General features: G+C 39.0%; 10 protein-coding genes across 16 annotated transcripts; 5 read left to right on the top strand and 5 right to left on the bottom strand.

Annotated features, from left to right (window-relative positions):
- Positions 1 to 6,753: 6,753 nt before the first annotated feature.
- On the bottom strand, positions 6,754 to 11,903 carry LOC141798362 (zona pellucida-like domain-containing protein 1). Its single transcript, XM_074680262.1, has 10 exons — positions 11,807 to 11,903; positions 11,169 to 11,389; positions 10,622 to 10,806; positions 10,456 to 10,528; positions 10,227 to 10,324; positions 8,870 to 8,950; positions 8,436 to 8,604; positions 8,240 to 8,342; positions 7,065 to 7,085; positions 6,754 to 6,890 (listed from the first exon to the last, which is right to left on the bottom strand). The coding sequence occupies exons 1-10, from the start codon at positions 11,901 to 11,903 to the stop codon at positions 6,754 to 6,756; spliced, it is 1,185 nt and encodes a 394-aa protein (XP_074536363.1).
- A 3,014-nt stretch (positions 11,904 to 14,917) lies between these two features.
- Positions 14,918 to 21,767, bottom strand: LOC141798245 (zona pellucida-like domain-containing protein 1). The gene is made up of 10 exons (XM_074680089.1): positions 21,471 to 21,767; positions 19,535 to 19,755; positions 19,236 to 19,417; positions 18,770 to 18,842; positions 18,422 to 18,519; positions 18,099 to 18,179; positions 17,717 to 17,888; positions 17,519 to 17,624; positions 15,423 to 15,452; positions 14,918 to 15,179 (listed from the first exon to the last, which is right to left on the bottom strand). Exons 1-10 carry the CDS (start codon positions 21,610 to 21,612, stop codon positions 15,007 to 15,009), a joined length of 1,278 nt encoding a protein of 425 aa, XP_074536190.1. The 5' UTR covers positions 21,613 to 21,767; the 3' UTR covers positions 14,918 to 15,006.
- Positions 21,768 to 32,928: 11,161 nt separating this feature from the next.
- LOC141797694 (vasodilator-stimulated phosphoprotein-like) lies at positions 32,929 to 64,192 on the top strand. Of its 3 annotated transcripts, none has more exons than XM_074679321.1 (14): positions 32,929 to 33,408; positions 50,820 to 50,991; positions 53,992 to 54,172; positions 55,034 to 55,100; positions 56,304 to 56,401; positions 57,818 to 58,062; positions 58,562 to 58,692; positions 59,563 to 59,614; positions 59,718 to 59,745; positions 59,844 to 59,883; positions 60,093 to 60,149; positions 61,959 to 62,028; positions 62,425 to 62,482; positions 62,580 to 64,192. In XM_074679321.1, the coding sequence occupies exons 1-14, from the start codon at positions 33,404 to 33,406 to the stop codon at positions 62,612 to 62,614; spliced, it is 1,239 nt and encodes a 412-aa protein (XP_074535422.1). In that variant the 5' UTR covers positions 32,929 to 33,403; the 3' UTR covers positions 62,615 to 64,192. The 3 variants fall into 3 exon arrangements, with proteins under 3 accessions (XP_074535422.1, XP_074535420.1, XP_074535423.1); XM_074679319.1 differs by having other exon boundaries at positions 57,803 to 58,062; XM_074679322.1 differs by lacking the exon at positions 60,093 to 60,149 and having other exon boundaries at positions 57,803 to 58,062.
- A 409-nt stretch (positions 64,193 to 64,601) lies between these two features.
- LOC141797691 (clathrin heavy chain 1-like) lies at positions 64,602 to 89,093 on the top strand. Of its 3 annotated transcripts, XM_074679317.1 has the most exons (34): positions 64,602 to 64,954; positions 66,845 to 67,052; positions 70,189 to 70,457; positions 71,415 to 71,576; positions 71,722 to 71,835; positions 72,267 to 72,440; positions 72,764 to 72,961; positions 73,820 to 74,020; positions 74,201 to 74,353; positions 74,493 to 74,615; positions 75,260 to 75,397; positions 75,548 to 75,712; positions 75,820 to 76,000; positions 76,113 to 76,276; positions 76,379 to 76,504; positions 76,684 to 76,826; positions 76,925 to 77,159; positions 77,380 to 77,502; positions 77,627 to 77,772; positions 77,899 to 78,082; positions 78,190 to 78,382; positions 78,732 to 78,889; positions 79,001 to 79,165; positions 79,269 to 79,376; positions 79,481 to 79,648; positions 79,796 to 79,945; positions 80,085 to 80,216; positions 80,377 to 80,487; positions 80,691 to 80,861; positions 80,954 to 81,175; positions 82,741 to 82,761; positions 87,212 to 87,249; positions 87,356 to 87,431; positions 87,573 to 87,713. In XM_074679317.1, the coding sequence occupies exons 1-33, from the start codon at positions 64,913 to 64,915 to the stop codon at positions 87,384 to 87,386; spliced, it is 4,917 nt and encodes a 1,638-aa protein (XP_074535418.1). In that variant the 5' UTR covers positions 64,602 to 64,912; the 3' UTR covers positions 87,387 to 87,431; positions 87,573 to 87,713. The 3 variants fall into 3 exon arrangements, with proteins under 3 accessions (XP_074535418.1, XP_074535416.1, XP_074535417.1); XM_074679315.1 differs by lacking the exon at positions 87,212 to 87,249 and having other exon boundaries at positions 64,603 to 64,954; positions 87,573 to 89,093; XM_074679316.1 differs by lacking the exons at positions 82,741 to 82,761; positions 87,212 to 87,249 and having other exon boundaries at positions 64,604 to 64,954; positions 87,573 to 89,093.
- A 71-nt stretch (positions 89,094 to 89,164) lies between these two features.
- cfap45 (cilia and flagella associated protein 45) lies at positions 89,165 to 93,330 on the bottom strand. Its single transcript, XM_074679318.1, has 12 exons — positions 93,226 to 93,330; positions 92,893 to 93,003; positions 92,618 to 92,724; positions 92,393 to 92,531; positions 92,114 to 92,284; positions 91,825 to 92,003; positions 91,605 to 91,734; positions 91,370 to 91,516; positions 91,143 to 91,256; positions 90,856 to 91,049; positions 89,408 to 89,632; positions 89,165 to 89,328 (listed from the first exon to the last, which is right to left on the bottom strand). The coding sequence occupies exons 1-12, from the start codon at positions 93,226 to 93,228 to the stop codon at positions 89,262 to 89,264; spliced, it is 1,587 nt and encodes a 528-aa protein (XP_074535419.1). The 5' UTR covers positions 93,229 to 93,330; the 3' UTR covers positions 89,165 to 89,261.
- A 1,650-nt stretch (positions 93,331 to 94,980) lies between these two features.
- On the top strand, positions 94,981 to 99,846 carry slc37a4a (solute carrier family 37 member 4a). Of its 3 annotated transcripts, none has more exons than XM_074680227.1 (9): positions 94,981 to 95,252; positions 96,071 to 96,097; positions 96,254 to 96,486; positions 97,967 to 98,210; positions 98,464 to 98,622; positions 98,712 to 98,797; positions 99,131 to 99,244; positions 99,353 to 99,491; positions 99,680 to 99,846. In XM_074680227.1, the coding sequence occupies exons 3-9, from the start codon at positions 96,256 to 96,258 to the stop codon at positions 99,844 to 99,846; spliced, it is 1,140 nt and encodes a 379-aa protein (XP_074536328.1). In that variant the 5' UTR covers positions 94,981 to 95,252; positions 96,071 to 96,097; positions 96,254 to 96,255. The 3 variants fall into 3 exon arrangements, with proteins under 3 accessions (XP_074536328.1, XP_074536327.1, XP_074536326.1); XM_074680226.1 differs by having other exon boundaries at positions 96,033 to 96,097; XM_074680225.1 differs by having other exon boundaries at positions 94,981 to 96,097.
- trappc4 (trafficking protein particle complex subunit 4) lies at positions 99,538 to 102,443 on the bottom strand. The gene is made up of 5 exons (XM_074680228.1): positions 102,208 to 102,443; positions 101,756 to 101,930; positions 101,425 to 101,528; positions 101,076 to 101,202; positions 99,538 to 100,936 (listed from the first exon to the last, which is right to left on the bottom strand). Exons 1-5 carry the CDS (start codon positions 102,380 to 102,382, stop codon positions 100,858 to 100,860), a joined length of 660 nt encoding a protein of 219 aa, XP_074536329.1. The 5' UTR covers positions 102,383 to 102,443; the 3' UTR covers positions 99,538 to 100,857.
- Positions 102,444 to 103,148: 705 nt separating this feature from the next.
- Positions 103,149 to 105,447, top strand: rps25 (ribosomal protein S25). The gene is made up of 5 exons (XM_074679854.1): positions 103,149 to 103,233; positions 104,056 to 104,145; positions 104,258 to 104,441; positions 105,193 to 105,291; positions 105,379 to 105,447. Exons 1-4 carry the CDS (start codon positions 103,231 to 103,233, stop codon positions 105,285 to 105,287), a joined length of 372 nt encoding a protein of 123 aa, XP_074535955.1. The 5' UTR covers positions 103,149 to 103,230; the 3' UTR covers positions 105,288 to 105,291; positions 105,379 to 105,447.
- A 1,995-nt stretch (positions 105,448 to 107,442) lies between these two features.
- On the top strand, positions 107,443 to 118,019 carry sgcg (sarcoglycan, gamma). The gene is made up of 9 exons (XM_074679775.1): positions 107,443 to 107,493; positions 107,619 to 107,863; positions 109,999 to 110,207; positions 112,254 to 112,358; positions 113,281 to 113,368; positions 114,228 to 114,347; positions 114,674 to 114,746; positions 115,055 to 115,178; positions 116,668 to 118,019. Exons 3-9 carry the CDS (start codon positions 110,013 to 110,015, stop codon positions 116,833 to 116,835), a joined length of 873 nt encoding a protein of 290 aa, XP_074535876.1. The 5' UTR covers positions 107,443 to 107,493; positions 107,619 to 107,863; positions 109,999 to 110,012; the 3' UTR covers positions 116,836 to 118,019.
- Positions 118,020 to 119,052: 1,033 nt separating this feature from the next.
- sacs (sacsin molecular chaperone) lies at positions 119,053 to 140,033 on the bottom strand. The gene is made up of 11 exons (XM_074679109.1): positions 139,881 to 140,033; positions 137,315 to 137,385; positions 136,986 to 137,082; positions 136,298 to 136,448; positions 135,972 to 136,062; positions 135,812 to 135,897; positions 135,442 to 135,553; positions 134,717 to 134,863; positions 132,989 to 134,474; positions 132,798 to 132,889; positions 119,053 to 130,940 (listed from the first exon to the last, which is right to left on the bottom strand). The coding sequence occupies exons 3-11, from the start codon at positions 137,006 to 137,008 to the stop codon at positions 119,389 to 119,391; spliced, it is 13,740 nt and encodes a 4,579-aa protein (XP_074535210.1). The 5' UTR covers positions 137,009 to 137,082; positions 137,315 to 137,385; positions 139,881 to 140,033; the 3' UTR covers positions 119,053 to 119,388.
- Positions 140,034 to 140,591: the final 558 nt, after the last annotated feature.

The raw sequence follows: 140,591 nt of genomic DNA, 5'->3' as shown, positions 1-140,591 counted from the left end.
AGCAGCAACTGTTAGCAGCAATAAAACAGTAATTGCTGTATTGCTGATTAGAAAACTGCAAAAAGTGTACCAGAAACAACCCATAGCTTAATCACTGAATTTACACAACTGACTGATACATTTCTGAGGTAAAGAGTTAGGGATTTTACCAGCTGATGGCATATTTGGAATAGTATTAGGTGTCCATGCTGCTTTGAAGACGCGTTTCCTGTGATGTGACTTCTTTACTTATTCAAAGTTGTCAACATTAGTATGCATTTAATTTGATGGGGAAAAAACAATTTGTCACAATTTTGTTAATGGAAAAAAACATGAATCAAACAGTTTAAATTCCCAGACGGCAGAAATTATAAATCCACCCAGCTTTGAATCAGAATCTCCTTTTATCTGTCGCCAATTTTTAGTGCTAATTTTTTGCAACCAGAGAAACTGGTTGCACTTATTCAGAGCCAAGAAGCGGGTTAAAAGCTTGCAACACATTTTTTAAAAAATAAGAAAAAGAATTTTAAGGCGTACTTTTCTGCACAGCTGGTTTCACTGCTGACATTCAACTGATCTGAACTCAGTGGAATCTGATAGGCTCTAAGTTTGCTCTGTATCCCTCAAATCTACTAGTTGAGTTCCTCTTCTTAGAGTCATCACTCTAACTCTAAATCTCCATGGGAACTGATTTACTTTGAAAAGAAGGAATGCTAATTGGAAGTTCAAGCTCTCAAATTTCACACATAATACATTGTGCTTCAAGCTACATGCCAATCACACTGCCTTCATGAATTTCCTCTGAATTCCCCGTCTTGTTGTACATTTTGCAGCAATCAATGATTGGAGATAATCTTCCAGGCGTCAGACATTTACAGTCAATTAAATTTATCCCACAAAAGCCCCTGGAGGCTTAACCGTATGTTTCTGGTGTTCCACATTCACCCCTGTCCACTCCCACTCTCGGCACTAATTGGACCAGCTCTTACCCGCAGACTCCACATACAGCGACTGAACTGAAGCTATACCTACACTTGGGCATATGCTGCATTCATATTGTATCACACAAACACCAGCTGCTAGCAGGGGAACGCTTGTCAGGTCTTGAAATAACTGGCACGATATTAGGGTTTTTTTTCTAACAGCAGGATCCAGTTTTCTGCAAGTTGGATTTATAAATGTGGGCAATAGTTGGGGAAATGCTCTTATTGGTTTTCTATGCAGCGAGAGTCACAGTAAGTTTGGTACTGAGGGAAACAGTTAACCTCACGAGACTGATGTTTACAAAGTATTAACCAGAATCATATATCTAAATGTCAGAAAGATTACTGAACTAGAACTCCAAAATAATTCATCACACGATGTTCAAAGTAAAAACCCTTTGGCTGATCAGTGCCGCCAGGTGTTATATTTGTGTATAATAAAGCCTGAGCTTGCTTTCCAGCATGACAAACACATATGTTAGAAGTATTCAGTGCCCCAGCAGTTGGAGTTTCCCTCTCTTTTGAATTTGTCCAAGCACTAAAGTCAGGAGGTATTTGTTAAGCTGAAATGAGAGGGGACACACAACTTGATGGACAAAGAAAACAAAATCCCTCTAAAACAACTGTTTGCTTTCCTGCCAAGTGTTAGATAAGAGGATAAGCACCACCCTTATACCTGTCCATTAGCTGAGGCTGACTGTTAAGCTGGCACCAGGGAGAGGTTAGCTCAAATTAAATGGATATAAAACTACTCAAAAACCAAAGGCTCTAAATAAAAAAAATAAACGGCCTTCCGGAGCTGGGGAAGAAGCAGTTTAGCTAATGGCTAAAATGGGATACAGAGCATGTGGAGTGGCTGTGGTCAAAGTCAAAGAGATAAATTCAGCACTGAAGAAATAAAACTTTAGAGGTAAAGAAAATATGTTTTCTGCAAAAACAAAAACAAAACAAAAACAAAACAAAAAAAAGATCCATGATACAAAATGGGACATGACAGGTGACCTGTACTTTTTTAAAAGGTAGTGTCTGCTAGTGTTGTGCGCATCATGAACGAATCGTTCAGTACCCGTTAATCACTTTACTGACTTGAGAATCATGATTCTTCGCCCCAAATGACTCATTTACTGACTCAGTACAAAGCTCACGGTAGCCGAGCCACTCACTCACATCACAGGAGAATGGATGGTACGTAGAATGGCTCAACTCACAGTGTATACAGGTCATTAACTCACCCACAGTACTTGCACATATGGGTCGCACTTACTTACTCACAGAATCACTCATACGAGTAACTCGCCAGCTCGAACGTACGTAGCATTACCGTCTCAGTCCTGGAAAGGTTCATGAGATTATTTTCCTGAATGCCAATTTTTTGTGAGAACAGTTCATTTTAAAGGAGGGGTAACTTTTTGATGACTGCTGACACTTTATTTTTATTTCACTATTGTAATTAGCTATTTCCATTTATTTTCATATAATTTGTCAAGAGGCTTTATTTTACTTTAAATCTAAATTTATTTGTGAGTTAGAAAAATAAAAGTTTCTTTAACCTATGTTGATCTTTCACTCTTCTTTTCACATTAGAGTGTATTAATTGTCTTTTTCAGTCATTTCGCTGGTATGAATCTCTCTGAAATATAGATTTCTATGCACTTTCTAGGTAACTGACTCCAGTGACTCAAATGACTCAAAAACCCGATTCACTTTGGTGAGTGACTCATTTAAACTCGACTCAGTAAAAAGAATCGAGTTTCCCATCACTAGTGTGCAGGAATTTTCATTACTTGTCAGTAAACACAAATTCAAACTGGACTCCTCCCTTTGGATGGCAGTGCACACCCACTGCCTCCAACCATGACTACGTGAATTCACTAGCTTCGCCACCTGCAGCACCGCGGTTCTTCGTTGGAGAGCCCCGAGAGCCGCGCACCTGACTTAGCATGTTAGCATAAGCTAATCATTGTGTTATTTGACACATACCTGTTCAGTAGAAAGCCAACTTGCCGTCGCTCTCCGTCTCTTGCTGCTCTCCACGTGCTCGAAAGCGATTAAAAGTTGAGCCAAGTTTCACCCTCGTTTAGGAAAAAGCTTTAACTGTTTGGCGTTTTGTTTCACTCTGGTTGTGTTTTTCTTTCTCCGTGCTAAGCTCTCTATCCCAGCCCTCGGGACAGCTTCTTCCTCTCGCTAATCAACACGCAAAGTCACGTGCGCACTGTAACCACACTTAGGCCTACTCTCCACCCAGAGACGTCCTGATGCAACCAAAACAACAACACACAGGCTAAGGAGAGGGAGGGTTATTCCTGTAAAAGTCGATTTTTTTTTTTTTTTTTTTTTTGAGAAAAATCCTACAGAATTTACCTCTAAGACACATTTCCATGGGAACGTACTAGTTTTTCATCCTCCAGATTTCTTTGAAAACGAGTGCATTTGTCATTTTGCTGTCAACAAGGGTTGATATAATTTTGTCTGAAAAAAAAAAACATTTCATTGAAAAATCTTGAATTAATTCTTTATTTCAGAGTTGAATAAAATACAGAAAGGATTCGTGACAGTGGTTCCTGTAATTGTCAGGCACTATGTATGCAATGATGTCATTTTACAACATACTTAATCAAATATTCATCACTCCAGCATGTTCCTGGCTATTGGATGTTGACAAGAAGGCTTACTAAGCAATCAGTCAGGAAGTGAAAAGATGACTGCACCCCCATTGGTAAGATAGGCTGCACAGCAGTGACCATAAAGACAAAAAAGGGTGTTGTAGCAAAAGATTTTCTTTTTATTGAGGACTTCTTTTTACCATTTTTCATCATCTTTCTTTCAGCTGAGTTTGGGCACAAACAGGTGGAACAGCATTTCTGATCTTAACCAGCTTCATGAGAAAGTTTTACCCTCTCCTTAAAACATGAAGCAGGAAGTAGGAGGAAAAGGTGTCCTATTAGCTCTCCTTCTGCTTCCTCTGATATGATGATGTGAACATGACATTACACTTTGCCCACAGTTTCACAGCCTCACTGTCTCATTACCAAAGGTTAATGGAACAGGTGGACCTCCCTGCTGCCTTCGCCTGCTCAGCAGTCCAGACGAGGGCTACCTTCATCAAGTTTTCCACATTTACCTGTGCTGAACCCGTCCCAGCACATTAGCTCATCACTAGAGCCCATTAGCTCCATTCTGACACTGTTTATTCAAAGTTCTCATATTCACAGAGTCTTCATGTCCATATGCCTGCCCCAAATTACAGCAGGTCCATCAATTTTTCAGGATTGTGCTGTCTACTAAACTTAAAGTATTGCCTGCAGACAGACTCATATGCATATTAATTAGAATGAAATTGACAGGACAATTATTCCAACAGCTGAGGACAAAACAGAAAGAAATTTGAAGTTTAAGAAGTGCCCAATTTCATCCTTGTGTCTTTCACAGATAATAGAAAACTATAATTTAACAGGAGCCATACAAATGCTGCCTACAAATTTGAATTTAACACGAATTTAAATAGAGCAAAAGACGGTAAATGTTCACTGTAAAGAGCAGCATAAGCAGCAAGCATATAGTATATTTCTCTTCATTCTGTCCCCCCACCCCCACCCCTCCAGCCCCATAGGCTATTAACATTATAGAGGGCAAAGCAGCTGGATCCAAAGGTTAATGTCCGCACCATTAGAGAGCGACAGAGCATGCGTTTTATCCCTGTTGGTTTAATTAAATTACAGGGAACTCATAAAAGGGGGATTTATCCTGCACATACAGTTACTGCACCCTTAATGGGGCACCACCTTCCAGCACAGCTGATTTATCCCCCTCACGTTTCAAAGTGGGTCGTCTTCTCACTGAGTTTTTCATGGCCTACTTAACAATACAGGGACTCGTAATTAGATCATTTGTCAAGCAAGTTGATTGCTTTGCTTGTTTCTTTTATGGTGTACAGGAGAAGGCATCTTTTTTTCTGTGTGCCACTCAGAATACCATCAATCTTACCTTTAAGTAAACTGGATATAGAGGCAGACTGAACTTTTCTGCCCCAGCTGCTTCAAAAATGATGACAAGAAAAATAAGCGTGTGGTATGGTGTGAACAATGACAAACATCTTGACTCACTTCCAGACTTTGTAGAAGTTTTTGTTCTCTCCATTCATGTGTGCTAATGGCACTGTGATAAACCAAACCTAAAAATCTGCCCTCAAAACGGAGCATTAAAAGAAAATGGAGATTAGACACCCTCTAGTGGAGGATCATTTCAAAAACATTACTCCACAATCCTTGACACAGTCTCATCCTCTGTTTCCAAAACAAAGCTTTCCAAGTGTGACACTGAATAAGAATTTTGAGTCTGGAATACCAATAATAATATTGAATATTTGTACTTTCAGTGCAATCTACATAGTATACACAGTTATAAAACACTATGTGTGCCAGTTATTCACAACTTGATGAATTAATCCTTTTCATTTTCAGCTAATCCCTGACTGCACTGAAGATAACCAAAGCTTTCTTGTGTATTACAAACTGTTGCATGTGGACCTTGAAACACAGGATAGTAGCTCTCTCCAGGCTTTGAACTTCAGGTGAGTGTCTGCAGTCGGAAGACACAACCTCTTGTTTCATATCTTGCAAGCTTTAATAGTTACATGCATGGTTGACATGAAAAAGGGCACAAATTTACACAGCAGCATTAATCACTCTGCTGACATAAACAAACTCTCTCAGAACAGTTGCTGCAGTGAATTATACATTATTTCAAGTATTAAAAATAAGTGAGTTCCCCTGAAAGGAGGCAGGCTTGGATTCTTCACATAAAAACTTGTTTTGCAAATAAATTACTAAAATTACCCGCTCATTCTCTTAGGATCTTTAAAAATGAATCCAGGTAGTTCGTGTCAACACTAACAGAGTGCAGGGTAATGGTAAACTTTGCATCTAGATTTTGATTAATTACACATGCATCTTCTACAGTTTACATGCAAAAAGTCAGCACAGCAATCAAAAGTCAGCAGAAATTCACTCTAGGTATACAATCTGCTGTCTGTCTTTTGAGTTCATGGTTCCCTGAAGTCACTGTCAGTAAATCCAGTTTAATGTGCGACAAACATGGAAAAGGTTGATTGTATTGGCATCATTTTCTTCCTGACTTGCCTGTTAGCTAAAGGAAAAGGCTGACATTGTGGAAAATACAATTAGTTCCTTGCTTTCCAAGACATGATCAACAATATTGTGTCTGTAAAGTAACTGCAAGATGCTGGAGTCAGCAACTTGTTAGCTTAGCTAAGTGCATGTTAGCCTGGCTTTGTTCAGTGACTGGATATACAGGGAACCAGCAAGCATGGCCCCCCACAAAGATAAGGAAGAAGTCATCTACCAGCCCTTAAGTAGCTAAGTAGCTTCCTTGTTAATACTTAAAATGATTTTGTTCAATATGTGAAAAACACACCAAACAAAAAATAGAAACTTTATTGTGATTCATGAACCAGGAATTGTGTTGATTTCTAAAATGTCACACTATACCTTTAAGACCCAAACAGTATTATTATTTCCTTCTCTCTTTCTTTCCTTCTCATGATTCTATTATGAAAGGTGCTCTATTCAGACATCCCCTTCCATATAGCTAACTGTCCCTGAGGGATTGGAAAGAAACATTAAGTGCTTCAATCAATAGCTCGATTCAGTACACAGGAGTTCTACATACATACATAATGCACCTCCACCAGTATGTGAATGTCACCCTGTCAGACTCATTACATCATTTAGCCTGTGCTGACCTCTCCTCATCAACATTTATTGGGCTGCTGCTAGCTTAGCCGTTTCAGTTTTCTATAAAAAGTCGCCGCCACTAAAATGGCTGCCACCCCTATCACAATGAGGACCGCCACAGCAATTCCCAGGCCAACAGATGCCCGCCTGCCATCAGACTGGCCACCAGACAGCGCTGTGCACAAATGAGAGTACCAGCATTATGGGAGGCTTAATTACAGCAGACAATAGAAGACATGGTGGCATGCTGCAGGTAATGAATGCTTTTTATATCTAGAAGAATCTAATTAGTAAGACGTTTGTGTATGGCTGTTCTCGTGGCAGTCAGGTAAATGAAAGACATACTCACCCTCTTCTTTGAAAAGCACAGCTGCAATAAGACAGAAAAAGTCAGTGTGAATTTGTGAAAAAATAAATTATGAAATACTTTCATTTCAAAAAAGTATATCTGATTAGCTGTAGATACATACTCATTTTTCTGACATGCATTACATCAGAGGGACCATGTAGTGTTTAATTTTATTTGCTCTTTTTTACTTAGGGTCATTTGAAACAGCAGTATTTTAACTGAATTAAAATTATTGGATTATCAGATTAGAGTAAGTGTTAGATGTTGCTTTATTTGATATGTAGTTTGATTGGTAGCCTGAATTACCATCAAGTAATGAATCATTTTGACCAGCTGCGTATGCCTAACTTCTTCAAACTGCATTTCTCAGTTCTTCCACTTTTTGAAATTAATCTATGGAAAGTTAACACGTTGTTGAGTTATGTGCCAAAGAACTTCTTTGCTTCAGCAGTAACTGTCACAGTGGGTTACAAGCTAGGAGGTGGGCCCATGTGTAGAATTATAAAGATTTATCTAACAAAATCCAACACTAGAAACCAAATCAAGAACAAGACCTCAGGAGACCACAGAGGGAGCACACAGACACAAGAAACAAGAAAGAAAAACTGAAGAAGACAGGAAATGAAGGCAAGGCATGAGAACATAAAGTAAGATCTAAAAAGTAAAACAGGAAATCAAAGACAGATGTGCGACAGAAAAAAGGACAGTGATGACTTGACTTGGTTTGATTATGAAATGTCATGGGGTAACTGCACCGTGTCCAGAAGTGTTCAAATATTTTAATACTGATGGACTATTTGAATGTGATATGGTGTCATTTGAGATTCAGAGGTGCTGGGATTCTGATTTGGTTGCCTTTTGACACTTTTTAGTTCTTATTCCAAGCTGCATGCTCATGGTTGCTAGCTGTAGCTTTTGCTCAAGAGTGTAGTTTTTATTGTCTTACTAACCCACAGCTAAGAAGCAAACTACAATTTTTCCCACATTTAAAACTTTTCATCAAACTATAAACCCTCCCCTGGTTGTTATACTTTGTGATCATTGCTCAAGAGAGTTTATGAAGGAGCTTTATTTTTGAGATTTTGATTTATGAGACCCACTGGGTTCTACTGTTACAGTTTTCTGATTGTTTTGAAAAAATGTTTTGAAAATGCAAAGGTACAAAGAGGACGTACGGGTCTGTGTCTTGGCCCTTATAGCCACTGTGAGCACAGATGGCTCAGTGATGCTCTCCTGAACCACCGTCGTCTCCACACTCCTCCTCTTCCTGTTGCATTGCTGTGGGTCAGAGAGAGGGAGAAGAGAGGCACAGGTTGATGATCTGTGTGGAATTAAACACATCTGTTTGACATGCATGAGGTGCCTTCCTACCTTGAAGACGCTGCAGGTACTGCGCTCACAGAGCCGGGTGATGCAGTGCAGATAGTAGGTAGAGATGGTCTCGTTCTGCTGCTCGATGAAGCGGAAAGCCGGGAAGAAGAAGCGCGCCTTCTGGCTTTCCCCGTTTTCCAGCATGGTGGTGAGCTGATCTATTGAGCACCTTTCAATAAAAGGCGAACCTCACAAGTGCCCCATTTGCACATCACAAGGATACATACAGGCAGTGTATTAATGATAGAAAAGAAGGGAGAGGGAACTAAGACTAGGGCTCCCTTAGGACTTAGATGTAGCTGCTCATGTAGCATTGACTCCTGTAGATATAAGTGAAGGTTTAATATGAAGCTGCTGATCCATAGTTATTTCTAGAAGGGCTGGGGAAAAGGTTAAATCAGGTAGAGATGTCTGAAGGTGTTTTTGTGACTTACGAGACAAACAGATTGAAGAAGGTGGAGTTGGAGGGCTGTGCGTTTGTTGAGGCGTAGCACCGATCCAGGAGGAGAAAGTACCTGTGGAGAAAGAATGAGGTCCCCAGCACCGAGTCAGAGACTCCAGGTCACAGGTGGAATCCTCAAGTTTACAATCTATCAAGACACAGTCATGAGGTTGGGGACGAGGAGACATGAGACTCAGGATTCCAGTCATGCAGCTGTTCAAACACTATGAGGTGTTTTTTAAATCAAAGCTTTTAACCTTTACTTTTACTTCAGCCTGTAAAATCTATTGAGCATCCCACAGGGAACGGTGGTTTAATTTGAGGATCGATGACAGCACAAAGCTTATCAGACGTGTTAAGGTAGAAAAATATCATTGATTATGATGAGTAATACTGTAGCTGAGGGAATATATCAGATTCAAAAACAGGGTCGGTGTCAAGCCATGATTCCTACTAGATATTTTATGTAATCTTGCAAAAAAAAAAAAAAAAAGAGAAATAAAAGCTGCAATTGATTTTTTGGGAAATGGTGTTTCTAAGAATCATCTCTTACTGGGTCTGCAACTTGCCATATGGTGCTGAACTGTCTTTACATTTCTCCAGTGTGCTAAGATGCTACAGCAGCATTTTTATTTCCTTCAACACTGATTTTATTTGTGCATACATTTTGTTTTGGGATTCTCAATCCAGACATTGTTTGTTCATTTGAGAACTACTTTGGGTTTTTTTTGCATGAAAGAAATGTGTGTACTTTTTACTCCAAATGTTGCTTTTGAGGATTTCTTTAGGTCAAAGAACTGTAAATAAGACATGGTTAACTTCTTCTCTTGACATGAAACCAACATGGTCAATCATGTCATCACTGAAAATTACACTTAAAAGGTGCAATACCAATGATTATTAGCTACAATGAGTAGCTAAATAATCTTTTTGTTTACCTCTCATGAGCTGGTGAATGACATGGAGCCTCTCAGTATAAGTGTCAGTACCTTGATGTGGAAATACTCTGGTGGAAGTAAAAAGCTCTGCTCTAACTGGAGTTTAACTATGTAAAGAAATGATGTGGGATTAAATGTATAGGAAAGTTCTTTGTTTGCAATTCAGATCCATTGGTTTGGGCCCAAAAGAGAATTTCTGACAGCTGTTAGACTGGAACATATGCAGATTGGGTTAAAATGGAATATGCATAAATTAGCCATCAGTGTGTTGTTTTAACAAGTTCACGTAATATATTAAACACAAACATTTTTTCCCTTTTTCATGTGAATTGTTTAAGTTTGATGAATAAAAAATCTGAATCAAGCAGAAAAAATGCAGGAATGTTACTGTGTAATGTATAATGGTCTTACTGGGATGTCAAGTTGGATGCCACCACCTGTACGTAGATATTTGTTCTCAGCTCCACGCCCAGAGGTGGAATGACAAGGGGCTTGGTGTAATTTTCATCCTTATAGAGGAAGAGGAGGGAAAAGAGAAAGAAAAAAAGCATACATATATAGGATTAATCTCTTATGTTACAATCTGGTCAAGGTCGAAATTAGAGTATGGATTCTGTATGTGGGGGGAGTCATGTGGCACCTTATACAAAGCCATGCTAAGGGTGCTGATGAAGCTCCCATTGTTGTCCTTCAGTGCAATGGAGGAGGAAGACCTAAGAGGAAGAATAGGATGAGATCACACTGAGAACAGAGCTGAAATCTCAGAAGTCTTAATGTGTCCTTTAACCTAGATACTAAAAACTTACACGTCCACCTGTGTGTTGTTAACTAGATACTCCAGTGGGTAAGCACAGGAATAGTAGTATTTGAGCTCTGCATTGTAGGTGATGGTCCCAATGGTGGGGTCAAAGGATCGGATTGCTCCGCTGACATTCACCGTCTGGATGTTGGAGAAGTCAGAGAATATTCCCGTCCCTGGTGCACTCGTGGTCTGAGGAATTATTCAGCAGAAGCATGATTATTTAAGATAAAGTTAAAAATAAATATTGGCTTGCGTTTCTGGCACAGCAGGCAGGGGTGATGAAACCACAGTTAGAGAAAGTGGAACAACTTTCTGATGCTTTTCAGTAAAGCAGGCTGCTGGGATTGCTTGCGTCTGTTACAAGAAGCTATGACTCATGTATGTTTGACTCAAATTGCTCTCTTTCTCACTCCTTTTTTGAGAACAAAAATAAAAAAAGACACATTCTCTTTCAGTTTCCTAAATTTGCTCTAGCTCTCTGCTTTTAAAAGTTAATGGTTTCTAGTCCCTTGTGACTTTTATTTATGTAACAAAATAGATTTGATTCTCACCAAGAAGTTGCTCCCACAGGCGTTTCCTTCTCTGATGGGGAAGCTGAATCTCACGACAGGAGGAGCCACTGATGTGTCCAGTGTCCCCTGACAGTCCACGTTGTCCCGGATGCGATTGAGGATGAGCAGGCTTGCATTATATCCGGTGTAGACAACAGGGCAGATTTGAATGGCCAGGTCAATGGCAGATGTGCCGCACACCACAGAGATATCGGTGTATTCTGATGGTGAGATTATTAAACTGTTACTGAGGGAGTAAGATGTGACTTTGATAGAATTATACCATTGTGAATCTGGCTCAGGATGCACATTGAGTTGGCAGAAATGAGAGAATGGTGGAAATACATAGATGCACAATAAGTGTGTCACATCATGAAATAAAGACATGCAATTTCATATCTTCAAACTATACTAAACATGAGCCATCAAAAAATATTACCAGAAATGAATTCATTCTGACTGTTTGAACATGCTCACTCAGTAAACACATTTACCAGCCCAATTAATACTCTTTCATCTCTGCTAAATAAATATCTAAAGTAAAATTAAATCAATAGGGGTCTATGTCCAAACTAAAATCAATATAACCCCTTTAGTCCAAAATAAATACAAGTGATTGAAGGTCAAAGCCATCTCACCAGGTCGCCTGGCGAACACTCCACAGTCAGATACGCTGAGGGCCTCTCGGCCCGCAATACACAAGGAGGTCAGTATGAGGAAGCTGAAATAAGCCATCTCACTGCTCTGCCTTCTGTGAAAGGGCTGAGGCAAACACACAAAGATGTCAAACACAGACAATCCTAATAAATCCAGAACAAAGAAGAGAAGAAAACATCTGTAGATCCGCTGAGGCGCTTTCTTAAACATTGGAACTCCAAATTTAGATGCTTAATCCAAGGCTGTCAATCAACTATATGCATCTTTAGTCTGGCTCTTACCTCCTCACCTCCTCAGTCTCTGCTGCTTTAGGGAAGTAGAGGAGTGGGCTGTTTTTATATATGGTGGACAGGACTGCTGTGTGGTCACAACATTGATTTGGGATTGGATGAAAACAGGGTCAATGCCATCTTTGGTGGGGCTGCTTCAGTTTGTGTGGAAACAATTCAGGTTTTGTGGCTGAAGTAGTGTGGTCCCCTCCTGAAGGCAAATGATGAAACCCTACACAGTCCCCTTCAAAGTGACATCCTTCAACAATGTCTATAAGGCTTTGTGACTGTATGTGAAATGCAGCCCCCCTCAGCTTCTGCTATGAAACTTAATAAAGTAAGAGTATGTGTGGTTTCTTTACAGCAGGGTCCTCACATAATAGAGGAGAGAAGTCTTTTGTCTTCTCAGGTGTTAGCTGGTTTAATCTGACCTGGTTGACTATATAGAAAAATAAAATATAACTAAAAAATTGTATATGTTAAGTTATAATAATAATGGTATTTTCACCAAAATATTGGGAGTCAAACAGAGAATCTGCCTGACATTTATTATGTCCAAGCCTTGTAATTTTATTTCTCCTTAGGTCTAAGTAGCACAAGACTTCTAATACAATATGTGGTGGTGCTGTGATTAGCAATACATATCCCAATATATATAGATTATTGCTAACATTTTGGCTGTTTTTCATTTTTACATTTGAGCAGGTGACTGACAGACAGTCAGAAACTTAATCTTGTCAGGTGAGTCACCTGGGAAGAGAGCACACTGATCAGGGTCAAGTTGGAGGATGGGGTGTCTACAAATTCAGGACACTGAGATTATTGTCATGACGTGAACGTCAAACATGATAAGAGTCATGCAGTAAGAGTCATCTTGTCTATTTTAAGTACTTTCACTTGGGAATAACACGTGAACTTGGCCTCAACATTGAAATACTGTTTTCCAATTCAGCACAGGGTTTGATCTTTTTTTTCTGATGATAAACCAAGAGAGCACAATCACGTTTTCCACTCTTTTCTGTTATCTGTGATCATTGTCAATGCGGAATTCTTCCCAAATGGCTGTTGAATTGAGGGATTAAAGTGATAAAGCGCAGTGAATGAAGCAGCGCTGTGTGGGTCACAAAAACAGCCTCAGAGTCACACGTGTGAGAAGCAGCTGCCGCCAACAGACATTTATATAGGTCATCGGAATAAAAAATCAATACCACTGAAAAATTGAAAGATTCATTCTTTAAGTCATCAAATGAGTCTGGTATTTGTTCATTTTCTTGAAGATTGCACACCTACCAGGCCATGACATTTAGAAAACTTTCACACAGTCTGTTCCAGTTTTCAAGAGAAATATGCAAACTTCACTGACTTAGGATACAGTGATACAATGGCAATGCAAATATGTATCTTCTGGTTAGTAGAGGGATTTTTGCAGTTTGATTGAGGATCCACATGACTTTAGAAATGTAATTTCCAAAGAACTTATTTTATAGGTGCAATTCAGGGCAACTCAACTATTTTTTAACTATGTACTTGTTTTCCAAAGGGTTTCTTCAGGTAACCAACCTTAATCAAATATATAAAATACATATCTCTAACACTTTAATTTAGGGTGTAGGTTTTCACTTAAAGATAGCCATATAAAAAAGAGGTTTTACTTTATTTATTTTTTTACCTTTAACAAGTTGATTATTTACTATTAACGTATTTTATTTTCTTAACTCGGATCTGTCTGATGCTGCCATGCCAACTCACCGATTGTATGTGACTTTGGAAAAGTAGAGGTCTTTTTGCTCGCTCCACATCTTTCAAAAAGACACTCCTAAGGCCCTGTTGCATTGGAAAGGTGGGTAAAGGATTTTGTTGTGTCAATTATAATTGTTTTTGTTGTTTTTGTTAATTAAAATCGAAGACTTGAGAAGGATGCTTTAGCTAGTCTCTCGCCGAGAGTTAGCTCACAAGATCACCAATCACTGAGCTAGCTAAACTTAGAAGTCTCTTCTCTCCGAAGTGCTTAGCTAGCTTACAACTCATAACCTGAACATGATGGGGTTAAACAAGACTAGATACTTAAGTTTTATATGTAAAACGTGGAAAAATACAGCTCACATAATACAGTTTTTTGTTTGTTTTTAGAAGAGCTGAACCGTTGCACCCGTTTTTTTTTTTGTCTTATTCAAGCTAACGCAACTACAAGGTATTAGCTTGCTAGAGCACAGATATGAGTCTTATGTCAGTGGTAAAGCATTGCTTTAGACAAGAAAACAAACATGTTTCTTGAAATTTTCGATTTTTGGACTAGCTTTATATAGGCTTGTATCCCACATAAACTCTGCCAACATCAATATGCCTCACATTAGCTTCAAAACATAAAGCTAGTGGATAAACACTTCAATCAGCACAGGACCTTAAAGCTATAAATGGCACATATTTTACTCAAACTAAAGAACTCTTAATATGATAATGTTTATTTTCATACAACAGATATTTTCTATTCTTTTGTCAACCTTATTGTCATGACATGTTTAATTTTGCAGAAATATGTCAGACTCAGCTCTCCACACACAGTGTTTGCCTATACACGGAACAATTGTGCTGGTTTGGAATAAAGACACAAGAGCAGTGGTTATAAACGCCTATATTTCCAATGCAGTATTTTATTACATGTCCTAAAGTTTAATATGTTTGCATTTGCATCAGGTTTATGAGCAGGAAGCACATATTAGCATGTTAATTGGGAGCATAACAATGATGATGAGATAGTAAAGGCAATAACACAAAACTCATACAGTGGGTTTAATGTAAATGTTTAATATCAGCAAAAGGAGGAGCACACATGCATATACATAAACACCGTATTGGATAATATTTTATTACATACAGTCAGTACAAAGATGTGATAACATGCAGATGTTTACTCATTTAAAGCCAGGGTTCCAAACACCTGAGGCTTCAGCTGTGTGGAGGCGAGACTTTCGTAGGAGATGCACAGAAAGCAGGAAGAAGCCCAGGCTTACCCCACCCAGGATGGCCACACCTGCAATCAGAGCACTGGTCACAGGGTTCATTGGGTGGGAGGGGTCACCAGATGCTGGGGGATGGAAAGGTGAAGAAAAGCAGAAACTTGAAACAGAGATGTTCTCTGACGACGGCTTAAACATGACCTGGAACTGACTCATTTTTCTCATAGAATGAGAAGTGAAACCTTTTTTGTTATTCCTATAAATCATCAATACCCAGAATATCGGCTGTCTTTGTAGCCAAATCTGGGAACTCAGTCACAGGAGAAGTTTTAACCTGTTTATCTTTTATGGTATTATGTAAAGGAACTTACCTAGTTGAGTGTTGTTGACAGGAGTTTCATCTGAAATAGTTTAAAGAGCTTATTAGTGTTGTTTTTACATTTAATTTACCATATCATTGAATTCAATACTGTATCCTGATATACTGTGGCATTATTTTGGGAAATATAACCTATTAGGATTACCATTTCAATCTCATGTATGTGTACAACTAGGGATGCACGATATTGGATTTTTGCCGATATCCGAAATGCCGATATATCGAAACCCCTTATGGCCGATACCGATAATCACAAGTTTGTTTGTTTTTTTCACTGTAAAGAAAGCTAAGTCTATCCTGTACTGGAATTTATATGTTACTCTAATTGTGACGGTCTTATTTGTTTATGAAACACACATAAAACAAGACAAAAAACATTTGATTTTACCATAAATAAGAAATGTATTATTTTTTCAAACTCAAGACATTCAGTATTGGAATACAGAAAAATAATTTCTTTAGATCACATGAACTTTAAATGTACAATGCATTTTCAAACATAACCAAGTTGCATTTGATTATTTTAGAGCTACTGTAACAACCTAGTGACAGACACAGAGCTCTACAGTGCAAATAAATGAAGTGCTACATTTTATTTAAGGAGCTTATTTTTCAGATGGAAAATAATAATAATGCTAACTGAATAGCACCTTATCAGCTGTGCATATTGGCAGAAATTTTCATATCTGCCGATACCGATAAACGTGTTTTTCAGCTTTTATCAGCCGATACCGATATTGTGCCAATAATATCGTGCATCGCTATGTACAACAGGAAGCAACAGCAAGGAGACAGGAAGCTTAGCATAAGACATGAATCAGAGAAAACAATGGCCACACCATCCTAAGAATAACATTTTTTTCTATTTTCACCTTTAAAAATCACTTAATTATAAATAAAAGCTAAGCTGAAGTGAAAAAAAGCAAGTTAAATTTTTACTTGGAAAATGCTTCATTCAGTATCATCAGACTTTGAGGTGACTCTGCCGCCTACATTTCACAACATGCTGCTTTTGCAACAAATAAGGTGCAATTTATTCATTGTCATCAATTTTACAATTTTATTGAATTTGATGTATGAAATTTGAAAGAGGTGGCTACAAAAAGGTATTAGTCTCGTTTGGGTCTGTTATCTGCTTTCTCATCACAAGTATGCCATAAACAACTCTACAACAAGCAGCCAGATGCATTAGCCACCAACATAACAAATACTGAAGGGTAGATCTAGTCTGACTCAATCAAAGATGCAAATACCAATTAAACAGTTAAACAGACGGCCAAGAGGTTAGACAAGTTACGAAGTTAAGTTAATTAAAGGTATTTCTAACTTACAAGTAATGGATTCATTACTAGCGTTTTATTTTGGCTATAACAGCTAATGAGCTAGGACAGCTATTTTGAATACAGCAAAGATCCCCAAACATTTTCATTATCCATTGCTTTTTCAAGTTATTGATGAACAAGATTTAATTTTAATTATTGAAAATTCTATACATTTATTTAAAGGGGCTGTGAGGAGTTTGAAAGCGATCTTGAAAGAGGCTCCCTTCTAGATATGTGCCTGATCGTAACCCATACTTTAAAATTAGATTATCAGCACCAATATTGCTGGTTAGATGTTTTTTTTTTTTAATTGCTACTTCTTAGCTTCCAGTTTGGGTCGACCAGGACTAGATTGATGTATGGGGCGTCTTGGTCTTTATGACAACACCACGCTGGCTGACGAAGCTTAGTAGTCAGAAGAGATAAAAAACAGAGATCTGTGTTTTTCTCTGCTTAAAACAGTTTCTGTGACTTGTTTTGTAGTGATGGTGGTGGACACTGGAGTGTAACTGTCAGACAGAAAAAGGACAGAAGAGCAGAAGAAAGCTAAAGTGATACAGCCTGAGCTAAAGGCTAATTAGCCCCAACTAAAAGTTGTGACTATCTCAGGTAAATGTGCTGAAGTGCAGGTATTACATTTTGAATTAATCTTCTGAGTTTATCACAACTTAATATAAAAAGCACGGGCAGTTCTTTCAGCAAGAAAGTGTATAAATATATTTCCGAAGTGTCAAACTAATACTTAAACAGCGTTTGTGATTCATACCACTCCTCGTGATGATTGGCCCTGCAGTGATGATGGCATTCCCAGAGGCTGCTGGTGGAGAATCAAGGCTGTCCTCTATATCTCGCTTACGCCGTCGCCCACAAATCTGCAGATTGCATGATCAGATTCAGCTATCGTTAAAATCAGAGCACGGACATGGATTCACAGATTGACGTTCATTATCTTTCTCACACTCACTGGTATAAGCAAAATGCAGTCGTCTGCCCGGCACAGCTTGGTGACGCAGTGCAAAAACACTGTCGACATCTTTTGATGTCTGTGTTTGACAAAACGGAAAACCTCAAAAGAAAATCGTCCTGTCTGGCTCTTGCCATTCTCAGATACTGTTGTCTGTGGGTCTTTGTAGCAGCTGTGTCAGAGAGGTAACACACAGATACACACACATAAGTCCACATGCTGGAATGACAGATTTGATGTCTCCACATGCTCTTAAGCAGACATCGAGACGAAAAAGTAGCATTCAAGGGGGATTAGCTGTTTGGGGATCCTGAATAGGTAATGACTCTCTTTTGTGGTTTATCAAGTCATCATTTTTAGGAAAAAATACAAGTGAGATTACCCGAAGAAAAGGTCATAGCGGAGTTCATCATTAGGATTCCCTGAGGGGGTCGCGTAACAGTAGTCCATCAAGATGTTCCACCTACAGAGGGAGAACACTGTGAGACAGGATGGAGGATAGAGATCTAACCGCACATGGGAAAACAGGGATAAGGGCTTTCTCTGACAGTCTGGCGCCTTCGTGTAGAATAAATATGTAATGGTATAATGACAGAAAGTAAAGGCGAAATCTCTTAAAATGTCTAGGAAAGGTTTTCCTATTGGCCAAAGATACAATATCTGCTTAAAGGAAAAGCGCAAAAAAAATGAGGTTTCATCTCATACCGTTTGTCCAAGTTTGTGGCTTTAACAGCTGCAAATACTCTGGTTTTCAAAGCCAATCCAGTCATTGGGATAGAGAGAGGCTGGTTGAAGGCTGAATCCTGTACATGAAAATGTGAAATTGTGACAGTGAAGAGGAAAGACAGCTAGATTGTCTTCTTGGCCCAAAACTAAACACTTCAAATTAATGGAGCTACTTGCACATGACTATTCATAGTTGCTTCCCCCACTATTTTCAGTCCCTTTAAATGCTGTGCAGTGTAGTTTTTGGCATATATTATCTGCTTTTAGAGTCAGAATAAAACAGTGTTTCAGCTCAAAATCAGAAACTGTGAAAAACCATATACTCACATTGTACAGGATCATACTTAAAGTGCTCACAAATGTACCGTTGCTGTCCTTGACTGACACAGCAGCAGAGGAGCTGTAAAAAATTAAACACATAGACTTCAACTTCTGTTTCTCTTTAGGGATGCGTACTGAATAAATATGAATCTAAGATTTGATTAAGTCGAATTATAAAGCTACTGGAAATTTTTTTAATGTCTGTTTGAGGCGGAAGATGGTAGTTTATGAGGATGTATGCATATGCAATTCCACAGGCCATTAAGAAAATATGCATAATCTAAAACAAATGGCTTTCAGAATACATTCAGACACAAACCCACTCAGGTATTAAACCAGGCGCTTAATTGTCAGTGTAGTTTAGGAAAACAATTATTTTTTTCTAATTTGTTTCTAATTAAATTTATAAGTCTTCCTTTCAAGTCATATGTTGTATTTGATTTCTCAGGGGTTTATTTTGGTGGCAACTTACGAAGCCAGCTGTGAGTTATTGACCAAGTATTCCAGTGGGTAGCTGCAGCTGAATTTATACAACAAACCCGGCAGGTAGCTGATTATAGTTGGCGGGTCAGGCGTGTCGATATAGCCGGAGACATTCCCAATTTGTACCAGAGACATGTTCCCATAGGCATTTGCCCCGTAAGCAGTGCTGACCTGCAGAGAGAACATCTCAGACGTGTCACTTTGCTTTCTGCCGAGCCAATAAACAGCATGATGAGGCTGCTCATTGATTATATTAAAACTGTGTCGGCCTATTTTCGTATTCCTCACCACCAGGCTGTTTCCGCAGGCCTCCAGAGTGCTCAGACTGATGCTGAACAGGACGGCCGTGGGAAAGGTGTTGTTGTTGATGAAGCCACGACATTGGGAGTCCCCATGGTGACCATTCAGGGCCAGGTCTGCGTCAGTGTAGCCAGAGAAGAGGACGGGGCAGAAGTTGATTTTTAAGGTGATGGTTTGAACTCCACAGTACACGCTGATATCTCGCTCACCTGGAGAAGGGAGAAAGAGGAAGAGGGCTTAGTAACAAAGTTTTTGCAATGCAACAGTGGCAAAGAAAAAGCCTCAAGAGGTAGAAACCTCAAGCAGAACCAGACTTATTCATTAACAGCCATCTGCCACAAATGTAAACACTGCAAGAGAGGAAACATTTGGAGCAACTGAAAAAATACATGTAAAAAATTAACAATGCGTGAAAATAATAGTTATATAAATGAACAAAAGAATGAATAATAAATTAATAATTTTATATGTAAATATTTAATGATTGAATAGAATTAATATGTAATTGCCAAAAATACAAATGAGTAAATAAATGAATAAAAATCTAATAAATTATAAATTACTTAATGAAGACTTGAGTGAATGAATAAATAAATAAAATAATAAAGAATGAATGAAGAATGACTGATTTAGAAAAATAAAAATAACTTATTGATAATGAACAAATAAAAAAAATCAAGAACATTAAACACACCAAAATTGGATAGTACGTAATCAGTAAAATAATTCAAACAAAAATCATGTTTTAGATGAAAAAGCACAAGTGAAGGACCTTGTAGCTTTTTCGTCTACAGATTACATGACTTCTGTTTATAATGTCAAAATGAAACTGAAAAAAAAGAATGTTAACTGAAATCTTTGGAAAGAATTCAGCCAAAGTTTGCATGTTGCTCAGGCTCCAGGTCCTTGTAAGCCCAGAGCACAGCTGCCCGTCTCTCTCCTTAGCATTTGTCAGACATCTCAGGGGTCAAATAGTTCCTGATTTGATGGCAGGACTGAAACCCTGCAGATCTCTGGGTCAATGGAGTCCAGGTTCCCCCCAAAAATCCCTTTGATTGAGACACATCTGGCTCAGAAAAATACAAGGTCAAGGTTGTGTCATTAAGCACTGCTCCAGCATGACACATGAAACTGGAAAAGCATTTCCAGTTTTTCAAAGAATGAAGTCTGATCATCAGTGCATTCATGTCTAGATCTTTGAAAATAAATGCATGAAAAAGTTTGTCAGCTCTACAGAAGATTTGTTTAAAGAGATTTGTTTCACTTTTATTTATGACCGTGAATGCTGTAATATTTTCATAAACAGTTTAGTATAAGTAGTGACTTTTTAAAAAGTGTTATTATTTTTTTATGTGCATAAAACAGTTTCTTTATGTGACGGAGTAAATCAAAAAGCACTAAAAAAAGCAGTTGTTCATTTTAATGACATTCAGAATAAACTTATAGAGTCAGTCTAAAGACAGAATCAACCTTCAGTGTGTGTAAATTTTGCAAATTAAAGCCTCTTCTATGCTTTGAGTGATGTCTTCTTCTGTCAAATGGCTTCTTCCAGATAAATGTAGTGTGAATACTTTTTAGATTAAATTTAAGACAAGTTGGCAGAATGTAACAATCATTTTAACCAATTTGATCTATTTCTCACAACAATTAAAAAATGTTGAAAGAAAAAAGGCAGTTTTCATTAGTCTAAACCTCACTAGTGTCAGTGTATTCATGTTAATACAGAAAAAATAAATAAAGTCAGATCAGAAGAAAACACTTTTTTTTCTTGTAAAACCTAATTTAAAAAACTCTGCCTTTACTGCTTGTGCTCCATAAATTCAATCTATGTGACATATTAATTAATTTTTATCCTCTTTTAAAGCTTCCCTGTGTGTGTTTCTCTATGGTAGGACTGATCAGACTCCATGTCCTGTCTTCTTACCAGGAAACCTGCTGTGGTAGTTTGCATCACAGTTGTATCCGTTAAACTGTGCTGAGACTGACCCGACATTACTCGTCAGCAGGAGCATGACAAACAACATTGCAGTCATTTCAGCACTCGGGAGAGGTTTGTCCACAGTCATCTTCACAAGGTCAGCATCGCATTAATCACATTCCCAGGGTACGAGTTCAGAAACAGCACTTATCCCAAAAATTAGATGTTCAAAAACAGCGCTCCAAAGCCTGTTTCCTCGACTGCTGCACGCTCTGACCTCTATCAGAGTAGTACAACCTTCTTTCCCCAGGTCCCCTAATCCTTCTTATCCTGCTCCCTCTGGCCCCCCTTTTACCTCAGGCGTTCATTTTGGCCCAAACCTTGATTACACAGCCCCTTTTCAACTGAGGTCACCCCTCTTTCAAGCTCATTTCATCCCCCTTCCCTTGTCTCAACCCTTGTTTCTACCTTTTCTTCAATATTTACCTGCGTCCTGCTTTCTAAAGTAATTGTTTGAACCACTTTCCCTCTTGTTTGTGCAAAGTTTACCACTGAGGCTGTGGTTTTTTGAGAAGCCAAAATAAACACAACATCATCCTTATTTGCTTTGTGTGCAAAGATGAGAAAGATAGATTTCCCAAACACTTTAGTACAGAACATGGGAAACTCTGTCAGATCTGAATGGTCTGGACAAATCTTTTCACAGCGCCCAGAAACCTGAGCACACTCTGAGGGTTCCCACTCGTCTCTCCTCGGCCTGATCTCCGTCTGTCAGCTCACACAAATGCCGGGGCCTCAGCAGGGGAGTAGGGGGGGCCATACCGGGAATTAAGCTGTCATCGGCTGGTGTTGCGGCCCGCATTCACATGAACATAAAAGTCAGCTCACGGTCTGATGCAGGGCTGTGTGTGGGTAATTGTGATGCACAAGGCATCACTTAGAGTAAAGGCATTCAGTAGTGTGTACAGCCCCAGCACGATGGTTTGCTCAGCATCACAGAGGGTAAAAAGTGAAATCCTCGGTCTGTTTTTACACTTTGTAATTCTGCCTCAAGAGTTTGACACAAGTTCACCACTGCTGATCTAACTGGATCTTTTCATTTCCTTCAAAAAGTAAACAGCTGCTCAACCGATCAAAACCCAGAGCCTGGAGAAGTGTCTTCTTAAACTTTTTGTCAATTACACGTTTCCTTATAACAATACCTAACAGAGCTGTTAATGTACAGTCTTTGTCATTGTCTTGCTTTCTTTGACCTGGCAGTATTCTGTCATGAATAAATCATTAGATAATATCTCACACTATCGCCAACAACAGAAGAGATGCATTATTGATAAGCTAAATCTGTATCAGGAGAAACAAAAACAACTCCTCTGAAAATATTTGAACTTTGTTGATGTTTAAATCCCAGTGCACCATGTTTGGAGCCTTGAGGCAACACTTTAGAAATCCTAAATCTAAAAGTTACTTGAGGACTTCACTTGGTCTTTTTCACTCATAGACTGTATAATAAATGGATGTAGTATCTGTGACATCACAAAAAAAAAAAGATTTCTCAACAAAATTCAAAACATGTTTATAATTCAGCTGTTTAGACCATATTAAGATGATGAGTTTGCCTGGTTAGAGTCTTAGCTTACCTGATTAGCAGACAGGTACACTGTTCCTGCCAGTAAGGAGGCTCAAAGCCAACCTCTTTGCCTCAAACCACCTTGACAGAAGTTAGTTTGAGTATTACATTTACAGTATGGAACTAGATGATGATTATCTTCAAAACTCAGAAACTTTGTACCAGAAACAGATGGGTAATGTCACTGAGAATATTTCCATATAGTCTATGGCCTGTGTATTTTAGTGGTTTCTGACCAAATGGAGCTCTACAACACAGAGGAATTAGTCTTTTAAGTTTCAGTCTTTAGGAAAGAGTAGTTACATATCAAGTTGAACATGGCTTTGTTGGTTTGGTCTTTTTATGGGATAGACGGAGTAAGTACATCTGGTGGTAATGGAAACAAACGCCAAAAGCTTTTATGATTTTCCGTCCTCTTTCTACAGTCTTTAAAACGTTCTCTCCTGTGCATCCTGATGTCCTTGAATCATTTGAAAGCCCAGGGCCAGAACAACAAATGGGCAAAATAGGACTCTTCACCAGCGTTACCTAAAGCTCTTTGGACAAAATTGAAGTTGAAGAAGGTTCTGTGTCTTAGTTGCTTAAAACTTAAATTTTTCAGTTTAATTCACCGCTTCATGACATTATCACCAGGTGAAACCTCAGCATTGAATAGCAACTGGAAAGGCCATATAGTGTGATAAGTTCAGGATAAAATAGATAAATGAATATTTTTGGATGGATTCCCTTGCAGTGTTTAGCAGAGTTGCTGAACTTATGTAACCATTGACTTTCATCTCAATCAATAACTGCTCATGACTTGTGTGACTTGTGAATGAAGCCTTATTAGAGGTAAAAGTAAGACGAACAAAGCTAAAAAATAAGCTATGAGGCTGAATTAGAGTCTTGGGTTTTTCCAGGTCTAAATCAAAAGTGAGCTTGGTTTAAATTATCACCCTCTGATACCGTAAAGAAACAAAGGTATCATGTTTGAGCTTTAGAGTATTTTTTGTCTTTTATGAACACTTCAATATGGTTAAAAGATCATATTGAAGTGTCATCCAATAACATTGAAACAGCAGTCTGTGCCCCAGTACATTACAGTCTATATTTCTAAGGCTGAGTTCAGTCTGAGTGTTTTAGTTTCTACAAGAAGATCTAAAGCTTACAAATATGATGTTTCAGTTTAAAAAGAAGACATTAGATTTTCCTTTACATGGATGGTGAGATGTCTTTGGAAAGAGTTGGCCTAACTGGGTCACTAACTTTGAGGCCCTGTGAGGACTTTATAAGTGATCTGTAAATGATCTTATTTTTTATATTTTTGCCTGTTCATAAACCTGGGTTTAAAATGAGATAATCAGCACAGAAAAAGGTTATTATTTCAAAATGCTATTTCTCAGTATCCATGTATCCAGTATCCATCCATCATTCTTCCCAGTTATGGAAGCAAATTGATGCAGAGCAGCACCACTCTTGTTCGTTTACATCAGCGTTTTGCCGGATGCAAAGTGATTCATAGACTAATTATTAGGGATGTTCCGTTTTTTTTGCTCCCAATCCGATTCCTATTTTTTATTTTGAGTATCTGCTGATCCTGATATTTCCTGATCGGATCTTTCAGCAATGCATTAAGAAAAAAGAAAAGAAAAAAAAACTCCTACAAGTTGTCCTTTGAAGTTTTTTGTATTTTTCTTAAATGAAGGTATCATTCTAGCCAACATGGATATAGATTTTTTTCTCCACTTAGTGCAGCATTGGATCAACAAAATAAAAATAAAGCTTCTCAGTGGTGCACCACAAGATTACCCTGTATGTGTGTGACAATATTGCTGTACTTGTTATAATGACAAATAAAGTTCTATTCTAAAATGAATGATGATGTGCTATTATATACATTTTGATTAAAAACAAGAACTAAGGCCCCAGGACTTTTCTGATTCCCTCTCCCCTGATCTCCAATCGCAAAAAAATGCCTTGGTCAGCCCCGATTCCGATCATGTGATCGGATCGGGACATCCCTACTAATTATGTCTAGTTTGACTACTTATATCAAATGATGCACAAATCTTTTTCTCCTTAAAGCAACTTGCAGTCTTAAACTAATTTTTTAGGACTCAAAAAAAAAATATTTTCAAGTTAACAAATGAAAGTACACACATAAGAAAATGAGACACATTAAAATGCAAAGTCCCTCCTCTTGCAAGGCAAATAAAATGTCACATTCAGAGTTTTTGGGGTGGCACCTCTGGGAGTCCATCAGACTACAAGGAGTGCCGAGGACACCCTCAGCCCCCCTGCAGCTCAGTGTCCTTGGGTGTTGTTTGAATACCAACACGAACCAAAAAAAATCAAAGAAAACCTCAATTTTGAGAATATGAGGTTTTGTAGTCGCCTTAGTCAAACCTTACCCAGGAGACTCAAAAATACAAACTAGCAGCCCAGCTACAGAGCGGAGGATTGGAAGTACCAGGTACTCAAGGTTGAACTAGTGACCACTCACTTGTCAGTGTATTAGTATTCATTTCGTATTGATATTAATGTTTAGTAAGTGAACAAAGGAAAGGAATTCAAAAGGTGTATGCCTGGGTCAGTTGTTCACATCCCACCCATCATACAGTCACCCTCCTCTCACACTTCCAGTGACCATGCGTCACTTACTGCAGACTCTCCCTGGCCTCTGGCCTCACATGTCACACTCACGTCTGAACTTAAGCCACACACCCTTCCTGCCCCCCTAACAGACCTCACAAACATGACCGGCTGCAGGTGTTTGCTATTCACTGCTGTTCACCTGCTCCTGTGATGAGGTAGAGCTGAAATCAAATATGAAATGCTTACCGTAGACAAGTGGCATTCATTGCAAACAGGATCAGGTGGCCTTGCACGCATGAAATGAATACTTAAGACAAACTCTTAACCATTCTCCTTATTTTACCAATCCCACCCAGAAAATGACCCATTTTGTTCATGTAAAGGCATGTGCTCTACTTCTGCACTTGCAAGTTGTGTTAAGATGTAATATGAGGTCTCCACAAAACACAAGACTTTACTCATGTGAAAACATGCTAAAGGTTTTGTGTTACTTCTTGATTTACTTCTTCATGAAGTCTTTTATACTTTGGTCATAAAGTAAACGAAAAACGTCTTTATATATCATTGTGTGGACCTTAAAACAGCCTTTTATGTTGGAGGTGAACTATTTTCTAAAGTTATGTTTCGACAGTTTGCCCTTTATTAGATTTATTGGAAAAGTTTAGAGGAGACAGAATGAGATAACATGCAGTGAAGAGTTGGGGTTAGGATGACTGCAGAAAGGAGCACAGAGCACAGGTTTATTTATTCGATAAACAACTAAGAAAAAGCAGCCTTACTTTTTTTTTTTTTAACCAAGGAACATTTGTGCATCTCTCCTGAGCTTTTTGAATGCTGTAGGTCGTTGTGCTCTGGGACTTTATAGCCCCGGACCAGCTGTCACAGGTAGATCTTTTTTGATAAAGACGTCTCTATCTGATCAAACTCAAGCATCCAGACCCAACAAACAGACATCTGAATCTCACAATCTGGCCTGCATCACAAAACCCGTGAGAGCACAACTGTAATTCGATGCTCCAATTTTAAACACAGGCAGAAAAGTGAAGCCCTCATCAAAGGCTGAGCTGAGATTTGATCCTCACTGAGTAATGTCTCCAAAGCCAGAATCCTCTCCTTTTTTACCTCAACAGAATGCCAATTTTGCAATGTTCCTGGTTAAAATGATTTTTTTATAATTTCAACAGATGGCACAGACTACAATGGTGCATATAAAAACAAAGCTCAACAGTGTACATTATAATGCATGACGCAGATTGTTTCAAGTACAGAGTTTGGGTCTCGCTTCCTGTGGAAAAAAAAATACAAATGAATAAAATAAACCAGTTTATTTCTGAAGGGAAGGGGGTTTTGGGAGGGTTCTGTCTGCTTCTTTTGTTTGGCTTGAAAAACCTGTGAAAAATTCCCAGGTGAGAGGAGAAAACAACAGGCTGACTTATTGTTTATGTATGAAACCCGAACCTGTATTTTGAGAACAACACGTGAGGATCTCTGCTTCTCTTTTAACATGACCTTGTCAAGAGTGTCACTCACAGGAAGGTGTAAACTTGTAGTCTTTTAAAACTATTAAGGTAAAAAGAAACTCATCATAATGTCATCATGTCTAAATATTTACACCTTCCACTTTATGTTGTCAAAGAATATACAGAGTATTCCTTTGAAATTATTTTAAGCTCTCTCCGGTCTTTGATGTATAATTAAAACACAGACAGAAACGTGCATGACTTGTTTTTTAAATTTATATTGTTATAAACTGTAATTTAAAAGAAAAAAATCGTCACAATTCAAAATTCTCTGGACTTTATCAATGATTTTTTTAAACATATTAATTAATGGAAATCTTACAATAAACTCAGACAGTTAGATTTCCATAAAACATAAAGTTAAACATCTTAGATTTTCTTTTACTCTATAGGGAAGTCACATCTGGAGCGACGTGTTGGGAGATAACCATGTCACTGTACTGCCCCCCTGTGTACACTGTGTCACACAACAGCTGCTTCAACTACCTCCATGAAGGAGGTTATGTTATTTAGGAGAGTTTATCTGTTTGTCTGTGAACATTAATCAAAAAGTTACTAACAGATCTTCATGAAATTTACAGGAAATGTTCAAAACAGGGTAAGGATGAAATGATTAAATTTTGGAGGCCGTCTGAATCCAGGATTCTTTATCATTGTGAGATAGGGCTGTTTTCTGACAGATGTAAAAGTACGATACAGGTCCTGGCAAAACTCTGGATACTATGATCCAGTATATGAAATATGTCCTGGGTCATCATAATTTTTAACACTGTCAGGTAACAAATTATTGTACAAACCTACTACTAACACCAAATTGTAACAGATAGTCTGCTGAAAAGGAGTATAACATTAAAGTAGGACTAAAGTGTTGTATGACAAGCACTATATGCTTGGTGGAGGTCTGCGCTTTCTGAGCATTTTTCTGAACCTGAGAACTGTAATAAAAACCATTTTTGAGGCTTTAGTTCTTTTCCTGAATCAATCTATGCTATGCTGCTTTTTTGTACTTAATCCACCATTCAGAGGGGAAATATGACTTGACAACTTTTTGACTACTATTAGTCAAAATTAACTTTGATTCATTTCTTTTTGTCATAGAAAATAAAGATAGTACAACTTACAGATCATTTTTTTAGAAAGTATGTAAAGTAGTTCAATATGTTACAGCAACCACTGTTTGATCAAAAATAAGGGCTGATTGATCTGTAATTCTGACATTAACATTGTAATTGATTGAAATGGAACTAGCATTAGAAATCTATTAGATCTGTTTTCAAAATACAAGATCTTCAACAGGTTTTGATGTTTCTTCATTGTTTACTGATTTTAAAACAATTTAGCCAGTTGGGTGTTAGCAAGATTGCATCTTTGTTCATGCTGACAGTTTGACACCTCTGCAACCCCCACATGTATCCCCATAACATCCTCTGAAAAGAAACAAGACTCAAACTCATCATAGATCTGTGTTATAACCTGGAAAACCACAGCTTTTTGGTTTACTTGGAGTAGGAAACCGTCCACCCCTTTTGTGGAGTGCTCTGTCTGACAAAGACCAGACATCAGACTTTTGTTTGTACACATTAGACCTTGCAATAAACAGTGTATGATTTAAAGATTGTGTATCGGTCAAATCTGTTAAGTTCTTAGACTTTTATCGTTGTTTTTCTTGTTTTCTGGGGAAGCAAGCTGAGACAAGAAATGGAGAGAGGGAGGAGTGTTGAAAAACACGAAGAAATTGTGAAATTTGATGTAACAGAGAGAAGAGAAAAAAATAAATTTGGTTTTGGTTTTCAAGAGTTCTGCTCTGCCCTGTTTTTTTTATTATTATTATTAAGGGAAAAAGAGAAATCTTAATTCTGTTTGTCGGGAATGATTTTTTTAACTTCCCTTGTGAAAAAAAGGAGAGACTGTGCATTTATTCTAAAGGAGTGCAGATTTATGACTTTGTTGTTTTTTTTGACAAGTATAAACTTTGTCTTGGTTGGCTTTGCTGTGTGTTGTAGTTTTTGAAAAAGGTGAGAAGAGGCTTTGGTATTGCTTTTAATTGAGTGCTACTCCATGACCTGCTATGTGACTTGTTTTGTAAACAAGAAAAAATCAGATTTTAGGACATAACACCCCTGAATTAGAGCTAGCAGGTGTGTTTTCGGTCTCACACATCCAGACAAACATGTGTAGTGATTCTGTTATCCATGTTCACCTGGTGTAACTTACTGGAGAGAGATGTATTTGCTTGTAATCAGAGGTGGGCCCTATTCATTTAAAATGTATCTGTCACCAAGCGTTTACTCTGACAAAGTTAACCCAGTGGTTCCTGTTCAAAATTAGCAGGAGTTTATGTTAATTTAAAACCCCTTTTGATTCTGAAGGCTCACCCTATCCTGCTGCAAAGAAAGGGGTTCCTGCAACCCTAGTCCAGTAAAACACAAAACCCATCCACACTGTGTCCATACAGATCAACATAGTTCATATCATTAAAGGCTTTTGTTTACTGTTTCTGTGATCCATCTTACCATCTTAGACCAGGGTTTAGAGTCTACATGTTCTCAAGTTAACAAATTTGCCAAAATGGAAAGAGACAATAAATCCTGTTAAATCCAGATAGGGGCACAATGGTGACACATAGTGGTGAGAAGTTTCAATAGCTTTCACAAATTCCCTCCTTTTGTAGCTAAAATGAAATATTCAATATTACAGTGCTTAACGAATACATTAGACCACAGCCCAGGGTAAGATGTTTGCCACCGCTGCCCTAAATTAAGAGTTTGTTGATGATTACTGAAATGTAATGCTAAATGTAATTATTGGTGTTATCTATGAATTTTCAAATAAATTGATTCACAAAGAAGCAGAAAAAATAGTAAGGCACATATTTATTATTTTGTTGTGTGTGTGTGTATATATATATATATATATATATATATATATATATATATATATATATATATATATATATATATATATATATATATATATATATATATATATATATATATATATATATATATATATATATATAATACCCAAATTTTTTGATTACTTAAAACTCTCACTTTCTCCATAAAGTAGTGTTGTAACACATTGTGGTATCATACCCTTGTGAGCATAGTTTGAACTGCAGAAAGTAGTGTGTTGATTAAAAAATGAAAATACAAACACTAAATGTAGTGGCTATTTGTCAAAAGAAAAAGGAAGAGAAACTAAAAGGATAAACTTGGGGAATAACTTTAACAAACCGCCATGATGCACCTTTCCAGTTGGGTCGTACGCAGGTCAAAAGAAAGCTCCACTCAGAAATCCAATTTGCATCTTTTACTGAGTAGAAACTGTTCACAAACATTTCATCACGTCTCACCAACCTAGTAAAAACCTGTATCCCCTTCCAGGTGCATAACCTCCAATGACACACCCCCTACCAATATAGATTTCCTGGGAGGTCACTGCCTGGCACCGTGCTTATTGCCCCCTGGTGTTTACAATAACAAACACATATACATATATCAAACAATCTAATGTAACAGCTCCAACACTAACGAAAAGGCAAATAGCAATGGAAGAGAGACAGACCATCATTACTCTTATAGATGTAGGTCCTTCCTTGAGAGAAATCGCAAAAAAGTTAAGATTTTAGAGAGTTCAGTTCCCTCCATCACCAAAAGATACTCCGAAACTCTGGACAGAAGAACAAAAAAGAATCTGAAGATTTGTTTCTGAGCGTCAACTGCTTGTATGATGGGTGGCTCACAGGAAAAACACTTAATAGTTACCTACAAGAAATTCCCAACTGTCTACAGTTGTGCTTCTGCTGTTTATTAATTGCAACCATCATCTCAATAAGCCGTTCAAGAAATTTAAGAGTAAGAAAATGTGGCTTGAATTGGTTGTAAATGCTGCCACTGAATACTGGAAGAAGGTGTCATGGACTGAGGAATCAAAGTTTGAAATCTTTAGTTAGTCAGGTTCATCATCAACATTTTTATCTTGATTTTTTGTTTTATCTCAAGGTCAACTTTTTTTTCATCAAAATTTTGATCTTTTTTTGTGTCATTACTTTCCTTCATGGGTTTTGCTTTCAGTCCATGGTCACAATTTCATTTTATAATTTTCTAGGTCATCACTTTTTTTTCAGATTTCTGGATCAGGTCAGAGAACATCCAGGAATTATTTTCTTTTTTTGTTTGTTTTTTTAAAACTTTTTTTTTTTTTTTAATTTAATCTTTGTTTATTAAGCTTTATTTTTAGGACATTACTTTTTCATGATGTCAGTGTTTGTTGGCCCATTCTTCCTTCAAAGATATTTCAAGCTTCATCTGATTAGATGGGGAGCGTTAGTGCACAGCCATTTTTCAATCTCATAAGAGATGTTCGGTCAGATTCAAGTCTAGGCCCCGGCTGGGATGCTTGAGAATGTTCACAGGGTTGTCCTGAAACCACTCCTTTGATATTTTGGTTGTGTGCCTAGGGTCGTTGTCCTGCTGAAAGATGAGCCGTTGCACCAGTCTGATGTCAAAAGCACTCTTGAGCAGATTTTCATCTAGGATGTCTATGTAGATTGTTGCATTCATCTTTCCCTCAATCCTGACTAGTCTCCCAGTTCCTGCTACTGAAAAACATCCCCATGGCAAGATGCTGCTATCACCATGCTTCTCTGTACTAGGGATAGTACTGTCCAGGAGATAAGCAGTGCCTGGAGTCCTTCAAACACAAAATTTTGCATTCACACCAGAGAGTTCAATCTTTTCTTTTCATCAGACCAGAGAACTTTTTTCTCATGATCTAAGAGTCTTTGAGGTGTCTTTTGGTAAACGCCAGACAGGCTGCCATGTTCCTTTTATAAAGGAGTTGTTTTCATCTGGCTACTCGACCATAAAGGCCTGAATAGTAGATTGCTGCAGAGATAGTTGACCTTCTGGAAGGTTCTCCTGTTTCCACAGAGGACTGCTGGAGCTCTGAGTGAACATCAGATTTTTGGACATCTCCCTGACTGGGGCAATTCTCCCTGATTCCTCAGTTTAGACAGGTGTCCATCTCTGGAAGAGTCCTGGTTAGACTTGATCTTGACCTGAACCTTTTTCCTAAAGGTTGATTCCAAAGTTTTGGTCATCATCTTTTGCATCTTAGTTTGGCTAAAAAAAAATCGGATAACTTGAAACTTTGTAAGTTTAGAAGCATACCTTGTATTTTGATATCTAATTGATCACATGTTCATGACTTGAATGTAAGCTTCTTAATTTAAAAATGCTGGAAAACAAAGATGGAAAAAAGTTTCTTGAAAAAAAAAAGTTAAATTCAGTGGCAGAAGTTACGTGATTGTTGTGCAAAGGTGCACAAAAATCATGTAAATCGTGTATTCAAGGACACAAATATACTGTTTAATTTCAAATGAGATGTGGTTGATTTACCTTCAAACTAATAAGCAGCCCATTATTATGACTTACCGTTTATTAATTCATTTAGCTGAAATAGTTTTCCATAATTTTCAATGTGTGCCTGCATATAACTTGACTAAAGAAAGTTAGCACAATACGTTTTTTTGGTCTTTCTTTCAGAACTTGTACAAGGCGGGTGGTGGTGGGGTTATTCAACAATTTGCTCCTGTAACCATGTTTCAACTAGGTAAGAACAAGGTCAGAAATACGTCTCTCAAGTACAGGCCTTGTGTCACCCCGTTATCAAAACAAAAATAGCGTTATATTCCGGTTTGGGATTAACACGGGTTATGGAAGAGGTTTATTTACGATGCGAACGTGAACGCACCATGGGATTAATCCTACTTTGAAGCTGGCGCGCTGGGCCAAACTCCAATGAATATAAACCACACAGACCGACCGACCGACTGTACGACTGTATGAGCGGATAAAAGTCCGGAACCGATACATTTTTCAACCCAACGAGTGGGATTAGAAGTGTGGGTTCTGATTAGCCGTTCTTCTTCATTTTGGCTTGTAGAAACCACTGATTGGAGTTGACAAGCCCGCTTCACCACTGTATCTGTTCTCCAACCCCCCCTCCCCCTCCTCCACCACTCCACCACAACCAGGAAATCGTCGAGGTGTACTCCTCGACGTTACTGGTTGCTCCGTGTTTTAGGGAGTAGATGCGTGTTTTCCGCCGAAATTTGTCTGTTTTTTCTCAGTACATTGACTTTTGAAGTACGGCTTCAGCTTTGAAGTCGGCTAAACTTGCCACCGAGAAGAGGATCTCCACTCTGGCGAACAATGAGGTGAGTAAAGCAGTGCAAATCCCTTCATCTTCATTGTGTTTCCAGTCTACATTTTATGTTTCGGCCAACCGTTTCACGAAAACTACTTACTATTCAGGACCCTTTTATGTGTATTTGAGTCCTGCCGAGTAGTTAAATCACTACAACGCTTGTTTACGTCACTACCAACTATGTTTCTCTCTTTCAGAAATATTCTCACGCGCTGTTTGGGGTTGTTTAACTAACAGGGTTGCACATGAAACGTTGTAGCAGGATTTTATGGCATGTTGTTGGGAAAAAAAAAAAAACTTGATGTGTGGTGTGTCAGGAAGTATTCGTGTCCAAGGTCGTTCTAGAAGCTCAGACCTTTTTGCTCAGGTGTGGCCTCTGATAAGACTGTACTTTCAAAATAAGGGTTTTAAGCAGGCCAAATGACAAAAAATATAGTTTTGAATCCGCTCCAGTCACTTCATAATAATGACTGTCCATTTGCTCCAGTGGCATTAGCAGTTTAACATGTTCCTGTACTGTAATGAAGAAAATGATCAATTAAACAGTGAGCAACAGTTAATGTCTGTAATAGTTGTTAGCTGTTATTTTTTTGTATGATATTTTTGCCCAACGGCTACTGTTTCTTTCTTTGAGCATATGGTTGTTGTACTTAAAAAAAAAAAAAAATGCTATGCCATAAGCTCACGGCCTCAAATTCCACATCCTGTCCCAGCCTGTGCAGTTGGCAATTACTTGCTCTGAAACTATTGCTGCAGGATGGGGCTTATTTTGACTGCCTCCTTTTTTAACTCTTTATTTTAACCATATATTCTACCTCTCTTGCTCAAATTCCAAAGAACAGCAGTAATGCTTAAAACTTTGCAGATGCAAGTGTAATTGTAGGCCATGTGCTACAACAGAGTGCAGTATTGTTGATTAAAACCTTTGTAACTAGCTTTCTTTTATTATTTTTCTAAATGCATTGCATTGTCTGTTTCTATAAAGCAGCAAACCTATGTGTGCTAGGCCCACTTCACAAAAATAAAAACACTGTAAGGTAGAGAGAACCATTTTAATAGGTGTGTGTGTGTGCGTATGTGTATATTTGATGTGGTGTGAAGCTCCCATGGTGCCTCATGCTTCCTCAACACAATTTAAATCACACATTAGGACTATAAAAGTATAAAGGCAAAGCTTTATTAGGACACTACTGAAGACTCTCCTTTAGGGATGCACTGATCTGATGCCACTGTCAGAAAAAGGCTAAATACTGACTTTGAGAAGTTGGTATAAGTGACAAAGTGCTGATCCATAGGAAAGTTTTTGTTCCCCAACAGCAACCATGTAGACATACCACGTCATTGGCACACCAGTGAGTTGGTACATTTTGCCAGGCAGATAGCCAACCCAGTGTGGAAGGAGAGCTTTACAGTTATATGGAGCTCTGATCTTTGACTGTGACATGAGTTACACGCCACACAGTGCACTGCTAGAGCTAAAAGCATCCACAGATCATGTACCAGTGATCACAACCAGTGGATTTTGTTTGTCAGTTTGATTCCAGTATTTTCTGACATTAATGTGAGTAGTTCCATTTTTTCTTTTTTTTAATCTTTTACACTGGAATATGAATTCTTGACTATTTTTTTGCTGCATTTCAAAGTTTACTTTTTGATTTTTTTAAAGCCCAAAATTGCCCTCACATTATTGGTACTGCAGAGGTCACCTGATTTTTCTCTAGTTCTATATCTCACAGTGCTGCACCTATTTTATTTAGTGACTGGTACCTGGTGCATCTATAAACTTCGAAAGAAATACATTTTTAAGATGAAATTATGTGATCACATGAACTATTCAATTTGTTTTTTTAACTATTAAGAATTATTCCAATTTGGAAAATCATGACTCATCCCCATCTAACACTGTTGGAATTCCCAGCTTGGTAGATGTTTTGGTACATTCTATGGTAAATACATGGATTGGTAAATCCTCACAACATAAAAAAGGCTGTTCAGTCCCAGTGATCTGTAATTCCTTGTTTCTAATAGCATCTTAAACAAGATTGAGTCTTTGGTTTGTGTTTCAGAAATGCAATGTACCACTCTCTAATCTAAACAGTTATGTGTAACGCATGCTTCAATTATGATTCAAGTTGTTCTGTCTCTGATCCTCCCTGAGAGGCAGTAACAGAGGTGTCATGAGGTGAGGCGGTAGTGATGTGTAGTGTTTGAGTCATCAGAGTGGAACAGTGCTGTTTGTGTATCCAGTAACTCTAACCTAACCATACCTAAATCTGGGGGGCACTGGCCCACCCAATTTGAAAATAACACATTATTCATGACATAATTTTAATGTTTTTGTAAGACATCAAGCAGATAAACTGGATATTGGCTTGTGTCCTGTGATGTTTTTCTTTGGTCAGTAAATTAGGACGGTTGTGGAAGCTTTTTGTGAGTTTTACCAGCATTTATGTTTGTGTTTCATTTTATTCATAGATTTGACATCATTTCCAGTAATTGGCACTGGGGCAAGGCTTGCTTTTATTTGTGCTTATTCTGATGTGTCGTGGGAGGCAGGCAGAGAGTGTGAGTAGGGTTGAGTACTCTCTATCCACTGTCCCCACTGTGTTTCTGATTTAAGTTTTGCTTTGTATCAGATCAATTTTCAGTCTTTTTGTTGATTTACAGTCCAAATGTTCAAAGATTAAGAGTTGATATTTGTACGTCTGGTTGCAGTTACTCTTCCATTTAGTTTCGCACCTACATTTTTAATGTAAGCTGAAATAATGTCAAAGGGAAATAGCTGTACTCACCTCAAGGTAATTTTTACTCTTCAGTGCGGGTGCAAACATAGCTGCTTGGATCTCTGACTTTTTAGAATGACTAAAGTGAGTGGACACAACTGGCTTACTGACTACAGAGCACCACAGCAGAGGTGGCAGGTTTATGCCACTCCTTTAGTGTTTTGTTGGGATCTTTTAACACAGTTTTAAACAAGATGCTGCCTGTCCATTAGGGACATGGTTTTGCATGTGTTCGTTGGTGCTCTGTTTTTGGTGCTTGATAAAATTTTGTGTGAGTTTTGTTAATTGCCATGGCACACAGAAAAGAAAGGTTACTAATCTATCCCGGTGATAATTTTATTTGTAACTTTTTTTTTTTTTTACAATTTCAGGTAAAAATCAAGCATGTGACTGTTAAAGAAATACTATTGGTGCCAGAATCCTGGCAATATATAATCCATCCATTCATCCATTCGTTCCTTTCTTTAGACTGGCATGTGTATGTCTTTGTGTGCACAGGGCCCCTGCTGAGTTTATAAGCCGTACCTCTCATGTTTCTTCAATGCATTAATGCGATGTGAAATAATCGCTCACTGAAACACCAATGTTACCCCGCTTTGGGGTGGGATGCAGAAGGCTTTAGGCTTAACTCTGCTAGAGTCGCGATGTGTAAGAGGCTGATGAGTCAGTTGGCTACATGGGAAAGATGAACTGTGTTGCCTGATAGGCCTTTGAATCACTATTGTACAGTGTATACATTACATTGGTTTGTCTGAAATTTGTTCCTCACGATTAGAATCTGAGAACACCACTCAGGAGATGTGATGAATGTGTGTCAGACTGTAACACCTACAGACACCTCTGTTGTTGACTCTGACTTCTCCCAGCCCATGTTGCATTGAATTTTGAGGTTCAAACTGACACGTTTTTTTGTTTAATTTTTTTATTTAAGTGAAAAATTCTTTGATTGTGTCATATCTGCTGTGCTTGTGTTTACACCTGTCTGCACTGATGGAGTTGACACATTCTTTCTCAGTATCTAAGCACTCTGCTACCATGCTCCGTTCAGAGCTACATAACACAGCAGTTTGCTTTGAGTTTCTTTCTTTTAAGTTTCATTGTGGTTATTCTGTGATTTTGTTGGTTTAGATTGTGTGTGTGCTGCACTGAGGCCTGGTGCTGTTGGAGGAGCTGAGCCTCAGAATCAGCCAACTGAGGGGTTTGTCTCTGTCTCTTTTTCTCTCTGTTTTTCTGATTTGAACTGTTTCTGATAGGAGCTATGGTTTTGGCCCTCTGAAAGCAGTTGGAGACAAGTTTCTCACACAGAAATTCAACAGTTATCACAAGTGTTGCAACAGCAGAGACACATAGGTGATTGAGGTTACTTTGTTGGTGCTGGCTGACACACTTATGACAAACACACGCACAGGTTAGGCATTTCCGCAGTTTGTGGGGCATTTTATACCAACATCAATGCCACTATTCATCTGCTTCCTCTTCATTGACTTCTTTTGTTGGTCTTTCAGATGATGATCTTACACATGGCAGTTCAGAATTCCCTAACACAGCAGATTAAGCAGTGGTGGGACATGCAAGACTCTGCAGTCCTCCAGTTAAACAAAAGTTGCAACATTTTCAAGGATAGAAAAGACTTTTTTCAGTTCTGCCAAAAAATTGAAGTGTATTGTGCCAAATTGAGGCTGTTAAATGTTGCAGTATATCACACAGGAACTATTGCAAGTAAGTAGGAAACGTCAGAGGAGATTCTGACATGTTGTCAGTCCAGGAAGCCTGATCCTGCCAATGTATAACATTTTTACAACAATTCACAATTTCTTTATAGCTTCTCAAGATAATGTTAGTTTTGATTTAGCTTAGTGAAATTAGTTACAGGGCTTGCTGTCCGCATCTTTTCTTGCTACAGAGGTAGCTTTAGTCAGTGAAGATACAGATCTATTTTGTGTCATGGACTCTGCTTCACCAACCAGTTAGGATACATAGTAAACATTACACTGTGACATCTCTAACGTCCTTTTTACGCCATGTCTTGACCTCTGAGACTCCATCCTGTGGAACGTGTAAAAAAGCCACTTGGGAAAGTTTTAGTTTGAGCTTTTCAGAGATTTTTTTAATTTTGTGGGATCTATATGGGTTTTTGATAACTACAGGAGAAATGGAAGCTCAGTGAACTTACTATTAATGTCAAAAAGTGTTTAATGTGTAGGATTAGATCTCTTTGTCAGTACTCAGTTGCGGTCCTGCCCTTTAAAGCTGCGCCTCCATGCCATCATTGATCCATGTTTTGGTCTTAATTTTTCTGAATATCACTCCTGCCAGCCCCCAGTTTCGGCCTTAACACTCTATGTCACCTTGTACAATAGGGAGCGACTGGAATGCGGCTTCCCTCATCATGCTCATTGTTACTTGTGCCTATGGTATGTGAATGTTGACACAGGAGTGCAGTCATTTGGATAGAAGTATAACAGTTTGGCTCAGTTGAGAAAGTGGTTCAGTAATTCATCCAAATTTAAGCTGTGTGTACAATAGTTAAAGGAGACATCCTCCTGTTTCATTGTAAAGCTTGTAGAGGATCTACTGCATCAACATTTGTTCCAACAATTAATGCATATTAAATTTTTTCTCAAATCATCTTATCTTTCTGATATTGTAGCGGTCAGTACTTTCATGTGTCATTATTTATAGTTGTTGTCTTTTTTAACTTTAGGTCCTAGTTGCTATTCACTCACCTAAGCATCTGTGCTGACTAACTGGTCCTACAGTGATGTGGTTTGTCTCTGAATGGGCCTCTGAGAGGGCGACAAAATAAGACCTTTTATATAAGACTTTCACGTTACATGTGTAACAACCAATCAAACTTATTCGCCAAACTATCAAACAAGCAGGCAAGCTCCACATGTTGTGGAGTTATAACTCTAATATAAAAGAGAAACAGAAGGAAACTCAGAAAATATTGAGCTGAAAGCAGAGGCTGAAAATGCAACAGGAGTTGCATTGGAAGTATTTCAGATCTCAAGAACGAGGAAAGAAATACAAATAAAGAAACATTGTCCACAGTGCCTTACAGTTGCTGCTAAAACATAACTTATTTGTTTGTGGATTAAACCAGTACTTTCTATCACATTGTGGAGCTGGAATCATATAAACAAGTTACCAGTGAAGGTTGGGATTTTTAGGTCGTATTTGGACTGATTCTTTTTAAAGTTTTCAACATTGACTCCAGATTATATTCTCAAGGCTCCTACTGATATAATCTGTGACACTACTACAACAAAACTTTAACCAGTCTTCTCGTATTTCTGTAAGAAAACCTTTTAGGAGTGTTATGCAACGCATTGACAGCATTTAGCGTTTCTACGTGTGGTCTGCTGGTCTGACAGTATTTTCTAGGTTATTCTGCAAACTCAAGGCCAATCATTTTTATTCTTACGAATGTATTCACATTTGTATCACTGCTTGTTTATTCGCCTGTTGTTTCACCATCTATTTTTAATACATTTTTTTTCTTCAAAACCTTGTGAGTTGAAAAGATTCCTGATCATTGACTTTGGTCAACCTTTGAGGGCAATTATTTAAACATATCATTGTGTTATTCCCTCTTTGAATGGAAGTGTTGCTCCACTCTCTGCTTTAATGAATGAGAGCAGTATATAAAATCTTGCTCCCTAACTTAAAACATATTCAGGCCCTGACTTTACATTGCGAAACAAAAAGCAGGCAAGACACAGCAGCAGATTACTCTCAGTGAATTTTACTTCTTTGCAGAGGTAGAGGTATTGTTTTGTTCTCTTGGCCCATGTCAACGAGGACAAGCTCCAAACTGTAGAAGGATTTGTGCTCATTGAAGGGAAAGAGGAGAGACGGTTCCAAATATGGACATTTAGTGTGCCACTTAAACCCCCCCATCCACACACACAGACACAGACACACACTCTGACTCTGACACACAACTATGGAGATAAAACTTAGTGGAGAGTGGACAAGTTGAGTCAGTTCAGCCACCTCCTGTTTTTAGGAAACTTCTTATTTTTAGTCAACTGGCAGTTTCTGCTCCTAGGAGGAGTTTTGTCTACACAAAGCTTTGTTTTGGCTGTCAAAACATTCCAGCATACCAAGGGGGGGATTCTGTAGTAATAAGCGTCATTTATAGTGATAGACCAGGGATAAATGAGTATAGCCTAAGTATGTTCAAAGTGTATGAAATAACTTTGAATGGTGGTGGTCATTTCAGTCCACTATGTGGCACAGATTTTTATCAGATGCAAAATATTTGTAATGTTTTTATTGGAGAAAACAAAAAATAAACACAGAGAAGGAAGGTTGGCAACATCCCTTTGAATTCAAGAGTTTATACAAGTAGAATTGATGTCCTGTAACATGAGTAAGGCCTTTTACCTACAGATTTTTACACCTCAGCATGACCTTAGTTTGTGGTTAATATGCCTATTCTTTTATTGGCTGTAAGGGTATTTTCTGGCAAAGGTGCCGTTTTTTAAATTATTTTTAAGGAAAAGTTGCTCCTACAGTTTTTTAAATAGGCAGTTTATATTGCACCAATCGGTTATAATTGCCAGCTACTTTTTGTGTCAGCCATGTTTAAAATGTATGTTGTTCAAAGAGCCATATGAAACCAGCACATCACTTAAAGTAATATACAGTTAATTTATGATGTAACTTCGGTGTTCCTATAAAGGTGAATGAAATCTTGTTCCTTATTTTGCTTCATGGAATCTCAATTTAACAAAAGTTAGTCGCTCCAGTGTACGTTTTTCTTGAGGAAAAAATGCTCTCCTGCTTTATAAGGAAATCTTCTTGTTCTACATTTGATAAACTCTTGCAGTTTGAAACTAGAGGTGCTTTTACACTGTGACATGTTGTGCAAAGCTTTTTTGCAATTCATACTTACCGTTTCCACTTCTGCTTGCAGGTTGTGTCATTGTGGATTTAAATTTATACAAGTTGTCATGTGGTAATTCAAAAGGTGCTGTAGCTGAAAGACGGGGTTTCCCGTTGTGTTTTTCAGGGCTGATACTAAGCATAAGTAGTTCCTGATTTTGTAGCCATTTGCTTTTACAATAAAAATGAAAACTTTCCTTGAGAAATTAGACTTTTGACATGTTGAACAAACAACCTTGTTACTTTGTAACTAGTTACCATAGTGGTACATGTACAAAAGCCATAAAAGTGTGTTATTTATAACTCTGAAAACTGTACAGTTCTTCCATGTATTGACTAGCAGAGGAAAATACACAAAATGTTTTTTTAATGTATTTTATTGGTAAAATACACCATGAAGCAGAAAACGTCAGCACTCACAATAATGTTCAAGCTAGGGATGTCCCGATCACCTTTTTTTTGCTCCCGATCCAATTCCAATTTTTTTATTTTGAGTATCTGCCGATCCCGATATTTCCCGATCCGATCTTTTAGCAATGCATTAGGAAAAAACAAAATAAAAAAACTCCTATAAGTTGTCCTTTGAGTTTTTTTTTTTATTTTATTTAAATGAAGGTATCATTCTAGCCAACATGGATGTAGCTTTTTTTCTCCACTTAGTGCAGCATTGGATCAACAAAATAAAAATAAAGCTTCTCAGTGGTGCACCACAAGATAACCTTGTATGTGTGTGACAATAATGTTGCAATTTCTTGTTTGCAATATCATTGTACTTGTTATAATGACAAATAAAGTTATATTCTAAAATGAATGATGATGTGCTATTATACACATTTTAATTTAAAAAAAGAACTAAGGCCCAAGGCTTTTTCCGATTCTGTCTCCACCGATCTCCGATCGTTAAAAAATGCCTTGATCCCGATCCGATCCGATCCCAATCACGTGATTGGAGCTTTTAATGTTTAAAATAAATTATTAATAATATTGAATTATGAGCATTAAAAGTTCTAACTTGATTTCAAGTGCTGGTGTTTTCTGCTTCATTTTATTCTTTGGGTCAGTACTGGTGGATTTGAGTTTTTTCTTTGTGTTGTTTTTTACTGAGTCCTTTTTTCTGATAAACTTCATCAAAAATACAGATAATGGGCCCCCAACAATCTGTCAGCCTCAAGGGAAAACTTCAAGTTACGATGCTTGAAATGCCGAAAAGTGCAGTTCGTGAAGTGTCCAATTGAGGCCCGGGACTGGAAGTACTGAAAACCACATACGCACCAGTTCAATTAAGCTGATTTTTACAGCAAAAAAACACAAACATTTTCAGCTTGCTGCAACTTCGGTCTTAATGGTTAGTTTTTCTAACAGCACACACTGTTCAGGGGATGAATTGTTTTTCTTTACAACTAATTAGTTTCAGAGATTACGAGTTTGCCCAATCGGATGCACCCGATTGGCAGATGTTGCTGTTAGCGAGTTAGCCCAAAGCCTGCCTCTTTACCTCACACTGCCTCTACAGAAGCTAGTTTAAGATGGCATTTCTGGTATAGCCCACGTTAACGACAGGCTTCAGGATGCTGTGTCGGATACAAATGAGCGACGTCACGGACACTATGTCCATTTATTGCACAGTCTATGGTTAATCCTGAGTGGGAGTGGAGTCATTCTGATATCTATACTGACCAATATCTTAAATGTAGCTTCGTAAATACATATCACGTTATGCTGTGATCTAAGGGGCCGTTTACACGACAACGGTTTTAGGGTGAAATGCAAAAGTTTTGTTGCGTTTCAGCCTCGCGTTTATACCGAAACGGCATTTCAGCCGACCTGAAACGCAAACTTTTGAAAACGGCCTCCAGAGTGGGATTTTTCTGAAATGCTCCCGACTCCGTTGCCGTGTACGATCGACACGGACTACCGTATTGTGCTTGTGCTATTCAATCTGCTGCATCTGCTGACTGTCTTTCAACAAAATCTGCATCTGTTGCTCCACTTTTTTGACTTAGTATTCCCCAATACACCAGATTACTGGCTCAACTCTACTTCGGTGGAGAACCCACAAAAGCGGCTTCTGGATAAGACAGTAATAGCACCACCTATAGGCCTGGGGTGCTCACTACAGCGTTTCCGTGTAAACAGATTTTTTTTCACTGAGTTTTCACTGTGTTTTAGCGTTTTCAGATGAAACATTGTCGTGTAAACAGGGCCTTAATTGACCATCATCTATGCCTTCTGATCTATATCTTATTTAGGCTACAAGAACAGGAAGTAGTTATACAAACTATTTAGTGACCCATTGTTGCTCCCTGTGTGGTTACATGTGGAGCTGGACAATGGGTTAAGACAATACATGATTTAAAAAGTGTGTGTCTGTCTTATCTAACACAGCTACCATGATATTACCTATTGACAAGAAAAGTGTTTCAACATGTCATATATACTTGGCAGTGAAGCTTGTGAATAAAGCTGTGAAAATGAGACATGCGGATGATGTTGATATGACTTTGTTCCAGTCTTCTCTGCTGCCTATTAGTCACAGTGAAAGACATTTAAACCTGAAGGCAAGAACACTCATATTTTAATCTAGTGTTGACAGTCTTGTGTCTTGTTTGCTCACCATTTTAACTGTAATGAAGCAGCTCTGATCCTGTCTTTTGAATTCAATTTGCACTAATATGTAATTACACAAAGAAACCTGTACTAAATTAGAAATTGGAGAAAAAAATAACTGAGGAGCATTGAGGGATGGTCAGGCAAACATAAGAGGAGTAGGACAGAAGACACAGAGCCACTGAGCCTGTCTGTACTTGCCAGCACATTTGGAGGATAGCTCTCAGATCACAGCCTTATACAGACATCTCTACGAGAACACATTCCCAGGCTGTGCTCTGCTATTTCCTGTTAACCCCTCCCTGACAGCACACAACAACTGAGGGATGATGAGCTCACTCCTTCTGCATTAACAGCAAGCTAAGACTGGCTGAGTTCAAATTGTGTCGGGAAAAATCAACTGCAATTTGACCCTTTTGATAACTTCCTGTTGACTGAAGCCTGCTGTTGTGTCAAGTCCTTTGTTTGAGGTATTTTCATAGTTGATCATTCAAATCCATTCATCAGACTCAACCAGAAACCTATCTGTAACTGAGAAAAAACTGATCTAGCTTAGCCTCACAGGGAGTGTCATCATCCTCAGAAGTGGACTGCTGGTCCTTATCAGAGGCGATGGACTCAACCTCATTATATTGTTACAAAAGCAGGGTTAATTACAAATCCTTGAATATTTTCTGATCAGGTTCGGCTCATAGATGCACGTTCAGTCTTTATGCACCTGCGCCCCACATGTAAAGAGTCTCTGTGGCCAAAGTTTAATCAATAATGCAGATCCTCACTCTCAGTCTTGCCTCTGAGCCCTCGCTTTCGCCTCCATTAAATATGCATGTATTTCCCACTCCTAAGTCTCTGTCCCCTTCTAGTTCCCATCAGCCATCTCTGCCCTGCACAGCATGTTTGATGGAGATGAGATTACAGAGTGCTTATCCACCCGACCCAAGTTTGTTTTAAGTTGCTCAGAGATGCCTATGGGCAGTGATAATTAAAGGCCTTGTCAGTGCTGAGCTCATTTGCATAGCACAATTTTCCGTCTGTTAATTGTTTGCTATGGTAAATAGATTTGTCAAAAGTAGTAGAATTTTTTTTTTTTTTTTTTTTTTTTTAATCATAGTTAATGTGTCAAGGTATTAAGACCTCAGATCTATGTGCTTGGACACCCTGGGCCTAATTCATTGAAGGATTACATGTTTTTTTTTTCTTTCCAGTTAAAGTATTAAAAAAGGCGACATCTTATTCACAAAATTCACTTTTGCATGTGCAAAAGGAATTAAAGCTCTCAAAACCGTGCTGGGAAGCAAGTATCGTCACTGTGCACCATTTTTGTTGCATATATTTGAATGATCCATCGAGCATTCATTCATAGTAAAAAAGGCTTTTTGGATTCAAATGAGCCTCTGCTGAGAGTTCTTGTTTGATAGGTAACTGTGCTGCAGTAATTTTAAGTCTAGCTTTAACTTTAATTTTTCAGTAATGAAACCAGCACTTCTTCCCCTGGAAATAACACATCTATTCTTAGGAACTATTTCTATTTGACATTAATTAAATCACTCTGGAGCTGTCTGAGGATAATTTCCTGAAAATACAAGCTCATACATACTCATGATGGAAAATTTTTGTATTTATTCAATATTTGTTTTATTTGTTAATCTCCCCATCACTTTTTTTTTTCAGCTGTGCAAAATGCTCCTCTAGTTTCACTGCTCTCAGTCAGTGAGAATTCAGGGGAACACTTACACCCCGGTACCGTTCTATGTCAAAGCATGATCCCCCCCCCGGGTCTGATCATGATAGTGCCTGCCCATGTCCATCTTGTAATGTCCAAAAGGCCCTCACAGAAACACAAGTCAAAAGAGGGACTGGCATAAATTTCATGCGTCGAGAGACTTCTTCTGCCAAAGCTCAGGCTCTTATGTTTTGGTTATTGGGGGGTGTTCCAGACAGCTTAGCTCCAGGGGCCCCCTTGTGGCTTGTAACATGGAGGCTAACTGCTGTCAGCTCTGTTGTCCCTGCAAGCTATTTCTCAAGCTGGATAAGCCTGAGTCCTTTAAGAACTTAAGCTTCGTCGTGAAGCATTTCAAATCTGCTGGGGACCTTTGTAAAGATACTGATTTTATTTTAAGTCACTCTTTTTTACCCTCAGGGTTTGAGAAATCCTTTCATATCAACAGAGAGCGGTTTCATCTCTATTCAAACTTGCACACTAATGTATGATTTGCATTGTTTGGTGACAAAGAAACTAATTGATACCACCTGTTGCATTTGTTTCATTATCAATAAAGTTACATTTGATCAAAAATACAAAACTTTCAAACTCTCCCAGCAGATTGTGCTTTTATAAAATAATTCTTGAAGCGCATAGACAGATTGGTTCAGTAACTCCATATGACAGTTGTACTTCAGCTTTTACTCTCAGGTAGAGGTATTTTGGGGAAGAGGAAGTGGGTATTGAGCTGTCTGAAGCCATGTGAAAAAAAGTATTTGTGCTATTAATCCGTCTGTCTACTGATCTGTTGGTTTTCAAGAAAGATAATCTGTTTTAATTTCCAAGTTTTCTTAGCGGCTGTTTTATTGTGTTTTGTGTGTCTTTGTCTTTTTTGTTTATAGATTTGAAATGTAATGAATGAGAGACTCAAAAAGAGGAAGTGAGGGAGTTGATAACAATGAATTAACACAGCTCTTTCAAAAAGCTCCTCAAGCTTCTTTTTACACACAATAGCTATTGTAATTTGGGGCAGAAATATCTGTTTATAGGCAAATACCTCCAAGTATAAATAGTGTTAGCATCATAGCCTGATTACCCAAGTAAACCAAATGTTAAACAATATAATAATAATAATAATAATAATAATAATAATAATAATAATAATAATAATAATAATAATAATTCTTATTATTATTTTAATAAAATGAATTAATTATTAATTAGATTTAAAAAATAAAAACAAAAAAACGTTTGTCTTCTTTTCTGAAAACCCTGAAATATGACCTTTTACAATTATGTTATTAAGCTCACTGTATGTGTTCTCCTTTTCTTTTAGAAAACCAGAAGGCCAATTAACCTTTACATTCATTTTGTGTGATATAATAAAAATCCTGTGTGATTTAAAGTACACTCTACATTAATGCACATCTTCTATAAGCCTATTATTGCAGTATGATTAGGTGTGTATGTGCTGGATTTAAGAATCTGAATCACAGACCCTTGCAACAACCAGCTGCGTGAAACACTTGTGGCTTTAAAGCCTTGATACAATTACCGCTACATACTGGAATTAAAAGAGACGTAAAAACTATTACTGAATATTGCTCTTTGTTCTAACAGTTGTTTAGGGTTTTGAGTGCGTAAGGGGAGTTGTAAGTCTAATCCTTATCACAGTGACCCGTTTTATTTCCCTCAAAAAATGATGTTCAAAAAATGTTTGCTTTTACCTATGTTACTGACTGTTTTAAAAAGTTCTCACACTTCTTTGTAATTTTTATGGGGGGGGGCAGTAGGTCACAGATCTCACAGTTTGGCTCATGGTTAATTTTTTTTGGATTGTGAGTGTGTGGAAGGCGATTGTTCAGGCAGAGGCAGGCCTTATTGGGCAGTGTTGGCAGCAGGAAATGGGTTGTGGCTTCAGTGCTGTGTCACAGGAAGCAGCAGATTGTATCATGGACTGGACAGATGGAGGGAGAGGGGGAGAGGTGGAGGAGATGGATCAAGGGACCAACTGGAGAATACAAGGGTAAATGAGGAGAGGAGGAGAGCTAGAAAAAAAAAGGAATTTACAGTCAGTCAACTTAGTTAATCTGTGTCTCATTTCAGCTTTATTCAATACATGCAGTCGTTTTTGGTTTAATGATTTTTTCCAGTTTGTTTAAACGTCAGACCTGAAGGAACTATTTATCTGGGCTGTATTTACACAAAGTTATGGTGTCCTTCCTCTTCCTTGTTTATCTTTAGATCTCAGTCTCTGAAAGACACTCTGCTGTCTTTAACTCTGCCACCTAAACTTGTACTTGCACAAGCATTCCTTAACACGTTCACGCACGTTCATTCTACTTGCAGAGGACTTATGAGTAAGCTTTGGTCTCTTATCTAACTACACCAAAACACTTATTGTTTTGTGATAGAGGTTGCACAAACATTTGCACAGCCTGTTTTAAAGAGCTCTGCTTGTCAGGATACCATTATGATGTGAAGATACTCTGGTGTTTAGCTAAATGAGAGGACAGAGAGCAAAAAGACTGAAAAAAGTAATTTTGCTCCTGCAAACTCTGGCCCTAGCTTGGCCTCGGGAGCTTAACTTGTGTTTAGTCAGGTATTCTTGAGTAATCAGTGTTCACAGATTTTAAACAAGCATGCTGGTCTTGAGAGGTTTTCTTCTCTTTTAAACAAATCAAGTTGTGATTAAAGTTTTGGAGGGAAGGGTTTAAAGATGAAGACTGAATGCTATTTTTTTTCTCTCTCAAGTGTATTTATTATTGCGCTTCTATCATCAATCCAGTTGGTATTTTATTATTTTGTTTTGTTTACACTCTCCATTATTTTAACTTGCCTCACTTTTGCACTGAATTTCATTTATCTTTGAATATGTTGAGCCATTAACTTAAACCATCTAAAGCTTAATCAGTGTATGTCCCAGGTTTGGTGGTGATCAATACTGAAAGCTTTCTGTAAGTTTTATGGCTTAAATTTTTGCTTTTTAATAATCTTGGATTGATTTATAACATGCAGATCAGAATTTTGTATGTTATCTGAATTTTAGAAACTCCATCACCAGCAAAACTCAGACAAATTGTACTTTATCAATTGGGGGGTGGGATAAAAAATCGATTTACATATATATTGGGATTTTTTGTTTTACAAAATTTAAATTGTGATTCTCTATTTTAAAAAAATCAGTTATTTGTTCAAACTTAACTTTTTCGCTGCCATTGACGTCTTTAGACGTCAATTATGTTTGATGGCTGGCAGTATGAAGCTCTCTGCTCTGAAAACGTCTGGCAGTGAATGAGTTAATCCTTCATTTCAGTCTTTGTTTATAAGCTAGATTGGAAAAAGTCACCAAAATGTGGCTCCTGATAAAGTTTGTAGACATTATCATCATTAAAATTTTTACATGGACTGGTGTTAAAAAAGCAAACTGAAATATCGAGGAAATGCAATTAAAATTGAATCAGAACCCCAAAAGTCGTAATTCTATCGAATCGCAACAATAGCATATTGTCCCAGCCCTAGTATCTATTTTGCGGGTCTCAGTATCATTGTGCACTTGCAGATGCTCTGTATTCCAACCCTTAATCCCTCAACCAACTCTGGGTGATTTGGTCCGTCCGTCTGTCCGTTATCTGAAGCTCTGTCTATTCTGTTTTGTGTTTGCTTCATAACGAGTTCAAAAAAGCCAACATTAAGATATGACATCGATAAACTTATGTGTTTTTAAACACTAAGACAGATATATTCCATAAACAAGGAAGCTTTTTAAGATACCCTCAGTTAAGGGATTATTATAACTATTCAATAAAGGAGAGGTTACAGAGGCCAATGAAGTGTTGACATCAAAGCTTGTGCCATTTTTAAATTATAGCCAGTATGAAATTCTTCACAACCTGGACGGTAACTCCTCAACACATAAAGGATGGAGAAAGACACAGATTTGTTCATAATGGATAAAAGATTGGCAAGACATCTGTACCCTCCAATGGAAAACTTCCCACATAAAGGCACAGTAACTGTTAAAAAAACATTAGGTGCTGGAGAAGCTGTGTTTGTCAACTTTAAAACCACGCCAGAAAAAAAACATTGGAAAGTACAGACAGATTTTGATACTCAAATACCATTTTATTTCAAAACAATGTATTTATCGTATATCTAATAATATTAATATAATAATAACTTAAACCATGAAGAACCTTTAAAACAAATTGTTTACAAAGTGCTTTGACAGGTAAGAACATTGCAGAGAATTCAGGCAAATGACAGGAAATATTTAGCAGATGAAGATAAGAGGTGAGTGAGTGCAATAATGTAAAGACATTGATAAATGAATAATAAAATAAATAAAAAGAGACAACATCACATCAGATGGAAAAAATAAAAAGGAATTTGAATAGGAGCACAAAGATAGAAAATAAAATTTAATAAAAACAAAAATAATACAATTAAAATGAAAATGGTTAATAGATTAAATTCAAGTTAAATACATTGAAATGAAAATACAATTAAAAGGGTAAAATGATTTAAAAGCAAGTCTATAAAAGTGAGTTTTACGAAGAGATTTAAAAGATGTTCCTGACTGTCAGTCTTATCTCCTCGGAAAGGTTGTTCCAAAGCCAAGGAGCACTGGTGGAAAAAGCCTCGACTTCTGAACAACCACAAGAGCTCCACCCAAGGATCTAAGAGATGTCAACATTTCTGAGAGATAGCTTGGTGCAAGGCCTTGACAAGCTTGAAAAGTGATCAGTGAAATCTTAACATCAGCTCTACAGCACACAAGGAGACAGTGCAGAGAAGAAGGGGCAGGAGTGATGTGATGTCAGCTGTTGAAACCAACAAAATATGAAAAGGTGTTAAAAAATATTTGATAGGTATTTTGCTGGCAGCATTGAAAAAGGCCATTGACAAGACGTGGCTGATGTGAGAATGGCCTGCAGTAAATGACTGGATTGATGTGACAACAGAGATATACAAGATGGAAAAGACCTTGTCATTAAACCTCATGATAGACGTGTTTCCCTGGCATTGGGAAAAATGGGTGACTTGAGGACCATGTGTTGGCAGAACATACTCACAGTTTTTTGAACTGCCCCTTATTGAGTTCTGTTTTCTATCTCCCCTCAGATGGCTCGTCACGTTCACAGAGCCACGTTGTTAAAAAGTATCAGCACCTGCTTGGATAAAGTAGCTATAGTGAATGTAGTCACAAACTTGATGATGATTGCAATGTTTATCAACTCAGTTTCCTCCATCTGAATGTATGTATGTTACGGAGCTTCTTTAAATTCTTCATTGCTTCATGTTGGAGAGGTGTTGCTATGATGCCAGCTTATAAAGGGAGAAATTAATGGATTAAAGAATTGCCTTTCTACATTAATGTGTGACCACTGCAGTCTCAAAACTAATCCCAAAATGATGTATCTTTCTCTCTTCTAGTGAATCAAGTATTTGCCAGGCGCGAGCGACTGTGATGATCTATGATGATGGCAATAAGAAATGGCTGCCAGCAGGTGCTGGGCCCCAGGCCTTCAGCAGAGTTCAGATCTACCACAACCCCTCCACCAATGCCTTTAGGATAGTGGGACGCAAGATGCAGACGGACCAACAGGTACAGCCACAAGTTCTTGTTCTTGATATGTGTCACCACACTGTATTTGAAACTTCCTGCTTCATTCTGTTGAGGAGCTGACAACACCAGCAGTGTACTCAAGATATGGCTGTGTGTAATTTTGTTCTTGGTGATAATGAATGTGAAACCTCTATATCTATTTTCTATTTTCTATTATGGTCAGCAATGGGCTTGGTCTTAGTGGCTTTAACCAGACTAAGACATGACCTGAAGTAGAAGAGGAAGTAGATATAAAAAATTGCTTAAGTGAATGAGCTGAAGTTAAAAAGCTAAGGTGTGCTGTGTTTAGCAACCCTGCCTTTCTCAAAATTATCAGAAGTTGTCTGTTTGCTTGACTTGAGATGTTGCATCATTTTCCCAACAAATGAACTTAAGTTCTATTAAAGTCATAAACTGTGTACTCTGGAATTAACCCCCACTGACCCTGTTTTGAATGTAAGCCTTGTTTTCAGTTTTGGTCCCTGTTTAACAACTTGAATTTTGGTTTGAATCATTTTGACGAATAAGAAAATCTAAAGATTAAATAAGGAGTGCAACCTTGCGCCCCACTGGGCAAGATGGATTGATTTAACATTGTGGTGTATAACACATATAGGAGCCTAGAGAGAATGTGTAAGTTAGCCATAAATTCTCTTTTCTGACTCTTTCTCACTGGCATGATTAGTGATGTTTTGTTTCTTTTACAACTTCCACACTTTTTTAAATTATAACACACATGCCATATTGTATTCCAAGCAATCTGGACTGATAACACAAGTAGAACTGTTGTTTTGTGGTTTTCCAGCAGCTATTCAGAACTTAGAGCTTCCTCAATCTAAAGATTTACAGGAAGGCACTCTGGTAACCCAAAATTATTTTAAAAAATTATTCTGTCTTCAGGGCATTTTGCTTGCTGTCAAATTTGCTAAAAGAAGAGCTTCCTCCTCTGCCCTCTCCACCACTTTTTAGAACCCAAAGGCATTTAAACAAGAAGTGAAATGGAGGCAGTGCTCTCACCCACAGCGATTATGCAGGGTTATTGACTTCCAGTTTTAAATGGAATGTAATCTGATGAAAATATTGCAGACATCATCATTTAAATCATGAGAAAGTTTGTTTGATCAGTGGTTTTTCCTGTTTCCTACAGGGGAAAAGGCTTAATGGATGCACCCTTTTTTAATAATTTGCCTGTTTTTGGTGCTATTTCAAACTACTGACAAACAGGTTGATATGTCTGTAAAGTACTCATATCTGAACTTGAATACAGACAGAAAATCACAAAAGTTGCACATCGTCCTATCCAATACACTCTAGATTTTGGCTTATGGGTTTACAGTTGACTTTATTTGGAGATTTCTTTTTTTTTTTTTTACAGATTCTACATTCATGCAAAAATGCACAAGGAGTATACATTTTCAGCATGGCAAATGTTCTGGTTTCAGTTTGCAGTATGTTTGTAGATTGAGTGGCATAGACTAAACAATATAACAGCAGGTTTCTCAGAGTAGCAATTCATGTGGAGAGCAAAAGCAGGCAGACCCACCAAAGCTCCTTCTTCAGAGCCCATGTCTTAAAGTAAAGAAGTCTGGTTTCCTGGTTCTTACCACTGTTGAAAACCACAGGGAATCCTACAAGAAATAGATTAAAGGGTGTGGCTCCCAGGGATGAATTGAACCTAATAATTATGGCGTTTATTTTGGAGATGTAAGGGCCATATTGAAACGGAGGTCTTGGCTGGAAGTTATTTAACCCTTTAAAGCCTGAGCCTCAAAATGCCTGCCTGGACTTTTTTGCTTATTTTGGCAATAAAACGGTCAAAAAGTGTCCTCTGAGTAAATAATTTGGTCTGTTTTTTGGAATGCTTTGAACTTTCCAGTTTACTGCATGTTATATAAGAGTAAAACAGTTTAAAATCAAGAAAAACACACAAAACCAGAATTGGATGTCAGAGGTTTAGTGAAGGGAAAAAAAACTGCAATCACACATCCGGAAGCAATTTTACAGGGTAAACTTTAAGTTACAACATTCAAAAACATGTGTGCATTAACATTTATGAGCATTGTGCCTTTTTTCTATAAATTAAAAAAAAGGTCGCTGACAGCATCACCAGAATCTCCAGCATCCCCACAGCTCTCTCCTCACACAAACATCACCTGAGAAACGCTGCTCCTCGTCACAGGACAAAATGAAAGTGAAACTACAAGAGAACGATTCAGTCTGTTATCGACATTGTACAGATTGTATATCCGTACATTGTTTATCTTACAAATACCACTTGGTAGATTGTTCTAAAAAAGTCACCACACAATATAAGCCTCAATCGACACATATTATTTGGCGTACCAAGTAAAAACTAGACAAAGAGAGCTTCAGTCATCCCAAAATTCATCCCATTTAACGTTACCTTTTTTCACATGGAGCTGCCCCTTCAGATGCTCCTTCAGTCTCAGAATCATGCAGAAACCTCAGTGGATGTTTTATAACCAGGGAGGATCTTCTTTTTGACTTTTTTAGGAGAACTCAGCTTCCTTCTCTCTGTGTGCTCCTGTCCTCATGCCAAGTTTCTCACAAATGATAGAAAAGAGAGAGGGGGGAGACTAAACTGAATGGAGAAATAATTGTGTGCATGAAACAAAAGCAGCAGCAGTCTTGAATGTAAAGTCTACCTGCTTTGTTTAACTTTCAGGTCTACAAGTTAAGTGGATGAAACATTCTGCTGTCAGGAGTTGAAAACAGTGAACTCCTGACAGCAGGAATTGTTGGAAAGCCACATGAAGCCCATGGAGAAACACCTTTTTTCTGATGTTGCTTTCCTAGTAGCACCTTTTCCACCACAAAATGCTGTTTATAGATAAAAAATGATAAATTCACCATGCCATATCCCTGGCAGAAAACACCCATTAGACTCATAAAAAAGGCCACGGGGTGGTGGGAAATGAGGTGGAAGCGATAGCCTCTTAAAAACTTTGTTATTGATGAAATGTCCCTTCTCCTCTCTAGGTGGTCATTAACTGTCCAATTGTTAGAGGTCTGAAGTACAACCAGGCCACACCAAATTTCCATCAGTGGCGGGATGCCAGGCAGGTGTGGGGGCTTAACTTTGGAAGCAAGGAGGATGCAGCCCTATTTGCCAATGGCATGGCTCATGCCCTGGAGGTGCTCACTTCCATGTCAGATGCAGGTAAATCAATCCTGGCCGGGTTCCCAGTTGAGTATTTGTAGCTACATAAATCTGTCAGAATTAGTTCATTGGAGTTAGAATAAATATAAGGTCACAAAGATATGAAACAGCAAAAATCAAAGTGACAGATCTGACATTAGATGCCAGGAGGAGTCAACAAACTCTGAAATAAGACATATTGTCTTCTTCAGTGCTGGCAGCTTTCTGTCAAGACCACAGTCACAGCTCTCCCCTGCTGATCCATTACAGTGGTTTGGTTCTTGTCAGTCCACATTGTGCCTCAATGAGGCAGACAGTTGATGTATCCCAATGAGTAGTTGATAACTGGCAGCTTGTGAGTGTAATGGACTCATTTCAACAAAAGAAACACAACCACTCGACAGTCAGTGAGATCATTTTCAAACCACTATATGTTATAAAATCATTCAGTCGGTAGCAGCAGTGGTTAGAGGGATATTTGAATTGTTTGTGTGCAGCATATGGCTACTGACAATACATCTATTCCTGCATATTTTTTTCTCTGGAGCCATGACATAAACAGAAAATGTACTGCACAAAATGGTAAAGATCAGTAAAGCTTCTTACCCGATTGATGGTTTTCAACCAATCCTTATGTTGGCATGAAAAGTGCTTAGGCTACATGAACTCAACACGGCAATACGTAGAGATAGAGTTGAAATAGGTTTAGGAAGGACAGTGTGTGGACAAGTACCAACAGCTGTTGGCTAGATTTTCTGATAGTGTTGTAAAAGCAAAGTAATATATTGGTTACAAGTAGATAAACACTTTAATACAGATCACTTGCATTAAAATTGTATCATTTTTTCACAATGCTTTCTGTCTCCATTTGTTTTTTTACAGGTTATGCAACTTTACCCCGCCCAGTGTCAAATGGACCTACTCCAGAAGAGCTTGAACAGCAGCGGAGGTAACCTGAGCTTTCCTCTCAATAAAAAGTTCTTGAGAGCACCATCAGCAATTACTTTGATAACACACACAGCAGTGCCAAGTTTCTTCTGTGCCTGTTGGCAGATTAAGTAAAAAAGTGAGGTAATATCAGTATTTTTTCACAACCTGTGTTTTTATTTTGAGACCATTTAAAGATCAGGTCTATTTTAATCAAAAGCAGCCAACCTCTGGTTCTGGTTAGATAACAATCAATAGGAAGTCAAGCTGCCTTGGATTTGTGATTATCCTGTTGGCATGACATATGTAGGGGATTTCATGGTATTAGCTAACAGTGCTAAACCCAGCAGCCCCTGAAGGTTAAAGTTTAAAAAGACAGCAAGAGAAAACCTCTCTGATCACAGTTATCTCTGTCACTACCTATCTTTTACTCCAGAGAGATTCATGGTAGCCGTGTGTCTGCTTTTATAGAAACAGCATTAAGTTTGTAATCTCATTTAGGCTGGAGGGAAGTTGTTTTACAGCAGAGAGGCTTTTTGATTGGCCAGAAAGACTGCTTCTTGCACTCCCAGCATCAAATCAAATTATGGTAAATGTTGTTGGTGGATATTATTCATCTGTATTTATGCCTTTTGATGCGATGACTGCACATTCTTGTTATCAGCAGTTTCAAAATAATAAACAACAACAAAATTAGAATAATTTGTTGGAAGTCACCCCCTCCTTCCTCCACTTCTGGGCAACCTGCCTAATTCCATGAGCCGCCCACACATCTGAGAGCCCTACTTAGTGTTTTACAGTTGTGTGCATTTCTGCAGACCTGTGCTCTTTTTAGTGCTGCATGTGTTTACTGTACTTTCCCTGCACTGTACAGAATTGTTGTGAGTGGCAGATTAGTTGAGGGAGAGGGAGGGGGTTGAGTAGTGTGCTAAGCTAGGTCAAAATTAGGCCAACAGACCAGGCTACTCACTTTTTAGAGGAAGGCTATTTGTGAGTTGTGAAATCCAACTCTGAGTTTAACCAGAGTTGCTCAGCTGAATAAAAATATTGATTAAAGACACATATCGAACTGAAAACAATTTGTTTTGTATAAATATTTCTGCAGTACTTTACCCAGCATACCCCTTTGCTTTCTTAGTTGCTCTGTTTGTCCTTTAATATTATGATAGTATACAATTATGATAGTATTTTTAACATGTTCCTGAAAGTGTGTTTTTGTTTGCAGGTTGGAACAGCAGGAACGGGAACGACAGGAGAGGGAGAGACAGGAGCAGGAGCGTCTGGAAAGAGAGCGACTGGAGAGGGAGAGACAAGCTGCTGCAGGTCAGAAAACAGCTGGGGTGGTCCACATTACTACTCTAAACTTGGTTACAGTGCCCACTAGTGAGCACTGTGATCAGGAAGTTGAGGGGATAGCATTTCTCAAGAGCTAAAAAGAAATGTTCAATGTGGCTCTCTGGGCAATTTTTTAAGAGGACCCACAAGAGTTAAATGTAAGAACAAAAGGTTTTTTACAATTTCATAAAATGTGTTTTAATGGTTCAAAACAGGCCAAATATCAGATAGTTCCAGTGTTCTTCTTAGATCAGTAAAAGCTAAAGATAGAGCTGCATCTGACAGGAGAACATTACTCAACAGGTCCACAACAGAGTCAGTGACCATGTGACATCTCCTCCAGCAAACTTTAATAATAACATATTAGGGATGATCAAAATACGGGTTCAGTTTTGTAAAAATCTCCAGACTATCATTTGTCTCATTCTTTTCAATCCTCTGTTCTATTCATTCAAGGAAGTTTCTCCAAATTAAAGGTTATGTGTGGGATTTTCTTGCATCATCAGTGTTATATTTGCAGAAATGTAAGTGAATCATACCTGCAATCCCACTCTAAAATTTAGGCACTGTACAGACTTATTTCACAATGTCTTAGTGGTTTTTAATGCATATTGAGGTTGATGTTTTAAACGACTTGGAGCTAAATCTCATAATGTAAAGACATGACTTTAACCAGAAAGGAGTTGCCAAAGTTGCCATATGCATGTGTTTAGGCTAAAGAGTTTAGGTTGAGACTGGGGCGTGTAGAGCACATCTACAAACACTTAATGTTTCATGATAACTCAAATACATTAGAAGACTCCCCATGGCTTAACTATGAGTTTTGTTCTCTTCTCTTCTTGCTGTAAACCAAACTTGTGGTGGATAGAGTAAAACCAAAAGGAGGAGTTAACCTGAGTATGGCACTGAAATCATTCCAGCAATAAAGAAAAAAGAGTTTTGCTGATTTATTCAAAGTGATGAAATTCATGTAGGAGTTACAGTTGGCTCTAAGAAGCTATTTTGTATCTCTCATCAAGTTGTGTTTGCCTACCAGATTTTGATGAAATAAACCTCTCTGAAGATCACTTTTTGAATATTTCAGGTACAGGCCTTAAAGCAGTTGCATCACACCCATGTAGGAGCCTGATGGCAAATATACATTTTTACTATGCTTGTGTTCATGAGTATTAGTGCAGATTACTGAGAGTTTTTGAGCATGTTTAAATGACAAAAGTTTACTGTATTTGGTTCTTGGAAAAGTATAAAAAAAGAATGAAACATTAACCAGATCTGATCGGGACATTACATCAGCTACGTCAGCTAACTCACTTTTCACCATACTTTTCTAAACTGCATAAATAATTTTTCCTAAAAAATGTTTCTGATGGTTATCTCTGCTTTATTCAGTACCTGTTCCCCCAGCTCCACCTATGGCTCCTGGAGCCCCTGCTCCTCCCCCAGCACCTCCTCCACCACCAGCAGGCCCTCCCTCTGCTGGTGGCATCCCTCCTCCACCAGGTCCGCCTCCCGCAGGACCTCCCCCAGCCCCACCCTTGCCAGCAGCTGGAGGAGGTGGAGGAGGAGGCGGAGGTGGAGGAGGAGGCCTCGGAGGTGCAGGAGGGTTGGCAGCTGCTCTAGCAGGAGCTAAACTCCGCAAAGTATCCAAGGTGAGTGCAGGTCAAAATGCAAAGCCAATACATGGGTGAAATGAGCTGCTGTTCCTTTAGTGTCCACTAGAGGCTGGATTCAAAAGGCAAAGAATCCCCTTTAACCACCATGTTAATTTCGTCATTTTATAGTTAACTTCCTGTCTTGTAAAAAAAAAAAAGTTTTGGTTGTAATTTATTTTTTTTATTCACACACTGCATGAGTATATTTTTATATACTTTTATTTTGAAAATGTAAGACTAAGATATGCAGAGATTTGCAGTATGAGATGTCATGACATTAGGTCGATACTTTATAGTTTGTACGGTAATACAAAACAGTTTATCTACTTATGAATTCATTGTCTTTTGCGGGGGAATTGCTGCACTGATTCCTTGCCAGAGTTGTTTACGCTTGCATTACATTAAACACTACGTCAATCATTGGTTATTTATTCATGAGGTCTGCTGAAAGTTTGCTAAAGTCTTTTTCTTGGTATTCGTTATTTTGTGTCCACAGCAGGAAGAAGGAGGTTCTGCAGGAGGTAGAGCTGATTCCAGTCGCAGCAGCAACTCCTCTATTGGAGGAGGAGGAGGAGGAGGAGGTGGAGGTGGGCTGATGGGTGAAATGAGTGCTATCTTGGCACGAAGGTGGGTAATATTAGAAGTTTGGCACAAAATGAAATGTGTCATTTTCTTGACAATATAAAAATCCTTCATTATTTGGTGAAATATACAGCAGATTAATAACCATTACCGCAGTATATTTGAATACTTTAAATTTTTTAGCTCATAAAAGCCTTTCTTATCACATTTCTTTTTAACTATTTACCTGTTCTTTATTGTATGCAGCACACTGCATAAGAGTAGTTTTGGTAACACCCACAGCTGATGTTTGCAATGTTCATTGTAACTTATCATCATAGTGATATCCCTTATGAAGCAATCAAAAAACTGAAAAGGCAAAAGACACATTACTTATTCAAATAGAATATACTCCATTCCATTTTTTGTTATTTATTGCTAGGGCCAGGTACCGAACTTTGGTTCTTTTAAGGCACCGACTGAAACGCTTTGGTAGTGCCAAGTATCAAAACGTGCCTCATCTTTCGGTGCCAAGTTTCGGTACCCAAAAGAGTTAATCACATGATTGAGCTCTGATAATTCACTGGTTATTGGCTGTAATGTTACATTTCAGACCCCTTCCAGCGGGTTTTTTTTTTTTTTGTTAAAAAAAAAACAAAAAAAAAACACCCCACTAATGCAGCAGCACCTCTTAGAGCATGGTCACACTAGCCATCCATACCGTGCCCAAGTACACTTCAATCTTAAGTCCAGTTCGTTTGACCAGCATTGCTTCAAACCTGTGGCCCACACCACATCATGGTGTAGTTTAGTCATAATCCCTCCGGTTCTTCAAACAGAGACTGCGCAGAGAGCCATCTCCTGGAAGCAGTTAACTCACCACTAAAAAATCCCAAAGATTAAACCCTCTCTTTAAATGATTTTTTTTTATTTCAGGAGGAAAGCTGCAGACACTGGAGAGAAGCCACCTGTGAAGTCACAAGATAGTGTAAGACAACAGCTCATCTTCTTGTGAAAAAATAATAGAGAGCCTACAAAAAATTGAGAACATATTGAAAATGACTCACTCTTATTTTTTCTTTGCTTTGCAGGAGGATTCAGAGCCTCAAGGTCAAAATGGTAAGAAGTAACCACTGTTTTCTTCAGCATACCATTCATTTTTATTCTGAGATGAATAGGCCAACTAACCGGTTTGTATTTTTGTGTTTGATCTTCAGACACTCTGAGAAGACCTTGGGAGAAATCCTCCATTAGCAGGTAACCCAGTGCTCTCCATGCAGCCTCTACAGTCAAATCTGTTACGTCTCTGTTTTGTGCCCCATCATTTCTGAGAGAAACTTCCCATGAACGCATGTGTGGTCGAATGTCCATCACTTCATCTATGTTTCCTAAAATCCCATGTGTGCTTGCGTATAAATGTCTTCCATTTTCATTTTAAGAATAGGATGTGTGTGTCTCACTAACAGGAATAACTCTGTCCCTAAGAGCTTGGACGTTACTCCCTCACTGTCCCATGGTTCCAGGTATACATGTTTTCCTGTTCACTTACTCCTCAAGTTTCCCTCGCTATTCTCTTCTCTTCAGAGTGCTGCAGTATCGCTGTATTCAGTGCACATGGGTGGCGCATCTTACAATTTATTCCAACAAGTTGTTAACTGCAGAGTTGGTGGTGTACAAGCTAAATATGCTACATCTGAAGAGTGGATACTAAATTTGGTCATTTCTTAACACCTGGGTTGATGCTTCATTCTCGTCTCGTGGTGAACTGTACGACACTGTCGCTCTACCTTAGCTATACATTATATTGAGAAACTTAAATTTTAACTGACTGACTTGCCTGCAGAGCCAAAGTGTACATATCTATTACATTAAGTCTCAAATAGTGGGCTTTGATAGAGAAACTTAAAATATATATATATTTATTTCCATCTCTTTCTATCTATATCAGGGCTCTCTCGCATCTCCACTTTGACACTTCTCACTTGAACTGCTTGATAGTGTCCCAACCATCTCTTTCAGTGGTTTAAGGAGTCTAACTTTTGTCAAAGGTTTCATTCTGTTCCAAAAAAAAATTATACTACCAAAATCCATTTTATTTCAACAGATAAAAGACAATTCAGTGGGTAGGTTTTTAAAAAGAAAACAATGTTCTGTATTTTTATTTTTTATCAAAGAGGTCGTAGCTCATATGTTGAGGGATTCCTTGACTGATGAACTCTCCAAAGTTTATGTTGTTGTTTTGTTTTGTTTTTTAATCGAGATATTAAATAGTTTTGTTATATCCATCCTATGATATTTAACCCTTTCCACATCCCAGTGAAATGGATAACATTGTCACTGACTGAAGCCTGTCGCCATTTCCTCTCACTTAATTATATTCTCTACATAACCTAAAACTTCCCCCAAATCTTTAGTTTCTTTTATTCATACTTCTATTGATATTTTAGGCTGAAATTCTGAAGTCAATATATGCATCCATTGTCATTATGTTTGCAATTGGGTTCCTTTCATTTCCGTCACTATCCTGATAAATTTCCTGCCAGTGAACATTACAAAAAAAATGATGGAGAAAAATTACTACCTTTTTAAATCTTAAAAAGGGTGAGCATTATGTCATTAACCAAGCCCTTGCATGTGTGCATGTACATAAACTTGGTTCACAAAAAGTGGAACTACTTAAAAACTCATTTATTGCCCCTCACTTCCTTTGACTTGTGTGTTTTATTTTTATTATTTTTACAAGATATAGATCTTATCTTCTAATATTACCTTTTAAGGGGCTTTATTTAGTTCTTACCCTGTAAAATTGTTTGCTATTTCATACATGCTCTTCAGAACGCTTTGGAACTTTTCCATTTGGTGCACTACTAATGCCTTTCTTTGCTGTTTCATTAAGTTTTTAGCAAACACCTGCTGCTCTGGGTCCTGCATCATAAATGCTTTGTCATTTGCTTGTCATTGCATCTTCTACATCTGGATTTTAAAAGATGATTATTGCTGCTTAAGTCTTTTTTTAGATTCTTCTTCTAGAAGATGCTATTTTTAGTAGTAGCCTGTCTCTGTATCTAATTAGGGCATTTTTTTAACAATCTGGTCAAATTCCAAAGAATACACAATATGTGAGCAATAAACTTATTTATCTGCACAAAAAGGTGGGTTGGAATGCTCAGAAGTTGTATTCACTTCACTTGTATCTGTTCCTTATCTGCTCTGGTGCTCCACAGGTGTCCTCTGTCAACAGCCGGCCTGTCAGTGCGGAATCAAGGCTTTTAGGAAAAACTCATTTACTGAAAATACTGACAAGTGTTTCTCTATTACTTGTCTGATTACAGGGCAAAGCCTGCCGGAAACAGCAATGATGCAGGTGGAGTTGATGACTCAGATTTAGAGAAAATGAAACAGGTGTGTTTTTATTAGTCCACATCTTCATATCATTGTAGTTTTCTCCTTTAGTATAACGATGATTAAATACTTTATGTAATTAAAGTAGGAGATGAAAAGCAATCTAAATTGCCTAGAAATGCTGGTATTGAAAAATTCTCTTAATTTTCCTGTATTGTAATAAGGGTAACTTATTTCCATGTGTGTGGCAGGCAACTGGATGAAAGGAGAGATAATAACACTGTGTTACATACCTGTTCATAAAGAGCTAGCTCATCCAAAGCATAAAATTTAGAGACAGCATTTAATAAGTAAGCGTGCATGGGGGTACAATGTCGTCATGAGAGGGGAAAAACACGTGTTAAACCACTGTGTTACAACAGATGTTTGTGGGTTTTTTTCTATTAAATCCTGCAGGAGATTCTGGAGGAGGTTCGGAAGGAACTTCAGAAAGTCAAAGAGGAAATTATTGGAGGTGAGATAACTTTACTCTTTGAAAACTTTACCATACAAAGCATGGACATGAAGTACTTCAGGTGCTAAATGCATGTTTCGGTTCTCCCCTTTCACAGTTTTTATTCAGGAGCTGCAAAAGAGAAGCACATAGTTCTGCTGAGTGTAAGGCATATCAGAGGGCTGTGATGGATGAATGTGGTCAAGGCCAGCTGGATCTCTCCACCACTACACCCTCCCATTTAGCCCAGGGATTCTTTCTTAACTGCTGCACATCTTCTCTCTTCTCTTTCTCTATACAACAAACACATCTGAGCTTTCTTGCTAATGTGTACACCATGCATATTCACTTAATGTAAATTGTTGCCCAGGGAACCTCCTCATGCTGCCATCCAGAGCTTTTGATGATTTCTTGCTGCTGTGGTTAACTCATCTATCCAATCTCTCCCATCCCATGTTCCTCCTTTCCATCCTCATTTCCCCTTTGCTGTGTTCATCTCAGCCAGTATATAGAACATAACACAGCAATAATATCTCTTCATTTTCTTACCATGTACGTTTGCAAGATTTTTTTCCCGCGGAAATCTTGCTACTTGTGTCTTCACCCTTCCAACTTCCACTTTCAACTACTTAATTACCGACAGGCATTCTTCAGTATTCAGACACAATGTATTGAACAATTAGTTTCTTTAGCAAGTTGGCTGACCTGTTGAGATAGTTTTCCAATCTGTCTCAGTTTAACTGTGGTTAGCAAAGAGAGTCATCTTCTTCTAGTTAATCAACTCTAGGAGGATGTAGGATGTAGGATGGAGGATGCATTGGCGACCCCGACTCCCTGACTACTGCAGAGTTTCTCCCTTAAATGGACTTTGAGCCCCAAGCCATGGCTAAGAACTGAAACGGAACAACACCTGTCTTCACTGCTGCAAGATACAGAGGTCTGAGGACAAGAAGACAAGCAAAGGGAAATAGGTGGACAGCCTGGAATGTGAAAGAGGAAAGTGTGTAGTAGTTTTATAACGTAAGAGGGTATTCTCTTTGCATTGCACTTGCTCAAGAGGAAGTGTGCCTGTGTGCCACTCTGCCTTGATAGACTATTTCCTTTCACTCAGAATGAGACAATTATGTCCAAGTGTAGAGGCCCTACACTGTGCTTCCTCTAGTTATTTACTTCCATTGTAGCTTATTTTTCAAAGCATGAAAAATGGCCATGATGAGGTCAATTAATTTGGCCATGACTAACTGCCTTGAGTCATATATATATATATATGAAATGTTTTCAAAAAGAAATGGTGTTTTTTAATTGATATGATGATTGGTGAATGGGGATTATTTTCCTTTTTTATTTTATTTTTTCTAATGAAATGTTGTTTTGGGTTTACTGTTTCTATATCTATTAGTCTAGGCTTTTTACACTGAAAAGAAATTTGCTTATATAGACACTGGATTAGAGATGCCTTTATAGCTGAATACAGCTGCGTCTTGAATTGTATTGCTTTGTCCTGAGTTATCTATATCCAGATCTGTATCAAGTTGTGAGTTTCCTCAAATTCAGTCAAATGAGGTTATATAAACCATGGGGCTGTATGGCACAAACTCCTGTACATGGATTTGCAAATACATCTGTGTAGAAGAGACACTTGAATTTAGCCTAGCATTGATATGTTGTGAAAAAGATTTTAATTTTTGCATTAATAAATCACTTCAGAGACCTTTTTATTTAGATGAAAAAGATGCTGTGTGGTTCATGGGTGAATCAAGTTAAAGAAACTTGAATGTGCAGACTGACTTGGCGTGGTTTTACAAAATTTGCTTGCCCATTATAAAAATTAAGATATCACAAAAAAATATATATATATATTCTTCATATATTTAAGAAAGACTAATTTAATAGATTCTGGGTTCATTATTGATAAACTAAAAAATGTATGATGGTTTATTTTCGTTTGGTAATTAGGCTCTGACCTGCCACCTGGAGAAATGTAAATGATTGCTGCGACTGGTAACAGAGATACTTTCCTTTTTATTTGTATTAATATTATGATTTTGAATTTTATCAGATTGGAAAATAAATCCTGATTTTATCTAGTCAGAGAAAGAGAGATGGCTAGTGTCCTTCCAGAGCTCTCTAGATGATGCTTCCGGATCCAGAAACCTCAGTGCCGTTTCCGCCGCCATTGCGGGTTTTGGACATTATCAACCGTAGCCACTGCCATCCATCGATGCAGTGCAGTGAAGAACCGCAGAGTTGGGACTTAATAAACACATTTTCTGAATCTAGGCTTTAAGAGGGGATTAACATCACGTTGGATTATCCTTTACGTTTTTAAATATTGTTCACTGACTGGCTTCGACCTACACGGACAGCGAGGAGGTCGTAGCTAGCTACTGCCTAGCTCGCTAGCTTTACGGCTATACTATCAGGACTCTGGGGGAGGTAAAAGAAACAGCGATGGCTCAGATTCTGCCGATTCGCTTCCAGGAGCATTTACAGGTATGTATTTAAATTCCTACATGTAAAGGTGCAGAAAATCTCAATGACGTGTGTTCCCTTCGTGGCAGTTTAGAGACAGCTTAATAGCAACGCTAACGTTCAGCGTCAATATCCACAACAAATGAATGACCTCCCTTCCCCCGTTTAGCCCGTAGCTAACTATTAGCTTTGTAGGCTCAGAGCTCCCATTCAGTGCGTTTAGTCAGTGACCCATTATAACTGTGAACGACTACTGTGAAATAACAAAAAAACCCTTGCCGACCTTCCGAATGCCAATGGAATAAGTCGGCGACACATTTCCAATGAAACTGATAACCGTTGTGTGTGTCGTGAGGACTGCTGGAGGCACGTCTTCATCTTTAATCGGAGTGGTTTACCGGGGTATCTTGTAACTGTTCCATATTGGTTTTGTTGTAGACATAATGCTGCTCATTGAGACCCATATGACAGCGGCTCTCAACTAATATAGTTTTGTAAAGGTGGCTAGTAGCTTTCAAATTTGTGGTCAGCTGTAGTCTGGTTTGACTCCGTACCATACAATGCATGACACGGCAAGGGATGTTTACAACGGAAGACAGACTGAGATTAGTCCGTCTGTAGAGTGTTATTTTAAAATTCCGTTTTCTGCTGCCGTATAAACTGTCGTTCCTCTGATTCCGTCTATAAAATAACACAGAGATGATCACTCTCTCATGTTAACAGGCATTGTTATAACTTCCTAAAAACTTAACCTAGCTCGGGGCAGTATTCGTGACACGACCTGTTGCTAAGTAACAGTACACTATTATGCTGCCTTCAAATGAAACTCGTAAATGCGCGTGAATGAACGGCTCAGTCTTCAAGTGGTACCCAAATGGGAGCAAAGTTGCTAGGCAATGGCAATATGGACGCCAAAAGTTCAATATTTGTTTTCCTTACTCTCTTCGATGAAAATCTGAAATTGTTTATTTTCTTATTTGTGCTGAAACGCATCTTGACAAACATAAAAAAGACAGGTTAGATTCTTTCTTTTTTTTTTTTAAAATTGAATAGAACAGCTGAAGAGAGACAAGAAATGTAGAGAGCATTAAGTTAAGGGTAAGATGCAGCCAATGGCTTTGGCTGAGACTCAGAGTAGCAACTAGCTACTGCTGCACTGGGAATCTAGCACCTGAATACACGAAGCAAACAAAATCAGTGACTCCTTCAAAAATACGTGTGGTGGATGAAATCACTTTTCTATGAAGTGCAGTTGTCTTTAACTGCACAATCTCACAGGTGTGATGCACCTGTGTGATTATTTATTCAATTTAAAATAATATACTCCGATCCAGTGCTGCTGAAGAAAGGGAGACCAGGACAGACAGCTGGACAAAAGGGAATGTGGGCATAAAGCAGAAATGACATATCATAGAATCTGGTGTTGCTCTTTCTAACTATAAGGCCCAATAACAACAACAAATGAATTGTTGTGCCTGTGATTTGGTCCTATTTTCTACTAAAAAGCTGAATCAGTATTTGGCACCCGCCTAAAAGTGTCTATGAGAAGAGTTAGCAATCAGGAGATTTTATTCTTGATATAATTTCCTCTTTTAAAACATTGCTTTTACTTATGGATAATGCTAGAAACAGATTGGCAAAAGGACGTGTTTTCTGCTGAAGTCTTGTGTTAGACCGAGATTCTACAACCAAGATTTTCTAGGTAAAAGAGCCAATGAAAATTACCTTTATTGAACACAAATCTTTTGTCAAATACAACTTCGTAGATTTCAAATGATTTAAATCTTCTGTGTGATGTGCAAAGACACAATACCATGCTAAAATGAGTTTCGTGCCCAGTGGATTGTGCTTGTGGTTTTTATGTGCGGGTTAAGGACTCGTACTAAAACAGTGTCTGCTTTCAAATCCCAGCTCCAGAACCTGGGGATTAACCCAGCCAACATTGGATTTAGTACGCTCACCATGGAGTCTGACAAGTTCATCTGTATAAGAGAGAAGGTGGGTGAACAGGCCCAGGTTGTCATTATTGATCTGGCAGACCCCAACAACCCCATACGAAGGCCCATCTCTGCAGACAGTGCCATCATGAACCCTGCCAGTAAAGTGATCGCCCTCAAAGGTAAGTTCTGCGACACTTTACACGTTGTGTTGTCATCACATAACTTCATCATAACTGCAGCGTAGAACTAAGTGTGGAATGCCTCTGAGAAGGTACAAAGGAAGTCTTACTCCAGGCAAAGGTGCTCTAAACCGTAGGGTCATTTGTATAAAATTTGTTTGTGCTACTAGTCAGTTATGTAGCTGTCACAGTCTGCTTTTTATTTTGATGTTCATATGTAGATCACCTCATTTCTGTTTGTCACAGGAGTCAAGCCACTCGAATGTAGTGTAACAAATTATAATGTAAAGGACATGATATGCAAGGATGAACTAGCCTTAGCACTGGTAGTATTAAAATGTCATGCTGTCATGAATGCTTTGTCTATTTTGCTTGTTTTTTGCTCTTTTTTCATTTCCTACTGCTTTCTTATGTTTGCAGACGGTGAGTTGAATTTTAAATATCATGAGTTGTAAAAATGTTATCCTGTATGCACTGTCTTGAAATGTTTGCACATGACTTTTCTTAATGAATGCTTTAATTTAAAGTGATAGCAGAAGCAGGGCAGGAACACTTTAGAGGGCAGCTTTAAGGACTGTCTCTTTTTCCTTTGTTTGTTTGTGTGTGTCCGTCCCTTATACACCATTTACCGATAACTGAGAATTTATAGTATAGCTGTTTTTTAAAATATACTTTGGCAGTTAGATAACATTAATGAATTTACTTGGTGGTTTAAAATTAGTGTAAAATGTGCAGGACAGACATTAAGAGACAAGACCAAATAAAGCAGATAGTTCAGTTCACTTTAAAGACTGGAAAGTTCCAGTGTTAAAAGAAAATGTAGTGTTGAGGGCTTTGGAAATGATTACGTCTAAGTTGTCAGAAGATTTAATTATTAAAGGGGGGAAAGATGATAAAGTGTTTTAAACCATGGGTAAATGAAGCAAGCAGTGTCATTTGCATCCATTTTATTTGTAGTAACTAATTTTTGTGACTCTTGATAAAATGTGCTTTTGTTGTAAGGACTTTTTTTAACAATAGTGCTCTGTCCACCTGTGATTTTTAATATTTACATTTTATTTTAACTTATGCTATGACCTCAGACAGAGGCCTGCAAGGTGTGAGCAGGGATAGGGATGGAAGAGAGGGGGTGGCTCTCCTGGAGTATGCAATTTTTTAGTCTTGGCCTGTTGGTCTGTTATTTAACCAAATGTAAGTAATTTATACAGATATGTGTGCAGATTTTCTCTTACTTATTCAGTTAGATTATATTTTAGAACATCCAAACTTGATGCAACAAGAATTCTGTCTAAGAGGATGCAGACACACATTGAATATCATTGACACAAGAAGTACACAAAAATTTACTGACACAAGGAGGGATGCAAAGCATCTTAATAGGTTAAGGAGTCAGAGTTTTATTTCATGCTGTTTTTATTTCATGAATGCAACTGGAGTGGGTTTTTGTAGAGAGAGAAAGAGGTGAAGATTATTTAGGAGGGGAAAAATCAGCGTAATAATCCCGTTTAACCTTCGTTTGACCTGTATTTGGTTGAACACTGCTCGCTTCATTCTACTCTGAACCATAACAGATATTGCTTTAAATACAGTGAATACAATATGTAAAAAGTGTTGTATGTCAGGACTATAATTCTCATATCATGGCAGAAAACACAATAGTGGTTTAGATGGCTGATGACTTCTAAATACAGTTTGAACAAATGTTAAAATTGAAGGGAGAATCATATCAAAGACAGTCTATTCAGTCCTTTTCTGGATTTTAGGCTTAAGCCTCTCTCATGCTGCTCTGCACACAGTATAAGAAAATGATTTTTTGCAGAAATTTCACAGTACTTTAAGAAAGTATTTGTTTTACAGTCAAAAATATGGGGTAACTTGGGGTCGACACCAGCTTTTGCCTGATTTATACTTATCTATATGCTGTGGCGTATAAAATGAATGTGCCTTTCCTTCAGTGACACTGAACTGGAGGAAGAAAGTGGGTGTGAATCCATCTTTCCCATCATTATTTCTGTTTGTGTGCATTGTGGTCTTCCACTGCTAATCTGCATTCAGACCCTACTCGAAATTAATCACATCCCTCATTTTACATTTTATGAGACATCCTAGTTGAATTCTAACAATATGCCTGGAGTTTCCCTTCTCCAGCAGTTTGACCAGCTAAGGCTAGACACATGCTGTAATTATAAAGCCCAATTCCTACTCAAACTTGTTGCTGTAGTTTTAACTTTGCATTGAAGTAAGGCTATTTGTGTTTTGCTGGACTATTTCTTCATTGGAACAATGCTTCTTGGTGAGAAATTTCATACCACTGGAAAACCTGCTTGGTTTGTGGGTAGAGCCATTGAAAATTTGCCAAATCTTTTCTGCAAATGCAAAACTGCTTATTCTGTTGCAGTAAGATTAATTGCCAAGAAGCATTGTTTGGCAAAGAAATAACCAACCAAACACAAACTGTCTTAGATTTTGAGCTGAGTTTATTTGGACATTGTTTACTAATTGATCTCATTTTAGTTTTTTTTCCAAATACAATAAAAAACTGAAACAATTTTTCCTCCATGATGTGGTTGTCATTTTCACATTACATCAGATTAAAAAAAGAATCCAGGCATTGAAGTAAAGCAACATAGCCATGAGTTTAAAGGCTAACAGGACCGTTCTATTCAATTATAAAATATTTGTGCCAACAACAAAAGTAATTATCATTAAGGAGCCAATCAATCAGTTGATCAGTCAGTAGATCAGTAGTAGAAAAGCCCAATACACATTGGACATCAGTTTGCCTGGACCCAGTGCTGGCAAAGAACAAGCCAACTTCTCTTCAGGCCATACTGAATGCAGATCAAACAATTAAGTGATTGCCTTTTTGTTGGTTGTGCCTCTTTTCTTTACACTGGTTCTAGCTTTTTGTTTGGTTGTTTTGTTACTCAAACCAAACCCTGACTCGCAGTCCAGAATAGGAGTTTGGTATGCCTAGATGCTTTTTCACTGCAGCATTCTAATGTAGGTTGTGTGTAGCCACTTTAGTCACCTAACTCTGCTAAATATTGTGTCGTCATTGTTAATAGAGTGTTACTTGGGAGGAGTCACAGAGTTCATCTGAGTCACTGCTATCCTGAACTCTGAATTCTTTCAGCGGCAAAGACCCTGCAGATCTTTAACATTGAGATGAAGAGTAAAATGAAGGCTCACACGATGACGGACGATGTGACCTTCTGGAAGTGGATCTCCCTCAACACAGTAGCCCTGGTCACAGACAATGCAGTCTACCATTGGAGCATGGAGGGTGACTCTCAGCCAATCAAAGTCTTTGACCGGCATTCCAGCCTGGCAGGCTGCCAGATCATCAACTATCGCACAGACGCCAAACAGAAGTGGCTGCTGCTCATTGGCATTTCAGCACAGGTAAAATGAAAAGGAAAGGCTGAGAATGTGCATGTGTTTGGGACACAGCATCCAGGAGTAGAATTCAATTGTCCACAGGATTGAAAAAAAAGCACAAGTTAAATATCCTCCATGCTAACAGGCTAACTGTAGTGTCACACATGACTGGTCTGATTTGCATAATCTTCATGGGAATTCAGGCCACGGCCAAAACACAGACAACAATGGCCCAGAGGAACCATGTAATTCCTGGAAGAGTACTTTCTTAACCTGAAACCCTCATAAAAGTTTCTGGTTTCTTTGGTTAAGAGTAATTTTTGCAGCATTGAGAACTGGAGTAAAATCAATGCAGTGACCTCTGCGTGACCTTTGCTTGCTTTTATATATGGAGAATTAACTTGGCTTGGATTGAGGAAACAAACCACATAAAAAGGACATATATACTTAGAGTTAACCCAGTTTTAATCCTTTGTTTTGTGTGAGTACTGAAGTGTTTGTAATAATTTAATTGACCTCTTTATCATGTATCACAGGGTAATACTCTAAGATGAAGCTGAACTGATGCTACAGCTTTAGTGTTCTTTATAATGGTATCAAAATGAAGTGGCCCAGGTGGTCAGCTTGGGGTCCTTTATAATTTCTGTTTGATGGCTGTATTCAATTATTTTTCTGTTGTGTTTTTTTATTTGGTTTTATTTTTTTTTTCCAAATGTACTTTTAAGAATTATGACAAACTGTAACTTTCGCCTCTTTTATTTGTGAAAAATCAATAAAACTCAGTTTATAAAAAACATTATTATAATTGAAATGAATACCTTGCAGCAAGTAAACAAAAAAACGTTCCACTTTCTTTGTTGTATTAATCGTAGACAAAGTATATTCCAGTGTTGTAACAAAACCAATAATGTTGTTTTTTTATCACAATAATTTTAGGCGATTGCCTAATTTTTTAGCTTTCTCTCTTTTTTTTTCTTTTAGCAAAATCGAGTCGTTGGAGCCATGCAGCTGTACTCAGTCGACAGGAAGGTGTCTCAGCCTATCGAGGGGCATGCTGCGGGCTTTGCACAGTTTAAGATGGAGGGTAACACTGAAGAGTCAACTCTGTTCTGCTTCGCTGTTAGAGGACAGGCTGGAGGGAAAGTAAGTTTTATAACACTAAAATGTCTTAGGCTGAAAACTCCAAAAATTAAGATGACAGTATTAAAGTCAAAACAACTTAACTGTTTACTTTTAAAAGCCTTTTGGTGACTATTGTCATTAATTGCTTTCTTTTTCTTTTTTCTAGTTGCATATAATCGAAGTGGGGACTCCGCCTACTGGAAACCAGCCATTCCCAAAGAAAGCTGTAGATGTTTTCTTTCCTCCAGAAGCACAGAATGACTTTCCTGTGGCCATGCAGGTACAAAAAACATTAACAAGGCACCACACAGAGCCTATGCTTGCTGCCTGTGGAAGATGATTCCAAGGTTTCTGGAAAAACAAAACAAAAAATTAGCTTGTTTGGGTGGTTTCAATTGGGGCTACTACAGACACATGGTGTCACAACTCTGTAGGCACCTTGAAATCTTTTGTCCCCTGTTGGTGTAAAGAGGGCATTTCTATCTGTGGTTATATATGCATTATTTTTGTATTAAAATGTTAGTTTAAATTACAATGACTTATAAGTCATGCCTAACTCTTTCAAACACTGTGACGCCACACTTTGACCTTGCAGGGGTTTTTTTTCCCCTTAGAGCTTTTTGGTAATATGTCTTTGTTTATCAGTTGAACTCTTTTTTTAACCTAGAAAAAATTAACAAAAACAAATGACCTCTCCTTCTTCACATTCAGATCAGCTCCAAGCAAGATGTCGTCTTCCTCATCACCAAATATGGCTACATCCATCTGTATGACCTAGAGACAGGAACTTGTATCTACATGAACAGGATCAGTGGGGAGACCATTTTTGTCACTGCCCCTCATGAGCCAACTGCTGGTATCATTGGAGTCAACAGAAAAGGACAGGTACGTTTTTAAACACTTTGATTCTCTACATATCAGTAGCAGTGAAACATACGTCTACAGTCTTTTCTGAGATGGTTTTGCAAACCAGCAAATTCTTGTGTTATTTTGTACAGTGCCACATCAATTTTAGGAACAGTCATGATGGTCATTAAGACAGTAGTTCAGAAGGTTATGCTGTTTGTAAAGATGATTTATGTTATTCGTAAAGAGTCTCTCTTTTAGGATCTGTATCACTCAAATATGTGAATTCACTTTAGTGATAATTGCTTTTCAAACATTCTGTGTATTAACATACTCAATATTTAAATACAATCTGTTTCCAGGTGTTGTCCGTGTGTGTGGAAGAGGAAAACATCATTCCCTATATTACCAACGTTCTCCAGAACCCAGACCTGGCTCTCCGTATGGCTGTTCGCAACAATCTAGCTGGCGCTGAGGAGCTGTTCGCCCGCAAGTTCAACACACTCTTTGCAGCAGGGAATTACTCAGAAGCAGCCAAAGTGGCAGCCAATGCACCCAAGGTAGTGTCAGTGTACTTCAGAATCAGAAATACTTAATTAATTTGGCCAGTGAAATTGCTTTTTTGTTACTGTTACACCTTCAAAAAGTTAAAATATTAAGTGCAAAATAAGGAATTATAAGATTTGAGAAAATACAAAATATACAAATGTGAGAGATTATAGAATTAAAGATGTAAGAAATTACAAGTTTAAGAAAGTGGAAAAATTGAAGTGTAAGTGCACTTGCAATTGAATATGTCCAGATAAAAACAATAAAAATAAAAATATCAAAATATGAGGGAGTGCTAAAGTGTTAAAAACTACAGTTCATGGGGTGCAGATGGCCTCGTGACTTAGGTTGCACACCATGATCTTCGCCCTTAGGTGGGTGGCCGGGGTTCAAATCCAGGCTGTGGCCTGTTTCTGACATGCCACTACCCACTCCCCCCTTTCCTCCTCTATCTAGGAGGATAGAGGCGAATAAAGGTGTTTATGGCCTGATTTAAAAATTATTTGTATCATTCTGAGTTTTAACCAGATGAGTGACATCAGGGAGATAACATCCATTTATTGTGCAGTCTCAGTTTAACTAATTTAGGGTCATACTGATAAGATTGTTTCCTTAAAGTGGAAAATATAGCTTTTAATTCTTTACCACGGTGGTTTAAAAGTAATATAAAAAGTAGGGATGCACTCTTTCAGTTGTATATTTTATTGACAAACTTTCAGAGAATTGTACGCCTTGTGTTTTTATGTAACATTCAGCTGATGTAACTGTTTACTGCTGACCGTCTGTTCATTGCTCTGAATTACCCTTCCTAAGCTAGAAACTTCTCAGCGTCCATTCCTTTTGTTTATCCTGTTATCTTTCTTCTCCAGGGTATCCTGAGGACCCCAGATACCATTCGTCGCTTCCAGAGTGTTCCAGCCCAACCAGGCCAGACATCTCCTTTGCTCCAATACTTTGGCATCTTGCTGGACCAAGGCCAGCTTAATAAGTTCGAGTCCCTGGAGTTGTGCAGGCCTGTTCTCCAGCAAGGACGCAAACAGCTACTAGAGAAATGGTTGAAAGAGGACAAGGTTGGTGACTTGCCGTTCCAAAGTAAATTACCAAATCACCCAGGGCAGTTGTTAACAATTGTTACATTAGATTGGTCACCAACTAAAGTATACAGGTCCATTTGTGCTGTTTTCAAGTTGATTCTGCCTGATAACTTATTCTGCTTTTTCTTTTTTTTCACTTCTTGCCTGCGTTTCCAGCTGGAGTGCTCTGAGGAGCTTGGAGACCTGGTGAAGTCTGTAGATCCCACTCTTGCCCTCAGTGTCTACCTTCGAGCCAACGTTCCTAATAAAGTTATTCAGTGCTTTGCAGAGACAGGACAGTTCCAAAAGATTGTCTTGTATGCCAAAAAGGTTTGTGATAAGCGTCCTTCTCGTTATTCCTTCTCATGGTGGACACTATGAGACCATTGTGGTTCAGAAAAAGAGGAGTATTCTGCCACAAAACTCTGTTTTATAATGTTTCTTTTTTTTTTTTTTTTGGTCTTTGTAGGTTGGCTACACTCCAGACTGGATCTTTTTGCTAAGGAACGTAATGCGAATAAGCCCAGAACAGGGTCTGCAGTTTTCCCAGATGTTGGTTCAGGATGAAGAGCCACTTGCTGACATCACACAGGTAAACAAGAAAATAAAGAGGAAAAAACCCACGAAGAACAGCACACCACTACCATCACCACCATTTATTCCTGTAACAGACAACTAATAGTTTGTACAGACCGAATTTGGAACTGCGTTTTTCTGCATTTTTTTTCCACATTTTTGTGCAGTTTGCTATAACTTTTAGATTTTTTTTTCAGTAGATCAGAAAGTGGCTGCCCTAAGTTAAGAAGAAGACTGATTTGGAACCAAGGGATGGTCATTCAAAAAAGAAAATTATATTATTACAATTTAGTGAAAAAGAAAAAGCAGAGCTGTTGCAAAGAATTAACATTGATTATAATCTGTTCTTTTTATGAGAAAAAGAAAGGATAATATTTCACTCAAAATGGACATGGGGGTAATGCTATCAGGCCAGTGATTAGATTAAGACATTGCTTTGATCAGTATTAGAAATTGATGCTGATTGTCCTTTACCATTAAAATTGATGAAGTTGGGTTTTTCTTCATCCTCCAGTTTTTCTTAAATGTGTATAGTATGATCTTTTTGAGAATCTTATATCATGGCAGCGCAAACCAAAAATGTTTACTTTTTCAAAGCTGTGATTTCTTGAGAAAGATGGAAAAATGTATTAACTTTCTTTTGTTTCTGCTGTGTTTCAGATAGTTGATGTGTTCATGGAGTACAACCTGATCCAGCAGTGTACATCTTTCTTACTCGATGCCTTGAAAAACAACAGGCCCATGGAAGGACAATTGCAAACGCGACTGCTAGAAATGAATCTTGTTCACGCACCACAGGTACGCAAGAATAAGAAATTCGCTGAGAGTTTTTATCAGTTTAAGTCAAAATGTCTGAATGAATACTATTATCTCCGTCTTCTTTTAGATATTTCTGGGAGAAAAATAACGTCATTAAACTTGTTTTTGATTCTGTTGTATTATTTGTAGGTTGCAGACGCCATTCTAGGAAATCAAATGTTTACACACTACGATCGTGCACATGTTGCACAGCTGTGTGAAAAGGCTGGTCTCCTGCAAAGAGCGCTGGAGCATTATACCGACCTGTACGACATAAAACGTGCTGTGGTGCACACACACCTTCTTAACCCAGAGGTACAGCACAGGCGAAAACATTGACTGTGACAAAATGCTCAAACAAATGAGACAGAGCGATTTTTAACTGTGTATATCTATTTAAATGTCTTTTTTTCTGTCTGCAGTGGCTGGTGAATTTCTTTGGCTCCTTATCTGTGGAGGACTCTTTAGAGTGTCTGAGGGCGATGTTGTCAGCAAACATCCGACAGAACCTTCAGATCTGTGTCCAGGTCGCCTCAAAGTACCACGAGCAGCTCTCCACTCAGTCCCTCACAGAACTTTTTGAGTCATTCAAGAGCTTTGAGGGTAACTTGAGAACACAACAATTGTGACACAGTCGTACCTTTCATCATCTTTTTATGAAAAGAACAAGTTGTTCTACTTCATGAGATGATTTTGTGTTGTTCATGTCTTACAGGCTTGTTCTACTTTTTGGGCTCAATTGTAAACTTCAGCCAAGATCCAGAGGTCCATTTTAAATATATACAGGCTGCCTGCAAGACGGGCCAGATCAAAGAAGTGGAAAGAATATGCAGAGAGAGTAACTGCTACGATCCTGAACGTGTAAAGAACTTCCTCAAGGTAAACAATAAACCACAACAAGCATGAGGCAATTATAGCCCTACCTTTTGTCTCAGTTTTACCCAGGCTGCTTGTACTGATGTTTTCTGTATTTCTTCATAGGAAGCCAAGCTCACCGACCAATTGCCATTGATCATTGTGTGCGACCGCTTTGATTTTGTCCATGATCTGGTCCTTTATCTTTACCGCAACAGCCTGCAGAAATACATTGAGATCTATGTGCAGAAGGTAAACTACAAAAATCATACAAGATTCAAATTTAACTTCAGCTGTGTATATCTTACGGTTGCTAAGAATGCTTGTTTTTTACTGACTCTTATTTCAAATGCTATGCTTCATTTAAAGTTAAACTTTTATTTTCCATTTTTAATTTTAAAATATATTAACTCAATGATCATCTCTGCCAGGTGAATCCCAGCCGCTTGCCTGTCGTCATTGGAGGGTTACTGGATGTTGACTGCGCAGAGGATGTGATTAAGAATCTGATCCTGGTAGTTAGAGGGCAGTTCTCCACAGATGAACTTGTGGCTGAAGTGGAGAAAAGAAATCGGTATGAAGAGAAAAACTATTAAGACTTTGATGTTTTCAGAAAACTTGTTTTCACTAGGAAAAAGTTATGTAAAATCCTGATTGTGTGTCTTTCACCAGACTGAAGCTGCTGCTGCCTTGGTTGGAGGCCCGTATTCATGAAGGTTGTGAGGAGCCTGCGACCCACAATGCTCTGGCTAAGATCTACATTGACAGTAACAACAACCCTGAGCGCTTCCTGAGGGAGAACCCTTACTATGACAGCCGCGTGGTTGGCAAGTACTGTGAGAAGCGAGACCCTCATCTTGCCTGTGTGGCTTATGAAAGAGGACAGTGTGACCAGGAGCTGATCCACGTGAGTTTAAACTAAAGTCATGTTCTATTAAAAGTGAAGACAACAGCTGACTGAGTTTTGCTAACTATGAAGATGCTTTGCTTTAGGAGGAGGGAATAAGTTTCTTGCTTTTCACTTTATTCTCATGTTTGTTGTTCTAATCATACATACATTCCCCCCTCAATACATTTCTAATCCATTGATGTTTGTCATGTTAATTTATTTTTTAAATACATCCCAGGTGTGCAATGAGAACTCACTGTTTAAGAGCCTCTCCCGCTACCTTGTGCGCCGCAAGAACCCTGAGCTGTGGGCAAGTGTGCTGCTGGAGACCAACAATTACAGGAGGCCTCTCATTGACCAGGTTAGAGTCTATGACATCTGCTGTCCTATATTATGCCACACTAATTTATGATGTAAAAAAAATGGTTTCCTATACAGCTGGATGGCTGGATTAATTAATTTAATTAATTCCCTCCTTGCTGCAGGTTGTCCAGACAGCACTGTCTGAGACCCAGGATCCAGAAGAAGTCTCTGTCACAGTCAAGGCTTTTATGACTGCTGACCTTCCTAATGAACTCATTGAGCTTCTGGAGAAGATTGTTTTGGATAACTCTGTCTTTAGTGAGCACAGGTGAGAAGGTTTGAGAGCACGTGTATAAGCTGATTATTTAAATAAAAAAACTGCTTTATAGATTCAGTCGGTTTTTCTGGACACTCGAAGATACTCGTACTAAAGCTGTCCTCTGTTGTTTTTCAGAAACCTCCAGAATCTGCTTATCCTGACAGCTATCAAAGCTGATCGAACACGTGTTATGGAGTACATCAGTCGCTTAGACAACTACGATGCCCCAGACATTGCGAACATTGCCATCAGCAACGAACTGTTCGAGGAGGCTTTTGCTATTTTTCGGAAATTTGATGTCAACACCTCTGCTGTACAGGTCAGCTGATTACTGCTTGAGATGGACATAAAAGCTGTCATACTCAGCATGCTGTCAAATCATGATCACGACTTAGACTCTTATCCATAATCTGTATGTCTGTCCAGGTTCTGATTGAGCACATTGGTAACCTGGATAGAGCTTATGAGTTTGCTGAGCGCTGCAATGAGCCACCAGTGTGGAGTCAGCTGGCAAAGGCCCAGCTACAAAAGGGCATGGTCAAGGAAGCTATTGACTCTTATATCAAGGCTGACGACCCTTCAGCTTACATGGAGGTTGGACAAGCTGCTGCCCAAGGCGGTAAGATGGACTTTGATCTGTTATTTTTGTCTTTTTTTTATCAATTTGTGATTGCACAAGATCTTGGTACATTTGAGACCTCAAACACCAAGGCTGGGCAATTAGCGTGAAAGGGGTTTGTGAATCTGTAAAGGAACAACAGCTGAATGAAGTGTTTCAGACAGGCTGAAATAAAGGATTCCTTGAAAACCAGTGTGAGAGAAATAAGGATAAATATGAGCTTTGAGTCGTTAAAGCTACTGCAGGGGAACCAAAGGGAAAAATAGTGTCTAAAAAATCTGTGTCCCCTCTTTGATTAGTGTTTTGGTAACAAACAGTTAGTTCATCTGAACTGTTTGTCATGTGACAGGAAACTGGGAGGACCTGGTGAAGTTTCTGCAGATGGCCCGTAAGAAGGCTCGCGAGTCTTATGTTGAAACAGAGCTCATTTTTGCCCTTGCCAAGACCAACCGCTTGGCAGAACTGGAAGAGTTCATCAACGGACCCAACAATGCTCACATTCAGCAAGTATGTATTGGGAAATATATGGCATATACGCTCATTAAGGATTCATGAAGTTACTACATAGAGATCTCAGCTGTTTACAGTTTTGTTTTTTTACTGTTCAACTCTCTTTAGGTGGGTGACCGTTGCTACGATGATAAAATGTATGATGCAGCCAAACTGCTTTACAACAATGTGTCAAACTTTGGCCGTCTGGCCTCCACTCTTGTGCACCTGGGAGAATACCAAGCAGCTGTAGATGGAGCTCGCAAAGCCAATAGCACCCGCACCTGGAAAGAGGTTAGAAATTAGTTAAGGCTGGTTTTATATTGTCCAAAGACATGTGCTAGATTAAGACATTGGTAGACACCTTTCTTTAACTGTGATTTTTTTTCTCTGCCAGGTGTGTTTTGCATGTGTGGACGGGACAGAATTCCGCCTTGCCCAAATGTGTGGCCTTCACATTGTTGTCCATGCAGATGAGCTGGAGGAACTGATCAATTACTACCAGGTAACCAGGCTGACCAGGAGCAACTTCTGAAATAACAACAGCCAGAATCTTTTGTTTACTGCCTTCAGGACATGAGTCTTAACTGATCCGACTGTACTCTGCAGGATCGCGGTTACTTTGAAGAGCTGATCACCATGTTGGAAGCTGCCCTAGGTCTGGAACGTGCTCACATGGGGATGTTTACTGAGCTGGCCATCCTCTACTCAAAATTCAAACCCCAGAAGATGAGGGAGCACCTGGAGCTCTTCTGGTCCCGTGTCAACATTCCAAAGGTAGGCAAGTGCATCCTCTGCAAAAAGCATCACGGGAGGAAACTTAATCTTGAATTAAATGCTTTTTGAATTGGATGAAAAAGATCTGGCTGGTCTGCAGACCACCCAGTGTACAAATTGATTATCTAACCTGAGTGTGTTCATCAGGTTCTTCGGGCAGCAGAGCAGGCCCACCTCTGGGCGGAGCTTGTGTTTCTCTACGACAAATATGAGGAGTATGACAATGCCATCATCACCATGATGAACCACCCAGCTGATGCCTGGAAAGAGGGACAGTTTAAAGACATTGTCACCAAGGTAAAAGGAAAAAGTGGAAGGAAGGAAAAAATGAAATTAGTAAACTCGATTATTGAAGGTAGTCATTCTGGGTACCAGTTCTGTAAGCAATAGTACCATGACTCGTTACACTGTTCAATTGACTGTTTTCTCATTCCAGGTGGCCAATGTGGAGTTATACTACAAGGCAATTCATTATTATCTAGAGTACAAACCAATGTTACTGAACGACCTGCTCATTGTCCTGTCTCCAAGACTGGACCACACACGTGCTGTTAACTTCTTCAGTAAGGTAAACTTGTCTCTAATAATTTGTACATATTTTGTCCCAAAATATCTTGAGAAGTTAAATGCATCTGTGTTTGAATTGACTTCAAAAAATTTTTACTTTATTTTTCAAAAATGAGTGATGAAAAGTGATGATTCATTTCTTTTTGGTTGTTTTTCTTTAGGTGAAACAGCTGCCTCTGGTTAAGCCCTACCTAAGGTCTGTCCAAAATCACAACAATAAGTCAGTGAATGAAGCACTCAACATCCTCTTCATCAATGAAGAAGACTACGCGGTATGATTTTTCAATATTGCAGATAATAAATGATTTTTTTAAAATGTCTTTATGTTGATGTAAGGTAGAAAAATTATGCAAATTATTGTCGCTCTATATGGCGTCAGATACTTTTTATTTTTTCAGATCTCTACCAAACTGATAAATCTGTCTCCAAGTCTTCTTTTCAACTCTGTCTAATATCTCTTCTCAATCTTATCCAGGCACTGCGCACTTCCATTGACGCCTACGACAATTTTGACAACATCTCGTTGGCCCAGGGCCTGGAAAAGCACGAACTGATAGAGTTTAGGAGGATTGCAGCCTATCTCTTCAAGGGCAACAATCGCTGGAAACAAAGTGTTGAGCTATGCAAGAAGGACAAGCTTTACAAGGTTTGTATTACACTGTGATTATCACACAGCTGATGTCTTTATTGTCCTGTCAGTCAAACTGTGCAGCTGTAAACATGTCTTTGTCCCTTCAGGACGCCATGCAGTATGCATCAGAGTCTAAAGACACCGAGCTGGCAGAGGAGCTCCTGGCTTGGTTTCTGAATGAAGACAAGAGGGAGTGTTTTGCAGCCTGCCTTTTCACCTGCTACGACCTACTCAGGCCCGATGTAGTGCTGGAGACTGCATGGCGACACAACATCATGGACTTCTCCATGCCCTACTTCATCCAGGTCATGCGGGAGTATCTCTCCAAGGTGGGTTGTTCAGAGGTAACCATTTGACGAGGTATATTAGGGCACAGTGAAAAACACACTGAACAACATACTTAAATAAAAAGGTCCATTTAAAAGTAGTTGTCTAAAATCCTGAATCTCTTGTTATGTGTTAACACAAATGAGATGTTGTTTAGAAACCCATACCCAGACAGAATCAAAGACACTTCCCTCATGTACTTTATATCCTTTCCTACATGCATGCCCACTATCCTAGTCAAGTGTCATTACAGGGTTTTCATTCGTTTAAGCTTCTTTTTCATACAAATGTGTTAAAGAAGAGATGATAAATGCGCTGAACTTGTAATTGAGGCCCCGTTTATACCATAACATTTCATACCGAAACGCTAAAACGCAGTGAAAAAAATCTGCACTTTCAAGGGGCTGAATACGCTATAGTGAGCATGCTAGGCCTGTAGTTGGCGCTATAACTGTCTTGTCCAGAAACAACTATTGGTAGATCTCCGCCAAAGTAGAGTTGTGCCAATCATCTGGCGTACTGGGGTATGCTAAGTGCGGAAATGGAGCAAGAGATGCAAATTTTGTTGAAAGACAGTCAGCAGATTCAGCAGCACGAGCACAACATGGTAGTCTGTGACGATTACAACAACAGTATTCTTGTACTGTTGTATGCGCTTAAGTGAAGTGGGGTGTGACGTCAGCGTTTCCATTGGAAAAGCCGGCTCACTGCTTACACAGCAACACTGGTAGTAGCATTTCAGAAATATTCCACTCTTGTGTCTATTTTCAAAAGTTTACATTTTAGGTCAGCTAACGCTGTATCTGTGTAAACGAGAGGCTGAAACATAACATTACTATAGCGTTTCATCCTAAAACCGCTGTCGTGTAAATGGCCCCTAAGCTGAGGTGTGAGTTGTTGTCAGCAGAATCATTTAGCGTAAGAGAACAATGCGTCTTAAAACTATTTTCTCTTTATTTTTATTTTTTTTTTACTTTTTTATCACTCTTCTAATAACTTTCTGCTGGGCAGTATTTCATTGCGTAAGAATGGCTGACCAGGAAACACTTCCATTCTTCGTGAGATTTCTAAAAAGGGTAATTCTGGGACAGTGCCAGAATGCAAAAGACTTCAGAGTTGAAACTTGGGATGTGCATGTTTAGGCACTAAATATTTTCACCATTGGCAGAAAATGATCAGTCAAAGACTTGTTTGTGTTTTTATTACTGTAAGCCTGAAATAAGTGTCGGACGGCATCTTGCACTGATATTGTTATCCCCACAGACCTCCTGGTTAGCCATGCTACACACAGTGTGCTCACTTTTTGACCTTGTTCAGATTTTTTTTCTTACTTTCAAAATATTCTGGTGGTAAGATTTATAATTTCCATTCAAGGGACCACTTTGAAACATCCCCGGTTTAAACTCAGCATAGGTTCATTGTAACAGAGGGATCAAAAATCAGCATTTGTATCAAAAGAGGCAGTATTACCAGCATCCCTCTCTCTGAATTTTTGTGTGTTTTTTGTTTCGGTAGACTTCATTTCTTTTTCCCCTCTTTAAGTTGCCTCTCTGAATCTCCTTTCCAGGTTGATGCCATACAGGAAAAGGTGATAGTTGAATCCATTTTTTAATCATTCTTTTGGTACCCTCACCCCCATCCTGTAGCTCGTAGTTTGAAGGAGTGAAATTAGAAACTGCATGAACCAACTCCCCCCATGTCACTCTGCTTCTTTGATTTTAAACTTCACCCCTCCACTAAGCCGCCTTCCAACCCAGGGACTACAGAGCGGGGCTCTTCTTACCTATTGCTCAGGGCTCTGCTAGGTTTGCTGGTGCAAGTGGTGGCTCTGGATCAACTGAGCTTCATGCATGATTAATAAATCAACACTAATTAAGCAATACAGTCAGCATTCGCTTTGATCAGAACTATAAAAACTTTCAGATTTGGTTCAGAATTTAAATTTTTTTTTTTAACTGTGTAGTCACAGTGATGTGTTCAGTCACAGTCAGAGCAGGTAACAGCATGACATTTCTTGTTCCGACCCTGATTAAACATTGGAATTTGCACAAAACATAGTATGAAACATTGATGGTCCATAGGTTAAATTTTTTTTATTATTATTTCCTGAAACGGCCACAGTGGAAATAAACAAAAATGTTTATATCCCATCAAGGAGAAAGACACAATGGTGTACAATGTGCAGTACAGCACCACAGAAGAGAGGGGTCGCTTTTGAGTCAGATCTTTTTCTTTCTTTTTTTTGGATCTGAATGAAAACTTCATAAGGGTTATATTTCTCAAAAGCTCAGAGCCATCCACTTACTACAGCATGCCCATCAGCTCTCCATTTGTGCAGGGGAAGAGCACCACTCTAAATAACTAGCTCATCTGCTCTGCTCTTTTCTCACAAACCGGAAGATGCATTCTAATGTCGAACTACAACTGTTGAACAAGTGTATGAGGATCCCGATAATATGGATAGCATTTGATTATAATACTGAACTGTTGGTAAAAAACAAACAAACAGGTTTGTATTGAACATTGAGATAATTGTATCCTTACATCTCTTTAAAAAAGAAACAACTGATCACTGGCTAGATGCATAGATATCTAGTTTTTCCACACAATGCACAACAAGCATGGTGCCCCTCCCTCTGTGTCAGCAGCATCCAGGCCCAGCTGCGAAACATTGGCTGTGCCTGCCTCTGGAAACCTTTAACTGGCTGTACATCCCCTCTGTCACATTGCCTTCACATTGCTCTCTGCTTTTCAAATCTTCTTTTCAATGCACACTTCAGGAAGAAAATGACTAAACCGCTGCTTTAGCATGTCTCTCAAACCCTTCTCCTTTGAAGAAAGTAGCTTGTCTGTCTCAAAACAGCCTTCTTAATTAGATCGACTGTTAAGGAAGTCAGAGTATGTAGAGAACTGAACCTAAACAGTTTTGGAAAAGTCTGTCTGTCTTATCATTTGGTGCCATCTTTTAAATAATTTTACGAACGTTTATATTTCACATTTAAATTTATAAGCATATTCTTTAAAGTTGTTATTGGCAGCATAGTTTTTTGTTCAGTTAAATTAAAGTTCTTTTACTATTGGTCAACGCTGCTTATCTTTCCAGCAAATAACTCCAAACTTATTCTTAACACCTTCTTTATTTCCCCTGAAGCACTTAACATTCAGACGATACCGTATTTGGACCGTGTGTTACGTCTGCTAACATTCTGCCTGAGATGTAAAAAATACATCTGGCAGCATGTGCTGTGTTTGCATTATGCTAATTTTTGACTGTTATTTTTTTTTATCTTTCTCAATAAGTTTATGTGAGGTCTATAGTTATGCAAATGTGTATATTTGTGTTTGTGTAATTTATTTATTCACTTATTAACATAGGCACACATTTACTGATGCTGACCAAACGTCATAATTTCACATTGATGTATAAGGATTCCTGGTTAATGTAGCAGATCGAGATGACTCTAATTAGAAAAGAGTGACAACGACGCATTGAATTTTTAAATCATGTCATGAAGATACCAGTTGATACCAGTTAATGTAAATTGAGTGAGTGAATTCTCTAGATAAGAAAAGGACTTTATGTACAATTGAGATGGGAAAAGAAATTCAGTTTGTGTGACTAAACAGAGAAAAACACGATTTTTAAAAAATATTGATACTCATATCCTCATATCGCCCTAGTGAGCTTGTCAACTAGCTAACCAGCTAAATTGCTTTTTGACGGATGAATGAACATTAATTTTTTCACAACAAAACCTCATCAGCAGTGGGTGAACTTGGGGCATTAAATTAGGATAATTTTCCAGGGCAACACCAATTATTATTTTAGCAGTCTTGAGGGAGAGAGTTGGTAGTGTAGTCTCAAACACTGCCGCTTCGTACAGACTAAAATAATGATTGAAGTTTTCACTGCCGTTCACAGGTATTCTTCTGTAATTTATTAAATACAATCATCATCCATCGTTTGATCTGTTCTTATGCTTCCCGCTGTGTAGCCAAGATGGCGACCACTGAGGGTGAGAAGTATCCAGAGTTCCACTCTCAACTTTCTGTTTTGAGCACACCAGCAGAAAAATCAGAGTGCAGCATGTTTTTCCATGCTGTCAGTGTGAATGCATTCACACGCTCAAAATAGTGAGTGAACATAAAGAAGTACGATTTGAGACAGCACCAGTGTCTTTCTCAGAGAGGAAGCAGCCGTGGTAGTAACAACGCTAATTTATTGTGGACGCTAACTAATAGACACTCAAACTAAATAATAAATACTGAGACAAACCTCTAGCTACATTTCCCAGACAGTAATGGCTAAATCTAACCAAGATCGAATCGAAAAATCTCCACAACCACTCTACTTCTTTGAAGATACCGGCTTCCTAAATTCCTAACATCTACGCTAACACAATCTATGCTAACCATAAAATACAGTACAGCCCTCTGAAGTTAAAGTTTAAAGCAGTCCTGGCAATCCTTCAAACACACTTGAGTCTCCACAGCTTGCAGAGCCGGGTAAGTTTCATAGGGCCTGAGCTTGAAGGTTGGCAACCACAGATGCCAGGTGCCGTCAGATTAGCCAATGGAACGTTCCATTGCAGGAGCTGTGTTTCAACCTGTAGAGGGCAGTGGTTTTCACATAGTTTGAGGAAGTTTTTTTTTCTCTCAGATGTCAGAATTTTGATTTAAACTATTTAAGGACATTACTAATTACACTTAAACAGACATTCTTAGATAAACATTGATACTAGGGGGGGTGGTTAAGTTTGCTTAACGGCTCCATTTTTTTTCATTATTTCTACAGCAACGGGGCATTGTTATAGCATGCTCCTTTAAAATCCAAAACTAATCATTGATTAAGTCAGTTTAATATTTTTATAGGTATTAAAGGATAAGTTCGGTTTATACAGCTTTTACATTGTTTATAGAATGAAGTAGAACAAAATACTCACCCAGAAGGTTTTCCTGATCCAAGCAGTGCTTCGGGGGATATTGAGATCCAAAATCGTGCAGCAGACGTCCATATAATGGGATCCATCGGGGCATAGACAGCGCCGCTCCTAAAACTGCATTAATTGTCCAAAAACTCATGTTTTTCACCAATATTCCATCATGGTCCGCTCCGGGTTAGTCCTCTGCTGCAGTCTGTGTCACTCCAGACAGCGCTGTGTGGCTGTAATGACCTCTGAACTGACGAAGACTTTGTTTACATTTGCCCCTCAAAGAAAGGAGGAAGTGGAGTCAGCTCTCCAGAGAGTACTGAGCATGCGCGGAGGGGCAAATGTAAACAAAGTCTTCGTAAGTTCAGAGGTCATTACAGCCACACCGCGCTGTCTGGAGTGACACAGACTGCAGCAGAGGACTAACCTGGAGCGGACCATGAAAGAATATTGGTGAAAAACACGAGTTTTTGGACAATTAATGCAGTTTCAGGAGCGGCGCTGTCTATGCCCCGATGGATCCCATTATATGGACGTCTGCTGCACGATTTTGGATCTAAATATCCCCCGAAGCACTGCTTGGATCAGGAAAACCTTCTGGGTGAGTATTTTGTTCTACTTCAATCTATAAACAATGTCAAATCTGTATAAACAGAACTTATCCTTTAATGAAAGAAAGACAACAGATCCTGATTAATGCCAAAAATTAGTCATTGTGCTTTTCTGTCCATCAACTTTACTTCAATAATGCAGAAGAGGTTTGATATCTGCTTTCTGACCCAGTTGAAACAAATAGATATGTGTCATTTTAATTAAATGGAAAGGAGTTAGTTCTCTGCATACTCTACATCTCACACACAGTAGGGACGTGGGTATGGGTGGCTGGATGGTGGGACCATTATTGCCAAGTACACATTTGTCTTTGTCTCCCCCTCCCTATCTATACTACTGACCAACAAAAAATGATGCCTTTCTGATACCGTCGTACCCAAGCTTAGTAGAGAAGCCAGTAGGTTTCCAGCTGCAGTAGTTAATTTCCAACACAATAGTTTCCTCCTGTAGCCTGTCTTTATTTAAATCTGGACTGTATTCATCTTCGCCTGACAGGAATGGTCCCATCCGTCAGCCAGTGAAATAACCCAGAGGTCAGTTTTGGCAAACCCGGCATCTCAGCCCTTGGTCTTCAAGAGCCCCACCTGCTTTGGCGTATTCTGAGTCTAAAACTGCCACTTTTGATGTGTTTTCACACAGGTTGACAAACTGGAGGCCTCCGAGTCCCTGAGGAAACAGGAGGAACAGGCTACTGAGTCCCAACCCATCGTTTACGGTAAAAAGAAAACACAAAAAAAATCCAGCCAAAGTTGAAAAAAAGTTGAATGAGTTCAAAGCATGTGAACAAGGAGCTAAAGGCAACACTTTTCATAGAATAAGCACAGCCAGGCTCTGACTCTTAACGCGTCTTTTGCAGGGACACCACAACTAATGCTCACATCAGGGCCCAACATGGCGGTGCCTCCTCAGCAGGGTTACGGTTACGGCTACACCGCACCAAATTACAGTCAGCCACAGCAGCCCGGCTTCGGTTACGGCATGTGAACACCCATCAAACCCCAAACCCTCCCCTTGACCAAACCCTCACCCAAGAGCTTTTTTAATTATCGGTCTTTGTGTTCCTCACCATGTTCCCATGGTCGTCCACTCTCAACAGGGGCCACAAGCAAGCAACAGCCCACTCCAGTTTTCAGTATTTTTTATTTTGTTGTTCTTGTGAAAGAGAAAATTTAACTGCATTGAAGGACTTTGATTTGTATTGTTTGAGAAAAACACATTCCATATTTATGAATTGTTTAGTACTTTTTGTTTGTTTTTTTTAAAAGTGGTTTATGATGTGTGCAGAAGTGGACTCGTTCGAGCTCAGCAATGAACCTTTGAAGGAGGTGGAGGAGCACTGGATTTTGCACTTGTGAAGAATTTATTGTAGAGAAGCTCTTACTCCAGCGTACCGAACATGTGAACAGCTATCATTGTCTCATTTGTCTGTATAATTCATTTCATTATTGTATATTCTGAGTAAAAGATAGCATTACATATATTTCAGCGTATATTGCCATTTGAATGGCTATAGCAAGCAACACTAAGTAATGATAGTATAATCTGCACAGGTGTGTAGCTTTATGGAGTTTAAAATGCAAACAGATGTGTGTTGCTCTGTGAATGAAGGTGTGTTTGTGTGTATGTGTGGGTATGAAGTGATGATCTAAATAAGAGTTTTACTCCATTTAAGCCTGCACCGGGCCAACCCAATCCACCCTTCTAGATGTTAGCTCTCCTTCATCAGATCCATGTATTTAGGTGACCTCTTGTGCTGTGTACAGTGTTTGTGTGAGACTATGTATGTGTATGTGCAAGGACAGGACCACGGCTACCACACCCAAGGGCCCTTAACTCTTTAACTGTATCGTATGTGTGTGTGTATTTACTCTGAGGCCAGTGTATGCCAGGTGTTGTGTTTCCTTTGGTCACCATTACCTTTTTGCGTGTACAGATGTGAACATGACAAAGTCAAACTTTTAGATTCAGACCCCCCACCTCTGTCCTGTTTCCTCCCTTGTGAAGCATCTCGAGCGTATCAAACGAGGAGGCAGAAGAATACAGGCTGGTGGAACCTTTGGTGTTCTAATGAAGGCTTAATTAGACCCATAAGCACTCCTATATGTTGTATGTTTAGATGGTTAAGATGAATAAATTATGTCTCAGTACACATAGTTCTTTGTCAAGAATGGTCCGAAATAAGAGACTGTATTTACCTTGATGTACTTAACTTCCTTACATGCTTTAAGCTGTGTGTAAAGTGTCATCCTAACCCTAGTCTCAGTTGAATTCCTTTTTTGTCATGCATATTAGTGATAATGGGGACCTGTCATTAACAAGCAGAGGGATATGAACTGACTGAAAGGGAAATACTAGACTGAATAAAAAATAAAAATTGTATCTAGTCTCCTGTGCACTAAGTCTGTGTGAAGAGAAGTTTTCATTTAAAAACACTGTTCTTGTCTCTGAGAGGTAGTGATCACATGATTAAAGCCACAGGAGTTCAAAGAAATCTTTATCGTTGCATACTTCTTCGGGCCTTGATGAGCTCTCATGACTTCAGGAGTCAGAGGAAGCAGGTCCGAGCTTTTCTTTCCACTACACTGCAGTACTTCTCAGAGAGCCCGGTAGCCCTGTGTATTCACAAACACACAACATGTTAACAAACGGACTCGAGAGTTTTTCTTGTCCAGATATCAGTCACATACTTACTTGAGCTCCTTTAGTTTCTTCTCTCTTATCTCATCAAGGCGCACACGCCTCAGCTGGGTGTCCTCCATTAAACAGGCCGTCTCCTTGGAGATCTCTCTCTGTTTAGCGATGGCTGACAGCTCTCGCTCTTTTACCTGATGTAGGAGAGCCTCAGTGTAATGCTTTGCTTTTAGGCGCCGCTTTTCCTCTGCCTCCCTCTCTTTTTTGATCATTTCTTTTTGTGCCCTTTGTGGAGAAGAAAAACTGGTGTTAATGGAAGGATGTGGCTCGCTGTTAAATACTCCAATTCCATTTAAGTTTAGACATAGTCTTAAATGTTTTTGTTTAAAAAAAAACAGGATTTGATGTTTTGCAAATATTACAATTTTTCCTTTTTTTAAATATGGCAGACATCAAACCAAATAGTAAAACTATGAATTTCCCATCTCCGTATGATGCACAGAGTCCTTTTCTGCTTTTAAGAGATGTCTGAAGACTGGTCTGTTTAGGGAACACTTAATCTGACCCTTCTCTTTGTCCTCAGGGGTAGAATGAATCAAAAAAGTCTCAGACCTTAGTGAATACTTAGCACTGATTACTGAATGTTGTTGAAGAGTCGTCACTGTGTCTGCTAAATGAAAAAGTAGAAATGTAAAATGGAAAGATGTTTTATGAAAATGATGTGCTCATTTTTAATTAGATGTCAGCATGAAGCTTACGGGCCAGAGACATCAACACAAATAAAAATACCTGGGTGAATGTCTCCTAACTAACTATGCCATTCGTAAGATTAATAGAATCTGGGGTCACCACTGTAGAAAAAAAAAGCAGACTTATAACTGATACTGGTTGTAACCTTGGTGCTGTCAGGGTGGGCCCATGACTTAAGAATTAGATCTGACTCTAGTTGAAATCACTTCATGAGCCCGGAAAACACAGAAATGCAGATTAAAACTGTGCCACATAACCAGAAAAAAAAATATTCTGAGATGGAATTCAATAACCGATGTTTTTTTTGGAAATCATGGACACTTCACCTCCCCCAGGCGCCAAAAAAGAGGAGAAGGGAGGTTATTTTGACATAACTGGGAGGGTACTATTAATCTCAAACAATAACAACAGCAACAAGATGCCAACTGTTCCTTGCACTAAGTTCAACAGCATGACTCTGTACTACGAGAGTCAGGGTACATCTCAATGACAAACACGCCCCTGTCCAAACTGTTTCTGGCATCAAAATTAAATATTACTTTTTTAAAAATATTTGATTTGCTGTCTTTGCACCGTTTTAATAACAAAAAGGCCTTTTTGTGATTTGCAAACCCATCACAGTCTTATATATCAACATTTTAACAAAGCGTCCCACATCTGCGAGAATTAAGGAGTAACTATGAACAAAAGAAACAAATATTTTAGTCGTAACATTTCTGTGTAAGTCTTTTCACTTGTTCTACCACAGGTTTTCTGACCTCAGAATCCGCTCGACCTCTGCTTTTTCCCGGGCAGCCTCAATGGACAGGAAGTGCTCTTTGCACTGAACCTGCTCCAAGTGAGCAACTCTCAGCATCGCTTCTTCTTGGGCTTTTTTTTCAGCCAGCTCCTTCTCTTTCTTCCTCCATTCTCTGTCTGCGACCTCTTGGTTCCTTCGGAGACGGATTTCATCCTTCCAATAACACACACACAGGAAAAAAAGTTAAACTTGTTTAACGTCTTACGTTCACACTGATCTTACTTCTTGGTTGGTTTTAATTCTGACCTGCTCAGCTGTGTAGTCATTTGCTCTCTGTTGTTGGGCTCTCAGCCTGGCAATCTCTAACTCCTTTTCTTTCTTTATGCGTCTCTGCTCTGCTTCATATGCCACCTCACGCTCCTGGATCGATCAAGACATTTCAATGTGTGGAGAAAAAAAGCTTAATGAGACTATTTTAAAGTTGTTTCGAACTCTCTTATATATGTTTCTTGTTTCTGTGCTTTGTATCTTACCTGTTTGTTTCGAATGTATTCCATGTCTCTCATATCTGCCAGCTTCTCCTCCTCCTTCCTTAGCTCCTTGGCCTTCATGGTCTCAGCATTGATGCGCATGACCTCCTTCTGCAGCTGCTTTTGTGCTTCTCTCTTCCTCTCCAGGCCCTGGAAGTAGACAATCCGCCGAAGATTAAACTGGCTCACATGCATCTGACAAAAAACTCAATTTTTATGTCAATTTTCTGGGTTTCACCTCTTGGTCTTCCAGGTCCATTTTCTTCTGTTTTTCATGTATTTGCTGCTTTTCCTGCTCTTTAAGTTCCTCAAGAAGTTGCCTTTTCTCACTACGTTCCTGAATTTGGTTGTAAATTTCCTGCATCCCACTGTAAAGTAGTTCATCAACAAAACATAACTATACTAAACTAGATGCTTCAAGTTGTTGAAACAGACCTCCATTGATGACTCCCCCTCACCCCAGTCTTTGGTGTTTGCGCAGCTCATCAATCTGATCCATGGTTTCCAGTATCTTCCGGCGCTCCACTTCCATCATGTTATCCAGGCGCTTCTCCTCCACTGACATCTCTACCTGGATCTGTTGTTTCTCTTTGATCTGGGCATCACGTGTGGCCTGACACTGTACACCCAGGATGAGCTGAGGGAACCCAACACACAAACACCATGTTGGTGAGGGTCATACAGAAATGACTATATGATGAAAAGTTTTTCACTTTTTACACTTCTGTTAACACAACTGCTCTCTACCGTGTTGAGCTTTCTGATCTCTTCCTCTTGTTCAGATTTCAAGGCATTGGTGTGCTCTACCACGCGGGTTGCACAAGCCTGAGACTGTAGCTCCAGCTCTGTCAGTCCATTTTTTTTCTTGTTTTTTAAGTTAGCCTCAAGGATCTCATGTCTCCAGTCCTGTGCTGCTTTCTGGGTGAATAGAGAATTAAAAGAAAGAAGGGAAGGGCTTTATGTCAATTAACAGGTTTGTTAGCTAAATGACACTTTTGACAGGCTGTTACAAGTTTTTTTCCCTACAGTTTCCTCCTCCTTTTTCCTTTGAGAAGCCTCTTTCAGGCCCTGCTTCTCTTCTTTTGTGAGAACTCTTGACCTTGAGACAATCTGCTCATACTCGGCTGATGGTAGGATAATGGCCAGTCCTGAGGAATCCTTAACTCTGAAAATGATATGAAGTTTGACACAGTTTGCTTTATTACATAAAAAGATGTCATCTAATTGAGATTGTAAGTGAGGTTAGCCCACCTCAGATTACGAATGAGGTCTCTAGTTATAACTTGAATAGTCTCCCCATCTTTGTTCCGCTGGGGCAACTTCTTGGCCTTGCATGATGAGTTTTCGCGCATGCCCTCCTGTGATGACAACATCCAAAAAAAACTGATTATCTATACACTCTGCATTTCTCATTGATGGTATGCGATATTTTAATACTTCACGGTTTGACACAAGCCACAGATGTAAAGGAAAAAAAAAAAAAAAAAAGTTTTTTGAAAACTTTAAATAAATATGTCTGAACTCACCCTCATTGGTTTCCCGAACAGGGTTTCATCTACCTGAGAGGTTGGGGCTATGGTACGGTACTTGCGAGTATTAGACCTGCTTCTTGAAGATTTGAGGCTGGATTCCCGTTCCTTCATGAATTAGTAAATCCCATTAATAAATGACTTGTAAATTGTATTTAATCTCATTTTTGCTTGAAACGGGTTTCACAACTCTATTTATATAGTACATTAAAAACAAGGGTTTACACGGAGGCTTGACAGACAGCTGGATATAACCTACACAAGAAAAAAAGCAGAAGAACCCAAGGTAAAAGACAGAAAAACAGGATTTTTAACATGCAAGAAACTTACCATGACTATTGGTTGTTGGTTAAAACATGTGAAACAGTTGGAGTGTTAAAATGTGCTGATGTTATCCGAAGCAAAACGTTTTTGAATGACTGTTGTATGTTGCCATGGGTACGAATACCATGGCAAAATGGAGGCAGGGCTATTTGACGTCGCACTTCCCTTCAGCTGCGGAAGTACCGCGAAATATAAAGTAAAGTCAAGCAGTTTCAGCGAATAACCACAAAACGCAATTTTTTACCCAAACACCATCACTTTGACACACAGCAAACGACTCCTAGCTTCTAGAGAAGTCAGATAGTTGGAGGAGAATATCACCATCCGTGGGTATTCAGTGAACGAACGTATTTAGTGGGAAGGTCCAGCATTTACAGAGAGAGGTTCGAGCCTACAGGTCAGTCGGGGCGTATTACTGCTTTAACTGTTGATATTTACAAGTTTTGGATATCAAGACATAAACTTTTTCCAATAAACCAGAACCCTTTTAAAGTATAGACCAGCACACAAGACTACTCAGTATAAGTAAGAGAATGAGCTCTCTGGCCATGTTTATAAAAGACAGAACTGCAATGTATATAGCTATAAACAGGGCTTGATATTAACTTTTTTGCTCACCATGCCACTGTGACCAGTGGTATCCCTGAGTTACTGGCCACTCAGTAGTTTCACTGGCCACAATTTGTTGTTGGATAATTACGTTCAATATGATTAAAGCCAATGATATCATGCTAAAGTTTACTTTAAAACTATTTACAACCTCTTTGAATGTAAATGACCCCTATGCACACTCAAAACAAGACTAGCTACATCAGTGTTAAAATCCACAGGTCCTTAATCAGGTATTCAGCTCTGATAAAGTTGTGTGTAACATTATCCTCCTTTCATGCGAAAATATGCAGTCTATTAAGTCATAGTAATTAAAATAGTAGTTTGTTATTGCTTATAATAGTATTGGTAAAGGGGATTAATTGAACTAATAAAAACTCAGCAAGAGACACTGCTAAAATATTTATTAACGATTGTAATCAGAAAATCATTTCTTTTTTCATGAGAATGACAATGAAGAAAGGTCAATTAAATTTCCTCAGAGCTTTCATCATCAGTCATCTTGTTGCTTGTCTCTCTGCTCCATGTTTGAGATAAAATTCAACCCGCCAAAGGCCTGTTGCATGGCCTGTGTTAATGTCAAAGCCCTGCCAGAAACCCTTTTAAACTATAGACCAGCACACAAGATTGCTGAGAATGAGTAAGAGAATGAGATCTCTGGCCTTGTTTATAAAAGACAGAGAACTGTACTGAGTATATAACGAATTAGTAAATAAATAAATAAATTCATAAATAAATAAATAAATAATAATTAACCTATAAATGGGGCAAAAAGTCGTTCCCGTGGCCAATAATAAGTGCTCATCTTTCTGATTATGTAGTTTGTAAAGTGGACTTGAGTTGAAGACAGTCCTGACATATTTTTGGGTCTGGTTCATAGGGGTCTGGCTTCAGAGAAACCCGTTCAGCATACGGTTTGATTAGTGAACCAACCGGAGTCATCTCACTGCTCTCACTGAATGCTGAATGTTATTGTCAGCGCGAGGGCCCTCACGCACTTCACAATTTTACACTGGAGCAGACCTGAATCTTCGCTCTTGGCGCTACTGTGAACCTATGACGTCAACGCGCTCACGTTCGGGGGGCGGTGTGCAGACACGTGGCCAACCACAAGCAAGGACAGTCCTCCATCAGCATGTCGTCATATTATTCAAACAAACAGGTTATCCGAGGGATTTGAGGAAGAAATGAAGTCCATAATTTAGATAAAAACCTACACCGCTGCTTTTACAAAATGAAAAAAGAAGTAGCAGTTAAGAATTTCAAATGTGTTATCGATGAGCTAGTTTAGATCTGTGGTGTAATATTTTCCTAATTTGTGCGCAACTGTTCAGATAAAATTTACTTCCGTATACCTGAAATTGATTTGCTGCTCCGATCTCGTTGGCAGTTTTAAACGAAATATTTCAGCTTCAGCCCTAAAGGTAGGGTGAAAAAGAGACACGAGTTATTGAATACCCACATGTTGTTCGTATTTTTCACTGATTTTTTTTCTTTTTTGAACAAGGAAGCCTCAACACTCCTTTCTAAAGCACCAGTGACATTTGAAGCTCAGGCATCGTCTGTATTATTTAGTGTCTACATTATTTGTCTAACCTACTTATTTTCTCCCCACTTGCATAAAAAACGCATATTTTGTGTTGATCAGGATGGATTCTTGCACACCTTAGCTCGTTAAGATGATTTTTTTTCTTTTTCAGCTAGAATTGTATTCCCCAGTTAATCATTAATAGTAGTAATCAGTTGTCTATTTCCATAACATCTTCAAAGGGAGAAAGATGAAGACAGCATTAAGATCATTGTTTAGGTTGAATGATCCCAACTGGTGCCTTAAAAGAAAAGATCAGAGTGTTCATGCCAAAAACTGACTGATTTCTTTCCCCATCCGCCCTGGCTGACCTGCAGCACATGGTATCAACAGATTCAAACAGTTTCCGCCCAGTGTAGTTGACCATTAACCTCAACTGCTGAGAACCCCTCATGCATGCGGCTACATATGTACAGTGAAGCAAAGTTCACTGGCACAGGCAGCAGAGGCGTGCCAGACACAGGACAGAGCAGTGTTTCTTTGAGATTTTTAGTTTTTATTTTTAACATTTCCTTGGGATTATTTTTCCAGCCATGGCTTCAGCAAGTTATGGATACTACAGGGGCACTATATTTTTTGCCATGTTTGTCGGCTACACATTGTATTACTTTAACAGAAAGACTTTCTCCTTTGTGATGCCCTCTGTGATGCAAGAAATCAAACTGGATAAAGATGACCTGGGTATGAAACACTTTATTTTCTTCATGATCATTATCAACCATTCTGTGTAATGCAGAAAATAGTGCTTCATTTTATAATTAGTGTGACCAGAAAATCCTGCTGCACACATTAGTTCTCCTGACATAACATGTCTTCTCCTGCCCTCTTTTTGCTCAGGCATGATCACCAGCAGTCAGTCTTTGGCCTATGCTATAAGTAAGTTCATCAGTGGGGTGCTCTCTGATCAGATCAGTGCTCGATGGCTGTTCTCCATTGGTCTGTGCCTGGTGGGAGGCATCAACGTGGTCTTCTCCTGGTCATCTGCTGTCTCTGTCTTCTCCCTTTTGTGGTTCATCAACGGCCTGGGTCAGGGGCTTGGCTGGCCTCCTTGTGGTAGGCTGCTGCGCAAGGTACCATAATTACATGCTAATATATAAGTTCTGCACTAAACCCACCCTGTAATGAAGATATTTCTCTTTTTTTGGTCATGTGTCTGAAGGATATATGATGCAAAATAGATCCAAAAAAATCAAACATTGAACATTTAAATTAGTCTCTGAACTCTCTTAAAGGTTTTGTTTGCAAAAGCTTAAATCAGATTGATACTGCAGAACTGACACAAGCCCTTGAGAAGGCGGAATGATGACATTGTTAGAGCCAAAGGGGATGAGTGGGTGATCTGTCTCTGTTGTTGGAAAATCTGTTGGAGAGTCTGCTATCAAAGAAAGGAGTAAGAGTAATCAAGGGCAACCCATGCTTCTCTTTAGATCCAACCAAAACATGACATTCCTCCGAAAAATTGGAAGAGGATTAGGTTCGCTGAAAGACAGGTTTTTGGTTTAGATTAGGTTGGTAAATATTTTCCAAAATTTTTACCAACATATATTTCTATTTTTATTTCTGAAATTGAAAATTGAATTTCTGAAATATAATAATACAAACTTTATCAATGTGGGTAGACTGTGGGTAAAGAGTGTGACAATGTCAACACTGCATCTTACTGTAAGTAAGTTTATTCCAGTTTAATGTTCTTTATATACTGTATACAGAATCAACACCAAAAACGCAATCTTTACTGCATTGTTCCAAATCCTTTCAATAAATGGGACTTGTCAGGTGGAGTTCCTCATCGTTTCTTTCTAATTTTTACATTTGCTTTGTTTGTGTTTTTAATTTTAATATTGATTAAATATGGCTTAAATCAAAGCAAACATAGGGTAAGACATAGTCTGTGTTAACACTTACTCAGAAATTGTTGATTTCAAATTTAATTTTCAGAGGCAACATTGAAAATAATTACTCAATTTAACTGATTTTAAATTTATACATTGCTGAATCCTGTGTGGATCTGGCAGACTGTTTGGTGTTCATATTAGACCATATGGTCTACATGTAGGAATCAACTGAGAATTTGTTTTAGGATCATTAATTTTGTTGTAAAGAAAAAAATATGTGCATTACTTGTTACACCATTAAATTTCCTTAGTATGTACCTGGTTTTGTAACCTGATTGTGTACAGTACATGTTATGCCTATCAGATGAAAATAGTGGCAAGTTCTCATTTGTTCTTATTTCTGATTTACAGCCTCTCATATCATAAAAGACAGCAACCTTAAAGTAAACTTCAGGTATTAGCTTCTTACATCTGATAACGCTGGTTGAACAGTTTCCTCATAATAATAATAATAATAATATAATAATAATAATAATAATAATAATAATAAAAGCTTAATTCTTATAGCACCTTTAAAAACAAGCAGACAAACCCAAGAAACAAGTTAGACCATCATCATTTTATCCTTCCTTTTTATGTATGATGTGATTATTAAGCAACTCGTTTGCTCTACCATGATGTCATGTTGTTGTTGTTGTTGTATGCTCTTTTCCAGTGGTTTGAGCCATCTCAGTTTGGAACATATTGGGCAATTCTCTCATGCAGCATGAACCTGGCTGGCAGCGCAGGCCCCATTATTGCAACAGTGCTGTCCCAAAGCTACAGCTGGAGGACGATACTGTCTGTATCTGGGATGATTTGTGTGGTCTTCTCTTTCGTCTGCCTGCTGTTAATCAAGAATGAGCCCAAAGATGTGGGGTTGCCCAATATAGAGGTTGCAAAAACGAAGAACAAAGGAGGTGAGACTGCTTGCTTGCAGGTGTGTTTGTGTGTTCAAACAACCCGTGCCTTATGTAGTGACCAATGGTCAGTCGTTGGATGGACTCTGTACCCAGCGTGTCCCATTTAAGTGCATCTAGCTCGTAAACATGCAAAGTGTCCAAGGTTTATGTCCCCCACCTTATGTTCTGTTTATGTTAATGTCTCGTGTAAAATCACCCAAAACACTGTATCGACAAGTCACATTCAGTCTTATGCCTGCTTCTTGTTCAGGGTCCCCCAGTGGCGACAGCACCCTGTCAGAGTTTCTGCTGTCACCCTACCTGTGGCTGCTCTCTGTCTCTTACATGGTGGTGTTTGGGGTAAAAACTGCCTGTACTGACTGGGGTCAGCTGTTCCTCATTCAAGACAAGGGACAATCTGCGCTCATGGGTAAGAACAGCCCAAAACAGAGGACACTTTCATGTCTCCTGGGAGAGTTACATAGCTAGTTATTATTCTTACTGTTTTCTTCTCTATAGGAAGCTCATTTATGAGTGCACTAGAGGTCGGAGGCCTGATGGGGAGTCTTGCAGCAGGATACATTTCTGATAAGGCTGTGGCTAAAGTAGGTTACAAACAGAACACACTCGCATGACTTGCATAGAAGTAGTTGTACTGAAGCTGCCAACAAAGTCATAAAAAGGGTCATAAACAGGAAATAAATGATTAGCAGATAGGAGTAATTATGTTGAGACAACCCCACATGTTGTCACAACACAACAAATTAACAGTAACTGTTCATTTGCTCATTTCAATGTTAATGTTGTAAACCTTTGGCCCTCTCATCTTAGCATAAGCTAAAGCTTGAACCTGAAATAGATTATTTCACAACTATGAAGAATTGTAAGAGCAAAATTTAGGATCATTTTCAGTGCAAATATGTTTATTTTTTTTACAGCAAGGCAAAAGGATCTACGGCAATCCTCGCCACTTTATCCTGATCTTCATGATGGCTGGGATATTTGTGTCCATGTACCTCTTCAGAGTAACAGTAACTCCAAACAGCTCATCGGTATTCCCTCAAACACAGAACACCAACACTGGCATCCTATGTGAATAATACAAAGATGTTTTTCAAATAGGAAACATGGCATAAATTCTCACAAATGTTTGTATCCAGGTGTGGATACTCAGCCTGGGCGCTGCCTTTGGTTTCTCCTCTTATGGGCCAATAGCATTGTTTGGAGTCATAGCCAATGAGAGTGCTCCGTCCAATTACTGCGGGACATCTCATGCAATTGTTTCCCTGATGGCCAACGGTAAGTTTACTGCTTTTGCGGTCATAATTCAATAACATGTTGAAGCTTAAATTTAATAGTAGTTTATTTTGCTTATGTATTCTACAACATGTTCTCCGCAGACTATACTGCTGCCGCAGATTAAGTCTTAAATACTTGATTCTGTATTCCTTAATATATGTAACCGTATCGTCTTATGGTTGCCTTAGTTGGGGGCTTCCTGGCTGGCCTGCCATTCAGCACCATTGCCAAGCACCATGGCTGGGAGATGGCCTTCTGGATAGCAGAGGTTTCATCGGGGGCTGCTGCTCTTGGATTCTTCCTGCTACGCAACATTCAAACAAAGATGGGTCATGTGCCAAAGAAGGCAGAATAAATCATCACTACACCTTTCTTAATGTTAAAATATATTGTGCAATCCTACGGAATACAGAGGGATATACCACAAAATAAGCTCAACATACCTAAGATTCCTACATTTAAGTAAGATAGCTCAACACAGTGTTAGCTCAAGACAGAGATTTCCAATGGTTGTAAACTTTCTCCTTTACCTCAGACTTTTTGGTGCCCACCCTGTGCACACTCACATGAAAGCTAAGCCCTGAATTTAACACTACTTCTGCACAATAGAAGTTATCACTGTCTAATATATTGACAGGATGAGACTATGAGGAAAGATGAGGATAAAAAATCTGCTCGGCTGCTGCAAGTAACGAGAGTAATCCATAAAAATACTGTTATATAATGTCTTAATCACAATTCACACATCATCCCTCATGTTTATTCAGTAAAACTCTAATACATATATACTTATCCTGACCAGGTTAATCAATTTAGAATAAACAAGTTTAAAGACAGAATTAATTAGCCAGCTTTAAGACCTGATGAACATTGTGAACTGGCTCCACAGACCCAGCTCACCCTCTTATCTTGGAATACCCATAAGTGTTGATGTTTGTATTTCTACACAATGTGTAAACATGGCAATAATTACTGTACATTACAGTAATGGCAGAATATAAATAGACCATGTTAAGAAAAGTATTTTTGATATTAAATAAAGGCTAAAAAGGTAACAGTGCCAACTGTCTTGATGAAAGTGTGATATTAAAGGCTGGAATAAACAATACATCTTCTGTTTTTCTGATTTTCATTGTTTTTGTTCATTGCCTAAAACACTTCAGTTAGATGATACAATATTTTCATGTTTATTTAACCTTCAAACAAAACAAAACAGTTAACATACAGGCTGAAATGCAATCATCACAGAATGTATTTACAAAACAGTTTTCATACATGATTTTCATTCATAAATCTAGAGTGAGAAACAGACATTTCAATGGTGGACAAATCACGTGGTGGAAAATGTTCTCTTGGCTTCTGTGGTTTAAGAGCCAGCTCCAAAGTTGCCTGCTTTCTCTGCAATCTCCAAGGAGCTCTTCAGATTTTGATCAAAGAGTTCACACCTAAAAACCAGAAATATCAAACACTCAAATTTAGAAAACATGAGCAATTACGTGTTTGAGTTTAGGACACTGGATTGTGTAAGAAACTAAAAAAAAAAAGCACACAGTATAGCAGAGGCACAACCATGCTCTTGGTTACCTTATTGGCATTTCCAGTGAATAGAATGGGTTCTTGAGTGCAAAATCTGAATATATTTCATATATCTTCCTCAACAGGGCATCAACACCAGATTGTCGAGGGTCAGACAGCAAAATGAATTTTATTCCTGAAATAACAGAATAGGATCAGTGAGGAAAGCAACAATTTCAAAACTAGTAATGTCAATGCCTGTGAATGAGGCAGGTTGTGTGTGATCAGTCTAATTTTCCATTGCATGCTTATGTGTCTGCTCTTTTTCTGTTCCTTGTGACAAACGCATACACTTTTCATAAATATGGCATCTAGACTTTTTTAAAAAAAAAAAACTTCTGGCTGTCACACCACAGACCTGTGAGAGTCTGGAAGCAGTGAAGTTTGAAGACATCTGTTTCTAACATCTCAATCCCTGAACTGCCAACTTCAGGAGACAGCTGTGAACCAATGGCAAACAACCTGGGGAGAAACACAAAGACTACTGTTACTAACTTGTACAAAACTCACATTGAATATTTAATCCAAATACATGACCAATTCACACAGGGTTGAAGCTTTTCAACAACCATTTAAAATACAAAGAAACCTCTCAATGAAGTCAGTGTTGCAGACTCATTTTCATCAGATCTGAGGCCTGTTTTGATACAACAGACCAGCCCTGACACCAGTTGTGTAAAATGACTCACGAATGAAACATAGATGCTAGCATCAGTTTTTCATTGGAGCTCAGACGTGCTCTTCCGAAACGAATAGACACTGGGTAATTTGCAGGATCCTTCAAGTATTCGAGGATGTCTTTTCCTTCTGCTGTGTTCTTGCCAATCACATCGACTCCGTTAATGGACAGCAACGCATGGCCGACTGGAGAAAAACAGCAAATGCAAAGACAGAAAAACAAAACTGATTAAATGCACAGCAACAGACCCTTGTCTCCTCTCGTTCAATCATTCAGACCTATAAGCTGCAGCTAGTTTGATGGTTACACTAATAACACGGCGTAGATGGTATCCTGTTCATTCAGTTTGTTCCCCAAAGTTCGGTTTAACTTGGGACTTAGTCAGTATTTGCTGTAGTATGATAGCTGTCAAAAGCAGGAAGAAGAAAAAGTGCTAGCTAGCAGAATGTTTTCAAACGATACCTCTGATTCCGTCTCGCTGTCCAAACGAAACGACGACCTTCTCATCATGATGCTTGAGAACTAAATCCAGAGGATAGCTAAATGTTTTCTCAGCTTCGGCTCTTGGGACGTGGTTGTCATACTGGTAAATTAAACCTCCTGCCTTATTCACAACATAAACACCAAATATCACCATCTTGGCAAAGACAACTTCTTCTTCTTGAGCCTCTTCTATGTGTTTTTTTTGCTGAGTGAATTGTCGCCATCCTCTGGACGGGAGTTCTTAAGCAGTAACTTGACTACATTTTTTAAGCAGCGCTATGGCGGCATATAAATATCCCCCTGTCCAAATCATGGTCTAACAGCTTTTGCCCGCAGAACATATCTGGTCATGTGGTCATAGGGGCAATATTTGACCTGCAAGGTAAAAAAAATCCTTCTTCGCACTCAAAATTTGAAAAAGCACCCTATCATTGCTATCCTTCTGACAAAACTTTTTTTTTTCTTTTGGGCAGTGTGTAGGCAGAACCAGTCAATTATCGTATCTCTAGTTAGAGACTGAAATATTGTGACTACAATATATTGTGATCGCAATCCTCCTCATTTATGATTGGCTGTTGTCTGCTAGACATGGAAAAGTAAACAAAAGGGCAGTGAAAACATTGAAGAAAGGGAAATGATAAGCATTTCTTCTTTAACGAGGCACTCCCATGGGTAATAAAATGTCTTTTATGCTGTATTCCCCTGATTATTGGTTCTTTTTAATCCCTGGTTTGGTCGATGATAACGCAGTAACGTTTGGTCGTTGAGGTAAAAAAAAAAACCCATCTTTAACAACTCACCCTGCACAATATTAAAAAAAAATAATAATAATAAAATGAGTTATAACTACTGCATTTAAATTACATTAGCACGAAAACTGTGTGATTAGATTAAAACTTCATTTCCCGTGGGCCCTTGTTCCACTTCCGTATGTACAGGTTGTCTAAGGGGCTCTTGCACGGGTTGAACTTCCTTTTTGGTCCGACATCTTGACGAGGAAACATGGTGAGCAAAGACCTTACACGTTTTTCAAAACAAATGAAAGAAGTAGCACATACGCCAAGTCAACGTCAAGTTATACAGATGTAGTCCGTGATATATTAGTCGTATTTACCCCTTCGCCTTAATAAAAAGTGAGGATGATGCAAACATTTGTAGAATATCTACCGGTTAGCATTATAGCTAGCTAGCTAATTCCACCATGCTGCTCTGCTACGGTGATGCTAAAGCAAAAAAAGGCAGATAAGGGAGGCACTAGAAAGTCTCAGTTTGATAACTTTTGAGAAAATCTAGCAGAAGAATAAAGCAAAAGGCCAAACCTATGTAATTCTGGGGGGTATTGAACGAAGGTAAGTAAGATTTGGGCAAGTACAGGTCGTCAGCGCTCTCCGTTAAAGGCGTTTGTAACCTATCCCGTGTTTGTACTGTTTACCACTGATTCTCAGCAACATGCATTTTTTAGTCGTTCGGATTTCATATCATGAATAGGGAGTGTACATATGGGAGGTTTTTTGCGGCATTTTTACCTCTACTAAGATCTCGAACCGGTGTCTCCGACATCGTCAAAATCCTACTAGTAGTTTTACATCACGAGTACTAATATTGCTCTCTTTGGTCGCTATGCCGTTTCCATTTTCGAAGCACCTACATTTACTAATGTTTTCTGGATGCTGCGGAGGGTCATCCGTCTGGAAACACATGTACTGGTTTTACATTAGGCTGTAATCAGGACTTTTTCAGGCCTACTGCAGAATTATTCCCCCAACCCAAGAACTCTCGATCAGTAAGTGAGACAGTTTTTGATTTTGTTACTCTATTCATTTCCAGCCTCCTAAGCAAGACAAGAAGAAGGACACTGGGAAGTCCAAGAAGGACAAGGACCCAGTCAACAAGTCTGGGGGCAAGGCCAAGAAGAAGGTTTGCAGTGGTTAATAACTATCATGATACTATGCTGTATGTTCTTACACTCTGATGACTTTGCTAGTGTTTTGTTTCCTCCTGAGTAACTCATCTCTTTGTTTCTGAGCAGAAGTGGTCCAAGGGAAAAGTGAGGGACAAGCTCAACAACCTGGTGCTTTTTGACAAGGCAACCTACGATAAGTTGTATAAAGAAGTTCCCAACTACAAACTCATCACCCCCGCCGTTGTGTCAGAAAGGCTAAAGATCCGTGGCTCTCTGGCAAGGAATGCCCTTCAGGAACTGCTCGCCAAAGGTGAACATCTCCCCTGACATCTAATGATTGTCTTGGAAAATGTACACACGCCTCACTGATCATGGACGGGTTTGATTGTTTCTGGCTTGCTGCTGAACCAATTTTTAGGAAAAGGTTCAGTTTTTATCTTACACCAGAATTTTGGATGAGGCATACTCATTGTGAGAATTTATTCCGAGCTCACGCAGTGGAAAAAAATGTTCAAAGACTTTATACTTTTGCCTTATACTAAGCCCTTTGTAGTTTAAAATCTCAACAATTTTCTGAACTTGAAAAATATGCAGCATGAAAGGAAATCACCTTTCTGATTCTGCAGTTTGAGCTGTTTTTTTTCTCCTACTTGAATTTTAGCTACATAAGACTTTGAAGGGCAAATCAGGTAACAGTTGTTCTGGGTAAGACAAAAATGAATGAATAAATAAGTGTATCCATTGTATCAAAACTTATGAACAACCAATCCTTAAAGTTCATACAAACAGATTTTCCAAATGGTCAATAAGTTTCCAAAATTTCAGACGTGAATCCTTAAGCATCATAAAAATCATGGTCAGAGTGGGTTAGAAGCAGCATTATCCACATATTAGCTACCAGCTGTCTATAGATCATACTGTGCATTTTATAATTATTTTGAACACAAACTGCACCAAAGACTTTTAGACAAACATCAGGTGATCAGTTGTTTGGCCGCTTTACTAAATAACAGATTACATGGTCCATGTGATGTTGAACCACTTAATTTAATCTCTTCCAGGCATGATCAAACTGGTATCCAAACATAGAGCACAGCTGATTTATACCCGTAACACCAAGGGTGGAGATGAGGAGGCAGCAGCAGAGAAAGCATAAACAGGTACAACGACAAGAATAGTACAAATATACATGATGTAATTTTGTAATTTTTGTTAAATGGTTTTGATTTTTCTCTTTCTTTTTGCAGGTTCTCCTGTCTGCTTCCTTTTACTGTGCCGTTTGTAAGGAAAGGTGAATAAAAACTTAAAAAAAATTGTTCCACTGGTCCTCATTATTTTGTTGTGTTGAGAATGAAAAGTATTTTTGTATTGTTTGATGTTCCTATGTAAAGTGTAAAAAGTATAGCTTCGTAGAGGCATTAATAATCTAAGTACATTTGATGGACCATCAGGAGCGTTCCACAAAGTCAAATCGGAAAACAAAGCTTCTTTCTCTTCCTAAAAAAATTTACTGTCACGTTAGTCTGAACCAATGATCACGTTAGGGAGGGGCCTGCTGAGAACTGTCATTTCAATGACTGCATAATAAAATTCTCCCATGTAGAGTATGCATCTAGTGATGTTTGTGTGTTTAAGGATTATCTGTTCAACCCTAACATCATGTTTGCAACCCAAAACAAAGGCAAACGGTGATATCAAGACAACCCTTGTTCATTTTAATTTCTTGAATATTAGTTTCCATTTTTCTCTAACAGCTCTCCAAAAGTCTCCAGGTATTTTTTTCAGATGGTGCATTCTTGTTTCAGTGATGTTTTAAAAAAGAAAATGAATTAAAACCGTGGTGTTGAGGATTAATCCGACAAGTTTTGGAAAAAATGTTACTCTTTACAGAACACACGTTGAAACCCTGCAGCTAGATTACAACTTTTTTTTCTGTGCAAAATTATATGTGTATATATGTGTAGTATTTCATCCAAATTTGTTCATTTGTTTTTGAATATTTTGTTGATGAGTTTGACTTTTCAGCAGTTTGAATGCCCTGTTAACTGGACTTAAGTTGTTTTTGAAATTATCCAAGCAACTCTTCATGTTAAACAAGGCTTACATTATCAGTTCATGTTAAGTTATAAACATATATTTGATAACTTGATGTATAATTACATTAAATAACTGTTTTAAAGTAGAATGGAACAGTTAAATCAATCCAAAAAATCTAATTTTGCCAATGAAACTAGTTCATTGTTACTGGAGCATGTCCTGTTATCTTGTTCTTGGAGGTGTTGGTAAGTGAGGACATCGCCCTCTACTGGTGAGTCCTGGTTCTTTCGGTGAAACCATCCGACAACAGCTAAAGGCTGACGAAAATAAAAAAAAGTTTGACAGACATCGTAAAATACTGAGGCTGTGTTAAATTATTGAGAAGTACGGTACACTACGGTTCTTTTTTTCCCTCAGAAAATGTCGGGAGTAATCTGAAGGTAAGACAACGTTAATTAAATACAAAGATGACTTAATCATATGACTTTCATCATATCTAAATAACGTAACTGCTCACATGTTGTCCAAATAAAAGATGCTAAATGTAGTTATTATGGTGACGTGGGTCCGATAACACGTTGTTTTTTAATAGAATAAAATGTGTAAAAAAATATCAAAGTATAATCTGACTGCAGTTCACACAGTCACCGCCTGCGTCGCCAATTCCCCCTCCCGTGCGTAACATATGGGTCAGAGTTTCCAACTGGCGCGCACATTTTCCTGATAAGTTTGACACAGACCGCAAACTAAGAGTGGAAAGTTTTATGCTCCATTTTAAGGCTCTATTTTCGGAGTGTTTTTCTTTTTTCAATTTAATTATAGTGAGTTCATTTCGGAAATACTTTTACAGTACGATAAGAGATTAATGAGTTTGTGGCTCAGATAGAGTCGGTCATCTCTCCAAGGAAAGGTTTGGGGTTTAAATCTGGTTTCCACTGTTTACACACAGAAGTGTCTCTGGGCAGAGAGCATCACCTCAAATATGACTGTGTCACCAGTGTGTGGGGATAGCCATAGGTAGTATCAATGTAGTAACTTAAGAATGGTCTTAATCTGGCCTTAGAAATTATTTTATCATTAAATAATCTAAACTAATACCCACGCAGTTCATATTGAAACCCTTAGCTTTCTAATGACTTGGCTGCCTGGCCCATCTGCTGCCCTGACCTGTCATCTAAACTTCTTTCCATTTCCAAGGTCCTGTGGCCCGTAAAGGAGAGCCATGTAAAAGACGAGCTTAACCTTGCATTAAGAGCAAAGAGTGAAGGCTAAAATTAGACTGGACTGCATGGAGCCTTGGGTTGGGGTGTGGAAGTGACTCACTGGTATGCATGGCAAACCTCAGCCTTGGTTATTTATTATGTGAATGTGTAAGAGAGAGAGAAATTAAACGTCCCCATTGGTGGTTAAATCTCTTCTTTCTCCCCCTCTCTGTGTTTCTGTCTCACAGATGCACTCTGAGGATATGCGAGAGTCTGCAGGAAAAGGCAGAGGGAGTCAGAGTGAGTTGGGGAGCCAGCCGGAACGTCATGAAGACTGACCAGAGCACAACCAGAGTTGGATTTATGGAACGCAGCTGTTGAGTGGTTGACAGACAAGTCAGAAGCTTACTGCTGCTTCAGGAGCTGCACATACAAGCTTGAGCTCTCCTTTCTGTTGGGAAGGAACAAGGACTTATTTCCAAAACAAATAACAGTGAGTAGAGCACCTTTTCTCTCAGACATAATCTCACACGTTCCATTCTCTACTTCCTTTTAAGGAAGACTTGTTTAGGTGGTTTCACACCAGCATGCTTGACATACAGGATATTTTAATAACCAGTCTGTTAGTTATGTTCTGCTGTGATTTCTTTTTAGTCTTAACAGAAGTAGTTATGAATTTAGGAAAGTTGTTTTGGCTGCCAGACATGACTTAATACATGGCCAACCAAAATAGGATATGAAGTTAACTTTTAAAACAGTTCCTCCTAGGTATTTTGTCTACATTGTGAGCAGCACTTCTTTTTTTGTCATTCTTTAGTGTTGTCATGGAAATTAAGTGTATCCTGTGTTGCGTTTTAAGCGAAGTTCACAGTGCTGTGTCTTATTTTTAGAAGTTACATCATGGCAAATTGGAGACATTGCCAGTCAGTCACTGTAAAAATTTAGAATTAAGTCTTTGTCTTTTTTTCCAGCACACTTAATATAATAATATATAATATTTATAATATATCACCACCAAAACAAACCCTGAGTTCATTGTAGTGAATAATCAAACAAATCAAAGTCTTACCCTCTCTCTTCCTAATGTTGTTTTTTCATATTTATTGCAAAGGGGTGCTGGGTAGCTGGCAAGCTCCTAGGTTCATCCCATTTCTGTGTTTCCCCATGTTTGTTTTCTCATATATCTTGAAAGGGATGTAACCTGTAATGAAATTTCCCCTCGGGAATCAATAAAGTATTCTGATTCGGATTCTGATTCTATTCACTTTACTCACTACATTCAATCTAGGCATTTTTCTTTGTTAATATTATCTTGAAAAAGATTTTTTCGGACTTGTTTGGGCTTATTATAAGTCCAGCAAGATGTATTTACTCAGAACAAGATAAAACAACTTGCTTTGTGTTGAGTTTTGCAGTGTCTTACCTCTCAGTCCAAGATTCTCCCAGCGTCTATCTCAGTTGCCCGTCACTCCACATGCTGAACTCCTCTATTCTAACAATCATATCACGCCCAATCCCCCCAAACTTTAACATTGCTTCAAGTCTGTCCTAACTCATTTGCTCTCCTCTGCCTTGTGTAAACAGAACAGTGATTTTGTCAGATGTCATCTTTTTGTTTATGTGTGTTAAAGTGCTTTTTATCACAGCTTAGTTTGTAGGTGGAGACTGAGGTCAGTCAGTTTCAGAAGGCACTGCTGACACAAGATGCATCGTTAAGACAAACCCTTTTAGTGTGAAGTGAAAAGGTGCTGATGCAAAGTTAGAATTTTTTCACTTTGGTTAAAGCTGCAGCAGTCTGTCTATTCAGTCTGGTTTGGCTCATAGCATTTCTTATCTGACAGCATTATCTTCTGGCATTGTTTTCAGTAAACAGTGTTCTGCAGGATTCTAAAATTTGTTTATCCAATAGATGGAGAAAAATCACTCTCTTTGCAGCCCCATGGGGCTTTGCAGTGTTTGGCTCTGACACCACCTGCATGATTATATGTGCTCACTGGGGGGGTTCTTTATAGTTCTGCAACCAAAGCCCTGTCTACCATACACATGAGCCAGCTGATGTGACAAGAGAGTACTACTTCTGCTGTGCATTTGTAGTGAAGATGCACTGATCAGATTCAGGTATCAGTCTATTCCACACTGAAAAAGTCAGATCAAATATCCAATATCTGATATATCAAAGAGCTGATCCTGTGCCTGGACTATGGCATCAACACCAGTAGGTCTGTGCATTTTTTTTCTGGGCAGAGCTAAGGTAGCACAAAGGGAAAACTTCAGCAGCTCAGGAGTCTGGAGGTCTTTCACGCTCCTTTGAGCAGCAACTCCACCAGCAACATGTGCAAGTTTGATTCCCCACTTATCCACTGCTGAGGTTTACAGTGAAATTCTAATTCCTGTTAGTGTCGGAGATTTACCTACCTCACATTCCCACATTTATAATCCCATAGAATATTAAAACAGTCGGTTTAAATATTTTTATTACATTTTGGCTGACAAAGTTAGAAAGGCCTGAAGTTGCCTTAACATAATTCTCTTCCTCTTCCTCTTTCTCTTCCTCTTCCTCTTCCTCTTCCTCTTCCTCTTCCTCTTCCTCTTCCTCTTCCTCTTCCTTACTTTTGTGTCTGTGTGTAGAGTCCAGCTCTCAGATGGTGCAGGAGCAGTATGTCACTACAACACCCTACAGCAACATTCCAGGGTCAACGCCCGGCCACATCTACAGTATTGGCATCTATGGATGGAGGAAGCGCTGCCTCTATCTGTTCGTCCTACTGCTCATCGTCATCCTGGTGGTCAACTTCGCTCTCACCATCTGGATCTTCAGGGTGATGTGGTTCAACATGGTGAGCATTATGGATGTATACATCAGCTGACATAGCTTTTATCGTTTCCATCTATGTTTGTCTTACACTTACCTATTTGAATTGTCATGTTACATATTTAAGCTGAAGTATGATAACCTGCCAGATTTTTTATCATTATTTTGTGGCTTGGGTATTAATCAGTTAAAGTCTTGGCAGTCTGAGGTCTGAGCTTTTGTCTCAGGTCCAGATGGTAACCAAGGATTTAAACAGAGACATAACAAGTCCACACACACACACTCACACACACACACACATCCATACGCGCGCTCTTGGATACAAAAATACCCACAGGGTCAGAGGGGGTGTGACTGACTGGTTTAGTCTCATGTGGCCTCATCCCCTTAGGGGAACATTGCTACCTCTCTCAGACCCCCACAAATAACATCTTGTGAAAAAATCAAAGTTCCAGCCTTATTCTGGATTTGGTTTCTTTTGGAAATGACTGTTTAAAAGATTTTAGCGTAAAGCACAAATCTGTATTCTGAAATGTTTCTCCCCACTGTTTTCTATGAAGCAGAGTGTGTAACTTCCTCCAAGGCTCTTGTTGATGGTCCCACCCAGTTTTTGGTTCTTGTCTGGTGGTAATGAGGTGAAACCTAACGACCGTTGATTGGTGTTCCAACTGGCACTATAAACAAAACAGTACATGGCTTTAAGAAGACAAGCTTTCTGTCCCATTCTCTAAAAACTTACATCCCTTCTTGGTTATTTTCTCTGACCAAAATTGATTGGAATATCGTACAGTTAGATCAAAAACTGGACAGACAGTGAAACAGAGCATTGTGCAAATCAACACTCATTGTAACGGTTATTTGCAAATCTTTATTCATAGTTCAAAAGAGCAGAATAAATTTAGGAACAGTGATCATCTTCCCCCAAGTTTCACATCTATCAAACACAGTTATAGATAAAACTTCTATTTGTTCAGCAGATGTCGGTTAAATGAGGGCTTGAGTAAGTGAAAGAAGTTGGATTAGATAAAGAGGTGATCTGCAGTTACTTAAAAGTGATTGTACTAAAGGGCAGTTTATATGCTTTCTCATATTTTAAATGTATATGTTGGAACGACGTTGAATGTTCATGCTAAATGTGTGCAGATTTTCAAATCGCTATTTATTCAAATGATGTAGAAGTCCCAGAATTTGTCTTTAAACTGCTCAAAAAACTAGCATGAGATCCTCACCAGGTCTTCACAAGACTTGCTGAAATAAAGAGTGCTTCACAAAAAGGTCTCCTAACTGGTTCATTACATGTTGGAGGGCCTCAAACACTAAGGTCTGTATATAGCTCTGTCCCCAGCAAGCCTCCAGAGGGCCAACCAATCACAGGGAAGGGGGGTTGTATCGTGGAGAGCCTTAAAGAGACAGCAGCTAAATCAAAATGTTTCATACAGAGGCTGAAATAGAATTTTTATAAAATACCAGAGAGACATGGATTTTTGTTGAGATGTACATCAAATAAAGAAACTGCAAAGGTTCCCGAAGGACAGTATATAAAGCCTACAAAAAAGAATGATAACCCCTCTTTAAGTTTAACTATGACATTGACTACCAGAGAGGGCCTCGTGCTCCAAATGTTACAACAGTAGCTCAGAGTATATGGAAAACTGATGAATTGTGTTGGATGCGTGTTGGGTTAAACAGAAATGACAACTATAACAGTGTATTTGTATGTTGTATTTGTTGTGAAGTGGTGTTGGCAGATTTACTCTTTTCATCTGAAACATCTACAAACAATGAGGGATAGGGACAGGAAACAACCAGCTAAGCTTTGGTCTGTGTGGAACTTAAAAAGAATTCAGGTAAAACATGCACCTTCTTGTTTGTTTGCTTCCTCCCACCACATGCTGTTAAATCCAGCCTAAAGTTCCCTGTAAGCCTGCCCAAATCCCTGCAAGTGAGGTCACCCTGTTGTACAATTACCAACCTACTATATTATGATGTCAGTTTCATAACAAATACTGTTATTGAACCTTTCTTGTGAGATCTTTATCTGATGAGATGTGCTTTTCCATTTTGTTTATAGGATGGGATGGGACACCTGCAAGTAGATTCACAGGGAGTGAAGCTGGAGGACGGGGAGTCAGAATTTCTAGTCCCACTATATGCCAAGGAAATCCACTCAAGAGACGTAAGAGAAAACTCACTCTTCTTGCCTCTTATATTCTTCTCTCCTCTACAATACCTCATTTCTTCCAATTCCACATCCTGCTCTAAATCTTCTATTTGCACGTTTAGTGGTCTGACAGCCTGGCAATGGCTTCAATTTCCTGTAAAACAGGCTTATTTGTGATTTGGATCTGTACAGATTATATTTCCTGTTGTCGCTCAAATCTAATTCACCCGAGACAGCCAAGCAGTTATTTCTCCAGTTCTTGTGAGGGTTATGCACATTTCAGATTCACATTTTGTCGAGACAAACTGTGTGTGAATGAAGTGCTCTCGCTGGATTAAATGTAAGAAGTAGTTTATTGCCTGACTGTACTTGCAGAAGGATAGACTTTTGGGAAGTTGTTTACCTGTAGTTAGAATTTTTTTTATTTTTTTGGCCTTACTACTACAGTCCTGTCAGGAACATTTTCCTTCAGGCCTGAGGTTAAAAAATGTTCAACCTGTTTAGTTTTGTTGCTCAATTAACGGATGTTTTTTTTTTTTTAAACTTTTTACAAGTGATCCAGGTGTGATTTTTTTTCTTTCAATATCTTGAAGTAAGACATTTTTTTCTGGACTCACTGACTGAGGTTTACATTGAGTTGCATAAGACATATAAAATGATATAAACAGTTATATATAGATTTCAGTTTTTGCTGTGTAAGAGGAGCAAGACTGTTACATCCAACTTCTCAGTTACTGCTCTACATAATTTCATGACAGCGCCATAAATGAGCTCTTAATTTACTTTAATCTGGACCAAATTACTGAGTTTCCTGTTACAAGGCTCTCTCTGCGTTTGTTCAAATTGATATTGTTAAAACAGACACTGTATTAAATGCTCAAACTCATTTTGGACTTTCTTAGCATTAAACTGTGGTTGTTATCTTTTTTTTCCCCAGGACTCTTCACTTCTTATAAACTCATTAGAAAATGTTTCCCTCAATGCCCGCAACGAAAACGGTGATGTCACAGGGAGGATGAGTGTTGGTAAGAGCCAGAAGAGCAACACAAGCACACACAGACACACACTGTAAATTGCTCTACATTAGAGTGATGTATTATGACAGCAGCTAAGTCATGGAGAAGCATTTATCTCGAAGATTTCCATTTAAACTAAAATTAGTGTAACATGATTTGTACAAGTAAATTTTCTAGTACAGAAAGGACTGTAATCCTAGAGAGGCTGTTGGGAACAGTTTTCAGTAATCATTTTAAAGGTCAACAAATGACCTCACAAAGGCGTTTCATTATGCTGTTATATGCTTTTAGTAACAAGAAAGCAATAGCCGTCATCTTTTTTTCCTATGTGACTTTGCCAAAATGTGTTAAAAATTTGAGCAGCTGATTTACTTTTTGTGAACAGATAAAAGTGTGATGAGTTCAGGGGAAATAAACATAAAAAACCTTTTCTCTCTGGTTGCATATGCAGCGCGTGACGGCTGTTGACTGGCTCTAATTTCATTTTGATGCATGTTTACAGACAATGAGCTCCTGTTCCTCCCTTCCTCTCCACTATCTGTCTGCTTGTCTCTGAATCTTCATGTCCTGTTAAAGTTTCTAACTGTTGAGCTCACTCAGAGTCCCTGAGCTGCTTATCTTGTAGGTTTCTTTGGATGAGGTCTTCAATGTGACATTACACAGCGTGTATGACACTATGTTATATGAACGGTAGTTGTTTTACCCTTTCAGTATTTAAACTTACATATTTTTGGAAATGGATCCCTCTTCTCTGCAGAATGCTTGAACATATCTCTGTGCTGTAGGTGTCAAAGAATAACAGGAAGAAAACTGTTTGTTTTTCTTTCCATCAGTTAACTAAACAGCTGTTTTTGTTTTGTGGCTGTAGATACTAAAGAGGTCAATGGACACGGTCAAAGCCTGCTCTTAAACTCCAACAATGAAAACATGCTCTTTACCGCTGATAGTGAGCAGACTGTCATTGGACCAGACAAACTACGAGTCACAGGTATCCAAACATCTCATCTGCTCTATCCACTTATAGATGTTTTTCACTATTCCTGGATTTTTCACTTTAATTTATTTTATTTCATATTATTTTATTTTTTGTAGATTTGGATAATAAGAATAAGAGCTGAGAACTTAACAGTGACAGTTTGATGCAACAGAAAATATACATACAACAATGTTACACACACACACACACACACACACACACACACACACACACACACACACACACACACACACACACACACACACACACACACACACACTTTTCACACAGACTTGATTTGATCAAAAGTGGATCATATGTAATTCTATCTCCATTAGGTCCTGAAGGTGCACTGTTCCAGCACTCAGTGGAGGTACCGCAGCTGAAATCAGAACCTCTGAAAGACCTAAGGTCAGCACTTCAGCCACCTCTTAAAGATCTTATCACCCAGTAACAACCGCAACTAGAGACCACGCAGGAAACATGAGAAGGACAGAATATAAAAGAAAATCATCTGCAGAATAAAAAACAGAGAATATTGAGGGTTTACAGCATTATGATGACAGCAGTTTCCCAATGTTAAACTCTTTACCAGTCATTACTGGTGTTTTATGTTAAATCAACAAATCAAGGTCTTGTGCTTTAATCTTGTAAAAAATTCAGATAGTAATTGTTAAACAACAGTGAAACTTGTGTAACAATTGTCTGATTTGATTTAGGCTGGAATCACCGACTCGCTCTCTTAGTATGGATGCACCAAAAGGAATTCATTTGAAAGCCCTGGCCGGCAACATTGAAGCTGCTTCCAACATGGATGTCATTCTGCAATCCAGTAAAGGACTGGTAAGTAGGGCTGCAGCTATTGAATATTTTAGTATTCGAGTATTCTACTGAAAATCCCATCGATTGATCGAGTAATCGGATAAAACGCATTTTTGTTTAGTATTCGAGTATTCTACTGAAAATCCCATCGATTAATCGAGTAATCGGATAAAATACATTTTTGTTTAGTTAAAGAGCAGTTATTTTTCGAATGAAAATTTTTCTCTTTAAGAAATAGAATTTTCTGATACAGCATGTCAGTAAGAGCACTTGCATCGGTAGCTCCAAAATTTGTAAACACACTTTGACACATTTTTTGTGCCTTGTACATCTCATCAAATGTTGCGGACCCAAATGGCACCCGTTTCGTAGACTGACCCATTAGTCTCCAAACTCCAGAAAAGAAGCTAGATTTGTTGCTAGTTGCTATTTTGTATAAGAGGTAGCTTGATGGGTCTGAAAACTCTCTTAATATGGCCTCAGCTCTATTTGAAATACCACTCTTTGATCTTTTTAAAAATTAAACGATTCCTCGAGGCGGAAAAAATTACTCGAGTATTTTTTTGTAATCGAGTACCACGAATCATTCGAGGAATCGTCAACTTTGGACCTGACACTTCCTTTGATCACAGAGACAAAAAAGTAAGCTGCTGTTAGCAAAATGCTGCTACATAATTACCATTTCTCACAGTTTCACTTGGGTACTTTTATCAGAGGGGACTTCCTTGAGGAGCTCAAGTGTTTCAAAGAGACTTAAATTATTCCATTTTGAGGGTTTTAGTTTCAATTTCTCTGAGAGGGGTCATCAGGCCAGTTTTGCTTTAGTTCTGCTGTAGTTAACCAGCAGAGGGTTTTGTACATTAAAATAGTTCTTTACAAAACTGAAAAAGGGATACATGTCTAAAAGTGAAGAGAGACAGGAGGGAAATTATGATTAAGCAACTTGTCTAACTATTTGAAGTAGAATATGAAGCATTATATAAGAGTACACAAGTAAAATTATTTCATTTATTCCTAGTAAATCTATACACATATAGCGATGTAGATACAGGGTATATCATATCATCATCCTTCCATTTATCTCTGATATCTACTATATATGGTTACAAGACTGACATTGAAATGAACAAACTTTGGTTTTGTGTCATCTTCTTTCACAGTAATATAGACTGTGCAAAACCTGAGATCAAAGCAGGTGTTTAAATCTTATTTTAGGTTGCAATTGAGCTGCATTCACCTGGCAAATCCAGGAAAATATCGTATTTTAAGAAACTAACAGACAAAAGTTTGCTTGTCAAGTCTGTTGAATAGAAATGAAGTCTTCATATAAAAAAAAATAAACATGCAACATTTTTTTTATAATTGAATCTGATAATATGACCATAAACCCTTGCATAGTTTTTTTTTTTTTGCATAATGTACTTGTAAGCCACAGGTTGGTTCTTCTTCTTCATTAAATTTAACTCTGTGCTTCTCTTATCTCTTTGCTTCTTACCTTTGTTCTGTGCAGCTGGTGCTGGATGCTGAGACTGTGCGAATGCCAAGTCTGCCCCAGAGTGAAGGAGGTGTTTCTGGAGATGCACAGGGTCTCTTTGAAGTCTGTGTTTGTCCTAGTGGCAAAGTCTTCCTGTCCAAGGCCGGGGTCACCTCCACTTGTAGCGAGAATCAGGAATGCTAGAACTAGTCATAACCATTTTTTAAACGTTCCTGTGTATGGCTTGATCTTTTTTTTTTCTTTGCACAACAGTTGATCTGTAAGTGTTCACTTGATCCTTGAAGGCCTTATAAAGATGAAAAACCTGTTGGTGCACAAACTAGAGATCCGACGAAATGCATTTATTGATCACATCCAAATTTTTCCAACTTAACAGAACAGTTTCAAATTTACCATCGTCAGACCAGTGTGGAGAACTTTTTGCACATATATTATCATGGCTGGGCAATAAGGGGCTGTTGGCTTAAAACCAAAGCAGTATTTTCTTATGGTGCAATAAACTACTCATCAAATATCAAAGCCTAGAATTATATTATTAAAAAAAAAAGTCCAGAGAGTGTTATTGAAATAATCATGTGGTTACTGATGCCCCCCGAGAAGCCTTGAAGTGTCTTTGTGTTCCTTTTTTTAAACTATCTTTTGGGAGGGAACATTTTTTGAAACACCCAGAGAGACATAGAGAGTTTGAGTTTTGAGCTTGATGCAGAGAACAACTTTTAAAAATCCTAAGCAACTTTTTAAAGAAACATCAAGACTTCCTGGAGCTCTCAATCACAACCTTTTTGTACAGGTTTATTCCAACTTCAGGTCTTTGGTACCAGAAGTTTATCTACAGATTAGTCTTTCTGGGTTTGTAACTACCCAGTGAAATATTGCTTCATATAAACAGAGAGCTGCAGTCTGTTTTATCACTACAAGCTTGACCTCTTATAATGGCAGCTAAAAAAAGACTCCAGAAATTTGAGATGAGGGGGTCTCTCCACCTGCAGACATGAATGGTGTCAGTTATGCAATACTTAAGTAATCAGTTTAGACTAAATACGTGTGTGTGAAGTATATTTGGTGACACTTAAATGTATGCCAGCTGGGTGAAGACAGTAAACATATCAAGTACATTTCCTCAAGCTAATTGCTTCGGCTAAAAGAGTTGACACCACACATACACAAGTTCATTTAAGGGAAAATTAATTTCACAGCGGCATGCAAGGTAAGGTATAACTGCATTTTTCCTTGCTACTGTAACTTGCTTGATTTCAACACAGTGTGTTACAAATGTTGGATTAAGATAAGATTGAATATCATCTTTCTTTGGTGTTAGGTCTTTGTAAATGATATCACAGTGTGGTACAGACTTGCTTTTCATTAAGTGTCCCATTTGTTATGAAATGGTGCTATTTCAAATAAAGTTTTTTGTTTGATTGATTGAATTACTGAATGATGACTGGTCAATTATTGACCTATTCACTGATTTACTGAATTCTCTTATATTATGCAAAAGTATATTTTCCCTAATTGTTGTCATATTTCCAACTGGAGGCCAGTATGGGGAATGTTTATTTAAACAGACATTTATGCAGGGTGATAATCATGATTTATATCACATCTTGTTTCACTATTGCTGCAGAATATTAAATCTACGACCATCCATATAGAACCGTTTAGAATAATTTGTAGGTGGTCCCTGCACATTTTATCACAGCTGTCTGTGCTCAGCAACCAATGAAGCAATGTTCCACTGAATATTGACTTTAATAGGCTGAATCTGAGAATGTACAGATTATATCTCAATAAAAATTTGCCAGATCTTATTAAATTACCTTGAGAAATTAAGAAAAAAAATAAACAAACACACTGCAAAGTTTCAGAGATTATTCTTATTTAGTGTATTATTGTACACAAGCAAAACAGACTATTTTCGGTGACAAAAAGTCTGTTTGTTCATAATACTGGAGCCAGGAGCCCTGAAAAGCAGTTCTGTAGTTGCCAGTAGTGTATTATGAATTTAAATTTAAGTAAGTAGCAAAATACAAAAGAACATAAATTCAGGATATATCTGCAAATTGACAGGTGTGTAATGTGTACATCTGAAAAAAACTTTGCACTAATCTTTTTTGCATCTCCCAAAGGTATTTATTCACATTTTTTTGCCTTTGACTTTGTAACAGCTGTAGAGGGACAGAAATCTTGAACAGAGGAAGTTGCTTAGACAAATCAAATGATCAAGGGTCTGAGTTGGATCCTTGACCTATGCAGGGACTGTGCAACTACTACGATGATGACACAAATGCTAACGCCAGACATTTTTGAATAAAAATATGAAAACCTACTGCAGCACCAGAATGGAATAAAATGTGATTGTAACCCTTTTTAAGGTAAATGTTAAAAATAGAGATAAAAATATCATATTTAAGGGGGATTTATTGGGCCTTCTTAGGCACAATGTAAATCAACAGAACATGTACATGTATGACATACAAGGAGACATTTGTGGTTGAAAACTTTACAAAGATATCACATTATATTGCAAATCTATACTTACAACCTACAAGGTTATGTGTCATTTACTTTACACTGGCCACAAAATCTCCATCGCTGGTAGAAACTGCATATATGCATAAGCTGCCAGCTAGATACATATTCAAAAAAATATTTATGACTTATATTGCACACAGCCAGGGTTGTCCTTTATTACACAGGGTTTATGCAAACTGTAGATTGAATGTCATCTTTGCAGTTTTATAATTTTTGCTGAACAAAGCTTTCAAGCTTTATGATGATCCGTGCAGTACATTCCATTACTCTCATGGCCACCTCAGACGTGTATCTGTCATTTGGGATTTGGGGAAATGGCAAGAGATCAGGATAACGAGTCCTCAAGCTGTCCACACCATATCCTTCAAGAATCTGGACATCATTGGCGAGCCCTGCTAGATGGGAGTTGTACTCCTCTACTTTCTGAGCGAGGGCGGTTGGTTTGACATCTTTGTCAGACTTTCCTCTGACTGCATAGTCAGCAGCTATCAGTGCAAGCTTTGTGGCCAGGTAGCATTTGAAGCAAACCCATTCGTTTGCGTTTTTATGAAGATCATTGCGAGCAGCAGAGTAGTTGGCTCTTGCTTGTCTGAGCCACCTGCGGGCTTCTACGGGGTTACCTACTGTCTTGAAAGTAGGTGGGGCAAAGAAGCGGTGAGAGTGTGAGGAACCTGCATTGCCTGTATATTGTTCCCTAAAATGCTGCCGTTCCGACTTATGGTTTGTTGCTTCTTGATTCCATGATGAATAAAACCTTTGAAAAGAAAACTTCTCTGACTGGAAGCGGGTTGATGACGCAGAGTAAGATCTCCTGGAAGCTCTGTCTGTGTTTTGCTGATCAGCCAAAGACTGTTTTTCCATCCTGCTGATCTCAGTTTGTAAATGCTTGAAGACTTCTGTGGCGATGTCCAGATTCTCTGCATTTTTGTCTGGGTGCCACTTCAGGTACAGCCGTCTGATTATCTTCTTTCTTTCTATTTCGGGAAGCTTCCAGGCTTGTTCAACGACTAAGGTGACTTCCTTCAGAATCTCAGGTAATGCATGAAGCTTGATCTTTCTTGGGGTTGGTTTGTGAGTGGGCGGTCTTAGATTTTCCTTCCCGGCAAAAATAGGGGGGATTATTCGCAGGCCAGAGGAACAACTGTTTGGGCTTGTAGGAGTTGATGGGACACTGGGGTCATGAGCATGGGTACTGTCTTCTTGTCTTGAGAATTTGTATAAGTCAAGAGAACTGACTATTTTGTACTCACTGTAACCAATGTCAATCTGGAAGCATTTTCCAAGGACACTTGTGTTTTCTCCCTCTTCTCTGTCTACTTCCTGAACAATGATGGCATAAGTGTATGTAGGCTGGTAGGACCCATACATGTCTCCACCCTCGGAGTCCACAAGGTAACCTACATATTCTCCTGGATAGAATACATTCATTGGATCCATGAGAAGTGTGTGATGTATCTCTGCTGCTATTGGAGTTCCAGGGAGGGGTAGCTCAAGTTTTGAAGGTTCTGTAGAGTCGTACTTCACCCCAAGGTTGTCCAACTTCTCTGAAATTCTGTAAATGTCATTACAGCCAAGCATGGCAATCAAATAGGATGTATCGGAAATCAAATTGTCTGTAGCAGATTTCAATGTCATTGCTAGTGCTAACAGAAAATTGATGTCTTTGCTGTCTGAGTGCTGGATGTAGAGATGAATCACAGCTGTCCCATATCTCTTGAGGAAGGCGAGTGTTTCACTGCGGCTGTGAGGGATGGGACTGCACCCTTTCACTCTCAGGGTTGTTTGGAGTTTTTCAAAACAAGAAACTTTTAATCCTTCACAAAGTGCTTTGCAGAGACGTATGGCTTTCTCCTCATTCACAAGGTAAGCATTGTCATTCTCATGTTTCATTATTCTGAACAAACCTGTGATAAACTGCTCTGAAGACAGCAACAACTGGAGGCGGCCTTGAAGTGAACAGAGAGCTCCAAATTGGCACATTTTTGGAGAATCTTCATCGAGTTGCTCTTCAAGGATGCCACTTAAGAGTCTTGGTCTTAGCTTCTGCGGGAGGAGCATGATTAGCTTTGTGTGAAAGGCGTGGTCTTTGCCAAGATAGCACTGGCTCATGTCCACAAGCATCTGGACTCCAATGTTACCCTGAATTCTACTCTTGTAGTGTGGGGCATCATCAAACACCAAGCTACTGGACTTGGCTAATCTACCATCATGACTTGGCAGATAAAATGTTAAATCTCTCACATTTTCAAGATCTTTGCGAATCTCCACTGGGTCATTGTAGAGAGACTTGAAAAGTCCTGAAACAACCCTTTTGACTGTTCTCATTTCATTGGGATCAAGCTGCTTGCCCTCTGAACTTCTGAAAATTCGCCACAGTACTTCAACGTACTGTTTAGTTGACACAACATCTTCAGTGCCATGAAGTTTGAACAGCTGGTGAAAGGTACCTAGTTCGAGAGGTAGCTTATACAAGTAGGGTTTAAAGTCAGATTCATTGTCTAAATTAATGACAACCTCTTCTGGTTTGAGCAGTTTCCAGCCATCTTCTACCATGACAAAAGCCACCCCACGGAGCTGGTAACGAAAGTCTCTTTTATCTGCACTGAGGAACTCATAGGTGGACCGTAACACTTTGTTCCGAGTTTTCACCATTTCATCATCCGGATTTGATATGTTACAGATATTCTTGCAGTTGCCGATGACTTTTTCCAACACTGGTTCCAAGTTTACACCCAACATGTTCAGCACTTGGTCAAGTTGCTCTTGTCCTGTCAGGGTGCTTCCTTCCTGGTCTTTGATGCTTGATGGTGTGGCTGTTTCAGGTAGAATTGGACAAGATGTCCAAAGCAAGTGAATAACATCTGTTTGCTTGAACTTTGGATTTACCTGAGACCCACTGAACCGAATCAGAGGAAGTGCGCCACTCATGTCTTGGTACTGGGAATGAAGCTTGATGAGCTCTTTTGGGGCTCTCTCTGGGCACAGGAATGGTATCATTGACAGCTCTTTGAGAAAAGTACCGTGGAACAGATCTGTCCTGTCTTTGAATATGTGGTTTAAGAGAACATCAACAACGGTTTGCACTTTTTCTTTGGTCCAGTTCTCAGTTTGAGCTTTGATGCTGACCTCTTTTGCAAACTGCAGAACCTGCTGTTGTGACACTTCATTCTTCAGACCAATACTTCTCAGAAAAGTTATCCATGAGGTGAGCAATGATGTCCCATTCTTGGGTTTTGACGCTTGTTCAACTTTCCTAAAGAAGTCACTTGGTATGAATGATTTTTTGGGAAGCATTACTTCAAACACCTTCACTGTCTCATCATAGAAAAACTTGGCTGGCCTGAGTCTGTTTGAGTAGTCATAGATAAACGACAGTCCCTCCAGCTTCCCAAAGAGTTGATCCTTAATTTCGCACGGTTCTTCCATTGACAGAAGTCTCTCTTTCAGGTAGATGATATGTTCCACTTTGGCATCATAGGAAAAACTCTCAAACTTTGGCAGGAGATGCTGAAGGTAGATTTCCAAGTCATCAATTGGCAGGCAGCCAAGGAAGGCGTAGAGCTCTTTCAGCTGTGCACAGTCAGCGAGAAACCCAAAGGAGGTTGTGTGAGCCCATTTCTCTATGTCTGCAATGGGAATGCTCTTCGCAAGGACATAGTTTGCTCCGTAGTTTGCAATGCTAACATATCTCCCACTAACTGATTTAAAGCAGGGGAGAAGTTTTAGTCTTTGCACATCTGTCTGTGTAAGGTTTGCTAGATTGCAGTTAAAGTACAGCATGAGAGCATCAAAGTCCTTGTCACTGAGGTTCGCTGCTTTGAATGCAGAAGTCTGGATCATGTACTCCAAGGCTTTCAGAACACTTGATGGGTTTTCAATGTTTGCAGCCTGTTTGGCCAGAAAAGGAATCATTGGATTGTCTTTTGCAAGTATTTTGTTTACTGCAAACTGAATACATCCTGCTTTCATCAGAGTGTGAAAAACTTTGTCATTTTGACCTTGTGGAAAGAGAGCTATGTCTATCAAGCTCAGAGGCAGAAGCACATCTTGCTCGGGGACGACTATCTTATCTCTGGCCATGAATTTGATTCCAGGGAGCAAAGCCCAGTCTTTCAGAATTTCAAGTACTGTGGCAAGACTTGGCTTGTTTTCCACCTGATCCTCCTTGACAGCAGTGTTTTCACTGATGAAGCTCCAAACATTCTTCAACCAAGATTCACTTGCGAAGGTATCTCTCCATTTTACAGGGATCTTGGTTCGGTACTCTCTTGGAAGGACTGAGCCCAGTAGATCACCAAAGCAACTGATGTCAAAGTTCTTTGCAGCTCCACCCTTTAAAAGTATGTTGCTGTACCTCATGTACATTGTGTTCATGAACAACTCTTTCCTCGATGAGACAAGCTCGTGATGCGCTGTCAGGAACTTTGGTCTCTTGGAATCAAACACCTGGAGCACATTGTCCATTGTTACCAACAGAGGCAGGCCTTCAATTTCAGCACAATCCACTTCAATGTCTTTGAAGCAGTAGTCCACTAAAATCTTCAAGCTGTGAGCTAGCTTATAGTTTGACTGCTGGAGACGACAGGGAAGTTTTCCGACATGGCAAGATGTTTCTGGTGATGAGTAGGTGTGAAGGAAGCTGCGCACTTCCTCTGGTGTCACATAGGCTACTGGTATCCCTGCATCTTCCAGACAGAAATACAGATTTGCTGTCTCATCACAGCTGTGAACCAGGTTAAAACCAATGTCCAGAAGCAGAGTCTTTAACCTGTATACATTTTCAGCCACAGACTTCCTTGAGGTAATGTTGTACTCTGTGTTTTTCAGGTACTGAAGCTCATCTTGTAGCAGATTATCAAAAAAGGCCCTGCCCTTGTTGGTAGTTGAAGTGTTCACCCATGAAATGTACACAACAGAGTGCATGTCAGAGTTGTCATGATGCACTGCTTTGACTACAGGAAGCAGGCGCGTCAGGTTTGCATGGATACAGTTATAAACTGCTTTGACCAAGCAGTACCAATCTGCCTGTATGCCAAGTCTGTTGACTGGGAAGAAGGACAGAAACTTTCGTAATGTGTCTTTGACAACATGGAGGGGTGTTCCTTGTAGAATGGTGAGGGTGGGATCGGGACCTGGGAAGTATCGACGCCTCAGTTGAACCAGTAGTTCCACAAATGCAGGGGCTATGAGTGATGTCATCAGGTTGTTGTTCCAATCACTCCTGACCCCTACACCATTGTCATCCCTCCATAAGTTTCTCCTGGCAGAGTCCAATGCAAAATGTCCATTGACATGGAAAGGTAAGCCGGTCTCCAGTGAAAGGGGCAAGAAGCAGAAGGCTCTGTGGTTCTTTTTGTAGTTATGGCTTACACATGCAGCTACACCACCGCGTGGAAACAGAGTTATGTCTTCATTTTTGTGGGCTGAAATCACACTCTTTGAGATATTTTCAATGTTAGGGAAGCCAGATCTGTTGCAGACCATCCAGGTTGTCATATTCCCATCCGTGTCCTCTATATCCATTGAGTATGTGATATGCTGAACTGGGATTGCAGTGAGCTGTTTCTTTTTAATCACACTGTCAATGACTGAGGCATGAAACTGTTTGCGTTTCAGCCGATCACCATCTGTAATTTTGGCAGTTACTGAGTACAGTGTTTTGAGTTTTCCTGATTGATTTTCAATCTCACAGATGGATATTTTCTCCATGTGGTTGAGGAACATGAGAAGTTCTGCACCATCATTTTTCAACTTATCCAAAAGGTTTTGCACCATTCTGTCTGATGCAGGGACAGAGCTGATCTCTGATGCTCTTGCCATCTCTGTGGAGCGGATGGGGAATCGGAACATTGTGCTGCGTTCCAACTTAAAATGAGCCCCAAGGTAAAGATTTAGAACATCTGAAAACTGAGATCTGAAGTCGGAGTCCAAGTCTTTAAACATTCTTCCAGGGCTAACAGATGTAGCTCCAGGTGCAAACTGTGCATGTGGATCAAAGATGCACAAAATATCATTGTTTGAAATGAAGGATGGGCAGTCAGTGATGTGATAGACAGAGTTGAACCCAATGCCATATTGGCCTGTTTTCCCAGGATTGGCCTCTTTTGTTCCTCTGCCAAGATTCTGTATACCTCTGATGTCATCCTCTGTGAAAGGCTGGTTGTTGTACACACAGAGTGCAGGGCCTTGCATTGGGATCCATTTATCATCAAAAATTCTGTCAGTGGGGTGTGTCCTGGGATCGAACACAAAGTAGATTTCAGTGGCTTTTGCATCATCAGCATTTTGTAGCAACTCTTTTAGCATTTCCTTCTCTGATGGATAAGCATTGAGGATGCTTTTAATCCTGCTTGTGAGCTTTTCTTTCTGTCCAAACTCACTCCCAAGAGAAGAGAAACACACATTAGAGGCATACCTCTCCAAGGCTTTGTGGCGTTTTGGAACAGCTCCTAATTTCACTGCAACCTCTCTTGGGATGTCACCATGGCAATACTTCACAGTTGAGTCTCTAACTTTGATCCAAGGGCAGTCATTGTAGCATAGTGATTTTGATGGTTGCAAAGTCAGTTTGGAGTCTGGTAACAGAATGTCGCCATACTTGGCTTTGCAGAATTCTTGGTTTCTGTCTCGTATCAAACTCCATATGCCTTCACTGATAATTCTTCGGCACAACTGGAAATTCTCCTCTGTGAGCGGCTTTTGACCACAATCTTGCCTCACAATTTCAAGGACAGCAGCAAAATCTTCAACTGTGTAGTTTGGCTGCACCCCGATGTTTTCAAAGAGCTCCCGACAGCTGTTCCTGTATTTGTTGGGGAGTTGAAAAAGATGTGGGGCTACATCAAAGTTAAGGTGAAAAGCAACTTTGGCAGGACTGACATATGTGTTTTCCACCAGGATGGAATCGAATGATTTTAGTTCCTCGATCATTTTTTCTTTGGCTTTCTCATCCTGTAGCATTTCCTCATGAAGAAACTTATAACAGGCATTTGTCATGTTTTCCTGATACAATGTGATGCCATCAAATGATTGAGCCAGTTTCTGGAGTTGATGAATGACCAGTCCAACTGAGGGCTTCCTTATTAGACCGAGACAGTCTTTCACAGCCAATGAAATTGCACCACAACCTTTGAAGGATGGAGAATTTTCATTTAAGATTGGCTTCATCAGACACACAGTGTCTTGATGTTCAGTTGTGAAGAGTTCTTCAGGGGAGAACATTGTTGTTGGGGAAAAGTCATTCCCATGCCATGGGAGGGAGAATCCAGCAGGTCTTGTCAGGAATGGAAGAAACTTGATGTCTTTGAGCTTTTTTAAATGTTCGGCTCCTCCTGAAGCTCTCAACTTCAGTTTTTCATCAATGAGACTCAGTATTATACTGCTACGAAAGCAAGCAGCAATGTGGTCACTTTCATTGAGATCAATGACAGATTGAGCACGTTCAATGATGTCTTTCCATGACAGATCATCTTTTACCATGCCTAAATCCAAAAGCTTCACCAAACAAACAGGATTTAGGTAGTCTTTGGTGGTCCCTTCAGGAAATCTTCCATCGTCATTGTTGTACAGTTTAGCAACTCTCCCCTCTGGATGGATGAGCCTAGAAGGCAACACCAGTTCATCATTTGGGCCGGAGCAAGGGATACAAGGAGTTTCACTGAGAATTGATGCAAATTCTTCAAGTTTCTCATTCAAAACATAAAGCATCAGGGGATCACGAAGTTCTTTCTCAATTTCTTGGATGTGTGGGAAAAACACGTCTGAGAAAAACTGCTGCTCTGTCAGAGTGTTTTGTATCAGCTTCCCTTTGCACCCAGCATCTTCAAATCCCTCCTTCACCCAGTCAGGGAGCTCAACAGCACAGAGGTTTTGTGAGCTGCTCTTATTGAGGTATTTTGAGAATATCTTGAAAGCAGCAGAACCAATGTCTGCCCTACAAAGTAAGGCATCGTCAAGAAATCGGACATATTTGATGGATACCCAGATATTTCCATCTGAGAAAACTTTTGCGTGCTCATTGTCACCTCCTTTTGCTATTTCTTGGTAGACACCCTGGCTGATCAGTGTGAAGTCATCATGTACTTGACCTGGATCTGGCCATGCTGCATAATAACTGTAGTTGATGAGTTCTCCACTTTCAGCCATTGAACGCAACATTTCAAGTGCTGCCAAATATGCCTGGACAATGACATGTCTCATGAACACAGAGTTCCACTGTCCTTTGGTGTCCGTCTTCCAAATTTCTTTCCGATTGGAAGTCACAGCAAAGCAGCCGTTTATGTGGACTGGGAGGCCTGTTTTGATCCTTAGAGGTAAATAACAAAAAACCTCTCCAATTGGAGTGGTATTGTTCTTAACAGTCCATTTGCGGTTTTCTTCTTCTGCAAGCAGAACAGCCACACCTCCACATGGAACTAGACCGAGTCTTGTTCCACTATCACTGAGGGAAAACTTAAGTGCCTCAGTTACATCCATGCATGAGCAAATGAGCCAATTCGTGACTTCTACTGCCTTTTGGGGCATTTCATCCGTCAGTCGTCTCGTCTGAACTCCTTTTGCAGCCATCTCAAAGTACTGGTTGGGATCTTCCTCTGAACCTCTAAACAGAGGTGAGTGCAGGTCAACAATTCGTTTGAACACATTGTGAAACTCCTCCACCATGACACGTATGATGCATCCAGATTTGGGAGCATCTGAAGGTACCTTGTTGGTGTTTGCTGCCTTTTTCATAACCTTTGCTGCAGATTTCAGGATACTCAAAGGTCCATATGAGGATTTCGATGACCACACACTTTTGTTGATGGAGACAACATCTTGTGCTCCCAATGGACTTGTTTCCTCACATTTCAGGTATTTTAAGACCATACTCCCAACATGCTGGGTGAACAGAATGAACCGGTGGCCACATATGCTGAACTCATCCACCAGGGAGTAGATGTCTGTGGTGTTGTAGTAAAGACTACTGATTTCACTTGCTGAAGCTTCCTGCTCTGTTCGAAATGGAAGTCTGAACAGTGTGCCGTTATATTTGTACGGGGAGTCCTGTGCAAGAGGAAGCTGGCAGTTAAAGACATTGATGAATGGTCTGAACTGGTTGGGGAATTTTCTCAGCCTTTTCTGTTGTTTGCTCCAGTTGATTTTGATCCCCGGGTTGGAACTGTCTCTGATGTGCTTGCTGATGTGATTGATGTTTGGATCAAACATGATCATGAACTCCCTGCTCATTATGATAGGGATATCAGTGATGTGATACACTGAATTGAAGCCCAAGCCAAACTTGCCAACTTTGTCTGCTTCGCATCTTTTGATTGATCCACCCAACCTTGTGATGTTCAGAAAGTCTGTATCTGAGAATACAGAGTTGTTAAAAGACCATAAGGAAGGCCCATGACAAACAATCATGCCAGGGTCAAGGAGATTCTCTCGAATGTCAGTATTTCTTCTCATGTCAATGAGAAAACTGCACTCAGTCGCGCATGCGTCATCAGCGTTCTGAAGGAGCTCTTTGAAAATGTCTGCTACAGATGGATACTCTTCCAGGATGTTTTTTATTCTTACTGTCAGTGGTTCTCTTTGGCCTGACTGTTCAAAGCCAAGGTTTTCAGGGTTTATCAACCTGGTGCTTAAACATGGCACCTTCAGCCACTCTGCTGTTTTCATGGGAATGTCATCATGCACCAATATAATGGGCTCAGATGCATCTTCAAGCAAATCATTCAAATCATCAACCTTGATGTCGCAGTAGGTGCATTCATGAATTGGCTTCATCACCAGTTTGGTTGGGTCTTTGTAACAAAAAATTGGCACGCTCATGTTAATATCAACTGGTATCTGATTGTTGTAAAGCCATCTCAGGATGTTAGTCAGTAGTAGGACATTATGCTTGCTGTCCTCCTTGGAAATCTTTCCTTCACATTTTTGTTGTATGGCACTGACGACTTCGAACACGTGACTTGGACAAACCTCTTCAACTGAACCACAAAACTTGAAAAGCTTGTGAAACTTTCTGATTGTCTTTGGCAGGGAGTATAAATAAGGCTGTAAGTCCAGATCAGAGAGGGGCTTTAGGACTGTTTGGCAAGGTGACGAGAATGTTTTTCCTGTCCAAACCCAATCGAAAGGCAGTGATTTCATCGCTTCTCCGGCATCCTCCAGGTGAGCCTGCATGAAACCATAAATCTCAAACAAGATCTGTTGGAACTGATACCAATCCTCAGTGGTAAAAGCTTGAGATTTGTGCCAGTCATTGACTGCTTTCAAGTGCTGTAAAACTTGATCCACCTGTGGCTCTAAAGCCAGTTTTAGTGCCTTTTTCATGCCTGCAGATGTGTGTTCAACCAGTGCTACAGATGATCCCACAAGGACTGCATGGGATAAGTCACACATTTCAGAGAAGGAGCAGATATTGACAGTATCTCCAACCCAAGCAAGGGATTTTGGGTATGTCAGGGGTCTTTCTTTGCAGACAGGTACCCATTTTAACTTTAACAATGATGTTTGAGCATTTGCTGATTTAACCAGCTTGGTTTGCCTGTTCAGAATTTGTAGGAGTGTTTTTGCTTTTTTGACTATGAGGTCCCACTCAGGTTCCTTGCTACTTTGCAACTCCTCTATTTTCATCGCCACTTTGAGTGCATCCTTTTCACTGAGCTGTACTTCATTCCTAAGTCCCAGCTGTCTTAGTGAATGGAGAATATCGGGTGAAGACCTAAAGGTGCTTGTGGGGAACCTGGTTTTCTCTTCCATGTAAAACAGGTTTTGTAGAATCTCCAGCTCAGGATCAAATAACTCTGAGGCCTTTGCTGTCTTTCCACATGGCAACTGAATGAACTTCAGTGAAGAGAGCCATCCAATCACAGCAGAATTTTCATTTTTTAGAAATGCCAGATGTGTTAGTGCCCAAAGCATGATTCGGGTTGTCTCATCCGAAGTGTAGAACCCTCTTTCCATATCCTGAATAATCATCTTCAAACATTCTGTTGTTTTGACTTGCTCCACATTCAGCATTTTGATGAGACGAATGGATTCCTCATCCGAGCATGCTACAAGATTCACAGATAGCTTGACATCTGGTGGATACTTGGCTCTATGATGTAAAGCCCTTGCTCCTCTCAGTGATGTGAATGCTGAGACACCCTCAGTGCAGATTCCAACTTTTTTAAAGATGGAAAGCTCAAGCAGGGTATGCTTTTCTTTCTCTGTTATGTCAGACAGCCCAGCAAGAAAACTTCTGAGTGCAATCCTCTCTTCAACAGTCAAAGCGGAGACTATGTTGGAGAGGCGTTGAATAGACAATCTGCCCATAATTTGCAGAAGTACACCAGGAGAGGAAGGGTGGATGTAGTTCTTTAGAAGGGGGTGCTGCAAACATGAATCCAGCTTTTTGATCACAACTCCTCCCAGCTTTTCCATAATTTCAAACAAGCTGTCAGAGAGTGGAGTGTCCTCCTCAGCAGCAAGAATTATGGGAGACGGGGTTTTGAGACGCAAAAGCTTCACCTTTTCTGTGCTTTCCTCAAGAGGCAGAAGGGGAATCAAAGGCATGTCTTCAAAAATGCTCAAGTCATCCGAAAAGTTTATGTAGAGATGCTTCCATATCATCTTCAGCCAGGAAACTGTGGGATGTTTCAGCTGTTTGTTTCCAGGTTCCCATTGGACTATGAAGTCTCTGGTTGCCCAGGCTTTTGATAAGATCTCCTTGATTAGTCGAGCTGATCGTTCAGGGTTCAGCACTTGTAGCTGAGTGCAGGGTCGTCCTGTCAAATAACAAGAAGATTTTTGTTAGTCTTAATCAAAAACAAAAAAAACAAAATCAGCCATTAGGGCTGGTCAGAAAAGGTTTGCAGCCTTTTAAATGACGTGCAGCAAGAGAGGAAAACAAAATCCAACCCAGTCGAGAGGACTAGGCCCTGCTTTTCAGAAGTCAACATAAAACTTTTCAACAAATAAAAATGCCCTGAAAAATTTGATTCATTTTCGGAAAGTGTGTAAAGTGGCCTTATTAAAAAAAACTCACAAAAGATTTATGATGATTTTTATATAACTGGCAGATGCAAACCATCAAGCATACTGTAACATTCCATCTCCACACAAGTTTGTTAAATTCAGACGGATAATTCAAACCCTTTTTTCCAGTGTTTTGGCAGAGTGACTAGTAAATCACTGGAAGTCCCAAACCAGACATAAAACAGTACAAGAAACCACAGTAATTTAGTTTAGAGTAAGTATGAGTGAATGCACAAAAACACAATTATTTTCCACAAACAATGCATTAGTTAGGGTTAATAATAATAATTAAAAGAAATGACACACTTCGAAAATACCTACCTGAGTAACCCCAGGGATTTTGATGCACTGTAATTAAATTGAAACATTTTATGATGTTTGGAATGAATAACAAATTTTCTTTTTTGATTAAAACTAAAAAAATAAATTGGACATATACACATCTGTCATGGTGCTTGGACATGCTGAAAGCATTTTAATGTCCAGGAAAACCTGCCCCCTAACACTGTACACTTCCACTAGCTGATTTGTTTAAAAAAAATTAGGCTTGGATAACAAGCAATGTCAATCTATGTGATTCGAAGTTGTGTTTCCCTTCTGGTGGTTTCATAGACATATGCTTTAATTTCCTAAATGAGGAGTTTTGTTTTGTTTCCAAAACAGAAACAGTGTATTTCTACCAATGATTTTTTGGTGGGAGAATTGGTCCAAATTACAAAATGTTACAATATTATACAATTAGCACAATATGTAGCACCCCATAAACTGTACAATAAGTTGACATAGTCTTTGTTGCATATCTTTTTTTGATAAAGAGTTTTGAGCAATGATTGATGAGAGCAATGTTGGAAGTGAGGCGGGCTTTGAGCTTCCACACCAACTAGGCACCTATCACAATTTTTTGGCCGATCACAGATCTATAAAAAGCCTGACCTGCCGATTTGAACTGATACTGATTTTAAAGTTTTTATTTTTTATAACTGACAGCATGTACCTTCAATGTTCCAATCTTATTTTATTGAAAATCATTGAACAATACCTGTGAAACAATAAAATCCTAATGTTTTAACTTAAACAATACACAGGTACATAAGATCAGATTCATATGTAAGGAAGGGCCAATCACCAATCCCCCAACATTAAGGACAGGACTTTGCCGTTTGGTAACACCATATCAAAACCCAAGACAGACAGAGAAATCTACTGCAGGTGTGCAAACCCACTTTATAATGCTGTCAATTTCTGACATCATCCTTAGACAGAACACCTCACAGTTTACCTGACTGCTACTCCACAATTACCTTTCTTTGTAAACACTGACACCTGCTTTGACATAAGAGGGAGGTGGTACCCTTTGTACAATGTGTGTGTTGTTACTATTGTCTTTTTATATTTATTTCTCTCTTCTCTCTTTATATTCTTTTCTCACCTTCATGGTGGGTCTGTGTAAAAATACCAGCTTTTTTTGTTAAGTGTCTTGAGACAACACGATATAAATAAAGGCTAACTGACTGAACACTAAAGACTCCTGGAAATTGTTATGGACCAAGAATACCTTCATCGATGCATGTATGAGATTGTACCATAGAATAAATATTTTATAATACCTCTGTTTTTTGCTGCTTTCTTCAGAGCGTCCAGCAACGAAGGTTTGATGCTTTCCAGTACGAACCGACCCTCAAGACCAGGGTACAAAGTGCTGTTATCGGCACAAAAAGGAAACAGAGAGCTTTGTGTTATTGAAAAGACTTCCAACTTAATTAAAAATCAAACTGTAAATATCTGGTTGTATTCATACCAGGGGTATTCTTCAGAGGCGATGTAAATGGCATCCTTTTCACTGACAGAGGATAAAAATGTTGTGAATGTCTCGTCTTGCAGTGGAAGAAGCTCCAGTCCAGCGAGGTCGCTGTAATTGGCATCACTAAGAGCAAACTCGAGCAGAAGCAGCTTCTCATGTGAGGACCCTTTGTGTTTGTACTTCCTGATCACCTGCCGCAGCAGGGATGGAGTTACCTTTTTTACTTCAGGGGACTCGGTTATGTAGGCAGCTAATACAGATTCAACAGCAGCAGGTACCTTTGCTACCTGCATTCCTGAGCTTTGGAGGTAGTTAATCACGGTCTCTGAAATGTCCTCATCCCTGTCATGCTCTGAGAACACAGCCTGGTCCACCCGTACCCAGTTCTCACTGAGTGAATAAATAACCTGCTCCTGCAGCAAGTCTTGGAAAAGTGGCTTTAGAATGGGCTTCCAGTGGGACTTGACCTGCTTAGGGTCTGGCCAGGCCCTGTAGGTCCCTGCAGGGGATAATGGAAAGTCTTGGTCCTTTTTGGTCTGTACCCGTTCGATAATATCACTTATGAGCGTGAAATAAACCCGAGGGGTCACAGTGGTTATCAGCAGCTCATTCCACAAAGCTGCTGGATCCCTCCACTGGTCCACTTCCCGCCACTTGATACTCCTACGGTTGTCTGTGACTCCAAAGAAGCCACTGACATGAACTGGAAGCCCTGTCTCACTCTCCTCTCCTGGGGGAAGAGGGAGGAAGCAAAATGCTCGTCCTGAGAAACCAGATGTGGCGCCTTCATCTTCTTCATTAACCGACGTGAGAGGCAGAGCGATACCGATGGTGGGCAAGAACTTTAACTCATCCCCCAGTGAGTCTAGCTCTGAACAAAGTCCTCTTCCCCCAACACCGTTACAAACCAGCCACGTTGTTCTCTGAGTCTCTTTAGCTGTGTCGTCCTGCGTCTCTATGTCCACCTTATAAGTGACGCATGTGATTTTAGACGAGGAAACACCGTTGCTATAGCCGTCTACAGCCTGATTCAGGGTCTTCAGTGCGTTCTGTCTTTCCAGTTTGTCATCTGTATTCTCTGTTGCTGTAACCTGGAACAACATGCGCTCTGTACCATCAGACTCGCGTACATGCAGGGAGATCTTCTGAATGCTCTTAAGAAAGAGGAGAACTGTGTCAGCATCTGCTTTAAAAGACTCGAAGAGCTCCAAAACCTTTTCTTTGTTGTAAATGTTCCCACTCAGTTGGGATGGTTTCTTGCGGAGTGGGAAGCGAAACAACGTTCCTGGAAAGCTGCCATCCTGGATGGTTTTCTCAGAGCTCCCAAAAATCCCTATGTAGGGGGCAAACTGGTCTGCCAGTTCTGTGATCTCCTTAATGTCGTTCTTTAAGTTCCAACACTGTCCAGACTCATGCACTCCAAACAAGGTCTGATGAGGGTCCAATAAGGCAATCTGGTCTCCACTGAATATACCAGGTACATCTAGGTAGTAAAAAGAAACACATGTACAATGTAAGCATGAGCTCGTTTTTAAAATCTTATTACTGAAAACCTTATATCTTTGACACTTGGGCTTTTTTGGGAACACTAATGGAGTTAAAACAAAAAAACATTTTACCCAAGCACTGTAACATTTCAAGATTGATTCTCCATGAGGGAATAGCATGCACTGCAAGATGGTATTAGATAACAGTTGTCATAGTTTGCTGTAAGACTTTTCTCACCTGTGACATGGTACACAGAATTAAAGCCAATCCCAAATCTTCCGACTTTCAGGGGGTCATCTCTCTTTCTGCTCCTTGCGATTTCCTGAATACCATTCCAGTCTTCAACGGTGAAGACAGCGTCATTGTAGACATACAGCGCAGCACCTTTGGTGTAAAAAGACAAAAAATAACAATCAAGCATTGGTGAAATGATAATAAGAATATATTAAGGCTGTCATTTTAACGCGTTAATTAGATTAATTTATAACACCACAAATTAACGCCTTATAAAAATTAACGCAGATTAATCTGGATCCCAAACCCACGGGGCGTTCAAAGACGCACTTATTTTCAAATGTCTGGCATTTTCAAACCGTTTGTCCTACTTGGAAAAAGTGGTGTTCTCGTCAGATTTTCAAATTTCTGACGATCCATGAATGTATCACACTTTACATCATTACATTAATTACAAATCCTGTAATTAATTAGATTAATTTTTTTAATCACCTGACAGCACTAGAATATATATTTAATAAAGATATGATGTGCTTTCTAAGACTATAATAGTTGTTTTAAATGTAATTGTTGTTTTCACTATTTTACAGCAGAGCATGTAACACAGTATCTGCTCAATACCAACTTTAGACAGAGAGATTCTGACCCTTACACACTAAAACCAGAGGATGGTCACACTGATCACTTAGCTATCCTGCAGACTGCGTATGTGTGCTGTAACAACTGACCTTGGTGCTGGGCCATGTTATCAGACCACAGTGACTCCACTCCATACTCTGTCTCATTGTACATGAATTTGACTTCTGTGGCTCCAGCATCTTCTGCATTTTGAATCAACTCCTTCAAGTGGAGAACAATCAATGCATTCATTTAGAGAAGCTGGGTTTTTATTGCAGTTTATAAAAAGCAGTGCTGACAAAAACATCAGCTGATAGAGATGATGAATGTTGGAGTAGACATTTGAACACTCAAAAACTGATGAAAGTCTGAAAAACAGTCAGTAAGGTGAAAAACTTTGAATGAAGAGTGATGGAGATGGCAGTCCTATAATTTAGTGTCTTTAATATGTTTCAAACAATAATGCAACATGAAACTTACTTTCAGAATCTGTCCACCTTCAGGGTACCTCCTCAGAATATCTTTCAAAAACTCGACCAGTGGGGGTGTCGTCTGTCCAAACCTCCCTGCAAAAGCAAAATTAAGTAAACAGCCAACACAGTCAAAATGCTTCAATTAAGAATGGTAATTTCAATCCTACCTCCCCCTTTCAGGCCTCTTCCCTCCAGTCTTATGGCTACATCTCTGGTTCCAGCAGGCACCAAGGCTCTGATCTGCACACTGTCATCCAGCTAAAAGGAGAGATGTGGAGAAGGTGCTTTTTAACTAAAGCAGTAATAATATATGAAAATGAAAACTACAGAAACTTTGAAACCCAACTATAACTGGACTTTCTTTGATCCATCCATCACATTTAGTACACTGTTTATAACACTGTTTTTCACACACTAGTGCACTTGAGGATCTTTCAGAATTATTATAGCAGTATAGTCATATTATTTGTTAAAGGAAAAAACAACAACATACCAGTCTCCCATTGTGAGTCAGACATTGCTGTATGACAGGCAGGTTTGTCTCCTCATAAAGCAGCTGTTTGATATCCTGAACAGATGTAAAAGGAGACACATGGAAGGACTTCGGGCTGAAGTACTCATGGCGAACTGTCACCTGTGGCAACCTGGTAGTAAAACAGAGGCAAAATCATTATCAAACCTGATGTAGATGTCTGTGTAGAGGTGTTTTTGTATTTTGCATTTGTGTCTTTCTTAAATTATGGCAGCAAATAAAAAGGAGAATGCATGCCACTACATTTATGGTTTTATAAAAAAAAAACAACAACAGCCCAATATATCACTACACCATAAAAAATCTTCTCTGTTACTATATTGAAGACAAGTAAATATATAATAGCTTTTTCAGAAGCAGGGCACTTTATCAGTGTAACCAAGTCAACTGTGGTGCAGTCATATGAGCTGGGTTGGGTGGGGTTGGGGACACAGGGTGGCTTAAAAGCTCCCCAGGCCAGTAAACAATGTTTGTCTGGTAGGTCCTTAAAGCAGTATGAGCAGTTATTAGTCAACCAAATAGAATTTATTTAATTTCTCTGTTTGTCAGCTGCTCCACACATAGAGCAACCATAAACTGTAAAATGTGGGGATAAAATAAAAGCAGGCTGGCACAACTTCAGCTGCAAAGATTTATTTATTATACTTACCATGGCTGTGGACTGCTCGCCATCTCGTTGCTGCTATGTGTCCAGGTTCATTGGACTATCTTCTGCACAGAGCAGAAAACTCCACCCCAAAACACGGCTGTCATAAAACAAGAATACCGTTAGTTTCCTCGAAACACCTGCCAGATCTTAATACCAGTATGCTACTGTAAACAATCCTCGCTGGGTGCTTCATTCCGCACAGAAAGACACGTTAAGTCAAAATTGTAATAACAGAGCTCCCAAGAGGCATCTCCTCAACCGATCCTTAGCATTTCAGTAACCACAGCCTGTAGTATTATTATCCCCCTGTCCCAGCAAACCCCACTCACTTGAATCTGTCCAGCCTGCACCGTCACCGGTCCTCCAGCAAAGCCGGTACGCTAAACAACGAGCTGTGTTCCTAGAAATATCAACAACAATAGGGGTGACAAGTTATTTAGCCTTCATCAACACGCTTATTCCTTCAAAGGCGATGTTCTAATTATATATACGCTGCATGACAGAGCGTTTGAGGCTACATGTTTCTGCCCTGTCCACTTCCGCGTCGCCTTAAATCTCCTCAGGTTTTAAATCTTTGGCCTTTCCATTGAAGTCGTCAAAACTACGCGGACGGCATATTCGACAAACCCGTTTCATACTAAACGGGTCTTTCCTACATGTGGAGCACAAATACAGACAGCGGGGAATCGGCATCTTATTTCGCGCATGCGTCAAAACATTATTTACAGAAAATCCAATTTGGCGTTTCTTGAGTTTGCTACTAAAGCAAACTATGGTGTCATAATGTCAACTATATTGGCTTTTCGTTTAACAGACTCAAACGATCTCTTGTTTGGATCAAAGTTCTGCTGGCACAGTGAGGAATCAGTGTAGTGTCAATATAGGCTACACTCGCCCCCTTCCCCATTCATTGCCATTCATCCGTGGGTGGGGGTGTTTTAAAACTTACAAGACTTTGATAGGCTGGTATCTACAGTGGCACAGTGGCCCATCTGTAAAATTCATTCTTGAACTCAAAAATATGTTTTAGTAACTAAAACAAACAAACAAACAAACAACAACAACAACAAAAAACATTTCACCCCCCCCCCCCCCCCCAAAAAAAAAAAAAAAAAAAAGATGCAGTATTTGCATAGTTTCTTGTAACGCAAGAACATAATACAACGACTCAAATCCTGCATCAGATTCCAATAAAAAAAAGAATAAATAGAAAGAAAGAAAGAAAGAAAGAAAGAAAGAAAGAAAGAAAGAAAGAAAATGCAATTTCCACAAAAATGTGAATGTTCCCTAAAGGCTTTTTATTGTTTCATTCAATAATTTCCTCTTTTTCAGTTCATTTAATAGTTGTGCATTACGGGATTTTTTTTTCTATTATGACATGTTTCTTGGCTTCATGGAATAATTTTTGTCATCAGTAGAGCAATTTACCTGTGCATGAAATATTTGTGCATTTGACATATCCAGCCACTAAACTATCCCATCAAACAATTTGCGTATACAGTGAGTTTCTATAATAGCAAGGTCAGATTAACCATGAACAGAAGAACCTTACTCTAAAATAAAGGCATCTGTGGCCCCTCTTTAGCCGTTTGACAAAATTGGTTGGCTTACATAATAATGCCCTTCTCGAAGGACTTTTCCAAGTTCAAGAAAGACTCATCAGAGCTCTCATTGCTGCTATTTTGGCACATCATTTTAATTTGGGAAGAAAGAAGTGTAGACAAAACACACATCAAATATATAAGTAAGAATTTACAAGTCCTCTGCCTTTTATGATTACAATTTCTACAGAAGTGATCATCATAAAATTTTGTAAAACTTATTTCAAAAGTGGCCCAATGGTACCTTGAACACTGTTGGCAGACCTTATGTCTGTTTAAAGTTAGTCTCCATGTGAACTGAAATCTTTATTTATGCCCATCATATGATCTGAACACATTTATAAACTTAATTTGATTTTGCTGATGCTCTGTGGAAGCCTCTAGCTGCACATTCTTCTCTGACAGTGAGCCCATTCTATGCTGCTGCTGCTAATAGGCTTACTCAATAGGACGAGCACATATCCTGGAGTGCCGCATAATTCTGGGACTTGTAGTCAGGACTCCTCTTGGGCTCAGACGCCAAGACACATCAGTAAAGGATGAGCACTCCAAGTTTGTCAGATAAGGGATCTGTGTCTTTAAAACACGGTTCACCACACTAAATGAGCTATAATCCTCACTGTTTTCACTGCAATTGACAAATTATGCAAATACAATAACACATTTCACAAGGACAAGGACAAACCAACCCTTTGGATTTAGGGGGTCCAGAAGCTGGTGACGGGTGCATAGACCAATTATAACCCTTCTTATGTTACGAAAGATTTATCCGTGTGAAAAACTGTATTTACATACCACAACAGCCCTCCTCATGAAAATGACATCATCACTTCAAAGTCAAGAACTTCCAGCTAAATGAAAACCACACTTCCCATTTGTGTTGGATCTCCCGAATATCGAATCTACCGACTCCTGTCTCTTTTCATGCACAACTCCAAAGCATTCGTATGCAGTAAATCAAGAGATTAACAAAGTATTCCTGGTTCATGACTCCGGATAAAACATGCCTAGCTTTGCAGTAATGTGGAACACCAATGGGCTACAACAAACTTAGAGCAAAATGATGGGCTATCAGTTATCATTCGCCATCATAGGCCACCAGAACTTTCCTCATTGAAAGGTGCTATTATGTGCTGTCTTTTGATGTTAAGATGACCTTAGCCAGAAGCAATTCAATAGGCTAGGCCATGCCATATTGCCCAAGTAGCCCACATCTTACCGCATTGAAGAGAGAGAGGAGAGAGGAGAGAAGGTGAGGAGGGGGTTATTATAGGAGAAGTGCAGGAATACTTACAGGCAGCATGCTTGCAGCATCGATACAGCATCAATGCAACATCTTTGAGCTGATCTTCGCACCACTCATGATAGCTCTAATTCCTTCAAATGCTTTCATAAAAATCATGATATCTGACTTTAGAGAACGGTTTGGCTGGAATACGCAGCTCCACCTCCCAACAGTTTCATACTGCGGGTTGAGACACATGGGTTTCTTAAAGCGACAGCTGTAGGATGGGCGAAGCTCCAATCTGGGGTTAAGTACATCACAGCAGCAAACACTGATTGAGTAAAGGGGAAAAAACTGCACAGAACTCTGTAGGAAAAAATAATCATGTGTTAGGCATTCTAAGTGACACGTATACAAATGTTTTTTTTTTCATACTTAGCAACAACATTTACATGGTAAAGTCAATAGACTTGAATAGATAAGTTCAAACATCCACAGATAATGATCACAATAAATAACAGCCTACAGCTTTTTCAGACACTTTAATATCAGAATAAACGCACCTGCCACAACACTGACAGTCCACAAAATGATGGACCATAAAGAGCCACAAACGATCAATAACACCAATCTGTCAGCAGATGGCAGCAGCTACAAAGCTCATATCTGTTTGTATGGGGTGGTAGTTTTCTTGACACTAGTCTAAATTGGAATTTTGAGAACAAACACTGGTGTAAAGGTCATCCATCCAAAGGCTACCTCCTTAATAAGCTGCCAGTC

The sequence above is a fragment of the Halichoeres trimaculatus genome, unplaced genomic scaffold, assembly GCF_033239565.1.
Source record: "Halichoeres trimaculatus isolate MK-OKI-2021-1 unplaced genomic scaffold, fHalTri1.1 fHalTri1_scaffold_9, whole genome shotgun sequence".
NCBI classification, from domain to species: Eukaryota; Metazoa; Chordata; class Actinopteri; order Labriformes; family Labridae; genus Halichoeres; species Halichoeres trimaculatus.
This window is presented reverse-complemented; position numbering and strand designations above follow the sequence as displayed.

Excerpts from the sequence above, each read along its gene's own strand:
- trappc4 (XM_074680228.1), bottom strand. The coding sequence starts at position 102,382 with ATGGTGATATTTGGTGTTTATGTTGTGAATAAGGCAGGAGGTTTAATT. Across the intron at positions 101,529-101,755 it reads CTAGCATCTATGTTTCATTC|GTTGTTTGCCATTGGTTCAC; the intron begins GTGAGTCATTTT and ends GTTTCTCCCCAG. Across the intron at positions 100,937-101,075 it reads TCACTGGAAATGCCAATAAG|GTGTGAACTCTTTGATCAAA; the intron begins GTAACCAAGAGC and ends TCTGGTTTTTAG.
- LOC141797691 (XM_074679315.1), top strand. The coding sequence starts at position 64,913 with ATGGCTCAGATTCTGCCGATTCGCTTCCAGGAGCATTTACAG. Across the intron at positions 76,001-76,112 it reads GTCATTCAAGAGCTTTGAGG|GCTTGTTCTACTTTTTGGGC; the intron begins GTAACTTGAGAA and ends CATGTCTTACAG. Across the intron at positions 77,160-77,379 it reads GTGACCAGGAGCTGATCCAC|GTGTGCAATGAGAACTCACT; the intron begins GTGAGTTTAAAC and ends AATACATCCCAG.
- LOC141798245 (XM_074680089.1), bottom strand. The coding sequence starts at position 21,612 with ATGACTGTGGACAAACCTCTCCCGAGTGCTGAAATGACTGCAATGTTG. Across the intron at positions 19,418-19,534 it reads CCTGCGGAAACAGCCTGGTG|GTCAGCACTGCTTACGGGGC; the intron begins GTGAGGAATACG and ends TTCTCTCTGCAG. Across the intron at positions 18,520-18,769 it reads TAAGTATGATCCTGTACAAT|GATTCAGCCTTCAACCAGCC; the intron begins GTGAGTATATGG and ends TTTCATGTACAG.
- slc37a4a (XM_074680225.1), top strand. The coding sequence starts at position 95,950 with ATGGCTTCAGCAAGTTATGGATACTACAGGGGCACTATATTTTTTGCC. Across the intron at positions 99,245-99,352 it reads TAACTCCAAACAGCTCATCG|GTGTGGATACTCAGCCTGGG; the intron begins GTATTCCCTCAA and ends GTTTGTATCCAG. Across the intron at positions 99,492-99,679 it reads TGTTTCCCTGATGGCCAACG|TTGGGGGCTTCCTGGCTGGC; the intron begins GTAAGTTTACTG and ends TGGTTGCCTTAG.
- sgcg (XM_074679775.1), top strand. The coding sequence starts at position 110,013 with ATGGTGCAGGAGCAGTATGTCACTACAACACCCTACAGCAACATTCCA. Across the intron at positions 114,747-115,054 it reads GAACCTCTGAAAGACCTAAG|GCTGGAATCACCGACTCGCT; the intron begins GTCAGCACTTCA and ends GATTTGATTTAG. Across the intron at positions 115,179-116,667 it reads TGCAATCCAGTAAAGGACTG|CTGGTGCTGGATGCTGAGAC; the intron begins GTAAGTAGGGCT and ends TGTTCTGTGCAG.
- LOC141798362 (XM_074680262.1), bottom strand. The coding sequence starts at position 11,903 with ATGGCTTATTTCAGCTTCCTCATACTGACCTCCTTGTGTATTGCGGGC. Across the intron at positions 10,529-10,621 it reads AACAACACACAGGTGGACGT|GTCTTCCTCCTCCATTGCAC; the intron begins GTAAGTTTTTAG and ends TCTTCCTCTTAG. Across the intron at positions 8,951-10,226 it reads GCATCCAACTTGACATCCCA|GTACTTTCTCCTCCTGGATC; the intron begins GTAAGACCATTA and ends CTTTCTCCACAG.
- sacs (XM_074679109.1), bottom strand. The coding sequence starts at position 137,008 with ATGGCGAGCAGTCCACAGCCATG. Across the intron at positions 135,898-135,971 it reads AAGAGGCCTGAAAGGGGGAG|GGAGGTTTGGACAGACGACA; the intron begins GTAGGATTGAAA and ends TTGCTTTTGCAG. Across the intron at positions 134,864-135,441 it reads TAACATGGCCCAGCACCAAG|GTGCTGCGCTGTATGTCTAC; the intron begins GTCAGTTGTTAC and ends TTTACACCAAAG.
- rps25 (XM_074679854.1), top strand. Across the intron at positions 104,146-104,257 it reads GGGGCAAGGCCAAGAAGAAG|AAGTGGTCCAAGGGAAAAGT; the intron begins GTTTGCAGTGGT and ends GTTTCTGAGCAG. Across the intron at positions 104,442-105,192 it reads TCAGGAACTGCTCGCCAAAG|GCATGATCAAACTGGTATCC; the intron begins GTGAACATCTCC and ends AATCTCTTCCAG.
- cfap45 (XM_074679318.1), bottom strand. Across the intron at positions 92,532-92,617 it reads GACCTCATTCGTAATCTGAG|AGTTAAGGATTCCTCAGGAC; the intron begins GTGGGCTAACCT and ends TATCATTTTCAG. Across the intron at positions 89,329-89,407 it reads AAGAAACTAAAGGAGCTCAA|GGCTACCGGGCTCTCTGAGA; the intron begins GTAAGTATGTGA and ends GTGAATACACAG.
- LOC141797694 (XM_074679319.1), top strand. Across the intron at positions 60,150-61,958 it reads TCACTGTCCCATGGTTCCAG|GGCAAAGCCTGCCGGAAACA; the intron begins GTATACATGTTT and ends GTCTGATTACAG. Across the intron at positions 62,029-62,424 it reads ATTTAGAGAAAATGAAACAG|GAGATTCTGGAGGAGGTTCG; the intron begins GTGTGTTTTTAT and ends TAAATCCTGCAG.